At 41.3% G+C, this 108,471-nt stretch overlaps 7 protein-coding genes across 15 annotated transcripts; 3 read left to right on the top strand and 4 right to left on the bottom strand.

The window, feature by feature from the left end:
- Positions 1 to 690: 690 nt before the first annotated feature.
- On the bottom strand, positions 691 to 32,797 carry rorc (RAR-related orphan receptor C). Of its 2 annotated transcripts, none has more exons than XM_061261699.1 (12): positions 32,402 to 32,797; positions 23,674 to 23,703; positions 7,324 to 7,409; positions 6,871 to 7,012; positions 5,978 to 6,310; positions 5,701 to 5,823; positions 5,284 to 5,409; positions 4,453 to 4,581; positions 4,234 to 4,341; positions 3,846 to 3,956; positions 3,439 to 3,548; positions 691 to 2,964 (listed from the first exon to the last, which is right to left on the bottom strand). In XM_061261699.1, exons 1-12 carry the CDS (start codon positions 32,460 to 32,462, stop codon positions 2,800 to 2,802), a joined length of 1,524 nt encoding a protein of 507 aa, XP_061117683.1. In that variant the 5' UTR covers positions 32,463 to 32,797; the 3' UTR covers positions 691 to 2,799. The 2 variants fall into 2 exon arrangements, with proteins under 2 accessions (XP_061117683.1, XP_061117691.1); XM_061261707.1 differs by lacking the exon at positions 32,402 to 32,797 and adding an exon at positions 29,503 to 29,786.
- A 4,757-nt stretch (positions 32,798 to 37,554) lies between these two features.
- On the bottom strand, positions 37,555 to 41,285 carry them4 (thioesterase superfamily member 4). 3 transcript variants are annotated; one of them, XM_061218537.1, is made up of 6 exons: positions 40,820 to 41,279; positions 40,401 to 40,593; positions 40,098 to 40,260; positions 39,283 to 39,393; positions 38,356 to 38,480; positions 37,555 to 38,054 (listed from the first exon to the last, which is right to left on the bottom strand). In XM_061218537.1, exons 1-6 carry the CDS (start codon positions 40,955 to 40,957, stop codon positions 38,011 to 38,013), a joined length of 774 nt encoding a protein of 257 aa, XP_061074521.1. In that variant the 5' UTR covers positions 40,958 to 41,279; the 3' UTR covers positions 37,555 to 38,010. The 3 variants fall into 3 exon arrangements, with proteins under 3 accessions (XP_061074521.1, XP_061074522.1, XP_061074520.1); XM_061218538.1 differs by having other exon boundaries at positions 37,555 to 38,480; positions 41,145 to 41,285; XM_061218536.1 differs by having other exon boundaries at positions 37,555 to 38,480.
- On the top strand, positions 40,597 to 63,023 carry LOC133109197 (cilia- and flagella-associated protein 141-like). 2 transcript variants are annotated; one of them, XM_061218540.1, is made up of 4 exons: positions 40,597 to 40,697; positions 62,087 to 62,127; positions 62,305 to 62,425; positions 62,753 to 63,023. In XM_061218540.1, the coding sequence occupies exons 1-4, from the start codon at positions 40,656 to 40,658 to the stop codon at positions 62,852 to 62,854; spliced, it is 306 nt and encodes a 101-aa protein (XP_061074524.1). In that variant the 5' UTR covers positions 40,597 to 40,655; the 3' UTR covers positions 62,855 to 63,023. The 2 variants fall into 2 exon arrangements, 1 of the variants encoding a protein (XP_061074524.1); XR_009704713.1 differs by lacking the exon at positions 40,597 to 40,697 and adding an exon at positions 61,476 to 61,650.
- Positions 63,024 to 66,168: 3,145 nt separating this feature from the next.
- Positions 66,169 to 69,910, bottom strand: si:dkey-87o1.2 (uncharacterized protein LOC796684 homolog). The gene is made up of 4 exons (XM_061218539.1): positions 69,451 to 69,910; positions 67,524 to 67,578; positions 66,769 to 66,886; positions 66,169 to 66,329 (listed from the first exon to the last, which is right to left on the bottom strand). The coding sequence occupies exons 1-4, from the start codon at positions 69,748 to 69,750 to the stop codon at positions 66,299 to 66,301; spliced, it is 504 nt and encodes a 167-aa protein (XP_061074523.1). The 5' UTR covers positions 69,751 to 69,910; the 3' UTR covers positions 66,169 to 66,298.
- Positions 69,911 to 70,904: 994 nt separating this feature from the next.
- On the top strand, positions 70,905 to 78,948 carry zgc:174935 (uncharacterized protein LOC796019 homolog). The gene is made up of 5 exons (XM_061229836.1): positions 70,905 to 71,524; positions 72,076 to 72,130; positions 72,651 to 72,765; positions 73,429 to 73,769; positions 76,612 to 78,948. Exons 1-4 carry the CDS (start codon positions 71,228 to 71,230, stop codon positions 73,727 to 73,729), a joined length of 768 nt encoding a protein of 255 aa, XP_061085820.1. The 5' UTR covers positions 70,905 to 71,227; the 3' UTR covers positions 73,730 to 73,769; positions 76,612 to 78,948.
- Positions 78,949 to 81,768: 2,820 nt separating this feature from the next.
- pmvk (phosphomevalonate kinase) lies at positions 81,769 to 85,215 on the top strand. Of its 2 annotated transcripts, XM_061233653.1 has the most exons (6): positions 81,769 to 82,404; positions 82,512 to 82,575; positions 82,962 to 83,114; positions 83,285 to 83,414; positions 84,551 to 84,621; positions 84,739 to 85,215. In XM_061233653.1, the coding sequence occupies exons 1-6, from the start codon at positions 82,310 to 82,312 to the stop codon at positions 84,781 to 84,783; spliced, it is 558 nt and encodes a 185-aa protein (XP_061089637.1). In that variant the 5' UTR covers positions 81,769 to 82,309; the 3' UTR covers positions 84,784 to 85,215. The 2 variants fall into 2 exon arrangements, with proteins under 2 accessions (XP_061089637.1, XP_061089628.1); XM_061233644.1 differs by lacking the exon at positions 84,551 to 84,621 and having other exon boundaries at positions 81,855 to 82,404.
- A 100-nt stretch (positions 85,216 to 85,315) lies between these two features.
- On the bottom strand, positions 85,316 to 103,623 carry LOC133123271 (tropomyosin alpha-3 chain). 4 transcript variants are annotated; one of them, XM_061233620.1, is made up of 8 exons: positions 102,827 to 103,621; positions 99,676 to 99,809; positions 98,654 to 98,771; positions 98,433 to 98,503; positions 95,973 to 96,048; positions 92,860 to 92,922; positions 92,560 to 92,629; positions 85,316 to 86,789 (listed from the first exon to the last, which is right to left on the bottom strand). In XM_061233620.1, exons 1-8 carry the CDS (start codon positions 102,956 to 102,958, stop codon positions 86,707 to 86,709), a joined length of 747 nt encoding a protein of 248 aa, XP_061089604.1. In that variant the 5' UTR covers positions 102,959 to 103,621; the 3' UTR covers positions 85,316 to 86,706. The 4 variants fall into 4 exon arrangements, with proteins under 4 accessions (XP_061089604.1, XP_061089612.1, XP_061089598.1 ...); XM_061233628.1 differs by lacking the exon at positions 95,973 to 96,048 and adding an exon at positions 97,272 to 97,347 and having other exon boundaries at positions 85,316 to 86,784; positions 102,827 to 103,617; XM_061233614.1 differs by lacking the exon at positions 95,973 to 96,048 and adding an exon at positions 97,272 to 97,347 and having other exon boundaries at positions 102,827 to 103,616.
- Positions 103,624 to 108,471: the final 4,848 nt, after the last annotated feature.

The following is a 108,471-nucleotide window of genomic DNA, read 5'->3' as shown; positions in this document are numbered from 1 at the left end:
AATAATTGCAAATAAAATACCAGTCTCAGTGTACAAAGACAAAATATTGGCCTTTGCTTATAAACTAGAAAGTAAGAACCTGCTTAACCGGTTTAAATTAGAATGTTTCTGTTAATGTATTTGAATAGTTGCTAAATGAATATTAAGCTTGTAAAATGTTAAAAAACTGAATGTCCTTTGCAGATAACTCATGTTGGTTGGCTCATTCAGGTAAGGCACCATCTACATTACATTACAATTTCTCAGAATAAATCCGGACCATGCTAGTGCTGAGAAGTGCAATGTGGCTGTATGCCATTGGTAATGGCCTCGCCCCGGGTATGAGAAAAGCATAATTAAACGTCATTGCGAAACCGCAGAAGGTGTTGGCAGAAGAATTTAGATATTGCACAACACCAGCTGTGTAGTAAAAAACTAAATCTAATTTAACCATGCCAAGACATCCATATATATCCATATAACTGTATTTTATATAATATAATATAATGTTTCAGAAGTTCAGGTAATCTGGAGTTTTTTCCTGCTACTGTTGCTTTATGTGGGTCAGGCCAGGTATACAGTGAAACAAACAATTACAAAATTCTTTGTAAAATGCACCCTAAAATGAGATTAGATGAACACCTCCATGGTACCTGAACAGCAGTGGGTGTAGGGGACCTAAACGCAATCACCCGAAAGCATAACACACACTGCATTTCATCGGTTTATTACAAGCTTTTCCTTGGCAGAATTATAGATACATAATTAAGTGCTAACAAATAGAGGTAAATTCAGGGGTTAAAACACAAAAGAGAATTTCCAAGAACTGACCCACAAGTAACCTTCATGTTAAAATTGACACATAACAACATGAGCACAAAACTATGCCACACTAAACAATTCACAATATCATGGTGGAACAGTGACAGGACCAGTGTATCTTTTTCATGAGGGATGATTTGGTTGCACAATTTTGTCATTTTGCTGCACTCATTTTATCCAAAACAGCCAATCAGTGTCGACTGACCAATAAGTGACACAAAGAGCTGCTTCAGGCCTGCAACTCCCAGGGGCTGCCTAATAATCTAAAATGTGTGCCTGTATACACTCAGTGAGCATTTTATTAGGTAGACCAAGCTTGTTAATGCAAATATTTAATCAGCAAATCATGTGAGAGCAACTAAATTCATAAAAGCATGCTGACATGGTCAAGACTGGTTCAGCTGTTCTTCAGACCAAATGACAGAATGGGGGAAGAAATGTGATCTCAGTGACTTTGACTGTGGAATGATTGTTGGTGCCAGACAGGGTGGTTGGAGTATCTCAGAAACTGCTGACCTCCTGGGATTTTCACACACAACAGTCTCTAGACATTGCAGAGAATGGTGCGAAAAACAAAAAACATCCAGTGACCAGCAGTTCCATGGGCAAAAAAACACGTTGTTCAGAGGTCAGAGGTGAAGGGCCAGACTGGTCAAAGCTAACAGGAAGGTGACTAATGCACTGAGTTTGCAGTGGTATGCAGAAGAGCATCTCTGAACATTCCCCTCATCCCAATGCGTCAAACCTCTAACTGGATAGGCTACAGCAGCAGAAGACTAATGAATCTAAAAAATAAGTTATAAATACCGAATAAAGTGTTCACTGAGTGCATATATTATTTATAACATTAGTTTGGGGGGCCCCCCAAATCAAATTCTGTTTAGGGCCCCTCAAAGGCTAGGGCAGGTACAGTCTCTGGTGCCGTCTCTGGTGCTGTCTCTGGTAATGTGTCTGGTAATGTGTCTGGTGCCCCTCAGAATCTCCAGGAACAGCGGTGGACACAGTCAGAAATCTCTGGTAATGCAGTCTCGTGACTAATGTGACTGTCACAATGTGCAGATTTTAAGGAGCTTGCCTTCTGCCCTGCACTGCAGTCATAGTTCTGGTATTAACAGAGCCACGAGTCACAAAGTAAACAATAATGTTCTTTTAAAAATGTAAAAATGAATCATCTCCAGACAATGCTCCAAAACCTGTGTGACTCCGGCACTCCGGAGTCCAGAGGTGGATGTTGTAGCTTAATGAATGGCGATACTAAAGGGGTGAAATAACTGACCCTATCTAAAAACATAACAATTGCATGTGCAGATAATGCAATGTGTGATCTGATGTTATTAAATTCCAAGTAAAACATATCCATATTTAACATCATTTCAAAATGAGCCATTTTTCTTCAGTACCTGATTATTTGCTCAAGGCAGTAGCCAAACACTCACATTCACAGAAGCATACCCTCATACACAATATAACACATCTTATCACTATCAAATATAATCTGCAACATTATCATTCCCATAAATGCTTCCAACATTTTCTGCATAAATCCTAAACATTTTTTCTGCAATCAAAGCCTTCAAATACCTGAATAATTACTTCATAAAATATTTCATCCTATAAAATTATTCTTTCAATAAAAATAATTTCAACATCAGTTATCACCCTATGTATTAATTATGCAACTATTTTCATTTTTCTGAATTACAAAAATAAAATTACACAGCAGATAGACAAGTATACACATTGATTTGATCACCTTTTCACCATTTACTGTGCACGTGCTTGCATATGTATGTGTGTGTATATGTGTGTTTGTGTGTTAAATCTTAATTTATATATGGTATGTCAATGTGTAGCAACAGCACATTAGATATCATATATCTTTCCACATAGCAAGTGTGCTGAGAATAACATAAATCAATGTGTCTTCAAGTAATATGTCAAAATCTTGAGTATCGCTGTCAGTAGAAGTGCACGTGACTGAGGGATCCATGATGCAGTTCAGTGTGTGGCCAGAGGGGGCATGTCTGAGTCTGAGCCAAAGAGCTCTTTATACAGCGGAGGGAAGAAGGAGTGCACAGTGAGGGGAAAGAGCTGCCGGAACCATCTGAGTTTCTCAATGTGTAGACTGCACAGCGATTTCAACATCGCCACTTTCTGGTAGAGCTGAGGAAAAAAGGAAAACCATCTTTTAAAGGGGCAATCAGGATGACTATTTCCTTTCATTGCTTAAAGTATTTTCCATTCACTTTTAACAGTTCTGAAAAATTCATGCTCTTAAAGTTATATTCAGGGCACATATTGTTAACAAGTTTTAAAATTACACAGACACAGTATTGAAGAGTACAGCTCTTTTTACAGCTACACAGCCAACTAACCAGCTTCTTACTATTCAGCCTGCCTTCAGTCTGAATTTTTAATGCACCCCCTGATAATTTCTAATTTTGCTGTGCTGTGTCAACCAATCAAAATTACTATTGTTTTGAGTCCCTATTAAGCCCCTACTGAATTGTCTCAACTTACTGCAGCCACTTCATATTGGGCTTGGGACTAAAATGGCTTAAATTTCTCTCTCTCTCTCTCTCTCTCAATCTTTCTTTTCTTTTCTATCTTTTTCTTCCTCCCTCCCAGACATCTGACCTTGTGTAGCAGGCCCTCCTGGTTATCTCTGCGCAGAGTGTGGCTGAGAGCCAGCTCCACCTCTTTCCTCACTCTCTCAATCCTACCCCTCTCCTCCAGGCAGGGGCGATCTGTACACACACACACACACACACACACACACACACAAAATGACACATTAGTTCTGCATGTACAGCTTTCACGTATCACGATAAGCAAATGTACTTCAAAGTCTATGCTTCACACTCACTGCCACTGCATGTGCAGGACATAGGGTGCTCCGTGTGCGAGCATGTGCCGCAGGCTCTCAGGGTTCAGGGTTCACAGTTCTCATTTGTTTTAGTGCCGGTGTGTGGATTGGCGCTATTGAACTGTTATATATTACAGTTCAGTGATGGGGACTCCTGTTGTGTTGGTGTAGTTCCTACCTTCGTTAATGAGCACCAGGGCACTGAAGAGCGCCACCTGCTGTTCAGTCAGTCGCAGATTGCACAGGCTGTGTGCTAGCTCAAACACTGAAGTTATCAGGTCATTGCAGGCTGGGGGAGAGAGAGTTTAGGGGGGTGTCAGTCAATATTCAAAAAGTATTCAACTATCAGATGGTGTGTGTGTGTGTGTTATTTCATCAGTCCACACTCACTGTTGCTCATTTTGTTCTCTTAAATATATGACTATGGCCACCAGCACCTCATACTAAATTACAGTGTGTGTTTATTCCTTTCCTTTTCCTGTGCTTTTGTGTGTCAGTCAGCTGTGCTCGTGTGTGTGGGTGCGGCATCTTCATGTCAGCCAGTTGCCGTGGCTTCCTCTTCTCACCCAGAGACTTGAAAATCTCTTTGCCAGCGAACTTCCCATCAAAGAAAACGGTGCTGTTCTCTGTATTAAACATCCTGCTCATCCTCACCAGAACCACCTCCATTGAACCTGACAGAAATAGAGAGAGAGAGAGAGAGCACATGCAGCACTAAGCCTGGCTTCAGTCATAAAGACACCCCCCACCCACCACCACTCTGGGTGCCCCGTCCCCCGCCTCACCGGACTTGAGCAGGACGATTTGGTCGTTCTGACACAGCTCGCGGAAGCCGGGGATGTGCTTGGCGAACTCCACCACGTACTGCACCGCGTCTGTGAGCTTGAGCGCACAGTGCTGCCACATCACATCCACTGACTGCAGAGAGGGGAGAGGGGAGGAGCGTCTCAACAACATTCACCCCTGCGCCCAATTCTTACCCTATGGGCCTGCAGCGTAGTGGTTAAGGGACATGGCTGGGACCTGCAAGGTCTGTGGTTTGATCCCCAGTGTAGCCACGATAAGATCCAAAGCTGTTTGGCCCTTGAGCGAGGCTCATGACCATAGAGAGCATTGTCCCCTGCTTAGTCTAATCAAAGGTAAATCGTTTTGTATAAAAGTGCCAGCCAAATAACATGTAATGATAGTCTTTGTTCCACATACAACAGCACAGGAATGTTTTACCCATTCCTACTGCTGTTACTGAAAATGACGGCCATAGTCCATAGAAGGAAGTAACTAAAAGTGCCAATAACTCCTGGTGGTGTCTTTCTCATTGGCTTTTGTGCTTAAGCAATGAAACAGGACCGTTCTATCTGGTTCCTCTGCCTTATGACCTCCCTGCTGAAAAAAAAAACAGCTCAGGCTAGGTTTTGAAACAGCTGGTAGCTGGTTCACCAGTTCAGACCAGCTCCATACTTAACATAGTTTGACCAGCTCAAGGTGTGTTTTGAAACAGCTGGTAGCTGGTAATTTCAAGCTGGATTTTACACCAGCGCTATGACCTCAGAGAGCTCTCGCACAGGGGTGGTGGACCTCTACACTGGTCTGACCGCATGTCTGTGGGAGTGGTGTACGTGCCTTGCTCTGGTAGGTGTGGATCTCCTCTCTGCTGAAGACCTTCCACCTCAGTGCCAGGAGGTCCTCCACCCTATACTGGCTGGTCTCCCTGTGAGAGCGCACGATGCTGGCACACACCTCCTCTGCACAGCCGCACAGAACCCACCCACAATCAGCTCAGCAGTACAAACTCAATGCAGTTTTTTTTATGTAATACATACTACCTTAAATGTTGCTGTATCTCACTAATTAGAATTACATATCACAGTGACATGGCCACAATGTTTTCAGTATTCAGGGAACATTAACTTTGACTCAAGATTAAATGCTGATTTTTTTTCCTTCAGCAATCACCAAATACATTTTCCACACTAAATGAAATGTTACTTATTGGCTGACTCCTGGTCACAGTCTCCTCTGGCTCGTGCTCTCACCTATGTGCAGCAATGAGGTGGGATAGGGCCAGAAAATGTCCTCAAAATTCACCCCAATCTCGCCTCTGGACATTCCCTGGTCAGGGTACCTCTGCTGAGAGTCAAACACTTTGTATCTCTGTCCTGTGGACGGGGTGCAGAAGAGATAGATGGTGGACAGGGAGGGAGAGGGACAGAGGAAGAAGGGATGGAGAGAAAAGAGAGGGAGAAGAATGAGAGATTTATACAGGCATTGATAATTTGGGCATAGTGTAGAGAGAAGAACCAGTGCACACACCTCTCCCCTCCCCTTGGCTACCGCAGTCCCCCCGGCTCTGTGAGCTGGACACCGGAGACACGAGGGAGTGCCTGTAGGCCAGAGCCTGGGATTTTCCTTGTGGGCAGTAGACGTGCATATCAGGCGGGCAGGAAGGCAGCTCTGTGTCCGTGTGGAAGGGGTAGGCTGGAGCGGCCGGCGGGTCCAGGTGTGCCGGGCGCTGGCGAGGCTCCTTGCCGTGGTACGGCAGGGTGGGCAGGGCCTCGCCTGGGCTAGCCTGGAGCTGCCTGTGCCGCTCCACCTCGGCGAAGAGAGAGTCCCTCTGCCGCTTCGACATGCGACCGAACTTCACAGCTGCAACACAATTACGCACATCACGGAAAAGAACCGACAGCCATCTCTCTACTGCTCTCACACTCAGGGTACAAAATTCCATATCAATAGAAATAATAACAAAAATGGGCTATTAAATGTGCTATTACTAAACAGCGAAAGTACACCAGCATTACCATAAAAACAACAATATGGTCACTAATAAGGGGGTCATTAGCTTAGGAGGTAATAGCAGTCTTTTGGCAGTTGGAGGGTTGCCGGTTCAACCCCACTCTGGGTGCGTCAAAGTGTCCCTTAGCAACACACCTAACCCTCAATACGAGCTGTTGGTGTGTGGCGTGTACAGCGCTTTGGATAAAGACGCTATATAAAAGCCAACCGTTTACCACCTAATACCTAGAGTAATGTGATGCCATAGTTGCTTGCCAACTCACTCCCCCTTCCCCCTCACGCCATCTCCAGCCCCGTCTCCCCGTGTCCCTCCTGCGCAATGACACAAACTCCGCTTCTCGCTTGCCAGCCCCCTTCCTGTTCCCCCACGAGAGCGCTTCTTCCTGCACGCTGCTGCGCAGGAGCCTCACCGTCTCGACTCATGCCCTGGGCCACACACTTCTGCAGACGGCAGCTCTGGCAGCGGTTGCGGCTGGTGCGGTCGATGGGGCAGTTACTCTGCCGCGAGCAGGAGTAAGACACACTGGACTGCTGACTGCGCCGGAAAAAACCCTGAAAAACAGAAAGCAAGCGGGGGGGGGGGGTGTCAGGGCTGGAGAGGAGTGGTTTACAGAAAACTAGTGGGCAGTGGGAGAAATGATTGCTTTTCTACCAGTATTGCACAGTGGTTATGGTGAGAAGTCAGTCAGTGTCAGTTATACGTTTGAGTCCTGAGTGAGGCACTGTTGTTACACCTCTCAAGCAAGTCTCTTTAAACCCAACATCCAGCTGTGTTAACAAATAATGAGTAAAATGTATGATGCAGTTGTTTGCTAAGATAATAAATGTCATGATGTCATGATTGTAAGGTGTTGTTCGCTCACCTTGCAGCCCTCACAGGTGATGACTCCATAATGTACTCCTGAGGACTTGTCACCACAGATTTTGCAGGGAATTACTTCAATTTGAGCTGCACAGACACACAAACAACATGCACGCAATTACAAAGAAACTCAGACGGAAAGCTAGGCTGCTGTTCAATATGTTGGTCAGCAGGGGGCAGTGATGAGTGTATTTTCTGAAGCAGCAGTCATTTAATTAATCTCTATTGCAAACTAATCTCCCGAATGTTACCTTCTCGCTCCAGTAAATACACATAAACATAAACTGACATCATAACAACAGAAAGGGGAAGCCAGCCTTATATGTGTTATTTCAGGTCATATTTACTGAAATACCCAAACATGCATGTACTAAATATGCACACATGTACACTTAAAGAAATGTTGTGTGATAGAGTGTAGGGATAATCCTTTACAATCCCACTCTAACTGAGAGAGAGAGAGAGGGGGCGAAATAGAGAGAGAGGGAGAGAGAGAGCAGGCTGGGGAGATCAAGCAGAAGGGGCTGAAGTAGGAAAGGGAAGCAGGCTGTAAGGTTGTGGAGGGGTGGAAGGCTGGTGAAAGGTAACTAGTAGAAAAGGTGAAGAACGTTAGTGACATAGATATGCAGAGCACAAATACCTTAAAACATAAATGATTCAGGGCTGGGGGAAGGGGGGTTGTATGTGTGTGTGGTGTGTGTTTTATCCTGTATATTTCCGTAACTATAACCTGTTGACTTCGCGGAAGCCTTGTCTGTGAATGTGATCATGTGGTCAAATGCATGTGTCCTATCACCCCCCCCCACACACACACACACACACACATATGCATTAACCACTTTTTCAGCAGAATTTATTTTGTTTTTTGGTGAGGAAATCCACTTTTACCCTAGTAATAACCACTGTTCTGATGTTGAAAAGTGATGTCTACATCAATGGCACTCCTGCACATAAACCAGTATTTGAACAAAAATCACTAAGATCGAGCCAGCATGAATATGTAATGCTTTCAAGTGACTCAAATCCATGTTACGTCATTTGATCTCATCAGAAAGTTAATCATTTTATTCCAATATCTAAAATCAGTCAATCTATTCATCCATCCATTAAATTTAATTTGATATTTCCAAATCCATATAACAGTGCAAACCAGGCAACATTATGCCAAATATGATAAGAGCAAAGGACATAAAAAGTGATTAGATTTTGTTTCAAACTAGAGAAAACGAAGGTGAATTATATCTTGATGACTGAATACTGCATAGATTTCTGTAATCACCATACCTGCTAAGTATTCTGTACTTTAACTGGCAGTTTTATTTCATTTTTTAGGAATGTCCTATTCTAATGTCTATTTACATAAAGGCCCAGAAAGACACAGGGAGAAAGAAAGAGAGACAGAGAGAGAGAGAGAAAGGGAGAGGGAGAATGTTTTTAAAGAACAGAATGGTGTACCGGACTGTTGCCAAAATGACATTGAAAAAACCAAAAGATATCAGAGAAAGGAGAGGGGGGAATATTTAAGACTGGAGAGAGGCGGGGGATTGAAGGTGTCAACCTCAAGGTCTTTTCAAGTGGTTTACTGTCTACTCTTTCGTTCTGACTATCCCTCTTTCAAGCTCTCTCTCTCTCAATCTTTCCCACTCTTTTTCTCACTCACAAAAGGCAGGGCTGCCAGTAATACCACCTTTCATCTTTTCTTCAGTTGCCAGGAATCGCCATCCCTCTATCCCCCCCCCCCTCAGTTAATTAAACTATTCTATTGTTCTCTCTCTTACTCTTCCTGTGTCTAATCTTTAAATTGTTACAAAAAAGTTACAGAAACACATCAAACACAATGCAAAACAAAATCATACTATATTATACCCCAGTCAGTGGTTAAAATGACATAATATATAATTATACCAGATATGTACAGTATGACATAATTAATCTAAAGCAGGCTTATTATGTCTGACACACCTGTTTTAGCTGCTATGAGCCCTGTAGGCCAATCACTTATTTGCTGTTAAGGCAGAACTAGTAATTCTTCATGGGAGGACCGCTACACAGGGCATCCAGGCATTCCCAGAACAAATCCATAAAAGGTGTTCACTGATCCGTGATCATGTAATGTGCTTACTCGGTATGTAGTATATCTAGATTTTGCATGTCGGCATCTTTGAGGGATATACAGAATCTATGGCAGGAAATTAGAATGAGTAATCGGCAAGAGGGAAGTGGAAACCACACAGTGAACCAAATGTAACAGTATCACTTCGCAAGTCCAGCAGTTTCGTACACCAAGACATTGTGTAATCACAAAAAATATGTACTGCAGAATGGGTCCACTAACAGCCTTGAACCTGTACTGCATTAACTCACATATGTAGTGTACACAGAAAAATATATTTGATGTTGACATACTTAATATTCTTGTTTTATTTTCCCATTGAAGAAATGATAATGGCATGGCTGTGAAAAACGTACCATATTTCACAAATCCAAATTGACCATGATGACTGAATAAAATAAATTCTCTGTTATAAGGAAAAGCTAAGGTATTGCCAAGTAGCAGCTTTGCCACACAACAAGAAGGTCCTGGGTTCGAGCCCTGCCCAGGCCTTTCTGTATGGAGTTTGCACGTTCTCCCCTTGTCTGTGTGGCTTTTCCTCCCAAAGACATGCAGGTTAGGTTAATTGGAGAGTCTAAATTGCCCCTTGGTGTGCTCCTGCCAATGCCCCTGACCAAGGCACTGACCTCAGAACTGGAGTTGGTCCCCGGGCGCCGTACTGGGCAATGACAATGAAGTTGAATCTAATGTAATCTGATTGAACTCTAGCTCTGTTAAGACAGATAGTGAAGAACATTCGTTAAAAATATAGCCACACAGAAGCAACACACGGGTGCAAGCACACAGTACAATGCTGGAATAAAGCAAGTGAAGGCCAAACCAATTATGGACCTCCAGCACCCCCTAGTGCCCCTTTGGCGTAGCAATTACTTGCATTTCATGCTAATTTTCAGACGAAAATGAATTGCCTACATTTCACCATCTTTCAACTTAGGAACCTTAGCTTCGCAATTTAGATAGCCAATTGGACAAAGAGAGCCAAATTATGTCTTGATTTGAAGTATTATTCTTTTCCAGGCTAACAATGTTAAAACACCAATTATTTCAAGCAATTCAAGTTTTTCAAGCTATTCATTGCATTCAGGTTTTGTCTTTTTCAGAACGTTGTTGTCTTCCATTTAGAACACGATTCAAGGTTGAATGCGATATCTGGAATTAATTGCAGCTGTTTAAATGGAGACGCCCAGATGGGTCAATTTAATTGGCTCCCCATTCAGCGATTATCAGATAGATCAACTATTACTTCCAAATTTAGTTAGGGACGAGACCATAGATGATAGCCACCAAATCTGCATTTTATCATCCCAATAATAATATATTTATTTTTGTCGTGAACAGGGGAATGTAACAGTCTTAGTCCCATGTCTCCAGGACGAATGGTTCAAAAGTTATGACTTTTCTAAATATTCAAACATGCCAATACTAGGATACTAGGCCAATTGGTGTCTAATAGATCGCAATTTCACACATCCCTAACATTCGTAACAAGTTTAAAGAGTTTTCACTAGAATGTCTGGGAGATATAAACATTCAAAGTGAAGAATGAAAAAAGTGCAGAAGTAAAAATTAACATAAGATAGCTTCAGTAATCACTACTGATCCTGCATTGTATGCTACAGAACACACCAATGAAAAAACCCCCACTGATCCATAAATATGTTTACAAACAAATTCTGATTTGATAAAAAAAAAAAAAAAGAATCGGAAATGTGCCACTGTTTTGAGTCTTGTGTCTGTGCTGTTTTAGTGTGTCAGTGTGCCAAATCATATGTGTCACTGTGTCGATTTATATGCCCCAATTATATTCACTAGAAGGAACTCAGAGAAAGCACTTGCAAAAATAGGCCTGTAAGAAAATACGCACAAAGAACACCTAAGGTGACATGGGCACCATGTTTGGCACAATACAGAACTACTGTGAATATGTGATACAACCATTGAACAAGGTTTTGCTTTTACCGGTGAGTGTTTGGGTGTGATCGCCTCAGCCTGTGGGAACAGTGAAAACCTATGGTGACATTTTAGTCATATATGAACAAGAAAGAAGACATTTCTGTTTGAACAGTGAAACATTTTCCTTCTGTGCATTCAGAAATGTAGGGATCTGGGATGCATGTGTCTCTGTACGAACAAACACAGGTGTGAGTGAATGAGAGAGTGAATCTGTGAGTGCCTGACAGTGACTTTGAGTGCACAACGAAAGGTTGTGGGTCAGGATGGTTTCCTGTTGTTTGCGGGTGAGAAGTGAAATACCTGAGAGCCGAGACCACTGAATGTCTCTCTTTCCAGTCCTTGTCTCTCAGATACACAAAAACACACACACACACACACACACCTGCACAAAACAAACACACACACACGCGCGCGCGCGCGCTCACACATGCACACACACATTCACAAGCACAATATATATCACAAGTCAAACAGACAAAAAAATACACCCACAGTCCCATCCAAATATCAAAGCACTTTGACCTTCATTAATTTGTTTCGATCTGCAATTTCTAAGGGCTGGAAATACCTCACCCAGAGCATGAAATAAAACAGAGTGGGCTACAGAGTAGAAGAAGTATTCATATCCCTCCCTCCCTTTGTCTACGCTTTAAGAGTTGCAATGAATTAAACTAAATCCATCTGATTTGTAGTTCATTTAAGGTGAGGTGATATTTACTGCAAAAACCTGACAAATGAACAAGCCTATCGACAACTGTGTTGCATAAGACAAACTTGATTTCAGTTCATGTTGACTGGCAGGATTGTTTGAAGATACTGACTCAATGTGGAGGAAAAGTTATCGCTAGCTCATGTACCCAGGGGTGGGGGCAGGGAAAGCAAAGACTCACAGAGAAAGCTTTTCCCCTCATATTCAGATGATACACAGCAGTCAGCCCTATATGATCAGCATCTACAGTATGCTATTACAGTGACATATTCCCTGTAGTGAGAAGACAAGGCTGGTAGAGGCCAGTAGATGCTTGCTGAATGGAAATAAAACAGAATCAGTGAAGCTAAAGTCGAATCCAAAATCTGCTGATTTGGCTCTGCAACAGAAATACTGAGTTTGTGACACACAAGCGTTTTCAAGGTTAACACCTGAGGCCCACAGTCACCACAAACCCCACACAAAGCCAGAGAGAAAGACACTATTGCTACACATTGAGTGACGCTGGATCCATATTAATGTGCAAACAGTATATTTCAGAAACACACAGATACGCACAGACACACACACACACAACCGTACACACAGATACAGACATACATGAACAGACAGACAAAAAGACACATATTCTATCTGTTTTAATGAAATTTGAAGAAGCTGAAGCTGAAGACGTGTGCTCAAAGGACTCAGATCTGCTACTTGTGCAGATCTTAGACTGTAGAAAAAATATGGACCAAGTGTCTGTGATGTAACTCACTGATTTTCCGTAGACTTCCGTAGACTTCCGTAGCATTTTGACACTGCAGATTTCAAGCGCCGCCATATTGTACAAATTGAAGCCAGAGACTGAGCAGTAGGGAAAAAGGAAGCCCTTATTCACCTTGCATTTTTACTGTATTGTTGCCATCGACTTACAGGAAATTACCCTCAAAAACAAAGCCAGGTTTTGGCTGCTTGGTGCAAACACACAACAACCAGCAAGAGCTACAGGCAAGAGCTCCGCAAACCACTGCTTCAGTACATGAAACCAGCCCAGATATCCAAGCAGCCTCTGCCATTTCACGCCCAGGCCTCCCCTCACATCCTCTCGCTGATAACCTTTGGTGCCTTCAAAAAGAGTCACTGAGGAAGAGAAAGACCACAAGCAGAAAAAAAGACAGGAGGAACTGGATGATGACTGCTCAGAAAAATAAAATGCACATGAAGAGGAAGACGAAGGCAATTCAGCAGCCTTCCGAATGAAACTCAGCATTGATCGGAACGTTCCCGACAACTACCCGACAACTACCCGACAACGTTCCCGACAACTGCTCTGTCTCTCTCCCCCCTCTTTCTAACCCAAACCACAAACTGATAGAGGACAAGTATCTCTTAATTTTCCTCTGCCTTGCTCTCTGTCTCTCCGTCCACTCAAACCACATGCTGATACAGGCACAAATGAAGCTGCCTGATTATCTCTCCAGCTCTCTTTCCTTATCGCTTCACCTCACTCTAGCTTTTTTCAACCTAGACCGCACAATGATAGAGAACAGAAGCAGATATCTCAAGTTCTGACAAAAAAAAGTTAGCAGTGGAAAGCTGGTTAGTTCAGTATCTGATATGAGATGAGGCTGATAGGGTGTACCTCTCTACTCTCTTCATTTAGCTTTGCTTGACAAAACTGATTCAAATACAAGCAAACCATTCCTGAAGAAATCCATCAAAGATGGACACACTCGGTGACCATTTATTTGACTAGGCATTTAGACATGATGGTCTTCTGCTGCTGCAGCCCATCCAGCAAGATTTGATGTATTTGTGAAGATGCTCTTAGCATACCACTCTTGTAACGCATGGTAATTGAGCTACAGTCACCTTCCTGTCAGCTTGAATCAGTCTGGACATCAGCAGTTTCTGAGATACTCAAAACACCTCGTTTAGCACCAACCATGGTCAAAGTCACTTAGATCACATTTCTTCCCCCATTCAAATGTTTGGTCTGAACAACAACTGAACCTCTTGACCATGTCTGCATGCTTTTATGTTGCCACATGATTAGATGATTATATATTTGCATTCAGTATATATGTGTAGATGTGTGCACTGGGGACATGTACATTGTATAGTATGTGTTGTGCTCATACAAGGAGCAAGGCTTGGTTATCAGCAGTTTCAGTTGCAAATATTTACAGTTCGGACTGAAAATTTGAATAAGCAGGAACATATGCCATATGCCTATCTACAAACATCAACACCATGACTGAACACCATTTCTTTCATGTCCCCAACTTGCTTCTCTTACATTCAATAAAAAGTCTTCTTCGTCACTTCTCTATCAAAAATTAAACAGCAAAAATATTAGACTCACGTATGTAATTAATAAGAAAATCATTATATGATGCTCTTGCAGATTAAGGACTGTGCCGAAATATTTACCTACTGTAAGAAACCTGCCCTTGCATTATCTTCACTCAATTACAAAGCCTGCAATTCAATCGAGCTTCATGTCAATATGGGCTGGAACTCCAGAGACATGCCAAGCCTGGTAAAGCAGAGCGCGAGCATGCATGTGCAAGAGAGATGCAATATGATTCAGAGACAGCAATAAATGCTACCATTATGCAACCCTGATTCACAGACTGATAATCTCTCACTCCCCCCCCCCCCCCCCCTCTATCTCTCTTTCTATATATACCTGGCTAACAAGAGGAGGGCACAGATATTGGCTCAGAACTCAAAACAATCGAAGAACAATTACTAGATATTGTAGATCCTGGCAAAGTAAATGACAAGCTGCAATGCATTTATGGAGTGAATTTCCACTGAAAATCTGATTACACATGAACAAGAGAGCAGTGCGTATAGCTGAACGACATAACACACTAAACAGCGCGCAATTAATCTTCCCATTGCTTTGTGATATTTGTAGGGTGTATTTTTGTTAGTCCAGCGACAGAGAAAGACAGAAGATGGCAATATATGAAATGTATGGACAGTTGTATGTAAAAAAAAAAAAAAGAGAAGTTTCTGGAAATAATTGTTTGGGGGGTTTACTAAACAAACAAGCTTGTGAGACAAGCACAGAGAAAAAAGCGGAAAAGTCACAGGGGTTAAAAAAATGAATTCAGCAGTTTTTGTGTTCTAAATTCCCCCATCAGCACTTTGCACAGTAAACTGCAGAAAAACCTCAATCTTCCACAGACGGAAACCCTCCGTAACTACAAAACAGAACCCAGACAACAGAATAAAGAAACACAAGTTTATAATCTATCATGAAAGAAGTCCAAATAGCAACACCTAATGTCTGGTGTTTTATTTCATGCTTATGCTTGCAAAGTGTGAAACACACAGTCACACACACATGCATCATACAAGGACCACTTTCATTGGAACATACTATGCCTCTACAAATTTCAAATTTCTATGTTGCTAATATTGCTCCTAGATAGACACAATCTGAACTTTTAAATTCATGTAAACACACAGCGAGGAACATCTATATAGAAACAGCAAAGACAAGCTCTGTAATCACAAACAAACATAAACACATAATTCCGATTATAATTTGAACCGCAGATGGCTCTGACAGTCACTGACATCAGAACATTCTTTTAAAATGTTATTGATTATATCCTTTGAGATGTTTTTTCATGACAGAATGATAACCATCATGTGTATATCAGAAGATATAAGAAGTATGCAACATCCCTAGAATATACTTTCTTTGACATTTTAGGGAATGTTCTCATCACACTACTTCACAACTAAATGGGAATCGAAGCAGAATGAAATATTTAGGTATTAGGTTAGCAGAACCAAGCAAACACAATCACACCTTATTACACACAGTTACAGTTACATCTAATCGGCACACCTATACACTATATTGCTAATTCGCGTGTGAATTCAACAATTAAAACAAAATATCTAAATAAACAATTAAGTGCTGAAGAGAACAAACAGAAATAATCCAAATGGACAGCCATAATACACCAAAGGTATAACAAAATCAGAAAACAATTCTGATGAAAATAAAATGCATTTAGAAAATACATCTTGCACTTGGATGGTAAATAAAAACTGGAAATAATGTTTGTACTGTATATACAAACAAATATTAGTTACTCAGAAAATGAATATTCTGGATTTGGGAAAATTATTAAACTTGGAACTTGAAAACCTGCACATACATTTGAACTGTTTTTCCAGTGTAAACAGAAAAACCTTAATTTTAAAGCAATACCTGGTTTACCATCAGCAATTAGTTGATCTAATCTTAGATACGGTCCAAGTTTTCACTTAAAGTGATCCAGACCATTCAGCACCAGTATCAAGACAGACAGAAAGAATAAACGGTATAATAAATTAGTTATACTAATCATAATAGAGAAAGTCTCATTCTTGTCTTACCATCAACTTACAGAAAGTGTTTGCTTGAAGTGAACAGGCAGATGAGAAAGTAGAGGCGTTATGAACAACTCAAAAAGGGAGAAATTTGAATGTTCTCTTTGACTTAAATGGGTTTTTTTTTTCAAATGTAAAATATATGATTTCAATATATTCTCTTTGATGTAAAAGACAGCTTAGCTTAAAGGTGGTGATTGCGTGCATGACTACAAGGCACAAAGGACTTTGATGTGAAACACTCAAACTGAAACAAAAATCTCCCCCCAAAATGACAGTTACCTGAGGTCTGTTCGTAAAATCTCCCTGCAAATATACTTTCATGAAAATAGATTTAGATATTGCTACACTATAACACATAAAGAATGATCCACATACATATGCTGAATAAACCAGATTCTTGGCACTGCTCATAAGGAGAAATTCACCTGGTATATTAATGCAGCAATTTGGGAGACATGTTAAGCAGGATTTATTAGGTTATTTTTGCACCTATTTTTGTGAATAAATATATGACATCTAAAAACAATCCATGGACTTTTGTGTACCAAATAGTAAAACACACTCCATAATAACAGTAATCCATAGTGTAATAGAGCCATTCCATGCCAACTCCAGGTTGCACCACAGCACCTGTTGGATTTCGCTCTTTTTCTGTGTGTTAGTACATAACGATGAGATATAAATTTCCTGAGAATTTGAGCTTCATACTCTATTTTATTTTCCCGGTTGAGCCATTTAAAGTTTGGCAGGTGTCATAGTTTGTTGGAAGTGTTGGATAAATAAAACCCACTGAGTATCAAAGCGAATTCATACTAAAATTTCCCTCGGGATGAATAAAGTATCTTTCTATCTATCTATCTCTATCTAATTCTTTCTAGAAAAATTAATTCAGGATGTAACTTCAACATATCCCAAGTTGAGGGTTGGATGAAATTTCTGACATTGGTTTCCGGGCATGTGTCAAATCTAGCCAAATAGAATTTTCCATTATCTCAGCTAATGTTATTAATAACAAGTTTATCTTGACACAATGAAAAAGTGCTCTCAGATGACTAATTTACAAATAAAATGACACCAGAAAATATGTTTACTTTTGGAGAAATGACCCCTCAAAATTAATCCCCAGTTAATAAAAGTGCATTTCTAGGGGGCAAATATGCATTTTTTCTGAGGCCAGATATGAATTATACATAAAAAAATGACCTTGACACAAATTTTCACAGATTTAGGGCTTTTCCTTACAAAATAATATACCTGCAAACGGAATCCGTTCTTCATCATGACCCCCGGCGTAATTCAAATGGCTCTACTGGTAAACCAGGAGTTCTATATCTCATCATTATCTACCAACACTGTGGTGTTGACATGGAATGGCCCAATAGTATGTGAATCATGCCTGTCCATATACTGTCCAGCCGGTATATACAATATATACGACTGTATTATATTATTTCAAAGCAGGATCTACCAATCTCCAGGCAGAATTCTTAATTCTTTAAATTCTTTTGTCACCTTTTCTAAAAACACCAATAATCAATTAAAGATTTTCTTGGTCCATGTCTGTCAGCACAACTGAATCTGGAGACAAACTGCAAAGGGGGAGGTCTGAGTAGGCCTGCTTTGAATCATGGTATTTAACAGATATCATGAAAACAAGACTCAAGAAAAAAAACACGAGCCACACTGTAAAAACAAACTGAGAAAATATCTGCATCAGCTCAATAAGCTCAGAACTAAACTGAGCCCATGGCTGGCCATCCTGATTCATACCTTCTCCATAAATACCCGAGGCACCAAGCAAAACATACTATTCTCCGTCAAATGATCAAATTTGTGTCTGTGTGCTTTTGTGTTGTCGTCTGTGTGCCCTTATACATGCATTTCAGAGCCTGCTCAAAAACTGCAGTATCTATCAGCAGTGTAACAGGGCTGAGCCGCGTTTGCCGTGCTATTGTAACCACAACACAACAGTATGACTTAAACAACAAGCTGCCATGTCTCCAGTGACAAGACCCTTAAAGGCCAACATCAGCGGCAGGATCTTAAATGGCGTCGGCAGTGACATGGCCCGTTAAGAGGGACTGGATGTTGTTAGGATACAGACGTGTCCTGCGTGCATCTTCTGCGCTATGACGACCAGAGCTGCCACCAGCTGCACTGGTAGAGTATGGCCCACGCCGGGAACAGCCGACCACAGTCAAAAGCAGCTGCGCTCCGTTGCCCGAGAGCAGAACAAACTGGTGCAGATTGGAGCTGTGGTTACTCTGCTCATCTCCAGCAAAGTTTTAGACTGCAGTATTTATAAATGTAAAGTTTATAAATACACCTTTAAGCTTTTCCTGTGACGCTCACTCACTCTCTCTGCCTCGCATATTCACAGTGTCTCAATCAATCACTTCCTTTGAGGCACTCAAATGCACATTATCACCTCTCTTGTTACTCTCCACCAAAAAAGGTACTCTTGATATTAAATGCTATGCCATGTTGTACTCACTGACACTCTTTAGACTCAAATCTTAATCATGGCTTGCAGTTTCAACAACAAATGTGGTAACTAAGTTATTAAATTTTTTCAAGTTCTGAACAACGTTCATCAGCATAGCCGAGTTCAATGCAAAACAAAGCAAAGTGACTTGGGCCAAAGAAGGCATAGTGGCAGTGGGCCTAATCAGCAAATCATGTGGCAGCAGTGCAATGCATAAAATCGGGTCAGGAGCTTCGGTTATCACTGATGATGTGAACATTGTGATGTGAAAATGTGATCTCAGTGATTTTGACCATGGCATGATTGTTCGTGCCAGACTGGTTTGAGTATTTCTGTAACTGATGATCTCCTGGGATTTTCAGACACAACAGTCTTGACAAAAATATGTACACGAATATGCCTTAAAAAAACGCTTGACTCCGTGGTTTTTGCAAGCGAGTGATGTGGGGTGACACAGGTGGAATTTTTTTTTTTTTTTTTTGATACAGGTTTTGAAAGTGTTGAAAAAGGAAAAAATGAAAAATATAGAGTCATCTCAAAATAGAGACCTTTACCACAAAGATGAGAGGTGTACATCAGAGCTGAAAAAGTGACTTATCCCAATGAGCTGACGCTAAATACTGAACAACCCAAACCAAAATCAAACATATTTAAATTACATTACTAATTACTGATTTTGACATAATATTTACTCATAGAAAGAGATCACACTATGGTAGCACTTTTCACTATGAATATACAATATCCTATTACTTCAATTAGCTTAAGTTGAATAAAATGAAATATCATTAACTTCCACAAATGTAAAATATTTTAAAAACTAGAATAACTATAATAATAATGACTAGAATAACATCTACTGTAACCTATACTTATACAGCTTTCTTATTACAGAAATTGCAACACAGATTCTGTAATAAGAAAGCTGAGGACACCAAAGTCAAAACGGGAAAATTATAATAGAAAAAAAACTACATCTATACTATATCATAGAAGTGGTTGGACTTCCGGTACCCAATATTCAATGCAAGTGAAAGTACTGTGGACATGCAACAACAATGCAAATAGTTTTATTAGGGAGAAATCTAACTTTGAGTGAGAGTATGAAGCAAACCTGGAAGTTCGGGAGACATTCAGTCCCAGCCAACAAATCTACCAAATATTCTTAAATTTCCTTTTGTATTTCCTGCTGTATTTCCACCTCCTAAGATAACAAACTCAAAAAACAATTATCTCAATTTTAGAATGTATGTACACATTTTATGTGGCTTTTATATCCTGGGGCTATTTTTGTATTTTTCGTGTTTGTTTAGAATTAGTATATCTGGAACTACAGACAAACACAAGCCCTATCAGACAAAGTAGCTTGATTGGATGTAATAGATTCTATTTTTAAAGGTGGAAGGTATTTAGGGTGGGATGGGGACAGATCAATGCCATCATTTTTGAGATTATGAATTACTTTTAGCTTTTATTTGACAGCAAAGTCTGTTATCAGCCCCAGCAACAAAGACTCTGAGGGGGCAGTGCTAAGGATGTTGAACTGATTATGAGATAAATTAAGATCAGATAATTTCATTAACAAGTTGCTTCGGGAGAACTGAAGCCTTGCATTGACATTTTACAGCTGGTTTGCTTCAGCTGTGCAAACGTACTGTGCAGTGAAGTCATAAAGCAAAAGTATAAGTATAATGTTATGAAATAACTGAACAGTATACATTGCAGCAATCCAAAAAGCCTACCTCTCATCTCTTCACTTTAATTTCTTCTGGTCTTCTTGACTTTTCCTTTGTACACTTGATCTCTAGATTCTCTGTATTTTCTTATACTTAACCTTCTGTCTCTTTCACAAAAACAGTGATTGTTCTGACTGAAACCTCTGTCAAGAGGTTCAGGTGCCTGTTTCGCTTGTCTGTGTCTACCTCACTGCTCTGTAGATCTCAACATCAGAGTGAGTGGGCCTGTCCCTAACTGCACGGGTACACATGCGCACACACACACGCGCGCGCGCGTGCACACACACACACACACACACACACACACACACACACACACACATGCACACACACACACACATGCGCACACACACACACACACGCGCGCACACACACACACATGCACACACACACACACACACACACACACACACACACACACACGCACACACACACATGCGCGCACACACACGCACACACACACGCGCGCGTGCACACACACACACACACACACAACTCAGTGGCTTTTTCATCCTAAACTCGCCCCCTTCTCTGCCTCTATTTCCTTTTCCCTTCTGTTTTAGCACCTGAATATGCACGCTTGAGAGAAACCACAGATAACCAATCTAGCACCTGTCTGTCCCCATCTTCCCCACGTTGTGTCTGTTTTCCTTCAGCAGCGCTGCATGGCTCTACTGCAGCGGCCATACATCCTTCTCTCGTATTATTCTCTCCCACAGCTGGGATGCAGGCCACACCCACAGTATCGATTGACGTTATCAATAGCCAATAGCTGGAATGTGAAGGGAAAGCAATGTCATTTCACAGTAAAGTAATAAAGTAAGTAATGAGTACAAAATGTAGTTCCACCATACTGCAATAGTGTGTAATATGAATACATTAAATTACAATAAAGGTACAGCCAGCAACAGTGCTAATCATTATTCTGAAGTATTTTTGCAATCACCTCCAGCACATAAATAATGGAAGTACAATTTGCACAGAAATAATTGTATTTGCCTCCCTCACTGGGCACATACACTTATGTGAGTGAGCTCAGATGGGTTAAGAGTTTATCTACACATTCATCCACAGAGAAAAACTTGAATAGGTAGAAAATAGACACGGAAACAGCTGCAAGAAGATAACTATTTGTTTGATGGCATCGATGAAATTTACACGAAGAAACCTCCAAAACATCACAGGTGCATACGTTAACACATACATGCGTCCTGTTTTAACCACACTCAATGTCAGTATGCAAAAACACATACACATGCACACACACACAGACACACACACATGTGCGTGCGCACACACACACACACACACATGTGCCTGCACACACACACACACACACACACAGACACACACACATGTGCATGCACACACACACACACACGTAAGGGGAGCACAAATGTATTCTATTTTTCTTAAAATATCAAGTTTGTGTTTGGTGGCATTGTACAGTATATCTCTCTCATTTTTGAGAGAAAATGAGAGCAGAGAGGCCACTCAACAGTTTTTGCTTCATTCAGGCAGGGAGTAAGCAGAGGGTAACGGAGAGAGAGGACCTAACAGCTCAGAAGGAGCTATGGCCAACCCCACCCACACTGGGGGCTCACCACTGATTTAAATACCGATACTCACAGCCACGTTTTCTCAGACCTGATACAAAAATACCCTTATCTCCCCCTGTGTATCCTTAAAATGAAGCAATGAATCGCTGACGACAAAGCATATTACAGGAATAAAATTATATATATATATATATATAAGAAAATGCAGCATGAAATGAAATTGTCTCATAACTCATAACAGCATACCTGAAATGCAAAATCACCATAAGGAATGTTATTATAGCTTGTTAATGCAAATATCTAATCAGCCAATCATGTAGCAGCAAGTCGGTGTATAAAAGCATGGACACATGGGCAAGAGGTTTATTTGTTATTCAGATAAAACATCACAATGGGGAAGAAATGTGATCCAAGTGACTTTGACCGTGGAATGATTGTTGGTGCCAGGCACTGTGTTTTGAGTATCTCAGAAACGGTTGATCTCCTGGGATTTTCACACGCAACAGTCTCTAGAGTTTACAAAAATGGTGCAAAAAAACAAAAATATCCAGTGCATGGCAGTTTTGTGGGTGAAGACACCTTGTTAAGGAGAGAGGTCAGAGGAAAATGGACAGACTGGTCAAAGCTGACAGGAAGGTGACAGTAAATCAAATACAACAGCGTTACAACAGTGGTATGCAGGAGAGCATCTGTGAACACTCAACATGTTAAACCTTGAAGTGGATAGGCTACAGTAGCAGAAGACCAATAAGTACATAACATCCATCCATCCATTATCTTAACCCACTTATCCTGATCAGGGTTGCAGGGGGGCTGGAGCCTATCCCAGCATACATTGGGCGAAAGGCAGGAATATACCCTGGACAGGTCGCCAGTCCATCACAGGGCACACACACCATTCACTCACACACTCATACCCACGGGCAATTGAGACTTTCCAATCAGCCTAACCTGCATGTCTTTGGACTGTGGGAGGAAACCGGAGTACCCGGAGGAAACCCACGCAAACACGGGGAGAACATGCAAACTCCACACAGAGAGGCCCCGGGCATCCGGGATTCGAACCCAGGACCTCCTTGCTGTGAGGCGACAGTGCTACCCACTGCACCATCTGTGCCGCCCTAAGTAAAAACAAATAAGTCTAATAAAAGTAATACCATGATTTATTTATTTACCCTGATGAAAGCTTTGCCAAAACAGAGGCGATAAAATGAATAGCGCCATATAGACAGTGAGTGTGCAACTTTTTCCCTTTACTTTTGAGATTTTATTCCACTGTCTACACCTCATTGGGTGTGTGTTCTTTGATATTTATAGCTAAAGCAATGTCTGGAGCAACAAAATCACAATACCGTAATCAGCACAGTGTTCACACCACGATGAAGGCAAGCAGACTATGGCTGTACTTACTCAAGTGGGTCTTCTTAGGCGCTGCATTTCCTGTGAGAGAGAACAGTTCACATGAGAGTCCGTTCACACACTCCCATGCCATACACTGTCACGCCCTGCACAATGCTGACGGGTGTACTGTGGAAACACCATTACCACACAAAAGAAGTAAAAGCGCTTTGAACTCACACTTCAGCAAGTCTGGTAAAGTACTCATGGAGGGACGGGCAAAACACTTGTTTTTTTTCCCCTCTGACTAAAAAGAAATCCAATCAAAGCTCCAGTGCTTTAAGTCGAGGATTCTTACACTCCTCTGCATCTCTAAGCTCTAGTCTCTCCTCTCCCTGGTTACTGTACCACCTGCTGGCCAGTTCACTGTACAAACTGCCTCCATACTGTTTCTGTATGACAGGACTACTGGCTTCATACTGTGTCTGTATAACAGGAGTACTGGCTTCATACTGTGTCTGTATGACAGGAGTACTGGCTTCATACTGTGTCTGTATGACAGGAGTACTGCCTCCATACTGTGTCTGTATGACAGGAGTACTGCCTCCATACTGTGTCTGTGTGACAGGAGTACTGCCTCCATACTGTGTCTGTATGACAGGAGTACTGCCTCGATACTGTGTCTGTGTGACAGGAGTACTGCCTCCATACTGTGTCTGTGTGACAGGAGTACTGGCTTCATACATCTCAGCAGTCCCAGATGAGGAATGTGCAAAATCCATACAGTTTGCGGGCACTAATCTTACCCTAATTCTGTGGATTAGTGGGTATTTAGTGGTTTTGGCAGATCTGGCTGTAGTGCCACTGCAGGCCCCTTCTCCCCTCTGTGAGGTAGTCTGCACAGTGACCCTGCATGTGTGTGCGTTTCTGTGAGTGTATATGTGTGTGTATGTGTGTGTGTGTGTGTGTGTTATAAGTGCAGTGAAGGGGAAGTTGAGGACGGATGCACTGCATGTCCATGTCAGCATGCCAAACCCCTTTCATCCCACTGCGCAGCATTATTACATCACATTTCTTTGTTTCTGCCTGCCAAAGCAAGAGCCGAAGAAAATTCAGCCCTGTGTACATGGGCCCCAGGAATCTTCATCACTGAGCCTGTGTACATGGGCCCCAATAATCTCCTCTCTGAGCCTGTGTACATGGGCCCCAATAATCTCCACTCTGAGCCAGTGTACATGGGCCCCAATAATCTCCACTCTGAGCCAGTGTACATGGGCCCCAATAATCTCCATCTGAGCCAGTGTACATGGGCCCCAATAATCTCCATCTGAGCCAGTGTACAGGGGCCCCAATAATCTCCAGCTTTGAGTCTGTATACAGGGACCCTAAGAATCTTCAGCCCTATTTCATGTGTTCATATACAAATTTGCTATCTATACAGATAAAATATAGTTATGATACTGTGTCTGACACGCATACGCAATCAGATATTCACACATAAAATGGCATCATCCCTATGAAAAAATGATTGATTAAAATGAGCGATTGACCTCCCTAGCTTCCACTATCAACAGAATCTTCAGCAGAACCAATGAATTAAATGTGTTGAGAACATACTGAAGTGAACTATTACTACACCCACACAGGAATGAATGGGCGGGGGTGCTTCTGATGGTGCAATGAGACCCCTGCCTGACCACATGTTTGAGAAAGTTAAAACTGGATCATGATTGGGTGGTGGGGTTGTTTCCGATATTTATTTTTAGTGCAATTTGCGTGTCTAGAAAGAAAAGATCAAAAAGATAAGCATCAGTGGGGTGAAGCAGAAATCTCTCTCCCCTTTGTCTTCACCTTTGAAGACCTGTGTGGGGTTTTTTTTTTTCTTCTCATAAAATACCTTTTTGCTTGTTTGGCGGAACGCACAGGAGAAGCATACGGAAACACACACGCCCAGTGACAGACACCGACACATACAAAGACACACAAGGCACACAAAAAGTCAACTGGCCCCATTAGAGGTTTTTCCCTGTTGATGAGTTTCATTATATCTCATAATTATCCCATCAAATATAACTAATAGTAAGTGAAATATATTTAAGCAAATGTAAAAACTGATATAAAACGCTTGCTTAAATGTAGTGATTTGTGATTAATTGCATGGGGATAGAGCAGCTGTCTTTTTTGACAGTCTCTGCATCTAAGGCTCTCTCTGATCTAGCCTATCACACAGCCACAGAGTGAATTCAGTACTCTCAACCCCCACTATGAAAACATACTGCAATGGCAATCTGCTATTTTATTATTCAAAACATTTGCTAATTAATGAAACTTATGTTAATTAATTGCACACTGCTTCGCCAAATAAGATGAAGCCAAAGAGTATAGAAATGCATGGACTACTACAGGAGCCAATCTCCTGTGATTAGCCTGCTGCCAGTTAAGCTGAGGAGTCCTGGGAAAAATGTAAAGCAAGCATACGTTTTATTTTACTGTACCAACGTGAGTCTACCTGTATGTGACACGGAGCATACAAGACAGGTATCAGAGAAATCCGACAATAAAATAGAATCAAATCGCCCATAACAACCCCACTGTAGGTGCTGTAGCTTGAGTTCTCCACAATCAACCCTGCCCCTCTTTAATGCACAGAAACAGGCCTGTGAACCAGTCCCAGTAGATGTGTCACCGAAACGGGAGATTCATCTGGGCGATGCAGAGTCCGGACAGATGCACACAAACGCAGATACATTAGTAGATTAGTCTCACACCTCGAGTGCACACAGAGGTAAAGACCGGTGGGAGGGATTTTCGGTTTTGCTTCTCACATTAGAGAAGCAGAGTTGAAAACTTCTTGCTGAATTATAAAAAGCCAATACTGTGTTTTGGCCTATAGTAATACATTGTCAAATTAAGTAAAGTGCTTAATAACTGTTTAATTCATTTTTAATGTATACAGCAGTGTTTACCTTACATTGCTGTTTTCTTTACAAAACTACATTTTCTTACTGTAGATTGTATGCTGTTCATGAGCAAATATAAAATAAAACAAATAGATAGCAGGGTGAAATCTACATTTAAATAGGAATATTTGCAAATGTGCATCCCACAGGTGCATGATATTTCAATGAATGTGTCAATCCAGGAGATGGCAATCCACACACTGTGGGGTCTTTATTAATCCAGCACTAGCAAGCTTGAATGGGGTAGTTAAAATTGACACATTTATTTTATCAGCAATGCATATGGACACACACTCGATTTGATGGTCTCACTTCAGGTGTGCTATCTGTCTGTAAGGTGTGCCCCAGGTCTCAGTTCTGGTCCCATCTTATTTACTATTTATATAAATAGTTTGGGTCATAACGTGTCAAATGCTACTCTTCATTTCTATGCTGATGATACTGTTATTTACTGTTGTGCTGCAAATCTTTTCAAAGCCTTTCAGAAAAGCAAAACATATGTTTACCAATTCAAGAAAAAATCCAGTGAACCTACCATTGTTACGATTCAGGGCAAAGAGATTGAGGTTGTTTCCTCATAGTCTCTAGGTATCTTAATTGATGACTGCCTCTCCTTTAAACCACATATTTAGCACCTTGTAAAGAAACTGAAGCTGAAATTGGGTTTTTATTTCAGAAACTGACATAAAGTTTTAGACTTTTGCAACCTTTTTGCCTGTGCTCAATTATGGTGTTTTGTACATGCATCCTCTCAGTGCCTCCATGCGATCAACACTGTTCAATCATTGTGCGTTGAGATTCATTCAAAATTGTATTCACCATTGTACCTTGTATGATCCGGCTGGTTGGCTGGCACTGGCCACCCGTAGACTTATGTATTGGTATATCCTTATTTATGAAGCAATTCTCAGTCTTCTTCCTTTGTACACATTTATACTTGCCGACCACTTCATTTGGAAAACTTTTACTTTATTACACCTACTTATTCATGTGATTAATCAGCCAATTGTGTGGCAGCAGTGCAATGCATACAATCGTGTAGATACAGGTCAGGAGCTTCAGTTAATGTTCACATCAGCCATCAGAATGGAGAAACAATTTGATCTAAGTGACTTTGATCGTGGAATGATTGTTGGTGCCAGAATATCACAGAAACTGTGGATCTCCTGGGTTTTTCACGCAGATTATTCTCCAGAGTTTGCAAAGAATGCCCATACGGAATTTGGAAAAAGGGCATCTAGGTATTCTGCTCCTGTTACAAAAGGACCTAAAACGTAAGGAGCAGGTCTCATTAGATGCCTTCAGATCCCATATGAGGGATTTACAGGCGAACTCAATGGTCTATGTCTATGCCTATTTTTTCCCCCTCGATAGTTATATTCTAAATTGCCTTTACCTAGTTGAACTATTGTATTTATGCTTGTTAGTGAAATTTGTGCTGCTGCCTGTCTTGGCCAAGCCTCTCTTGAAAAATAGATTTTTAATCTCAATAAAATGGTTAAATAAAGTAAAAAAAAAAAACAGCTTCTAGATGACCAAACTGGTGTTACCCGCCCCTCCATCTTTCTCTGTTCTATCACGTCTCCTCTCTCGCTGTGTACCTGTGTGCTGCCAAAGCTGAGTTGGTAAACATGTGTCAAGACCACATAGCAGGTGCTTCTATCTATTTTCCCCTTTCTCATCAGTGGTGTTTTTTTTTTCCTGTATCTATTAGTGCAACAACATAACCACACTGACACACATACTAAAACATACACACACACTCAGGCATAAGACACGGACACAGATGCACAAAGAGATGGAGATTCTCAGTGCACTGACGCAGGCAGAGACGTTATCAACTTCTCCCACATACTCATAGTGACACTTGTGCACTAACTGCCATAGACATGCAGTGCAAATACTGATAGACAAGCACTCAACCAAACACTTGTGTCTGATCACTTGCAAACTAGCTGATAACAAAGTAGTTGCACATGAAAAATGTCAAATGTTCACATTAAAAAAATCATACAAATGCTGACATAAAAGGAATTAGTATGCACTCTGCACACAGTGACATAAAAGCACATTGACATACACACACCCCTGCAATGATGTCACAGTCAGCCAATGAGGTGGCATCTGTCCTCAACTATGCTGAGAGACTGTTACATAACAGCAAGGCTGCAAGGTCCCCTGCAGCAACACAAGCAGCCCAATGAAAATGCCTGTCAGAAATCCTTGCATGGCCTGTACACACCTCTCCTCATTAATGAATAACTGTATTTAGCAATCACTTGCTCTTTCAAAGTGTCGTTTAATACTCCCGTTGAGTGTCTTACAATAGTTCCATTTGTCTATTTACTGACCATTTTTTAACTCCAGTCTCAACTCCAGTATTAGCAAGCTTGAATTGGGTATTGGTGCATACTGTGTGGCAATGCCAGAGAACTGTCATACCATTACAAAAAGAGAGAGAGAGAGAGAGAGTGAGGGTAAGGGACTGTACCTCTGAAGTCTGTAAATACAGAGAAAAGCCATTGAAATTTAAAGTTTTCAGTGAGAGTGAAACTTTATGGGAGCACAATAGCACCTGACAGGTAGAATGACAAGGCAGCCCATACGGCCCTATTACGTTACTACTAAATACACAGGAGGGACGGGCTAAGCGATTGAGACAACAGCGGTAATAATAATATGTTTATTTAACAAGTGTTTTACATACAGTATTCTCAAAATTCCCAAAAGGGCTTTCCACCGCCTGCGGTATTAGCACAGCCGGAGAACAGCGCTATCGAGTGATGGTGTGTGAAGCAGGGTCAGTGTGTGCTGCCAGATCAGTGTGCGTGTGTGATTGGACGGGAGGGCAGTGATGTAAGCAGCCTGCTGAGCACTGCCAGCTCTGCTTGGTGTGTCAGATTAGTCTATCTGGATGCGCTGTGCCAAAACCCTCTCTTACCGCTCTGTGCCAAAACACACTCTCTGTGGACACCGTCCAGTCGATCGGCCTGCGCTGACATCACTCCATTCACACACTCGCCCACTCGTTCACTTTGTTCGGGGATTCCACGTAAAGCACGGGCCGCTGCTCCAATCACGGTTTCAGACGTACAGTCGGCGGTCCGTGTCTCTCAGCCATGGGACACGGCAAAAGCACACCACCACACACTCACACAAATGCTGCTGTTGTCTTGTTTGATCAAAGCAGCATTCAGTACAGGCTGTCCCATACTCAATCCCTCTAATGACGCTCTTTGAAATTAACCCCCCCCCCCCCTTGCTCCCATCCCCTGCTCTTCCCCTTGGTCAGTAGCACACACTTCCACACCTCTTCCCCAAACACTGCACCGGCTCCCAGATGGTCTGGATTGCTGGGCAGCTCCATTAAGGTCCTCTGTGCTGTGTGGGCTCGTGTTTCTGAGGCAGTACAAAGTCAGGGCACCTGGAGTCTGAAATCTGCCCCCTCGAAATAGAGCTGGACCAGAAACAGACACACAAACTGCAAATCCAGAGCTTAGACCAGATTAAGTCTACTCATAACCTACTGCAGTGTGACTGGTGAAAGACACACAGACAGGCAGCAGAGGTGCGTGCCCAGGCACACATACACACAAACAGAAACATGGTCATGTTCTGTATAATGAGAAGTGATTGAGGAGTCTGGGACATTGCGACATAAAGCATTAAAGAAAGTGAAATGAGTCACGGAAAAGGACTAATATTTAGGCGGACGAGGTTGAAAGACTGTGTTAGAAAGATGAAATACAGAACAAGATAAAGAAGAGAAGAATAAACCCGTTTTTATGGACATTTTAAGTGAAAAGCTAAAGGAAAAGAAGAGAGAGGGGAATGGAAATGAGCTTCTGTGAATCTTACAATAACTACTGCACCACTTCCCCATGAGAAAACTCAAAAGCATTGGTTCAGTACAAATGCAGCCATATAACGGAATAATACGTGTAAGAGCACCCACTGAGAAAATCAATTATGTGACGTCACAGTGAAAACTGAATATGAATGTGACAACAGGGAGGTCACAGATACGAGACAGAGACGAATGAACAAAGCTGAACCAAGAAAGACAGTATGAGGGAAATTATAGGGAGAGGAGGGGAGAGGGGTAGATAAGCAGAAAAAGAGTTTCAGATAGAAGGCCGAGGGGACAGATAAGCTTCTGGTTGAGGCACTGTGGGGCACACAAAGGCCTGCGTTACTCCTGCTACAGTTCCTGTATATCTACTGACTGCACATTTAGTCAGTTAACAGCACATTCGAGTGTAAATCAAATTACAGTAAGACATGGGCAACTGTAACAATCTTAATCCAAAATATACAGAACTTTTATATACAGTCACACACTCAGTCACAAGCCCACAAGGCTTTCATGAAAACTAGCCTACAACAGTTTTTTTTTTTTTTTCAACTTCACTCAGGAAATATATACAGTTGATTTGTCAAAAACAGCTAGTTTATAAGTAACCCTTAAAAAAACTGTATTATAACATGAGTACATTCAATGATTCTGAATGACTTTTACCCGTACCACAATACTTTGCATTAAATCATATTATAATGAAAGCCTAAATTTTTTTAACTTTGCACAGCTAACTTTGTAGGTAATGCAAATGTTATGAAAAACAGTAAGGCCTATCTCTTGCAGTAGTAAGACAATTATGAATTAATGAATTCCCTTGCTCAAGTGTGATGGATTTGTGCTTTACCTATGCATATCAGAAAAAAATACTGGATATCCTTAATGCTACGCCAGCACAAGATCACAAATTTATATCCTCAATCTAACTGTATTTGAAATACTATCCAAATAGTCTACTTTCATGACAGGTATATGCAACCAGACAGAAAAAAAACCTGACAGCTAAAAGGATTACTCTTTTAATTCAAATTTGAAATTCAAAGCAGCTATCTGTTTTTGCAATAGCTAGTTCCTGCCTGTTGTTCTGTAGTCATGCAAACACTGTGAGTTGTGAGGTTTTCTGAACTAAATTATATATGTGTACACTAAAATATAAATATATTGATCTGATATCAGTCTGGCATCAATCCAGGGAAGGTAGCCCAGTCGTTATTGATTTCTGAGGCTGGCTATGTTTACTGGTAAATATGGTTGACTAGTGTTGCTGGTGTAGGTGTAGTGGTGGTTTAGCTTGATTGCATAATAATTAGCTGACCTTTAGCAAAAGAAAAGGAGCAGAAATCTCTGCAACATTACTTTTGAAATCAGGCAAATCCCTTCAAGTTTCACACTAACATTTATAATATTCGTATAATTCGTATAATAAGCAGCATTGCATTTAAATCAGCATGATAATGGGTCCCATTAGGAACATTACACACGTAATGCCTACTACAATGTAACTTTAAGTGGAAAACCGAGGAAGGGCATACAAGACGACCCTAATGGTGTTTTGTAAGAGGACAAGTTTTAATATTTTTTATCATAGCCTACTAGTCACCGTTTCTCTCAATTTCTGCCAGTACAGGTCTGAGATGCAGAAAGCGTCAGAAAGACACACACGGGCGCGCGCCCACACACACAGACACACACAGACAGACACACACACACACACACACACATAGTAAGATACATTAGTACAACGGCCCTCTAATTTGCATGAATATTGCATTATTACAGTGTTGTATCCATGAAGAATAACAATACTATTGCTGCTACTATTATTTATAATAACGATTATTATTATTATTATTATTATTATTATTATTATTATTACTACTACTACTACTACTACTACTACTACTACTACTACTACTACTATTGTTGTAATTATTATTATTGTTTATCCAAGTGAAAAGTACAGTAATAGAATAATAATTCTCACCTTTCTTGCATGGTGCGTCGCTGTTCGTTGGGTCCGGTGACTGTGGGTCGTCATTTTCCATTACTTTTCTCTTACCACACTATCCACTCAAGCCTACCTCCCTGAGAATATCTCAATCGCTTTAGATAAATAATATAGGTGTATTTTCTACATTTAAATAGTCATTAACGTGGGCCAGTGTTAACTTCTCAGAAGTATTTGCTTGAAAGCAATACTTATCTTTACAATCCAGAACTAATGTACTAGCGCCCCGGCCGTCGCAAACGTTTTAATAAGGCTACAGCCATTTCAAACTTAATATTAAAAATATTGCTTTTACTTTTTAGTTTTGTTGTTTTATTATTATTTCTGTCACGCTCTTTAGCTCTCCGGCACCCTCTTCGTCTCCCCCTTTCCTTCGGCTAAAGTAAGTTGGACTCCAGGATCAATTCTAAGGGAGGGAGAAGTAGCTGATCGCAGAATAGCTGACGGCAGAGCAATGGACTTTACAAGCGTTTCTGCTCATCCAGAAACTTTCTTAGTCTAAAATTCATGCAATTGTGCAATATCGGTAGTTTCGCGTTTAAAACAGTTTTTAATGAAATAAATTCGAGATTGAGCGTGCATACACGGGACACAATAACTACCAATAATCAGGCTGCTATAATATTGTAAATTTGGCCGAGGATAGTAGAAAGTATGCATATTTCACAGAAACTAATGAAAACGTAGCCTATTACCCAAAAGTTGTTTTACTTTTATTCAATCGGTAGGCTATATTTACACAGAGTACCAGTTCAATAAACCAATACATAGCCTATGATAACAAGAGCTCTAACTACTGGCTAGTGTTGACTGATTGGGTCTACAAAAATGACAGAATTTCTGTTCTTAAGATTTCTGTATGAGCTGATATTTATTAGCAGACAGGGTTCATTCCGAGTTGAAGTGGACAGTCCGGGGTTAATATTCCCGTCGGCTCGAGCTCACTGTTATGTAATCAACAGCAAAACACAAATTTAATTTCGGTGTAAAAGACAGTTTTCTACACCGATTTGCCGCGAGTCAATTTCTCACAAAACATTTGCCGTGTGCTGTTGCGTTTACTTCTAAATTACTTTCTAACCATTTTAGCAGCATTCTGTTAGAAATTTGACGGCTCACTAGTACTTCCTAGACAGATGTAATCCACTGCAGATGCACTCGAGCACGCAGGGGAACGTAGATACTTTTCGTGTGGATTTCTTAGAACCGGGGTGAGATCGTGAGATACAGGGTTGTTAGACTTTGGCTCTTTACGCCACAGCTCGATAAATGGGAACATTTCCCCCTATTGACCAATTGAATGAGAATGTTCTGTTTTTTCTTTAGAGGTGACTTACAGTGGCCTCATCATTTGTTAGTCAGTTTAAATGAATCAGTACATTAATCAAACAACTACGAAGTGAGAAGATGTCAACAGAGACAGAACTCAAATAATGAATTAATAAATGACTCAAAAAAAACCCCATCCTTAAGAGTTATGTTTTGTGTTATGTGTTCACTTTAAATATAGTTTAAATGTACCTTAATGACATACTTTTTCTTGTGTTTTCAAACAGTCCAAGTACCTCCAAACCTGGGCCTGGCTCTCCACAGGAAATGTTACACTTAAAGAAAAAAACAGCTCCTTGGTGTCAGCATTGGATATACAGTGTTATATGAACTGTTCTACTGCAGTTATTGCTAATAAATTCGTGCAACCAGTTTCTAAGATCAATTACATTTTAACAGGGGTGATTTTTTAATTAAATAAATTAAGTTTATTTAAAAAAAAAAAAAAAAAAATTAAAAAACAGTAGTGTTATAAAAATGTGATTTGTGTTTAACAGATTCCCTTTTTCTAATATTACATTTTGTCTAAAGATCTGAAACCGTCCTGTGTGACTGTCTAGAGTTTCTTTTTTGTTGTCTGTTAATCGGGGATACATGCTTACCTTGTGGTTTCCTCTGAACTTGAAAGAGTAACTGATTTTGACATCTTTCCTAAAGTGCAACAACAACAGAAGGTAATTAGCATGGGTTTTCCATTGAAAAAGTATCCATAGGAATTGTTGCCTATCTCAGTATCGATATCTATGTTCCTTTATGTTTGTGCCAGAAATGCTGAGCTATTAAAATGTCTGTGCTTACTACTCAATAAACAGCTTTAGGTAGAAATGTACATTTTTTCTAATGCACATTTTAGGTGAGAAGTCTCCCATACGTACCATACACCATTCGATTTTAACATATGGGAAGGCATGTGCCAGAATACTGTGATGTTATACACAACAAAAACACAATGGAAGATAATTCTAGTGTCCAACAATGATATTCATCTATCTCCAGAAATTAAATTGAAACTGGGCAGTATAGCCATTTGCTGAGATTCCACCAAAATGTAGTCTGTTGACTAATAAATGTACGTCAGATTTCTTTTCAAAATTATTTTCCCCTGATTATTTAAATCCTGTTATGGAACTTAGCCTTGTCTGGTGTATTATTTGCAAAGCAGTGATATTGGAAAGTTACTTTTTTCCCATTCAAATGTCTGAGATACATTTATCTAGCTAATTTCACAAGTCAAATTAAAGTATTGTTAATTTAAAATGTTTTAATGGCATTTAAACATTGGAACATATTCTTCCGTATAAAAAAGCATTAGGCCTAATATTATTGCTCAATACCATGCTTTTATCATGCCATCATATTTATTTGGCAGACAAATGTAGCGCACCCCTGCCAAATTAAAGAAGCATGCCACCTCAAAGAAAAAAGGTAATAAGCAGGGTTCTTATTAGATCTTTCAGGGTCTCCCAATGCAAGCATTCCCCCTTTTTTGAGCCTCTGTCAATAAGTATATAGCATGCGCTCCATAATTATTTGCAGCCTTGATAAAGATGAGCAAAAAAATAATCTATCTTTTTAAAGTTTTTTTTAAACAAGTACAATTTTATAGCCAAAAAACCCCTGTTCCAACCCAATGTGGGTTACTACCACAGGTGTAGCATTGGACCTCCAATTGGAACTGGGTGCTATAGATTCCTGGCCACATATACCATCATTGGTTTTGGTGGTAGAAGCAGGATTCTTACATTGAAAAGGACATCATAAACCTACAATGAAATGATGAGCTTGTTGCATGTATGTGTCCTTAACAAGACCCAAAGGCTAACGCCAATGGAATGAAAGGAAGATGAGATTTCCCCCCCCCCCCCCCCATTCCCCAGATGCTCAAACTTGGCCATAAGTGGATCTGAATTTGAGGGATGATCCCAAGCGTTTGCTAATCTCCACATGCAGCTTTAATATAAAAAGCATGGCGTGAAATTGGCACACCCCCTTCTCTTCTCCAAACCGCTATCACCAAAGCCTATCTTGAGCTGTTCCTCTGCATCAGCCATCTGTAGGCCTCTACGGGTGTCCTAAATACCCTCACCTCACAACTAGATATGAGGGGCCTCCATGAGTATGGATATTCACAGCAGGTTACCACAGAGGCGCAGACAGCATGAGACACTAAAAACCACACCAGCCGGCCCAGACTCAAAGCACGATCAAGAGTGCACATCTGTCAATTCACACCTGTGGGTTTGCAGTTTCAAAATAACTGCAATTTGATCTCTTTACCTTCATATTAAATAAGTACCAGTGTTGCATGGGAATGTAGCCATCATCCATTATTAATGTTCATTGCATTACAATAATATAAAATTGAGACGCTAGTTTGTGCCAGCACAATTTACAGTTCTGATTACACGTGCAGGGTTCATTTCAATCAAGGAAACAATTTTACATACAAGTCAGGGGAAACCAACTATGAGAATGTACATACGTGTACAATTCTTTGTTGTAGACAGACAGCCTCACTGGGAACAAAACAGTGAATCATACTTTTACTCATTCATACCAACTTTATTATTGGTTTTGAATACCATGTGGTAGTCTTGAGTGAGTAACGAAGTGTTTGATCTGGTAGCGCTTCTGTTCAAAAGCCTTCTTGAATGAGCTGTGAGCCATCAGATGTGGACAATGTCTCAATTGTTACAGTAACATTCTGTCAGTTGTCACTGAAGAATTACTGGAACATCTCATTCATAAACTTAGAAGAAAAGAGCGAAGCGTGAGACAGGGGTGGAGATGAGATTCTTCTATCATCCCATCACAATTTGTTGATCACCTCTTCACTTCTCGGTGTGTATCTGACTTAATTCCATAGGTTTTTGAAACTGTTTAGGTTTGTCAGACAGTCTCAGGTCCTGGAAGGCCCCATACCAGAACATGTTATTCACCTGCAAGCTGAAACTTTCTTTATGTATGTGCACGTGACTTCTCACATGCACCCACACAAACTAACTTGATACAATGATGAAGACCTTCAACGGCGTGCAGAAACAACCATTGTATTGTGCAGAAATTAACTTCTCATGAGTCGTCATTTTATTTAAGTTTAATGCAGGCAGTACCTATGTAGTATGTATGTTTCATGCATGCACTAAACCAATAGGCCATATATAAGAGAGTGGACTTTTTCCTTTTCCACACCACACATCCCTTTGACTCTGGCATAATCTCCTGCAGAAGTTACAGCCCTATCTCCAGCACTGGCTTCTATCAAACTTAGCAGGTACGTGAAAGTTATTTGATAGCACCATCTCTTTAAATGTCTGTCTTGAGGTCCAAGTGCATCTGGAAGTTATTTGAAAGACACTGAGTTTACACTAGCAAAGAAAAAATACACAAGTGCGTTCTCGTGTTCTTTGCTAGTGTGAATTCAGTGTCCATCAGACCTGTACATAAATTAAAAATGCATTTTTGACCTCATGACTGAAATGCATAATCTCTTTTCCATGTACATTTGGGGTGGCATAATATGGAATTCACAAGTAAACCGTTGAGGTGGCGCTCAGATCACCTTGCCCTGCCCAGGCATAGTTCACCATCTTTTGGGCCTATCGCTCACGCTCCACCTCCCCGCTGGTGTGCCCCGCTCTGCCACTCACAAGTACCAGTCAATGATTATGAAGCGTTTTGCAAAACTTGCAACTGGGCAATAAACTAGTGTACATCTCTATTAGCTTAGAAATGCACTATGACTGGTCACACAGTAGTGTTTCCTTCACCATACAATCATAAGAAAACTAAGAAAAAAATGTATTTAATATTCTTTATTGACATTTATCATCATTTTGTTAGTCATTAAAAAAATCTCAATCAAAAGTAATCACTAAACCAATAATATTAACTCAACTTTATAGTTAATTACAACTCAAATAAAAAATACTTATAAATACATTTGGCAGTAATACAGTATATGCACCAGAAGAAAACACCCTTCATGTCTAGTAAATGTGCAAAAAGCATCAAGTAAAAACAGGAGTAATTAGCAATGTCTCTGCAGGAGTAACTGCAGAGACATTGGAGTCAACCGAAGAGGCATCAGGGATTACTGAGACACCAGGTGGATTTAATTCAACTGGTAGAGGTAAAGGTTGATTGATTGCAGTTAATGTGTATTAAAATTGACACTGGTTTTCGATTAGCACAAACACAGCACAAACACTGACTACGGCCATTGCTGTCCACAAATCGGGATTTTTTTTTTTGTCTCAGGCTCTTAGCAATTTGCCCACATTAAAAGAAATGAACAAGCCTGAAAATGAAGGAGAAGAAAAAAAAAACAAGAGACAGTCAGAGAGTGGAACAGATCAGCACACCCCAACCCTGTAGTAACGTGAAACAAGCCAGTCAAATAACTGTGAGATAAATAATGAGCAATTAGCACATACACACTTCTATTGGAGCCCCAAGCTGCATGCTTTATAGTACAGTGTGAAAGAAGCAGAGTGAGGGCTGTTTACAAAGAATGCAGACTATGAAGAGCACATAGTTCCTGAAAATCTATGTAATCCCAGCTATACAGCATGTGGGAGCCACATGTTGCTTTGCTGTACCTGTGGCCTCTGTGTGCAGCTTGGAGCCATCTGAGCTGGTCACCTGACAGGAGAGCAATATCTTCCGCCCCTCTGTTTCAACCAGGGAAGAGTGAACCAGAACTACACTTCCCAAAGCGATAGGGCTGAAGGGAAACAGGGAAATGGTTAGCTCCGACGACTTTCAAATTGCCAGTACAGTATGCAGAACTTAAATGACAATGACAATTTCCTAGGGAGTTCCTGTCTCATGAAAAAACCTCCGTTTACAATGATTATTTGCTCCAGTATATTGCCCATATTCCCCATTCTTCCCAATATTGTTTCAGTTTTAGTATATGTCTTTATTGATCAATTGATGGTTTTTGTATGGACTAATGGACAGACATGATATTTAGAGGGGTTTGGATGACCTCTGGCCTTTTACCTCTGGTAAAACAAGAGAATACTCTTTGTTTACAAGCAAAGTCACCTCCTCCACTCCCAACCCCGACCACAGCTGAGTGAGGCGATCAGCAACATGCATTGTTGAATATGGATGGTAACCATAATTAGGTAGTGTTATAACACTATTTACACTATAAGCACCTCTTAGCATGTGGGAACATGTTTTTGTATTTGTTATTGTAATGGTAGCTACTATTTTCAGACATTTCAGTATTTAACTATTCTGAGACAGCTTTGGAGTTGCTGTAAGGTGTATTTCTTCACTTTGAACGAGGTAGGCTATGGACTCCTATAGACTTTAAATCTGTATGCTAAGCTATAACTAGGTAAGTTATAAAGGTATATTTCCCAAAATGTTGGTGTATTCCTTTAAACTTATCCTTGGGCATCTGCAATAACTATACAACATGTATTGTTTGTTGGTTGATTGATAGAGAAGTTAACCAGTGGATCCCATTTACTTTACTGTTTGATAATTAACTGAATTACATTCACAGGTACCTGCGGTAATTGACGGTGAGGTTGGCAGTCATGGCAGGTCCAGAATGGTACACAGCATGCGTACCCGTCACAGAGTCTATTATGGTGGCTATTGCCCCTCCGTGGACGTACCTATGAATAAATGCACAGTTTATTGTGTGCTTCTAGGGAGCATTTCAGAATCAGAAACCAAGTTCACTTCTGGGGAGAAAAAATTTTGATAAATCTGTTATGATGAATATATCTCCTTTCAAGATTCATAATTTACACATGAGGTGCCGATATAGCCGCTAAGCTACAGTAAGGCTTACAGTGGCCCACAGCTCTGCAGGGTGATGCATGACGGCAGTGTCACCGTGGGAGGGAGTAGTCAGGATGGGAGAAGTCACTCAATGCACACCAGCAACTGCTCTGGCTGATCAGCATACTGCCATTGATGCATGAAGCGCAATGACTGAAGCTCAGCTGGTGGACAGCAGAGTGAGATTTTCAACACAGTGTTGCACTATGGACAGCAGGTAGCCTAGTGGCTAAGGTGCATGACTGGGGCTCAGAAGGTTGGTGGTTGTAGCCGCAATAAGATCCGTACAGCTGTTGGGCCCTTAACCCCCATTACTCCACTGGGATTATCCCCTGTGAACTGCAAGTCTCTTTGGATAAAAGTGACAAGCTAAATAAATTCTAATTTATAACTGGGCATTTCAAAAAGAAAAGAAATACACCAATAAATGTACCATTAGTAATTCTTGAGTTGGAAACATACTGTTGAGACAAATGTGACTGATCAGAACAGAGTTCAGAAATACTGTAAAATGAGGTCTTAAAATGGCTCTCACCCCGGGGGACCCTCCAGCAGATGCCCAGCCTGAAATACACAGACGCAGGTCTTCTCCTGCTTGTTGACAAAGACAACATACTCAAACCCTGCTCCCTGCTCCTCTATATTCCGGGTGAAGAGGCGGGCTTTGGCCTGCATGAACTTGCCGAGACACTGCCCCTCTGTTGATACAGAAGGACACAAACAAAAATGGCACACACGCACTCTCCCCCACAGTTTCATGTATAGACTGAAAAATGTAATCAACTGAGCAACTAATACAAAATGTTACAAAAGTGGGAACATTGATATTGTTTCATACCTGCAGCAAACTTCAGACTACGGTTATAACTGGCCAATCTCTTCCAGGGTCCCTTGATCTTCTCACCTTCCCCTGTTTCCACTTCACACATGCTGTTGTAATGCTCATACAATCTCTGCATCTCTGCGCTCCAAGAAGGGTTTGGTAAACTGTAGTCACGCGGCTGTGGGGATGAGAAAGGCCTTGGCGCCATCTGCTGGACATAAACGGTAGTTAGCTAGTGCCAGGTACACTGTACACTTGAGATTTCATAAAATGACGCTAAAACAGACGGACATGCCTAAATCATTTACAGAGGTACGCGTATGCAGACATACATTTTACACATACACTCAGCCGTTTCGTTACAATTGCGGTTTTAGTAGGCTACAGAAGGAACACTGCAACATGTCAGCATTATTGCACAATAATTCCCTTACCGTAACTGCACGAATACTCTGGATGGATGGCCGAGCGTAACATATGTTGGTCGGATGCTTACGCTTCAATATGTTTATGTGGAGCCCAGTCGATAATTTATGGCTCATTATTAACCGACGCAATGCCACGGTCAGCATGACTAATTAAAGTGCAGTTGTAAACCCGTGGTTTTTCGATTAGCTTGCTGATATTAGCTTCCCATGCACTTCACAGGTTAGCTATCTCACATTAGCTTTTGACCTACTCAGTTACCAAACCAACTTAGTTGAAATTATTCTCGGTTGCTATGGTAAAATGTGCGGGAATAAGTTACCACTTAATTACCACTTAATAACCACTTCAAGGCGAGCGCTCCCTCAAAACAATAGGTAGCATCACCGGTTGGGAAAGCAGATGACTTTCCATGAGGGACAGTGTCATTTATTCTGGGAGGTTCCATTTCGTGGGGGAGCGGCGAAAACGCGTAACTTTAGGTTATGTGATTCCGGTCCTGTATGCTCACTGGAGCTCCGTGAAGTTGGCAACAATTAGACTTCCTGTACAGAAGTTCCGGTTTCAACTTCCTGTGATTTTCCGTCAAAATAAGAGCTGCTGAGTAACGTTAAATAATGAGAACATAGTTACCGCGTTTGCTGCGCTTCCTCACATAATTACCATTGTTTAAATTCATTGCTGATAGAACTTACAAAAGTCAGCAAGCAACTAGCTTGCTATTTGACTAGTGACTATATTGTAGGCCAAGCATAAATTGCTTGACCCTGTCGGTTCAATAACTCCTCATTTGCATACCTGCTTACTGTTTGAAAAAAAAGTTGCCAAATATGAAGGGGCATACATTAAATCTATGTATAATATATATAAAATTATACATTTATTATCTAAAATCATGTTCCGAGCAATTGTTGCTGTATTTAGTGTGGTAAGGGCATGCAATGCCATTGACTGTCAATTCACAAGCAGCTCATTTGCATAGCTCATAACTCAAAAACTAGAAATTGTTTCAAAATGAAAAGGGGTATACATTTGTTAGATGGACCCATATCTTTAATATTCTACAGTCCTTTCTGCAAAATCCTGTTCTGAGCAATTGTTGCTGTGTTTCTAGTGTGGGGAGGCCATACATTGCCATAGACTGTCAATTGCCACCCAACTCATTTGCATAGCTGATAACTCAAAAACTATGAATTGTTTCAAAATGAAAGGGGGTATACATTTGTTAGCTGGACCCATATCTTTAATATGAAACAGTCCTTTCTGCAAAATCCTGTTCCGAGCAATTGTTGCTGTGTTTCTAGTGTGGGGAGGCCATACGTTGCCATAGACTGTCAGTTGCCACCCAGCTCATTTGCATAGCTCCTAACTCAAAAACTAGAAATTGTTTCAAAATGAAAGGGGGTATACATTTGTTAGCTGGACCCTTATCTTTAATATTAAACAGTCCTTTCTGCAAAATCCTGTTCCGAGCAATTGTTGCTGTGTTTCTAGTGTGGGGAGGCCATACGTTGCCATAGACTGTCAATTGCCACCCAGCTCATTTGCATAGCTGATAACTCAAAAACTATGAATTGTTTCAAAATTAAAGGGGGTATACATTTGTTAGATGGACGCATATCTTTAATATTCTACAGTCCTTTCTGCAAAATCCTGTTCCGAGCAATTGTTGCTGTGTTTCTAGTGTGGGGAGGCCATACATTGCCATAGACTGTCAATTGCCACCCAACTCATTTGCATAGCTGATAACTCAAAAACTATGAATTGTTTCAAAATGAAAGGGGGTATACATTTGTTAGCTGGACCCATATCTTTAATATGAAACAGTCCTTTCTGCAAAATCCTGTTCCGAGCAATTGTTGCTGTGTTTCTAGTGTGGGGAGGCCATACGTTGCCATAGACTGTCAGTTGCCACCCAGCTCATTTGCATAGCTCCTAACTCAAAAACTAGAAATTGTTTCAAAATGAAAGGGGGTATACATTTGTTAGCTGGACCCTTATCTTTAATATTAAACAGTCCTTTCTGCAAAATCCTGTTCCGAGCAATTGTTGCTGTGTTTCTAGTGTGGGGAGGCCATACGTTGCCATAGACTGTCAATTGCCACCCAGCTCATTTGCATAGCTGATAACTCAAAAACTATGAATTGTTTCAAAATGAAAGGGGGTATACATTTGTTAGTTGGACCCATATCTTTAATATTCTACAGTCCTTTCTGCAAAATCCTGTTCCGAGCAATTGTTGCTGTGTTTCTAGTGTGGGGAGGCCATACATTGCCATAGACTGTCAATTGCCACCCAACTCATTTGCATAGCTGATAACTCAAAAACTATGAATTGTTTCAAAATGAAAGGGGGTATACATTTGTTAGCTGGACCCATATCTTTAATATGAAACAGTCCTTTCTGCAAAATCCTGTTCCGAGCAATTGTTGCTGTGTTTCTAGTGTGGGGAGGCCATACGTTGCCATAGACTGTCAGTTGCCACCCAGCTCATTTGCATAGCTCCTAACTCAAAAACTAGAAATTGTTTCAAAATGAAAGGGGGTATACATTTGTTAGCTGGACCCTTATCTTTAATATTAAACAGTCCTTTCTGCAAAATCCTGTTCCGAGCAATTGTTGCTGTGTTTCTAGTGTGGGGAGGCCATACGTTGCCATAGACTGTCAATTGCCACCCAGCTCATTTGCATAGCTGATAACTCAAAAACTATGAATTGTTTCAAAATGAAAGGGGGTATACATTTGTTAGTTGGACCCATATCTTTAATATTCTACAGTCCTTTCTGCAAAATCCTGTTCAGAGCAATTGTTGCTGTGTTTCTAGTGTGGGGAGGCCATACATTGCCATAGACTGTCAATTGCCACCCAACTCATTTGCATAGCTGATAACTCAAAAACTATGAATTGTTTCAAAATGAAAGGGGGTATACATTTGTTAGCTGGACCCATATCTTTAATAAGAAACAGTCCTTTCTGCAAAATCCTGTTACGAGCAATTGTTGCTGTGTTTCTAGTGTGGGGAGGCCATACGTTGCCATAGACTGTCAGTTGCCACCCAGCTCATTTGCATAGCTCATAACTCAAAAACTAGAAATTGTTTCAAAATGAAAGGGGGTATAAATTTGTTAGATGGACCCTTATCTTTAATATTAAACAGTCCTTTCTGCAAAATCCTGTTCCGAGCAATTGTTGCTGTGTTTCTAGTGTGGGGAGGCCATACATTGCCATAGACTGTCAGTTGCCACCCAGCTCATTTGCATAGCTCATAACTCAAAAACTAGAAATTGTTTCAAAATGAAAGGGGGTATACATTTGTTAGATGGACCCTTATCTTTAATATTAAACAGTCCTTTCTGCAAAATCCTGTTCCGAGCAATTGTTGCTGTGTTTCTAGTGTGGGGAGGCCATACATTGCCATAGACTGTCAATTGCCACCCAACTCATTTGCATAGCTGATAACTCAAAAACTATGAATTGTTTCAAAATGAAAGGGGGTATACATTTGTTAGCTGGACCCATATCTTTAATATGAAACAGTCCTTTCTGCAAAATCCTGTTCCGAGCAATTGTTGCTGTGTTTCTAGTGTGGGGAGGCCATACGTTGCCATAGACTGTCAGTTGCCACCCAGCTCATTTGCATAGCTCCTAACTCAAAAACTAGAAATTGTTTCAAAATGAAAGGGGGTATACATTTGTTAGCTGGACCCTTATCTTTAATATTAAACAGTCCTTTCTGCAAAATCCTGTTCCGAGCAATTGTTGCTGTGTTTCTAGTGTGGGGAGGCCATACGTTGCCATAGACTGTCAATTGCCACCCAGCTCATTTGCATAGCTGATAACTCAAAAACTATGAATTGTTTCAAAATGAAAGGGGGTATACATTTGTTAGTTGGACCCATATCTTTAATATTCTACAGTCCTTTCTGCAAAATCCTGTTCCGAGCAATTGTTGCTGTGTTTCTAGTGTGGGGAGGCCATACATTGCCATAGACTGTCAATTGCCACCCAACTCATTTGCATAGCTGATAACTCAAAAACTATGAATTGTTTCAAAATGAAAGGGGGTATACATTTGTTAGCTGGACCCATATCTTTAATATGAAACAGTCCTTTCTGCAAAATCCTGTTCCGAGCAATTGTTGCTGTGTTTCTAGTGTGGGGAGGCCATACGTTGCCATAGACTGTCAGTTGCCACCCAGCTCATTTGCATAGCTCCTAACTCAAAAACTAGAAATTGTTTCAAAATGAAAGGGGGTATACATTTGTTAGCTGGACCCTTATCTTTAATATTAAACAGTCCTTTCTGCAAAATCCTGTTCCGAGCAATTGTTGCTGTGTTTCTAGTGTGGGGAGGCCATACGTTGCCATAGACTGTCAATTGCCACCCAGCTCATTTGCATAGCTGATAACTCAAAAACTATGAATTGTTTCAAAATGAAAGGGGGTATACATTTGTTAGTTGGACCCATATCTTTAATATTCTACAGTCCTTTCTGCAAAATCCTGTTCAGAGCAATTGTTGCTGTGTTTCTAGTGTGGGGAGGCCATACATTGCCATAGACTGTCAATTGCCACCCAACTCATTTGCATAGCTGATAACTCAAAAACTATGAATTGTTTCAAAATGAAAGGGGGTATACATTTGTTAGCTGGACCCATATCTTTAATAAGAAACAGTCCTTTCTGCAAAATCCTGTTACGAGCAATTGTTGCTGTGTTTCTAGTGTGGGGAGGCCATACGTTGCCATAGACTGTCAGTTGCCACCCAGCTCATTTGCATAGCTCATAACTCAAAAACTAGAAATTGTTTCAAAATGAAAGGGGGTATAAATTTGTTAGATGGACCCTTATCTTTAATATTAAACAGTCCTTTCTGCAAAATCCTGTTCCGAGCAATTGTTGCTGTGTTTCTAGTGTGGGGAGGCCATACATTGCCATAGACTGTCAGTTGCCACCCAGCTCATTTGCATAGCTCATAACTCAAAAACTAGAAATTGTTTCAAAATGAAAGGGGGTATACATTTGTTAGCTGGACCCTTATCTTTAATATTAAACAGTCCTTTCTGCAAAATCCTGTTCCGAGCAATTGTTGCTGTGTTTCTAGTGTGGGGAGGCCATACGTTGCCATAGACTGTCAATTGCCACCCAGCTCATTTGCATAGCTGATAACTCAAAAACTATGAATTGTTTCAAAATGAAAGGGGGTATACATTTGTTAGTTGGACCCATATCTTTAATATTCTACAGTCCTTTCTGCAAAATCCTGTTCCGAGCAATTGTTGCTGTGTTTCTAGTGTGGGGAGGCCATACATTGCCATAGACTGTCAATTGCCACCCAACTCATTTGCATAGCTGATAACTCAAAAACTATGAATTGTTTCAAAATGAAAGGGGGTATACATTTGTTAGCTGGACCCATATCTTTAATATGAAACAGTCCTTTCTGCAAAATCCTGTTCCGAGCAATTGTTGCTGTGTTTCTAGTGTGGGGAGGCCATACGTTGCCATAGACTGTCAGTTGCCACCCAGCTCATTTGCATAGCTCCTAACTCAAAAACTAGAAATTGTTTCAAAATGAAAGGGGGTATACATTTGTTAGCTGGACCCTTATCTTTAATATTAAACAGTCCTTTCTGCAAAATCCTGTTCCGAGCAATTGTTGCTGTGTTTCTAGTGTGGGGAGGCCATACGTTGCCATAGACTGTCAATTGCCACCCAGCTCATTTGCATAGCTGATAACTCAAAAACTATGAATTGTTTCAAAATGAAAGGGGGTATACATTTGTTAGTTGGACCCATATCTTTAATATTCTACAGTCCTTTCTGCAAAATCCTGTTCAGAGCAATTGTTGCTGTGTTTCTAGTGTGGGGAGGCCATACATTGCCATAGACTGTCAATTGCCACCCAACTCATTTGCATAGCTGATAACTCAAAAACTATGAATTGTTTCAAAATGAAAGGGGGTATACATTTGTTAGCTGGACCCATATCTTTAATAAGAAACAGTCCTTTCTGCAAAATCCTGTTACGAGCAATTGTTGCTGTGTTTCTAGTGTGGGGAGGCCATACGTTGCCATAGACTGTCAGTTGCCACCCAGCTCATTTGCATAGCTCATAACTCAAAAACTAGAAATTGTTTCAAAATGAAAGGGGGTATAAATTTGTTAGATGGACCCTTATCTTTAATATTAAACAGTCCTTTCTGCAAAATCCTGTTCCGAGCAATTGTTGCTGTGTTTCTAGTGTGGGGAGGCCATACATTGCCATAGACTGTCAGTTGCCACCCAGCTCATTTGCATAGCTCATAACTCAAAAACTAGAAATTGTTTCAAAATGAAAGGGGGTATACATTTGTTAGATGGACCCTTATCTTTAATATTAAACAGTCCTTTCTGCAAAATCCTGTTCCGAGCAATTGTTGCTGTGTTTCTAGTGTGGGGAGGCCATACATTGCCATAGACTGTCAATTGCCACCCAACTCATTTGCATAGCTGATAACTCAAAAACTATGAATTGTTTCAAAATGAAAGGGGGTATACATTTGTTAGCTGGACCCATATCTTTAATAAGAAACAGTCCTTTCTGCAAAATCCTGTTACGAGCAATTGTTGCTGTGTTTCTAGTGTGGGGAGGCCATACGTTGCCATAGACTGTCAGTTGCCACCCAGCTCATTTGCATAGCTCATAACTCAAAAACTAGAAATTGTTTCAAAATGAAAGGGGGTATAAATTTGTTAGATGGACCCTTATCTTTAATATTAAACAGTCCTTTCTGCAAAATCCTGTTCCGAGCAATTGTTGCTGTGTTTCTAGTGTGGGGAGGCCATACATTGCCATAGACTGTCAGTTGCCACCCAGCTCATTTGCATAGCTCATAACTCAAAAACTAGAAATTGTTTCAAAATGAAAGGGGGTATACATTTGTTAGATGGACCCTTATCTTTAATATTAAACAGTCCTTTCTGCAAAATCCTGTTCCGAGCAATTGTTGCTGTGTTTCTAGTGTGGGGAGGCCATACATTGCCATAGACTGTCAATTGCCACCCAACTCATTTGCATAGCTGATAACTCAAAAACTATGAATTGTTTCAAAATGAAAGGGGGTATACATTTGTTAGCTGGACCCATATCTTTAATATGAAACAGTCCTTTCTGCAAAATCCTGTTCCGAGCAATTGTTGCTGTGTTTCTAGTGTGGGGAGGCCATACGTTGCCATAGACTGTCAGTTGCCACCCAGCTCATTTGCATAGCTCCTAACTCAAAAACTAGAAATTGTTTCAAAATGAAAGGGGGTATACATTTGTTAGCTGGACCCTTATCTTTAATATTAAACAGTCCTTTCTGCAAAATCCTGTTCCGAGCAATTGTTGCTGTGTTTCTAGTGTGGGGAGGCCATACGTTGCCATAGACTGTCAATTGCCACCCAGCTCATTTGCATAGCTGATAACTCAAAAACTATGAATTGTTTCAAAATGAAAGGGGGTATACATTTGTTAGTTGGACCCATATCTTTAATATTCTACAGTCCTTTCTGCAAAATCCTGTTCCGAGCAATTGTTGCTGTGTTTCTAGTGTGGGGAGGCCATACATTGCCATAGACTGTCAATTGCCACCCAACTCATTTGCATAGCTGATAACTCAAAAACTATGAATTGTTTCAAAATGAAAGGGGGTATACATTTGTTAGCTGGACCCATATCTTTAATATGAAACAGTCCTTTCTGCAAAATCCTGTTCCGAGCAATTGTTGCTGTGTTTCTAGTGTGGGGAGGCCATACGTTGCCATAGACTGTCAGTTGCCACCCAGCTCATTTGCATAGCTCCTAACTCAAAAACTAGAAATTGTTTCAAAATGAAAGGGGGTATACATTTGTTAGCTGGACCCTTATCTTTAATATTAAACAGTCCTTTCTGCAAAATCCTGTTCCGAGCAATTGTTGCTGTGTTTCTAGTGTGGGGAGGCCATACGTTGCCATAGACTGTCAATTGCCACCCAGCTCATTTGCATAGCTGATAACTCAAAAACTATGAATTGTTTCAAAATGAAAGGGGGTATACATTTGTTAGTTGGACCCATATCTTTAATATTCTACAGTCCTTTCTGCAAAATCCTGTTCAGAGCAATTGTTGCTGTGTTTCTAGTGTGGGGAGGCCATACATTGCCATAGACTGTCAATTGCCACCCAACTCATTTGCATAGCTGATAACTCAAAAACTATGAATTGTTTCAAAATGAAAGGGGGTATACATTTGTTAGCTGGACCCATATCTTTAATAAGAAACAGTCCTTTCTGCAAAATCCTGTTACGAGCAATTGTTGCTGTGTTTCTAGTGTGGGGAGGCCATACGTTGCCATAGACTGTCAGTTGCCACCCAGCTCATTTGCATAGCTCATAACTCAAAAACTAGAAATTGTTTCAAAATGAAAGGGGGTATAAATTTGTTAGATGGACCCTTATCTTTAATATTAAACAGTCCTTTCTGCAAAATCCTGTTCCGAGCAATTGTTGCTGTGTTTCTAGTGTGGGGAGGCCATACATTGCCATAGACTGTCAGTTGCCACCCAGCTCATTTGCATAGCTCATAACTCAAAAACTATGAATTGTTTCAAAATGAAAGGGGGTATACATTTGTTAGTTGGACCCATATCTTTAATATTCTACAGTCCTTTCTGCAAAATCCTGTTCCGAGCAATTGTTGCTGTGTTTCTAGTGTGGGGAGGCCATACATTGCCATAGACTGTCAATTGCCACCCAACTCATTTGCATAGCTGATAACTCAAAAACTATGAATTGTTTCAAAATGAAAGGGGGTATACATTTGTTAGCTGGACCCATATCTTTAATATGAAACAGTCCTTTCTGCAAAATCCTGTTCCGAGCAATTGTTGCTGTGTTTCTAGTGTGGGGAGGCCATACGTTGCCATAGACTGTCAGTTGCCACCCAGCTCATTTGCATAGCTCCTAACTCAAAAACTAGAAATTGTTTCAAAATGAAAGGGGGTATACATTTGTTAGCTGGACCCTTATCTTTAATATTAAACAGTCCTTTCTGCAAAATCCTGTTCCGAGCAATTGTTGCTGTGTTTCTAGTGTGGGGAGGCCATACGTTGCCATAGACTGTCAATTGCCACCCAGCTCATTTGCATAGCTGATAACTCAAAAACTATGAATTGTTTCAAAATGAAAGGGGGTATACATTTGTTAGTTGGACCCATATCTTTAATATTCTACAGTCCTTTCTGCAAAATCCTGTTCAGAGCAATTGTTGCTGTGTTTCTAGTGTGGGGAGGCCATACATTGCCATAGACTGTCAATTGCCACCCAACTCATTTGCATAGCTGATAACTCAAAAACTATGAATTGTTTCAAAATGAAAGGGGGTATACATTTGTTAGCTGGACCCATATCTTTAATAAGAAACAGTCCTTTCTGCAAAATCCTGTTACGAGCAATTGTTGCTGTGTTTCTAGTGTGGGGAGGCCATACGTTGCCATAGACTGTCAGTTGCCACCCAGCTCATTTGCATAGCTCATAACTCAAAAACTAGAAATTGTTTCAAAATGAAAGGGGGTATAAATTTGTTAGATGGACCCTTATCTTTAATATTAAACAGTCCTTTCTGCAAAATCCTGTTCCGAGCAATTGTTGCTGTGTTTCTAGTGTGGGGAGGCCATACATTGCCATAGACTGTCAGTTGCCACCCAGCTCATTTGCATAGCTCATAACTCAAAAACTATGAATTGTTTCAAAATGAAAGGGGGTATACATTTGTTAGTTGGACCCATATCTTTAATATTCTACAGTCCTTTCTGCAAAATCCTGTTCCGAGCAATTGTTGCTGTGTTTCTAGTGTGGGGAGGCCATACATTGCCATAGACTGTCAATTGCCACCCAACTCATTTGCATAGCTGATAACTCAAAAACTATGAATTGTTTCAAAATGAAAGGGGGTATACATTTGTTAGCTGGACCCATATCTTTAATATGAAACAGTCCTTTCTGCAAAATCCTGTTCCGAGCAATTGTTGCTGTGTTTCTAGTGTGGGGAGGCCATACGTTGCCATAGACTGTCAGTTGCCACCCAGCTCATTTGCATAGCTCCTAACTCAAAAACTAGAAATTGTTTCAAAATGAAAGGGGGTATACATTTGTTAGCTGGACCCTTATCTTTAATATTAAACAGTCCTTTCTGCAAAATCCTGTTCCGAGCAATTGTTGCTGTGTTTCTAGTGTGGGGAGGCCATACGTTGCCATAGACTGTCAATTGCCACCCAGCTCATTTGCATAGCTGATAACTCAAAAACTATGAATTGTTTCAAAATGAAAGGGGGTATACATTTGTTAGTTGGACCCATATCTTTAATATTCTACAGTCCTTTCTGCAAAATCCTGTTCCGAGCAATTGTTGCTGTGTTTCTAGTGTGGGGAGGCCATACGTTGCCATAGACTGTCAGTTGCCACCCAGCTCATTTGCATAGCTCCTAACTCAAAAACTAGAAATTGTTTCAAAATGAAAGGGGGTATACATTTGTTAGCTGGACCCTTATCTTTAATATTAAACAGTCCTTTCTGCAAAATCCTGTTCCGAGCAATTGTTGCTGTGTTTCTAGTGTGGGGAGGCCATACGTTGCCATAGACTGTCAATTGCCACCCAGCTCATTTGCATAGCTGATAACTCAAAAACTATGAATTGTTTCAAAATGAAAGGGGGTATACATTTGTTAGTTGGACCCATATCTTTAATATTCTACAGTCCTTTCTGCAAAATCCTGTTCAGAGCAATTGTTGCTGTGTTTCTAGTGTGGGGAGGCCATACATTGCCATAGACTGTCAATTGCCACCCAACTCATTTGCATAGCTGATAACTCAAAAACTATGAATTGTTTCAAAATGAAAGGGGGTATACATTTGTTAGCTGGACCCATATCTTTAATAAGAAACAGTCCTTTCTGCAAAATCCTGTTACGAGCAATTGTTGCTGTGTTTCTAGTGTGGGGAGGCCATACGTTGCCATAGACTGTCAGTTGCCACCCAGCTCATTTGCATAGCTCATAACTCAAAAACTAGAAATTGTTTCAAAATGAAAGGGGGTATAAATTTGTTAGATGGACCCTTATCTTTAATATTAAACAGTCCTTTCTGCAAAATCCTGTTCCGAGCAATTGTTGCTGTGTTTCTAGTGTGGGGAGGCCATACATTGCCATAGACTGTCAGTTGCCACCCAGCTCATTTGCATAGCTCATAACTCAAAAACTATGAATTGTTTCAAAATGAAAGGGGGTATACATTTGTTAGTTGGACCCATATCTTTAATATTCTACAGTCCTTTCTGCAAAATCCTGTTCCGAGCAATTGTTGCTGTGTTTCTAGTGTGGGGAGGCCATACATTGCCATAGACTGTCAATTGCCACCCAACTCATTTGCATAGCTGATAACTCAAAAACTATGAATTGTTTCAAAATGAAAGGGGGTATACATTTGTTAGCTGGACCCATATCTTTAATATGAAACAGTCCTTTCTGCAAAATCCTGTTCCGAGCAATTGTTGCTGTGTTTCTAGTGTGGGGAGGCCATACGTTGCCATAGACTGTCAGTTGCCACCCAGCTCATTTGCATAGCTCCTAACTCAAAAACTAGAAATTGTTTCAAAATGAAAGGGGGTATACATTTGTTAGCTGGACCCTTATCTTTAATATTAAACAGTCCTTTCTGCAAAATCCTGTTCCGAGCAATTGTTGCTGTGTTTCTAGTGTGGGGAGGCCATACGTTGCCATAGACTGTCAATTGCCACCCAGCTCATTTGCATAGCTGATAACTCAAAAACTATGAATTGTTTCAAAATGAAAGGGGGTATACATTTGTTAGTTGGACCCATATCTTTAATATTCTACAGTCCTTTCTGCAAAATCCTGTTCAGAGCAATTGTTGCTGTGTTTCTAGTGTGGGGAGGCCATACATTGCCATAGACTGTCAATTGCCACCCAACTCATTTGCATAGCTGATAACTCAAAAACTATGAATTGTTTCAAAATGAAAGGGGGTATACATTTGTTAGCTGGACCCATATCTTTAATAAGAAACAGTCCTTTCTGCAAAATCCTGTTACGAGCAATTGTTGCTGTGTTTCTAGTGTGGGGAGGCCATACGTTGCCATAGACTGTCAGTTGCCACCCAGCTCATTTGCATAGCTCATAACTCAAAAACTAGAAATTGTTTCAAAATGAAAGGGGGTATAAATTTGTTAGATGGACCCTTATCTTTAATATTAAACAGTCCTTTCTGCAAAATCCTGTTCCGAGCAATTGTTGCTGTGTTTCTAGTGTGGGGAGGCCATACATTGCCATAGACTGTCAGTTGCCACCCAGCTCATTTGCATAGCTCATAACTCAAAAACTATGAATTGTTTCAAAATGAAAGGGGGTATACATTTGTTAGTTGGACCCATATCTTTAATATTCTACAGTCCTTTCTGCAAAATCCTGTTCCGAGCAATTGTTGCTGTGTTTCTAGTGTGGGGAGGCCATACATTGCCATAGACTGTCAATTGCCACCCAACTCATTTGCATAGCTGATAACTCAAAAACTATGAATTGTTTCAAAATGAAAGGGGGTATACATTTGTTAGCTGGACCCATATCTTTAATATGAAACAGTCCTTTCTGCAAAATCCTGTTCCGAGCAATTGTTGCTGTGTTTCTAGTGTGGGGAGGCCATACGTTGCCATAGACTGTCAGTTGCCACCCAGCTCATTTGCATAGCTCCTAACTCAAAAACTAGAAATTGTTTCAAAATGAAAGGGGGTATACATTTGTTAGCTGGACCCTTATCTTTAATATTAAACAGTCCTTTCTGCAAAATCCTGTTCCGAGCAATTGTTGCTGTGTTTCTAGTGTGGGGAGGCCATACGTTGCCATAGACTGTCAATTGCCACCCAGCTCATTTGCATAGCTGATAACTCAAAAACTATGAATTGTTTCAAAATGAAAGGGGGTATACATTTGTTAGTTGGACCCATATCTTTAATATTCTACAGTCCTTTCTGCAAAATCCTGTTCCGAGCAATTGTTGCTGTGTTTCTAGTGTGGGGAGGCCATACATTGCCATAGACTGTCAATTGCCACCCAACTCATTTGCATAGCTGATAACTCAAAAACTATGAATTGTTTCAAAATGAAAGGGGGTATACATTTGTTAGCTGGACCCATATCTTTAATATGAAACAGTCCTTTCTGCAAAATCCTGTTCCGAGCAATTGTTGCTGTGTTTCTAGTGTGGGGAGGCCATACGTTGCCATAGACTGTCAGTTGCCACCCAGCTCATTTGCATAGCTCCTAACTCAAAAACTAGAAATTGTTTCAAAATGAAAGGGGGTATACATTTGTTAGCTGGACCCTTATCTTTAATATTAAACAGTCCTTTCTGCAAAATCCTGTTCCGAGCAATTGTTGCTGTGTTTCTAGTGTGGGGAGGCCATACGTTGCCATAGACTGTCAATTGCCACCCAGCTCATTTGCATAGCTGATAACTCAAAAACTATGAATTGTTTCAAAATGAAAGGGGGTATACATTTGTTAGTTGGACCCATATCTTTAATATTCTACAGTCCTTTCTGCAAAATCCTGTTCAGAGCAATTGTTGCTGTGTTTCTAGTGTGGGGAGGCCATACATTGCCATAGACTGTCAATTGCCACCCAACTCATTTGCATAGCTGATAACTCAAAAACTATGAATTGTTTCAAAATGAAAGGGGGTATACATTTGTTAGCTGGACCCATATCTTTAATAAGAAACAGTCCTTTCTGCAAAATCCTGTTACGAGCAATTGTTGCTGTGTTTCTAGTGTGGGGAGGCCATACGTTGCCATAGACTGTCAGTTGCCACCCAGCTCATTTGCATAGCTCATAACTCAAAAACTAGAAATTGTTTCAAAATGAAAGGGGGTATAAATTTGTTAGATGGACCCTTATCTTTAATATTAAACAGTCCTTTCTGCAAAATCCTGTTCCGAGCAATTGTTGCTGTGTTTCTAGTGTGGGGAGGCCATACATTGCCATAGACTGTCAGTTGCCACCCAGCTCATTTGCATAGCTCATAACTCAAAAACTATGAATTGTTTCAAAATGAAAGGGGGTATACATTTGTTAGTTGGACCCATATCTTTAATATTCTACAGTCCTTTCTGCAAAATCCTGTTCCGAGCAATTGTTGCTGTGTTTCTAGTGTGGGGAGGCCATACATTGCCATAGACTGTCAATTGCCACCCAACTCATTTGCATAGCTGATAACTCAAAAACTATGAATTGTTTCAAAATGAAAGGGGGTATACATTTGTTAGCTGGACCCATATCTTTAATATGAAACAGTCCTTTCTGCAAAATCCTGTTCCGAGCAATTGTTGCTGTGTTTCTAGTGTGGGGAGGCCATACGTTGCCATAGACTGTCAGTTGCCACCCAGCTCATTTGCATAGCTCCTAACTCAAAAACTAGAAATTGTTTCAAAATGAAAGGGGGTATACATTTGTTAGCTGGACCCTTATCTTTAATATTAAACAGTCCTTTCTGCAAAATCCTGTTCCGAGCAATTGTTGCTGTGTTTCTAGTGTGGGGAGGCCATACGTTGCCATAGACTGTCAATTGCCACCCAGCTCATTTGCATAGCTGATAACTCAAAAACTATGAATTGTTTCAAAATGAAAGGGGGTATACATTTGTTAGTTGGACCCATATCTTTAATATTCTACAGTCCTTTCTGCAAAATCCTGTTCAGAGCAATTGTTGCTGTGTTTCTAGTGTGGGGAGGCCATACATTGCCATAGACTGTCAATTGCCACCCAACTCATTTGCATAGCTGATAACTCAAAAACTATGAATTGTTTCAAAATGAAAGGGGGTATACATTTGTTAGCTGGACCCATATCTTTAATAAGAAACAGTCCTTTCTGCAAAATCCTGTTACGAGCAATTGTTGCTGTGTTTCTAGTGTGGGGAGGCCATACGTTGCCATAGACTGTCAGTTGCCACCCAGCTCATTTGCATAGCTCATAACTCAAAAACTAGAAATTGTTTCAAAATGAAAGGGGGTATAAATTTGTTAGATGGACCCTTATCTTTAATATTAAACAGTCCTTTCTGCAAAATCCTGTTCCGAGCAATTGTTGCTGTGTTTCTAGTGTGGGGAGGCCATACATTGCCATAGACTGTCAGTTGCCACCCAGCTCATTTGCATAGCTCATAACTCAAAAACTATGAATTGTTTCAAAATGAAAGGGGGTATACATTTGTTAGTTGGACCCATATCTTTAATATTCTACAGTCCTTTCTGCAAAATCCTGTTCCGAGCAATTGTTGCTGTGTTTCTAGTGTGGGGAGGCCATACATTGCCATAGACTGTCAATTGCCACCCAACTCATTTGCATAGCTGATAACTCAAAAACTATGAATTGTTTCAAAATGAAAGGGGGTATACATTTGTTAGCTGGACCCATATCTTTAATATGAAACAGTCCTTTCTGCAAAATCCTGTTCCGAGCAATTGTTGCTGTGTTTCTAGTGTGGGGAGGCCATACGTTGCCATAGACTGTCAGTTGCCACCCAGCTCATTTGCATAGCTCCTAACTCAAAAACTAGAAATTGTTTCAAAATGAAAGGGGGTATACATTTGTTAGCTGGACCCTTATCTTTAATATTAAACAGTCCTTTCTGCAAAATCCTGTTCCGAGCAATTGTTGCTGTGTTTCTAGTGTGGGGAGGCCATACGTTGCCATAGACTGTCAATTGCCACCCAGCTCATTTGCATAGCTGATAACTCAAAAACTATGAATTGTTTCAAAATGAAAGGGGGTATACATTTGTTAGTTGGACCCATATCTTTAATATTCTACAGTCCTTTCTGCAAAATCCTGTTCAGAGCAATTGTTGCTGTGTTTCTAGTGTGGGGAGGCCATACATTGCCATAGACTGTCAATTGCCACCCAACTCATTTGCATAGCTGATAACTCAAAAACTATGAATTGTTTCAAAATGAAAGGGGGTATACATTTGTTAGCTGGACCCATATCTTTAATAAGAAACAGTCCTTTCTGCAAAATCCTGTTACGAGCAATTGTTGCTGTGTTTCTAGTGTGGGGAGGCCATACGTTGCCATAGACTGTCAGTTGCCACCCAGCTCATTTGCATAGCTCATAACTCAAAAACTAGAAATTGTTTCAAAATGAAAGGGGGTATAAATTTGTTAGATGGACCCTTATCTTTAATATTAAACAGTCCTTTCTGCAAAATCCTGTTCCGAGCAATTGTTGCTGTGTTTCTAGTGTGGGGAGGCCATACATTGCCATAGACTGTCAGTTGCCACCCAGCTCATTTGCATAGCTCATAACTCAAAAACTAGAAATTGTTTCAAAATGAAAGGGGGTATACATTTGTTAGATGGACCCTTATCTTTAATATTAAACAGTCCTTTCTGCAAAATCCTGTTCCGAGCAATTGTTGCTGTGTTTCTAGTGTGGGGAGGCCATACGTTGCCATAGACTGTCAATTGCCACCCAGCTCATTTGCATAGCTGATAACTCAAAAACTATGAATTGTTTCAAAATGAAAGGGGGTATACATTTGTTAGTTGGACCCATATCTTTAATATTCTACAGTCCTTTCTGCAAAATCCTGTTCCGAGCAATTGTTGCTGTGTTTCTAGTGTGGGGTGGCCATACGTTGCTATTGACTGTCAGTTGCCACCCAGCTCATTTGCATAGCTGATAACTCAAAAACTATGAATTGTTTCAAAATGAAAGGGGCTATACATTTACTCTATATACCCATATCTTTAATATTCTACAGTCCTTTCTGTGAAATCCTGGAAACAATTGGCTAAATGATTCCATTATAAACACATACCTGTCATTTTTAATCAGAACAGTACCCAAAAAAATAATTCTTGCAGTCCCCTCTACTGCAACTATTTGTTAGCCAGGAACTGTATAGTTTGTACTGCAAGACAATTGAGGTCTTGCCAAATTTACCAAATTTAAAAAGAAATTGGTGGAGATTTAAATTTGTCCTTCTTCCAGTGAATTTAGATTTGTTACATTGGACCATGATTCATATTACAATGGAACATTGCAGGATATTAGAGGGAAAAATATTTAAAAGCAATATTAATGGATTCACTGAAGCACCACAACTCATCTTTATTAGCAGTTCTTGACCGTCTCTCACTCTATTTATCTTTACAGTATTTTGGCATTACAGGAAAACTACATCCAGTGAATTTGGTTTTTGAATATGCTCACCAATGTCCTTCCTTTCCAGGTCAGTTAGATGGGAGCAGCTTTGGACTTTACGTTTGTGTTTTCAAAAAGTATAATACTTGATAGTAATCAGTTAAATTGCAGTCCAAGTAAAATGCGAAAGGTTGTCCTGGATGACTTAACTTAAAATTAAATACTCATTAGAATTAGAACCAACAGTAAATCCTCCTTACAATTAAGGCCTCGGTTTGTTTCCAAGTCCCATTTGTGTCCCTACTTACTTCCCACTGCCATATTGTCATTTTTTTCCCCCTTGTCTTCATCACAATCATACTGCAGCGCTGAGACACCCCCCACATACTGCCCCAGGACCACCACCTCCTTCATCTGCACCCTGCCAATCTCACACACATTCAAAACCCATCACATGAACAAATTGTTCATAATTAATTGTTAATTGTTTTATCTGACCATCATTGTCACCCGTAAGCCAGCCAGAGGAGAATGGGCCCCCCACTTAAGTCTGGTTCCTCCCAAGGTTTCTTCCTTCTCCACCTTGGAAGTTTTTCCTTGCCACTGTTGCCCTAGGCTTGCTTTTGTGGGGGGAAAGGCTGGGGCTTGCGCTAAAACTGTGTTTCTCAACTCTAGTCTTGCCGGAAGGTTTTTGTTGTAACCAGAAACTGAAACAACTAATTTAATAACTGAACCAATCATACCACCAAAAATGCCCTAAATTAAATAAATCAATTAATAAATTCCTGGTTGAGAAGCACTGCTCTAAAGCATGTACTGACAAATATAGCGTGAAATGTGCAACACAAATAAAGTTGATTTGACTTTAATTTCATTGTAAAGTTGCATGGTTTGGGTTTATCCCTGGGTATATAGGTCTATAATGAGCAGCATGTGAATTGACAGTCTATAGCAATGAATGCCCACCCTGCACCTGACACACAGCAACAATTGCTGTGAACAGGATTTTGCAGAAAGGACTGTTTCATATTAAAGATATGGGTCCAACTAACAAATGTATACCCCCTTTCATTTTGAAACAATTTCTAGTTTTTGAGTTATGAGCTATGCAAATGAGCTGGGTGGCAATTGACAGTCAATAGCAACGTATGGCCACCGCACACTAGAAACACAGCAACAATAGCTTGGAACAGGATTTTGCAGAAAGGACTGTAGAATATTAAAGATATGGGTCCAAGTAACAAATGTATACCCCCTTTCATTTTGAAACAATTCATAGTTTTTGAGTTATCAGCTATGCAAATGAGTTGGGTGGCAATTGACAGTCTATGGCAACGTATGGCCTCCCCACACTAGAAACACAGCAACAATTGCTCGGAACAGGATATTGCAGAAAGGACTGTTTCATATTAAAGATATGGGTCCAGCTAACAAATGTATACCCCCTTTCATTTTGAAACAATTTCTAGTTTTTGAGTTATCAGCTATGCAATTGAGCTGGGTGGCAATTGACAGTCAATAGCAACGTATGGCCTCCCCACACTAGAAACACAGCAACAATTGCTCGGAACAGGATTTTGCAGAAAGGACTGTTTCATATTAAAGATATGGGTCCAGCTAACAAATGTATACCCCCTTTCATTTTGAAACAATTCATAGTTTTTGAGTTATCAGCTATGCAAATGAGCTGGGTGGCAACTGACAGTCAATAGCAATGTATGGCCACCCCACACTAGAAACACAGCAACAATTGCTCGGAACAGGATTTTGCAGAAAGGACTGTTTCATATTAAAGATATGGGTCCAACTAACAAATGTATACCCCCTTTCATTTTGAAACAATTTCTAGTTTTTGAGTTATGAGCTATGCAAATGAGCTGGGTGGCAATTGACAGTCAATAGCAACGTATGGCCACCCCACACTAGAAACACAGCAACAATTGCTCGGAACAGGATTTTGCAGAAAGGACTGTAGAATATTAAAGATATGGGTCCAACTAACAAATGTATACCCCCTTTCATTTTGAAACAATTTCTAGTTTTTGAGTTATGAGCTATGCAAATGAGCTGGGTGGCAATTGACAGTCAATAGCAACGTATGGCCACCCCACACTAGAAACACAGCAACAATTGCTCGGAACAGGATTTTGCAGAAAGGACTGTAGAATATTAAAGATATGGGACCAACTAACAAATGTATACCCCCTTTCATTTTGAAACAATTTCTAGTTTTTGAGTTATGAGCTATGCAAATGAGTTGGGTGGCAACTGACAGTCTATGGCAATGCATGCCCATACCACACCTGACAGACAGGTGGCAAACAGTTTTTATTGAAATTTGTGCACAATTGTATATTCTCTGCAAATACATCACAATCATATCCAACTGTATTAATTTAACAATTAAAATTGACAAAATTACAGTTCAAAAATAATTTTATTCACCGAACTTTTATTTTGATAAATACGAACCGGAAGTCTCCAATTGTGGCCAGCAACATTTGCCAACTTCACGCAACATTTGCCAACTTCACGCAGCTGATCACAGCGACAGTGTGCATGCAGTTTTTACCCAGTGCATATTAGCTAATTAGCTGTAAACACCAACACTGACTCATAGATTGTATCACAGTACGGTTTACATAGGGACACGTTTCTCAAGAAATGTAGCCAAAATTTCACCAGGGGAAATTCAGTATTTAAGGCCAGAAGTTGTTATGAAATCCAGAAATAGATACGGCCCTCGTTGCCCACCTCTGCACGTGTCCGTCGGGTTGACGGTGAAGGTGACTAGGATAGGAGCTTGACTCCAAGTAGCCTACCTTTCGCTGCGGCCTGGAGCATGGGGCGATAGAGGTAGACCTAGGTCTACGAGACATTTTGGTCGTAGTCCGCTAGGTGCTGTCAGTCAGTTAGGCTAATTTACATCAGATGAAGATCAGTGAATAATACGCGCACATCCCATCTCACGTTATCTAGCTAAGCCAAGGATGCACAACTCCGGTTCTGGAGGGTCGGTCTGCATGCAGGTTTTCATTCCAACCAATTACCCTTAGTTTGTTTTCTGACAAGTCTATACACTTTGCTGGTTCACTCCTTTACTAGAGCACAGTAACATATATAGGATACATTTGCAGTCTGTGTCTGTAGCAGATGCTCATACAGATATCAGATCAAGATATGATTGAGTAATTAAGAGCAGAAGTTGGCACAAAATCCTGAAATGGATCGGCCCTTCTTGTGCTCCCCTGAGCTAAGCTTGATCTTTCCCCGATGCTGCGGCACTCGCTCCATTGGAAAACAATAGGATATCTTAATCTATTTACTGCACATGTTAATACATATAGCTACACGTGACCAGGAAAACACCTACTCTGAAAACAGTGCAAAAACAATACTTTGTTACATGCTATTGCACTATTGTAACTCTGTTGCCATGTCAACGGAGGAGCATGACGGCTACTCTGTCACATTAGCTGACTAATGCTGGCTAACGTTAAACATTTTTTTAGATTATTGATAGAGAGGTAGCTAGTAATCAAAAGTTAAATATCGCTTGTTGTAAACGTTAGCTAGCATAACGTTACATGTCCAAAGAAGAGAGAAGACCCAGACGAAGGTAATATCGATTACCTACCCACATAAGACATCGTTAACGTTAGCCTAGCTAACTTTAGATAGATACCCTGCTGTAAAATCCAGCTGTGCCAGCTTTTAAATTGAGGTGTTTAAGCTGGGTATGAACTGGTGCTTGTCTGTTTCAAAACGTAGCTGGAGCTGGTCCATGTTAAGCTGGTCTGAACTGGTCAACCAGCTAAACCATTTCGAGCTGGGAGCTGGTGTGAACTGGTCAACCAGCTACCAGCTGTTTCAAAACCTTTTTCAAAAACTTTCAACAAGATAGCTAACTTAGATAGAAAATAATGCTAAGACGTTCGCATTCGTTAGCTAACGTTACTGTGGTAAAGTTGATGATAGAGCTACCTAGTGTAATTATTTTATTTAATATCAATCGTTCTTTCTAGTAACGTTTTTCTTGTTTCTTTATTTTGCAGAAGAACGCAGCGATGACAGAGTCCGTAACAGAACTGAACAGGTCTGTAACTGTAAATAAACTTGAAATATAGTGTTGTGAGAGCCCAGGCTAAGTGGTAGTTGTATGAATAATTTACTCTTGAAAGAGCCACCGCTGCCCTTATCTCGGCATTCCTTTGATTGTGTGGGGACTTTTAAACTAATAACAAACCACTAATTTCATCCTGTTTTGTCTAAGGGAAGTAGTTCAGAAGATGAAAACAGTGAGCTGGGTCCAGGCAGAATCAGCTCAGTCCCAAAGAGGGATGCAGCCAACATTGGAGAGAGAGACTACTCTGGGGAACAAAGCGCTGACCATGGTGGGCGAACATGTGAAGTGATTATGCGAGTGTTGGAAAGTGGAAACTGGGAGAAAGACCATGAAAAATACAAGCAGAGTTGGATGTTGTGGTGTTCACCAACGCCCACATGAAAAATGCTTAATGTTGACCCTATTGAACTGGTTATAAGCGAGGTAAATTTGCAACTTCAGATTCAGTTTGCATCAGGTTGGATTGGGATTTATGAGATTATGAATTAGTCTATGGATCACTAAGTAGTAGTAGTATTATAAACCACACAACAGTACAATATGCACTTTCTCGTACTGAAATGAATGAACAAATGAATAATGTCGCCCCCTGTAGGTGCGCAGAGCGGCGCTGCAGGATCTTCTGAAGCAGGAGCAACAGCAATATGCCATGGAGCTGGCCCTGATTGGAAAAGCCTTTTACAAACAAAGAATATAAACCCAGGAACCCCACACTCACACACTTCTCATAAAATTCTCTCTTTCACTTATCCCTTGCATCAAACCAGTAACTGTCCAACCTGTATAGAATGTCAGATTTTTATTGAATTCTATTATATTTATTATTTATTTAATAACAGTGTGAGAAAATAAAATTTATCCAAGATGTTTTCCAGTCTTTTGTTTAATTAAAATGACAAGACTCGAACCTAGAGGCAGTTTTTGTTAACTGTATTGATGCGGTTAGTGAATACAAACCAGATACACATAACACATGCTCATCTTAGCATCAGTCCTGTGAAAAGATGCATCACTGTATTCCATCATTATTGTTTTCTAAACCAAGTCTGAAATAATCAATGCCTTACTGGAAGGTGTTGAGTTGAAAACAGCTCACTTGTTAATCAGTTTAATTCATGAAAACAGGTTAAGACCAGATATTAGTTGGTTTTTCACCCCTTCAATGTTTAGCTGAACTGCCACTGGCCATAGTACTCTAAGACGTTTCAACAAGTTATAAGCTGCCATAACCTTTTTAACTGGTCTGTTCTAGAGTTAAAAAATAATAAAGGCACAGACTTTATTATTAATTTCAATTCATATCCACCTTTCCCGGCTGAGAAGACCTTTGCCCCTTACGAGACAACAAGGAACCAATAAATAACGTATTGCTTCAGTGTTTATGTCAGTCACTACATTCTACAACTCACTATAGTATGTGGTCTCACTACAAACTGTGTCCACAAACTGTTAACCAGTGTCATGGAGTGCCAGGGATGTTTCTGTTTTTTTTGGTTCCATCTGAACTTGATGTGTGACGGATGTTTAACAGTTTGAGCCTGAACATTCTGAAGGGAGAAACACTGAGCGCCTCCAGCACATGGTCACCGACATTCATTATCCCTGATTAATTAAAATGGCCTCATGTAGTTATAGGTTAGGATGGAACAAAACTCCAGGATCAGGGTTGCCTAACTGATCTAGATGCTCCCCTTCTATTGCCAGAAGACCAAACCCCTCCCTCTACACAAATGGGACAAAGCGAAAGTATACACAAAACTGTTTAGTCAGAGAAACAGGTTCAGAGAAATCAGGCAGCCATGCAAATGCAGGTAAATAATTCCTGTTTGTAAGCACTGACCGGTTAGACACAAGAGCAGGAAATATCCAGTCTACTTGAATTTTCACCTTTATCTAGCTTGTCTGTATCACATTACATTACATTACATTAATGGAATTCGGCAGATGCTCTCTTCAGAGTGACATATAAAAAGAGCAAAGTGCATACCCATAACCAGGGATAAGTGCGCTGAAAGACCCTAGAGGGAAGTACAATTTCAACGAGGACTATGGCCTATTTGATCATCAGTTTTTGTGGTTTTTTCATAGTAATACTGCAACACGCAAATGTATGAATAAACTGCTTACATAGCCAAACAAAATTAGCAAAGGTATCATCCTAATGGCACAAGTAAATAACACAGGTAAAGACAACAGTTAAGGTTTACAGGGAGGTAGGGAGGGATGGGGAGAAGTGCAGCTTGAAGAGGTGCGTCTTCAGTCTGCGCTTAAAGGTTGCAAGAGATTCTGTTGTTCTGACCACCACAGGGAGTTTGTTCCATCACCGCGGAGCCAGAACAGACAGTAGTCGTGAGCGGGAGGCGCCAGGCATCCTGTGGTGGCCGAACGAAGAGGTCTGGCAGGCGTGTAGGGTCTGATGATCTTTTGGAGGTAAGATGGGGCTGACCCCTTAACTGCTTGGAAGGCTATGTTTTGAATTTGATGCGAGCCATGACAGGCAGCCAGTGGAGGGGGGGGGGGGGGGGGAGTGTTTGGGAAGAATGAACTGCTGCATTCTGGATAAATTGGAGGGGTCTGATGGCAATTGCTGGGAGGCCAGCCAGGAGACAGTTGCAGTTGTCCAGGCGGGACAAAACCATCGCACTCTCACCCCCTCACAAACTACCTTTGACACCAGGCTGACCTTCTTTGGTCCCGAGTGACTAATAACAGGCTCCACTAATAGTTCCCCAGAATAACAATGACACCTACAAGTTTTAAAAACCCGTCCTTCCTGATTGTGCACCATCTCAATGACTTATTGTTAACATCTGGCAGACACAGGTGAGCCACAGTGCTTACATAGCTGAGAGTGACACTTGCATTCACCCCAATACAACATAAATTCTGTTAGTCTGCATAAATGTCAAACCAGGGTACACTGTGACAAAAGAATAAGATGTTTTCTTTAGCTTAAAAAAGGAAGCCAGTAAGTCTGGGTATAAACGCAACAATGATAAGACAAATCCATAACATTTGGATATTATCAGTGCTAAATGGATAACACCAAACAAGTGAACCTTGAGGCAGTAGTCACAAGATTACATATAGAAGACCACATCCCTTCAGCATAGTTTTAACTCCAACATTCTTACAGTATATCCAAGTAACTAATAGTGAGGAGTGAGTCAGGAAAAAAACTTATGGCTATGAAAAAACCATTGTAAAAAGTTTTTTTTTACAATGGCCTTGTAAAAATTAATTCATAATAAAAACCTGGTGTTTTGAATGCACTATTACTCCAGAGCCATGACACATTGACAGTACAGTACATAACTGACTATACAAGGTTTCTATTCAGGCATTAGTCTAACAAATGGAGATACCTTTCTTGATGCAGATAAGAGGTAATTAAGCAACTAACTATATAATACAATAATGTATCTGAATTCAAAAGCCAAGGAAACAATAGCAGAGACTTGGGTAGAGCTTTGAATGTGCATCACAGACTGAAATGAGAATGTGGCCATGTACAGAATGCTGACAGGCAGGTTTGCCTGTGACACGGCTTTGCTCCTCGATTGTGTGGGCCAACTGGTTCAACTGTAAGAATGCATGCAGTTCATTTTATCTTACCAAGCCAAAGCCTGACAACAGAGCCCCAACAACACATGGGTACACACTGTGTCACAATGGTATGCAGCTGAACAGTATACACTGTATACAAGTTTAAATCTGCTGTTCCAACACCTGTTCAGGACTCGACTACCACCTGAGCATGCATACATCAGAAATGTGAAGCACTTACCACAAAAAAAGGATTGTATATCACAATACCATTTCCTAGGGCTGAGCTAGGTAGTCCTGTTGAGTGACATCTACCACTCCCTTTTGCTATCATTCAGTACTTTCTCCCCTGCATCATTTCTGTTACAATATTGTGTCTACTTGTTCCTCCCCCAGGCCATATATAAGTGCAAAAACTGAAATATCAAATTGCTTGATTGAGAAGGAAAAACATAGATTCAATAGTTTGTGTCAATTAAAAATGCTTTATTTCAATGTATATAAGTAGTATACCGTAGGTGTGCATGTATGTGTGTGTATGTTTTTTTGGTTTGGTGGGGGAGGGGAGGGGGTATCAGACGTAATTTCATAACTTCTATTTCGGGGCCGCAGCAGCACACAGCTTCCTGAAAGGCAAAGACAGCACATCGTTATACGCAAGGCTTTATACGGTTTGGTGGCCGATTATACTTGTACACTATTCCCTATCAGAAGTATCTCAGTTCTGCCAGCCTTGGACTTTTGGCTGTTCCGGAGTCTAGATTTTGCTATAATGACCCCTAGGCTCTACAATATTGCTGACAGTTTTTAAAACTAGCCTAAAAACAGATTTTTTTTTTACAGTGTCTTACTTTTACTGTGCTTATTTTTTCTTCTTGTTTTATTATTGCTGTTTTGTATATCACTGTTTTATTTGCTGTTTGTTCTTTTTTTTGTAACTTAATTGTATGCCTTGTATTGTACTTAGTGCTGTACTTGAAAGGTGCAATATAAATAAAATGTTTTATTATACTCTCTGACACATTGAAACATGGTCACTCTCAACAGGATGCTCAATATCCTTACCTTCCCTCTTCCTGTTTCATGTCCACAAATTCACACAACTGGCTGTCCCTGTCCAGAATCCTCTTTTTTAATTCTTGTATTTTCTCCTCTGCTTCTGCTTTCTCCTCTGCTCGTTTAGCTGCAGAGAGGGGAAGCGCAACAGAGGGATAAAAATAACTACAAACATTTTTGGCTGGTCCTACTCATCTGTGGTCTTGAATATCATATGCCCCAGGCCCTTCTACATTTCCCTGAAAATGCAGATGCTTTTTTGATCAGTCTTGGTTTGGTGATGGAAAGGTAAATGTGCAAAACAAATTTTACATTTGGAATGTGAAATGTCAATTGTAGTCCACTGATTTGGAAGGAGACACATGCTGAGGTCCCACAGTTAATGTGACAGTTACTGAACTGAATTTGCTCACATAGGCAGCTCCAATTATTCTGTTCCTCACTGACCATGTGCTGACAGAGGCTATTGAGCAATGAGGTGTGGATTACCCTGCTGAAAACCCCCACTCAGGTTTTATTGACAGTTATCTGTTACCATTTGAGTCTCCTGGCTCTTTTGAGGGGTTAGTATAGTATGTATCTCAACTGGATATACCGCTCCGGTTGGAACATCCTGAGGATGTTTTATGAATGAAAGTGGAATTAAGTTACAGGTGTATCCATGTGGCTGGATTGGACTTGAGGGACAATATAAAGAATATGGCATATGCTTAATTACTTAGCTTGGGTAATTTAAGCCCCAGGACATGTTTAAAAGACCTTACCTTTAAATTTCTCGAGATTTTCATGAGCAGTATGCATGTTCACCTCAACTTCTGGCTTCAGGGGTGAATTGAAAAATAATTGAGGACAGACAGAAAGAGTGGTGGGATGAACAAGAGATAGGCAGAATTAAGTCCATGTGAAAGGTGAAACTGTTAAATAAGGCGAAGTTGCAAAGAGTTGTTTCAAGCCTCCGGGAACTTCTATTTGCTCCGGAAGTGTTATTTTATGACAGTGTTCACAGAATGCAAAACATTATCAATCTAGAAAACTGGATGTCATATACAGTTCTATACATTTGGGGTTGAGATAAAAAGATGAATGAGACATTCAGATGAGAATTTCATCTTTTATTTCCTGTTATTTACACCTAGATGTGTTAAACTACTTAGAACATAGCACCTTTGGTATGAGAACATCACATTTTTAGGTGAGCAAAAGTATTGGAACATAGAGTATTTAATTAAATGAAAGTAAATAACATTTAATATTTGGAAGCATATCCCTTGCTTGCAATAACTGCATCAAGACTGCGCCCCATCACCAAACTGTTGCATTCTTCTTTTGTGATGCTTTTCCAGGCTTTTACTGCAGCCTCTTTCAGTTGTTGTTTGTATCGGGGGGTTTTCCCTTCAATCTCCTCTTCATGAAATGCATGCTCAATTGGATTAAGGTCTGGTGATTGGCTTAGGCAGTCTAAAACCTTGCACATCATCAATAAAGATTAGTAAACCCACTCCAGAAGCAGCCATGCAAGCCCAAGCCATGACACTTCCTACACAGATGAGCTTGTATATTTTGGATCATGAGACTTCTCTGTACTTCCTTGCAAATTGTAATCTCGCTTTCCGATTCTTACTACTGATGAGTGGTTTGCACCTTGTGGTATAGCCTCTATATTGTCTTCTTCGAAAGGTTGATTGAGATACCTCAGCCCCGCACTGTGGAGATTGTTTGTGATGTCAGTGGCTGATGTCTTCGGAGTTTTCTTCACAGCTGTCACAATGTTTCTGTCATCAACTGCTGTTGTTTTCCTTCCTTGTTGACCTGTTCGATGTCTGTTGCTCAGTACACCAGTGGTTTCTTTCTTTTCCAGGACATTCCAAGTTGTTGTACTAGCAATGCTTCTGCAATAGCTCTGATTGATTTCCCCTCTTTTCTAAGCTTCAAAATGGCTTGCTTTTCTCCCAAAGACAGAGCTTTGGTCTTCATGTTGATTTAACCCAAATGCGGTCTTCACAGGCAAAATCCAAGAGTAGACATTCAGAATCATTTATTGTTTAACCAATCAATCTAATATGACAGCTCTGGGCAACAAGAAACACCTGTCAGTAACATGTTCCAATACTTTTGCTCACCTAAGAATTGGGTAGTCTGATACAAAAGGCGATATGTTCTAAGTTCTTTAGCAAATCTAGATAAAAATACCTGGAAATAAAAGCTAAAATTCAGATCTGCGACCTTATGTACTTATTTAATTATGTAATTTGACCTCAAACTCAATTGCCTTCAGTGTATAACAAAAACAAAGGAATTGACCAAGCTAGTCCAATACTTTTGGAGGGGTATTGTACTGTATTTGGCAGCAGTTTCCGCTGATGTTTTATGAAAAAGAAAACATAATTGAAGCAAAAGTCACAATAAGCTCTGTAAAGCAGTTCAATATTATTGCGATGCTACCTAATCTGTTACCATTATTGCATTGCATTATTGATTTCTTCTGTCATCCAGCATGTACTAAACATCAACAAATGGTGTTGACAGGTAGATCAAGATGCCATAAAGCAGATCTTACTCCAGTATGACTCTCAGACACACATTGACTTTTGATTGAACATACCTCAATACATACTGTGAAGTACTACACACTGTATACAGAAATTATTTTATGCTGAATGAGGATAATTATTATGTGGAAAAGTGTTGTACCTTCACAGCCACACATTCTTCAATTTTTGTCAGGACCAGTGCTGCACCAGTGATCATTTCCTTTTTCTTCTTTGCCAGCTCAACTTTCTTGGCGTTGACAGGCCCGAGGACGCTGTTGATTTCCTGGATCTTGAGCTTCGCCTGCACGATCGCATCCTCTAATCTACGCACCTGGTTGGCCGCGTACAGCATGTGTTCCCGCCGCGTCTGGATAGACAGCTCCTGTCGAATGGACTGGAAGGCCAATGTCACCAAGGCCGCGACACAGAGGAGCACCAGCAGAGAGAGAGTCCGCATCATCGCACAGGGACTGGGCTGACAAATGAGCTGTGAAATAGATGGGTTTTCTCTTTCTCTCTCAACACACGACCATGTCACCCTTTCTCTTCCCTGCGCTCAGGCTATCTGTTGCTCTTTCAATAACCTGCCACAGGTCTAGCAACTTTTCCTGTTTTACAGGCTGATAGGGTGTGTGCGAGAGAGAGAGAGAGAGAGAGAGAGAGAGAGAGCGACAGAGCGTGCGAGAGAGAGAAAAAAAAGAGAGAGAGTGTGTGCAAGGACAGATACCTTCTCTTCCTGATTCCCCTCATAACCACACAAATAAAACTTCACAGATTTAACTATTTGTCATCATTATATAAAAAAAACAACTCTTCTTCATATTCAGTCTGAAGTGCATACAGTACTGCAAATGGTGACTTAATGTAGAGTCCAAGGTGAACTGACACTACAGCCAACAGCTTAATTATTTGCAGAGTGTATAGTGACCTCATGCAGAAGCAGTTTGGCAGGATGAACCAGAATATAATGACATGTGAAAAACGCAGACAATTCTCACTATCTGAATTTTCTCTGTAACCCCCACCACAAAAAGAACCAGACAACAACGAAACAATCAGGAATGCCCCATATCAATGTCCATTGTCGATTAAGGTAGAGTATGGAGCGTGGGGGTGGCGCGGATACACCTACACGCAAAATACGGCTATTTTTGAAAAATTGACAAAAATGTACCAGAACATACTTTTAAAAATGTATTCATTATCTTTGAACGCAGTATTCCACTGCCATTAATCCGCAGTTTATGCCTTTGAAAAAATGCATTGTGTAGTCACAGCGTCCTGCTTTTCATATAATGTAAATATCGGCCATTCACCTCGCCTAATTTCCTGAAAAGAAATACAGGAATAGAAAAGTATAAAGTAGTCTGCTTCAAAGCTACTAAATAATTGTGGTAAAAATAAATCAACTTGAAAAAGTTAACAGCATTGGCAGGGAAATCTATTAACATGTTTGATCAAAATTAAAACTGCTTCCAGTTTTAGTCAACAGTGTAACATCTTATTCTGCTAACTTGTTTGACTAAATATGTTAAAGTAGCCTATGAAGTAGCCTACTTGATAATCCACTCCTTACAAACGCTCTGGTATTACTGTACTCTGTCGCTTAATAGGCTGAAAGGGCGGAGGCGGCAACAGGTTGGTCGAGAAAGAACTTTGGTGGAAGGCTACCAATCATTCTTCGGCAGATCAGGAGAAAGAACGAATAATTTATCTACATCTGAGAGAAAACGTCTGAGAGGAAAATCGCTGGATTTAAAAAGCAGAATCCGTTTAACGGAATGAGAACGCGACAGAACGAAAGAGGGGAAATTTGAAATTTAGACGATCCTTGTCGTCCAAGTAGAGGAAAGTGGAAGGAAAGGTAGACGAGAGGAAGACAGAGAGGGCGCACTTGCGAACGCTTCGGGAGACAATTGAGACTTAATCAGATCACCATGAAGGTGTCTGCTGTTATAATAGTAATTTCGGCGATTATCAGCATGGCTTTGAGTGTGTTGATGTACTTGAAGAGGAATGACGAGGCGATTATGGTTAAGAAATCCTCCTTCATGGACATAAAGGTCCGAGTGACTCGTGACGTTCTCGGAGAGTACCAAACTGAGGCGGAAAAGATGCAGACGGACCTTGATGAAGGCACCAAGGAGGTGCAGGCACAGAACTTAATTTTACAGAATGGAAAAGCTGAAAACAAGCCGAAAAGTGATGAACTGGCAGCTTGCCACGAAGAATTGGTGAGAAAGGGGCACAGATATGAGGGCCGGAGAGGGATTGAAGGGGCAGGGAAATACCTCGTAGCCAGGTGTAAGGATGCAGTTAAATATGAATTGTATGGGGTCTATTGACACCCACTACTTGCATGACAGTCAGATTAGGAATCAAGACTGATAATTCTGCTCCCAGAAATCAGGAAGATGTGACATATACAACAGGCTTCAGAAAGTGATAGATTTATGCCATATATGTATTTTATGGACATAACAAGACGTTTGTGCTTCTTGTCTATCACATGAAATGTGGTGGTGGTGTGTGTAGCATACAATTATACATATACATATACAATGATTTTTAAAAAGTTTTTATTTTATTACATTATCATGCCAACCTGTTTCTGCCTGCAGCAGGTCACTATACAATAATTAAGCTGATGGCTGTAGAGTCAGATAACCTTGGTCTCTACATGAAATCTCCTTTGCAATACTGTATGCACTTCAAAATGAATATACAGACAATTTGTCCTAAAATAATAAGATAAGAAATCTCTCTCTCACACACACGTTTATAGAAGAAAATGAGAGAAGAAACTACTGCTGAACGGACGGAACTGAAAGCTGCCACAGGTAAGACACATTTTTTTATCTCTCTTTTACAGTATAGATATGCAGTATATACGGTACGCGCACATTATGGAAACACGGCACTTAAAGAAGAGGATGGGTACTTTTAAAGTGAAAACTTTTATCTGTGCCCTCCAATTATCTTCTTTGAACATTATGTGACCATCATATATATGCATTTTATGTAGAAAAGGACTGGACAAAGGAGTACATGTTTAAGCTGCTGTCCAAATTTTCAATAGTAAAATACATGAACTGCTCAATTATTTCAGCATGAACTAATACAGATAGAAAGGTGTCATGATTATTCCTTCACACAAGTGCTGATTATTTCTTCATTTTTGTTTTATGTTGGTGTTGCATTTATTACACCAGAAATATCACTGCATGCCATTATCTGATGATTAGTAATCAGGGAACAGGCCCACTGTGGCTTCAGCAAGTGGCCCTGAACACTGGCATCTGCCAAACAAAGCAAATAGTCTGATATGTCTGATTGAAAAATTGCGTAATGCCCATCTAGAGGAAGATGGAAAGGAAAGAGCTGGCTGGGAGAAGGAGATTGCTGACCTCAAACAGCAGCTGGAGCAGAAGAGCAAAGTGTGTGACTTTGTGAAGAAGGATTCAGCAGAGGGCATGTAAGTAGCATGCATGCCCATGCACACCCAGAATTATCGCTATGACTATCGGCATGTGTGCATGCACACTGATGAAGCAGAACGTTCCGGAAATAGTCTCTCAGCTATGTCAACTGCCATTTTGCACGTGACGCCCTGTGAATCCGGTTGGATTTTGATTGGCTGTCAGTATTTTACAGTGTTTTACAGCTGGAAGAAATTGCTCTGAAAGTGATCCCAATGATATTGCTCATCCCTGCCATTGTTGTTATAGTTGTGGGGTGCGACTCCATCATCCACTTGAGAATTATTTTTAAAATAATAATAGTTATCATTCTTGGTGTGGATGGGCCTTTAGTCTGGGGCACTGTTCACATTGATGAGGGTCCACTCCCTTGGCCCATCAGCTTTGAGTTGTTTCTAGCTTTGAATGTTCGTAATGATACTCAACATTCAGATCAAGAAATAAAGAAATGTTCATTTGAGTGAGACAATGAAGAGTAAAGAAGAAAAGCCGGCATTAACAGTAGATTAAAAGTAGTTTGTCTTGCTGGCCCTCTTTAAAGACTGATTCATAATGTTATCACATAAGGTTCCTCGCAGTCTATATACGTATGTGCAGTATGCAGTACTGTCTGCTTGAAAAAAGAGTTGGTGATGGAAATTAATTGCCATTTATTTCAGGAAACTGTGTGGGACCCCACTTCCAGAGCCCCCCAAACAAGAAGCCCCAAAAGTAGAAGCCCCAAAAGCAGAGGCCCCAAAGGCAGAGCCCCCAAAAGCAGAGGCCCCAAAGGCAGAGCCCCCAAAAGCAGAGGCCCCAAAAGCAGAGGCCCCCAAAGCAGAGGCCCCAAAAGCAGAGGCCCCAAAAGCAGAGGCCCCCAAAGCAGAGGAACCCAAAGCAGAGGCCCCAAAAGCAGAGGAACCCAAAGCAGAGGCCCCAAAAGCAGAGGAACCCAAAGCAGAGGCCCCAAAGCCAAAATAGAAATAACCACCCAAAAAGCTCTTCACAACAAACAGCCCAGGTAGGTAAACTTTCATGTATGCTTTTGTGAAACAGTGTATGCTTTATCCATGTGCATGTCAGCCTATCACATATCAGAGAGGTGTGCACTATGGTCATTATGTACTCCATGCCAAAAAGAAACCAAAAAGAAAGGGAAAAAGTAGTGACAAAACACTAGGGGACTCACAAGAGTCCCCATCCAAACAATTTTTATACAAATCAAGACATAAGAAAACAAGCAAACAGACAAAAGTCTTTTTTGTGTGATATAACAAGTAATAAAATAACAAAGATGCACAGTTCTCAGCTAGTTACCTTACATTGTTCTGAGAAAAACCATGAGATCCCACCTTTCTAATGAAATGGTCTGAGAAAGAGAGTTTGTTCAACTGGTCCAACTGGTTCAACACCTGATTAGTAGACTGGCCCGTCAGCATTCAAACCCTAGTATTGTACCAGCATGAACCTTTATCCTCCTCTGTTTTAACCTCTGTCTTTATATTTTCCTCTGTGGCTACAGTTCTGTCACTCCAATCAGACTAACCTTTCTAGCATGAAAGGGGCATCGACTATCAGCAAAGCATTTTAGAAAAAAAGAAAAATATGGTAATTCTTCTCTCCTAACACCAACAAAAATAAGTAAAGAGTTAAAGACGTAAAATATATTAATTTATTAGTTATTAATAAGTTATTAATAAGTCATAAGTAATATGTTTATTAATGAGTAGCTACATGAAAAGATGTATGGGCAAACTGCTGTCCTGAATGAGCAGGTGTGTGTGGGATGACCAGGCAGAAAGGTATTTTCGAAACAGGCTTTGCCACTCACAGGAGTGTTGATGTTTAAGAACAGGTTCTTTCTAGCAGGCTCTTCTAAATCGGACTGAACTAGACAGAGCCCAGGGAAAAGGCAAAGATGAGCAAAAAGCTCTTCTCCAGCACGTACAGCATTTATAGATAAATCATATACATTTAATTTAAATACATTTGTTTATCTAGTATTATGTACTTCATTACATAATTCATTTTTGCTATTAGCAAAATATAACCATTTCTGCCACCAATTATTTATTTCGCAAAACATAAACAACAAAGGACAAGCATATAAAAGTCCTGTAACAGATGTACAGCTGGATAAGGCGATTAATGTTCAGTGCGGAGCTATGCACTAGAGCTGTGTTCCCTCTCAGACTGGGGCCTACAAAAGGCCTTGTTCAATCATCAACTACTGAACGCTGTCACTGTCAACCTGTAGGCCATAGAGAGTTTTACCAGGGAGGAGGTTACTAGTAGGCTAGAAGGCATACTCAATACTAACAATGTCTTAGCCAATATTGAGAGAGGGGATAAAAAAATATTGGATAAATTACATAAACTAAAGACAAATAAGGCAGCAGGCCCAGATGGCATATTTTCAAGGGTACTCAAAGAGTTAAGCTAAGTGGAGGCAGAAACACTGGGGGTTTTCAAGACCAGGCTTGATACGGTGTTAGATTCTATTGAGCTTTTAGGCAATTTAGGCAGTTGGTACACTTAGGGGTGGGAAAAGGCAAGCATTGCTGGGCTGAATGGCGTGTTCGCCATTACCTTATGTTATGTTATGTTATAGGACCTCCACTGCAGTTAAACAGAAATATTCTGAAATAGAGTGGCTTCAGAAAGTATTCAGACCCCTTCCCTTTTTGCACACTTTATTGTGTTGCAGATTTAATTTCAAAATTGATAAAATTGCAATCAATCTACAATGAATGACCAACCCATATTGACAAACATTTTTGCAAATATATTAAAAATCAAAAACTGAAAGCCCTGGACAGTTGCATCTCATACACATACACGCCACCCCACCCCCAACCCATACACATATGCAAAACCAAGGGTTTATTAGCTAGTGCAAGAGCTTCAAAAGTTTTAGTGACACTAACAAAAGGATGGGCCAGGCCTGGAGGTGAAAAGGGTTAAATACACCAGAGGAATAAGAGGCCTGCGTGTAGTCACCACTAATATGCTCACCAGTGCCCCCTGCAGCCCATTTTATTTATAGTAGACAAACCAGCACCCCTGCAACCTTCAGGTATGAATCATTTTGAGAATGACACATTCAGTCATTTAGGAAATGTTAGGTGAGTGAAAGATCAGCCAAGTGATATCCAGACTTCTTTTTTTTCCTTCCAAGGAAATCCTCTATTTACTTCCTTCCCATCACTTCTGCATGCTCTTCTCATTCGCCCCTGGGTGAATGTCTCAAGCACACATGATACAAGTAATAATGTGCCTCTGGGTGTGTCGAAGTGTCCCTGAGCAAGTCAGCTAACCCCCTAAATGGTCCTGACGAGCTGGTCGGTGCCTTGCATGGCAGCCAATCGCTGTTGGTGTGTGAGTGTGTGTATGAATTGGTGAATGAGAAGCATCAATTGTACAGTGCTTTGGACAAAGGTGCTACATAAATTCCAACCATTTATCATTTACCTCTTCCTCTAGTGTTCATGTGTGCAGTGTGTGAACTTGAACTAATGTGGCGTGTGCATGCTAAGAGGGCACAATGAAACTGTATTTTGTTTGCATTAATTTACATGGTATATTTTACCCCGTATAGGATGTATTGTATCGTTTACTTTGATTGTTTGATTTAATTGTTATGCTTTATAATGGCCAGTGATGATGAAACTCTCTTTCAAAGGGACAGTCAGCACACAGTCATGTCCTTTCTTTCCACATTACCCATTAGTGTATACACATGGAGGGACCAATGAAATTATGACTGAAGTAGGACCTGTATGTTTCATGATGATGGCAGTCTTTCAAGTTCCTGTTTGCTATCCATGCTGAACTGATACTGTTGCATTTCTCTTCCCTTCAAGGCAAACAGGGACGGACACAGTCTGGGGGAAAAAACAAAGAGAAGCATACACGTGGATGAGAACCTGTAGTGGGATTTTTGTTTCCTTTCTTCCCTCTGTACTCCTTATCTGTGTCTCCCACTCTGTACTGAAATTTTTATGAATAATGAAATTACCTGAAAGAAATGTCAGACACATAAAACATATAACAAATAAAAGTTATCTCTGCATAACTGATAATACAGAATACATATATTTAGTCAACCTAATGCTGTAAGCTTTAACCATAAAAATTTCCCCCGCAAAATGATCACATTTGTTGCGCTCCAAGGTTTAAGCTCAATCTACGTAGTGTACATATAAATAATAGACCTAAGGCTGAGAAAAATAAGGCATGTCATTTCCTTGTACAGTATGGTTTGTTATATTTGAATGGGGGAAAGAGGGAGGCAGTTGTTAATGGTGTAACCATTCTTACTTGTGGATTGAATGAATTTAATGCAATTGAATGCTGTTGCCTCATACCCCATGCCCTGTCGTTAACCTTGCCTGAGACTGTGTGTGTCTCCCTCAGGGGATGCCTGTAGTACATTTATATGTTTCTCTGTTTACTTGCATTGACATTTGGGAGTGCTGTATCCTCTCCCTGTCAATTCCCATTGATGGGGTCACCTCACAATGACTGTCCTATTGCATTGGCAACAATCCCAGTAGTCTAATAATATGGTTTGCAAAGCCAATATTGGTGGTCGGTCAGCATTTATAAAGGATACAAAAAGGTCAATATATTTGGGTGTGAATTCACCAAGAATTAGGAAAACAAGGCAACTCCAAACCAACAGTTAATTCTGGGAAGCAGGGCTTTCCTTCTTCAGACAGACTTTTTTGGGTACCAGAACACAATCTAATAATGCTATGTTTCAGTACTTTTTGTGCTGTAACCCTGAGAGAATGTGAATGATCGGACATTGACTGTGTCTGTACTGCTGAGCTCTCTTCTCTAAGCAATGGTACCCCCGGGCTTACAATTAGAGAGGGAAATAGGCCACTGCCAATCCAGCCCAACTGATCCTATAAGGACATTGTTTCTATTTGGGGTGATGGGGGTGGGGGTGTAAAAAGGGAAGTGGAGGTGGCAAGAAGAAAGTTGGAGCAGCAGAAAAATCTTATATCAAAACCAAATAAATAGATGAGTGCAGGTGGGTCCTGTATGCAGATTGTTAGGTCCAGAGATAAAAAGCATAAGAACTATGTGAAGCAAGTTAGATGTAGGAACTACTCCACCATTCTGGAGAGTCCTAGAATCCCAGCAGACCAAAAATCAGACACCAACCTTTTATATCAAATGTGACTTCTCATGTATTTTCATGCCATTTCATTTTGAGTAAAAGACTGTTTGTATGTTGGACAATTTTGTGAACAATTCGGAAACTAAAAATGAACATAAAATATCTCTAATATTCTTATATTCTCTTCTCACTTGAAAATAATTCTGAGATAGCTACTAGAAATACATTTAAATATGGGTTGCCAAAGTGCAAGATGTGCCAGTACAGTAAAAGGAAAACAAACAATGTGATGCTTGTTTTTTGCAAGTCGGTTATGCAAATTGCCACAAGCACACACTCAGTTGAGCACTATGTAGACTATTTGTACGATCAAGCATCACACGGCATGATTTCTTTTTATGTTTCACACACTTTTGCCAAAGATTGAAGCGAAATCTTCGATTCACTCAGACATGGGGACAAATTGAAAGGATATACTAATTCCTTCTTTAAAATGGTATGGGGTGCTCCTATTTCAAGCTCTGACAGTGAATTACAGTGACATTACTTTACTTTAGATTACTTTTGTCATTGTTATTAGCACAGGTGATTAGACTGTACTTAATGATGTAAAATAGTGTATTTTATCATATCAAATATGGAGTGAGATTTTTAGGACAACATTGTACTTCGGCAAGACTCAGCAGGCAGCTAAAACCTGGTGTACATGAAACTGTTTTTTATTTAAGATAGCATGTTACATGTCACATAATGGCAAGTAATAACATCAAGTAACTTATTTAAACTGCTATGGGGCTTGCGTGCTATATTCTAGAGGAATAACATATCATTTTATGATTGATGTGAAACCCTGACCTTTGATGTGAAACGCATGTGAAAGACGGACTGTTACTCACTGAAATATTGGGGAACAGAGCATAAGGTGTCATTAATCCATGATGTGGAGTGAGAGCAAATAGAGTGTTGCAGGATAGGGTGCTCTGAATACAGCCTTTTTGATGATTTTATGCACCATGGAACACAGTGAAACACTGCAATAAACAGCAACGAAATACTGTAACAAGCAAAACTATGTGTTTCCATTTGGAGTACTGCCTTTCTTTCTTAAACTGACTTTCTTGTGGCCTGACTTCAGAACTTAAAGCAAAAGACCAGTAAAACTTTTCCTGATAGGGAAGTGCACCTAATGCTTTCTCTGAAACAACCCTGATACAGTCTGTGTTTTAAATCAAAACTATACTTGGCACATTCTGTATTGTTCCAAACATGAACATAGTCTTCTTTTTCCTGCTGAATCAACTTTTAAGCAAAACATCTTTATCATACGGCTGAGCAAACAACTTTATCTAACTGCTGACGAACACACAGACACAAGAACACATGATTACTTAAAAGTTATCCCTTCATTATACACAGTCTTCCACTATGGAAGCACATGAAAGAACATCATCAAGTTGGACATGGGTATGTATCTTAATGTATTTTAACACAAATCTTCCAAACTGATAAAATGTGAAATAACCATATCATATTCACAAACCTGAAGAATATGTATATATATATATATATATATATATATATATATATATATATATATATATATATATATATATATATGCAGTTACATATGTAGTGTTCATATCTGCATAGTTTCAGGTTCTGATTCTGTGATTAGGAGTTCATGGCCGAATGAAAATCAGCCCTATTGATCCCATAATGTAGGCCTCACTGATCAATACATCATTAAATAAACAACAACCCCATCTGCTGAGGGATGTCCCGATACCGGCTTGGGTATAAAAGCACTGACACTCAAATTGCTACACTAATACCCTCACTGCGACATTGATACAATTTACAACTAATTACACCAGAGACCTACACATCAGAGCAGACGGTACATGCTCAGTACATTTTCTACACATATTAATTCACATTCCACTATAGGAGGCATATTACGCATATTGTATACTAACACAAAAAGTGACTTGAACTATGCATGATCACCATCATGCATTGCATTTACATGCTAAATGATTATCCCAACCTATGCTTTATTGCTGAGGACGCACTGGCCAGCAATGGACATCATGAGTGTGAGTACAGGTGCCTGTATTTGTTTGTGTCTGTGTGAACCTTCCAAACTGTCTGAAGTTGAATGCAGTGGCTTCGCCTGCACCAGCATCACAGTGACATGATGTGCATACCTGTGTCTTTCAGTTGCGGCAGTCCCAGTATAAATGTATAAAAGTGAACCGGTATAGGCGTGGTGTCTTGTCAGACTCGTCTTCCTTGTGTGTGACAAGTGTGTTTATCTACCAGAATATTTCCGTGTCACGCCTTAGTTCAAATGTCCAATTGGTTGCTGCTTCATATAATATCCCTTGTTCATTTTCTTCTCTGTACCTCCTCTCCACCCGCCCCACACCTTCCTCTTCCGCTCTCCCACCTGTATTATTACAGACCCCCCTGCCAAAAACATTCAGGTACACGGGCAGAAGGCCAGGCTCCATCCTGACCAGGAGCTGTGTGATATGTTTGATATTCGGTTGTTCTACAGTGTAACATGTCAACTAAATATCAGACATATTCCTGCAGAGCCTGGACACATTCAGCTAAGATAGCACGGCATGCAGAATATCTGAACAATGTATGACATGAGATAAACAGTCATAATTATAATGATTCACGGCTGATATAATAGTAACACTTATCTGTGATTATCATTGTCTTTGCTAGTCTCAGATTACACTTAATTTACTTAATATGTGCAGATCATACTTAATTTATTTGCCTCATTATACTTAATATGTTTTACTTTGCTGCATCATATCTGGTGTACTGTAAAGACTTTCATCACCAGTTATAAAACACACAGTGATTTTATGTGATCAATTATACTGTCCTTTTTGCTGAATTAAAATGTTATGTTTCGAGAGGATATGTGCAATTGTAATCAGAATTCATACATTCATACAACTCTAGTGTGGGAAGTTTTTTGGAAAAAATTAATTTACAAACCACCTGAGAATTTACCAGGTGAAAAGAGGTCTGTCATATTATTTTCCATATACTGATGCATAGAATCATAAATATGTCTGCCCTGGAGTTTTATTATGCATTAAATAAAAGTAAAATTATTTTATTACTAACAGGTTTATTATGCTGCATAGGATTTCCCCCAGACTGATTATTCGAATAATTAATTATTAAATGTTTGCCACGTTTAAAATAAATCTACATTTCTTCAAGAACGGCATGTGTGTATTGTGTGTCCAGTCCAAATAGAATTTCTCTACATTTTTGCAGTTCTGAAAATCCACCTAGCTGGCGCTCTTGCACCAGCGAGCGCATCTACAAACCATAGATATGCTCTATGGCTAGATGCATAATGATTCAACTGGAGACAACTTCCGCTTTACCGGTTCCACGGATTCCTACGGGAGCTGCTCAATGGCGCATTAAGTCAGTTTATGGAGGCTGCCATGTTTGAGTTTCATGCGTTCGTAGCACAAGAGCATGCGCTCTAAGGGGGAATACTAGGCACCAGAGCAGACGCAGACGCACTGGGTAGCTAAACGTGAAGGGATGAATAGGAATAGAAAAAATCATATATATATATATATGTTCTTCTGTGCGGCACAGAAAAAGTTCGGTCCCTGGAGTAAATAGTCATAATGTAAAAGTAAGCTATTGTCCATATAAACTATAATTTCGCCAGGGTAGTTTTGAATGGGGAAACTAGGAAATGTGCTTTTTGGCACCGGGGTCTTAATAAACTGCAATGCCTCCGCTGACCACTGGAGAGTGCAAGCTTCTGAGGGAATGTTAATATCTGATTCGTTTATTCCGTAAAGTCTATGGTTTGTTCACAGTGGACGGGATCATTATGATGTCGGGGGACTTTACTAGTTGATCGTTGTCAATATGTAAATTCATGAATAATTAAAACATATGGAATCTTAACTTTAAATGTTAAGGGTTAATATTTTAGGCGTGTTTCAATTATTGATGTCCATCGTACATATTCGCTGTATGCTTTTCTATCTTTGAAAAGTTTAGCTACCCCGATTTTTGCATTCGACTACGATAACCTATGGCAGACGCCGAGAAAGTCTTCCGATGTTACCGTATGAGCTTGTGGACTGGAGTACATATGACGTCCTATCGCTGTCATTTAAATCACGTAGTTCCATATTACAATGCATTGGATGTACATAATGATTAATGTCAAAGTAAATAATGTTAATAATTATCCACTGTTACACCTGTAACCTAATTCATTGCAAACGCTTAAGAAAACACCAACGATCTACGTTCTCTATATTTTACGGTAATTACAGTGTCTGAGCATGGTGTGATTCACTGTGACATCGCGGCAATATGCCGAATTGTATATCAAGTTAGTGTTAACAAGTTAGAATTCCGTTATGGCAACGATGATGGCTAAACCGAAGCTCATACTTCTTTTCAGCGGTAAACGTAAATCCGGGAAAGATTACGTTACAAACCTGATTCACCAGAGGTAAGAGATCTGGATTTTAGTAGGCTAGTTACTGTTACCGGACTAGCTTAATAGCATTACATTTTCACCCATATTAAAGTTTCCATGTTCTTTGCATCTATCGCTAGACTTGGCAATGAAATATGTTGTATCCTGCGACTGTCTGGTCCGCTCAAAGAACAGTATGCTCGGGTGAGTTGGCACGCAGCTAGCGCATTTAATTTAATTTTGGTCTTCGGGTGTGATTTAGAAGTGTATTTCAAGTCATTCATTAACAGCAGCGAAGATGGGAAGCTACCGTTGCACGTTATTTATCAGAACTGAGGAAACTTGTCTTCGTATATAATTAAAAATACTAAATATTGGAAACAAAGTAAACATGTGCTTCCTCCCCGTCCTCGTCTAGTAGCCTAGCTAGGCATCCCTCATCATTATTCCCCAAAGCGAAGTTTCGTAATTTAACGAAATTACCATTATGCCAGGTCTTGACCCTTTACTAACGTCATTGCACTTTTATCACGCTATGAATGAATTGCTCATTCTCTAGTGTCAGACAACCTTTATCCCGTTCGACATAGGAACGGGGACTAGACTTCGAAGAACTACTGGGATCAGGGCAGTACAAGGAGCAATACCGTGCTGACATGATCGCATGGGGCGAGAGGCGGAGAGAACAGGACCCTGGGTTTTTCTGTCGCCTTGCCCAGATGGGCGCCACGCAACCTATATGGGTGAGTGAACCTAAGGATATTCCCACTTTTAAATTAGATGGATTGGCCAAATAGCACAATTTTTCAGCCAGAAGGTAGAAAAGTGAAATCAGCTGGCTTGAGTTCATGGATGGAAGAAACCCGTAACAAACCACTATATTCACTAATTTCCGTAATACATGTTGGTCCAGATTGTGAGTGATGCCAGGCGCCTGTCAGATCTCCAATGGTTCTCAGCGGAGTATCCAGGCAAGACCCGCTGTATTCGGGTTGAAGCTGCAGAACACACCAGGCGTCAGAGAGGCTGGGAATTCATGCCTGGTATGTGGGCTACAATGTATACAGCCACAAAAGTTTTTTAATGTGCCTTCCTTCTCTTACACCTCAAACTCCATCCCTGGAGGGCCGCAGTCCATGCTGGATTTTGTGACGTTCTTTCAATCAGCAGTCAAGTTGGGCCTTAGACACAAAGTATGCAGAGTATTTAGCCAATCAATTACTTTTAAATTAAGCACTACAAGTACAAAAATCTATCAAAAACCAGCACACGGCAGGATTTCTGCTTGAGTATTGAGTACGCTAGTCCATAAGATACTCAAATCTGAAAGTAGTACTGCTGATTTTCTTCTACTTCATAATTGTAAATTAATGCCACTAATTGGCGATAAAACTCATGTGGCATCACAAGCTTAAATCAGTTCTGCTTAGAACAGGGTCGCAGTGTCTGTAGGTTTTTGGGGTTCCTTCCAATAAGCTGTCAGTGAAGGCCTTGAGAACAAGGTGTGTGGATTCTTTAGCCAGTCAATGAACCACAGGTTGCGAGAACATAACAAAAACCAGCAGACACTGCGGCCCTCCAGGACTGGAGTTTGACATCTGTGGCTTAGAATGAATGAAAACAGGCAGTACTGCAGTCCTCCAGGGCCAGATTTGAGTATCCTTGATTATGGCCGTGCTTATATGCATGGGAAAATCAGGAACACCGCCTACAGCAGGGGTGCACAACTCCAGTCCTGGGGGTTTTCTTACGACCAATTTTCTGGCAGCTTCATAAACTATGCTGGTTCAATCCTGTACGTTAGGACACACAAGCTGTGGCTGTAGCAGATGCTTATTAAAATGTCAGATGAAGATATGATTGACCCAATTCAATAATTAATAACAGAAGTTGGCACAAAATCCTTAAATGAATTGACCCTTGTTGTGCACTCCTTGCCTGCGCACTTCCAGATATCCTGCTCAAAATTCTGACCCTGAATTTTAGGCCTTATTTTCGATATACAATTTTTAAGGTTTTGATTAGGCTAGGGACATTTGATTCTAAATCAAATGTCTGCTAATCATGGTCAAACAAGCAGGACTTAAATGATGGTGCCAGCACTCTAATTCTAATTCTCATTTTCCATTGAAAGTTGCGACCCTCAGCCACTAATTGATGCAGGCTGTGTCTAATGCAGGGGTGGGCAATTCCAGTCCTGGAGGGTCAGCATATGCAGGTTTTGGCTGCCATTCATGCACTTCAAGAAAGGTAGCTAAAATGTCAGATGTTGTAAATGTTAGGGCTAATTAAGTAATTAAGGCTGGGAGTTGGTCATCTGTTTTACATGTCCCTTAAAGATTTCACTTGCCTACCTTTTTTCTGCAGGAATTGATGATGCAGAGTCAGAGTGTGGGCTGGACCGTGGGATAAATTATGATTGGATTATCCATAACGAAGAAGATTTAGTGCCATTGGAGGAGCAATTGCAAGCGCTCCTCTCATTGGCACAGGAAAAAGCAGGAATGGAAGTCAGAGGAGAACAGCCAACTTTTATCAGGAACTGAAACGCATGCTAACCTCGGAAACTACATAAATTATTGAGCATATTTTTATGCACAGTATACTAGAAGTTCAGATAATTACCAGAGTGTGGTACTGACCTTGCACAGAGCACAAGGTATACAATTATGCCAAAGGCTTCTGTTGTATGGGGCAAAATATTGCGGTTAAATCAAGGTCCATAGGGGGACAATACAGAGATGTGTTTCTGATACACCCGAGCTTCAGGGTCCAAAGTGTGTGGTCGTCTTGCAATAATGCATTTCCAACTTCACCTTTAATGTAATTAAAGCATTGAATGTCCTAATGTGTACTGCAGTTTCAAATGCATGAAAATGCAGCAAATGAAAGTGATGGTGGTTGCAAACAAAAAAAACAAACAAAAAAAACAAGAGGAGCTCAGTTTGGAAGTCAATAAGAATCTTGGTCCTTTATTTAAAAATCATCTGTCCATTTTTTTTATTTTTTTTTCAATTATCATGATTACTACAATGAAACATTGACCGTAACAAAATGTTTACATCTTTAGCTCTGGTGAGATTCCAGTTTAAAAATGTGTCAACTTTAAGGTTTAATTTGTTCTCCGAACAGTTACACTGACAGGTATACACAATACCCCTTCACTCTGCTCACTTTTCAGTTGGCCCCCCCTTTTTGGCAGTGGTTTTATCTTAGACTTATTTAACTTGCCATGCTCCCTCCTTTTCCCTGCTCTCATCCAAAAATATCAGCTGGTGGAAGGACAAAGGCTAAGAAAGGCAAAAATGTCCCTACTTAATCCATAAAAATGTTTACATGAATGAATCACTGGCCTATGCTTCAACACCCCCCTCCCTCCATTTTCCCTCATGAAATTTGTAGGCGGGAGAGGGAGAGCGAATATAAAACCGTTCTGTTAGTACAGTATTTTCAGATAATGGCCCTTTTTGGAACATGGTTCAAAATAAAGAAAACAACTTCATGCAAGTAAACTTTAGATATATCTCCCTTATAAGAACAAAGTGGTCCCCCCTGTATCTCTATAATGCAAACATACACAACTAAGGTATCATGGTTATGGTCCCAAACTGTTGGCACAGTAATGCATGTACACATCTGCAATGGAAATGGTACTTTAAAAAAAGGAGGTCAAGGGTATAATGGCTCATAGAAGTGTAGGGACAGGAATGAGTCACATTTGGGGTGCAGGGGTAGTGTAGGTCAGGAATGGCAATGGGTTAAATATCATGATCCAGTATGTTCCCAATCCCATATTTTGGTGGCAACGTCCAGAACATTTGGCTAGAACAGCGTTTCCCCATAAAAATTCCCTACCCATGCAATTCCCATCCTCCCGTTCACAAGACTATAGGTGGACTTGGTGGACTCAAAGAGCCTCAATCCTTAACATACTCATGAGCCAGAGAAGTCAACATGGATAAATTATTCAAAAATGGACAATCAAAGGTCCTGCGGTGATTTTAGTGCACAGCTGGGTCCATCAACAGCCTTCAAATGTGGGGTGTCTGCTGACCAACCTGGTGGGATGAATATACCCAAAAAGCTGGAAGGACCAGGGGGTGCGGATGACTGTAATCGGTTTGTGAGGACACGGGCACAGAATGCCGGTCAAGGTTCCAAGACTGGATTCAACGCTCCCTTCACCAAACAAATGCTATCCCCTGCCCCTTCCTACCCAAATACACTCACCCAACAGAGACAGGAGGACACAGGAGGGGGGTATGGGGTGTGAATGGGTAGTGAACAGAGGAGGGAGGGAGGGAGGGGAAGGACAGTCCCCGGCTCGAGGGGGGTTCAGAAGCAGTTGAGTTCCTGCAGGGTCTGTTCCAGGGTGGCATGGATCTTGACGCTGTCTTCCTTGGCGTTAGCCAGCTTCACTGGAAAAGAGACAGACGCTGAGGTGAGACATGGAGGTGTCACCGGGCAGGGTCCAGTACATGTGAAACCGTTCATCTGATCTAAAGGTGGAGCATCTCCGGATTGAAACCGCTTCCGAGTAATGTCAAATCATGGCGCTACCCAAAATATGCAGTATCAGAAGTACGTATTATGCAGTGGTTGCTTGGAAAAAACAGCAAAATCACATGCATACCATTATACAAAAAGGTCTGCTATCCCAATGCTGCAGCAAATCTCAAAGCACATGGGGAATGGGCTGAGAACTGACTGCTTGTCCCGTGTCTCAGTGTGGTCTGAGACTTTAAAAAGGGCTCCTACAGGTATAAAATACATCATGGGCATTTGGTTTATTCAGGTTCACTTATTTTGGAGCAATCCCAGCTCTCTAGATTTAAATAAAACTTTGAGGAAGGCCAACATCAATGAAATTACATGTGTACAACTTTTCCTCCAACCAACATTTGAGCGTAGTCCCTGATGAGACTAGCTTTGTCATGGATTATGCTAGAATGGTGCAACTTGCCTCCAGAAAGTATGGATCAATTCATACAATAATTTAAACATCACTGCCTTACATTAGCTAGCACCCTTTGTTCAACAATTACATGGTACCTCTAAAGCAGCAAGTGAATGATGCAATTTAAAAACGTAGAAATTTGTGACATTTGTGTAGCTTGCAGCACAGTGGTTGGTTGTGCATTTTCCCCCCACCATTTTATGACGAGGACAATTTTAGTTTTTCCTCCCAATTTGGAATGCAGTGACTAGGCTTGTCAAGTGGACTGCCAGCTACTGCTCCTCACCCAAATAAGTGCAGCTGACTAACTGGTGTGTGCAGAAGGTGCTTCAGAGAGGAGTACTTCATGCAAAGCCAACACGGACAGACAATGGTGCCTGATCAATGGTGTGTGATGCTAGGACTGCACTACTGACTAACCTCAAACCTAGGATACCAGAACCAATTATGTGGTGCCCTCCTGGGCAACCAGCTACAGTCCCAAATGCCCAAGATCATCATTCAGTAATGACCGTGGGCATCCACACACTTATGCCCAGCGTCTACTAGACAATCCACACCGCAACATATTAATACATTTCTCAGCATTTCGAAACGCCTAATTATTTATAATGGGTGTTTTGATCATTATGGTAACCGCTTCAACAATAGTCCACAGGTGAAATTGTATAAGTCAGGCAAGGACAGTTATACAGTGAGCATAATTCATTGGACAGTGAGCTCAAAAGGATGCAATGAGAATGAGGTTTAAGCGCAGAGTCAGCTTTATTTTGAGGCCATGTCATCCATATCAGATGAACCATTAAGAAATGACAGCACCTTTTACCCCATTTTAAGGTACTACAAGTATTTGTTGAATTGGCTTCACAGATGTGTTAAGTTAGGCAGGTGTATTTATGTATCGTTAGTGAATGCAGAAGAGAGTGGTTGGTGTTTAGTCTCGATTCTAGACTTTGAAACTGCCTTCGGAGATCGTTGTTGACAACATGAGGACCGCAGTGTCAATGCAAAATTAAGCTGGTCATCCTAAGGCACAGAAATGAAAATAAATCACATCAGGGACATTGCAAAAACCCTGGGCGTGCCCAAGTCAGTTTGGTTCATTATTAACGTCAATTTCGTCAAAAGACCCGGTAGGCCGAGGAAGACCACTGTAGTGGATGATTGGAGAATACTCTATAATGAAAAAAAAAACCCTGACAAGCAGATCAAAAACACTCTCCTGGATGCAGGTGTAGATGTGTCAAAGTCTACCATATGTAGAAGACTACACAAGCAGGACTGATAAGCCTGAAGAACAGAAAGGGGAGGGGGTCTTATGGCTAGGGCCTGTATGGCTGCCAGTGGAATGGGCACTTGTTTTCATCGATGAAGTGACTGCACATGTAGAACAATGAATTCTGAAGTCTGCAGAAATATTGTATCTGCTCAGATAAAAGCAAATGCCTCCAAACTTACTGGACGGCACTTCATCATGCAACAAGGCAATGACCCGTAACATACAGCAAGAGCAACAAAGGGGTTTTTGACAGGCAAAAAGTGGAAAATCCTCGACTGGCCGAGTGAATCACCAGATACAAATCCAACTGAACATGCATTTTACATGCTGAGGAGGCAAAAAGTCCCCGAAACAAACAGGAACTGAAGATAAATTTAAATGTAAATAATTTTATATAATTTAGCCAACGCTTTTATCCAAAGCCACTTTGTTGATTAGGCTAGGCAGGGGTCAATCCCCCCCACTAGAGCAATGCAGGGTTAAGAGCCTTGCTCAAGGGCCTAACAGCTGTGTGGATCTTATGACTAGCCTGGGGCTTGAACCACCAACCTTCTGGGTCCCAGTCATGTACCTTAGCCACTAGGATAAAGGCTGCCCCAATCACAGCCAAGGCAGAGCATCACTAGGGAAGACACCCTGTGTCTGGTAATGTCTATACATTGCAGGCTTAAAGCAGAAACATTGCATGCAAAGAATATGCAACCAAATATTCAAAATGATTCCTTTATTCTACATTGTTAAACTGGCAAAAAGTTGATGCCCAAAAGGTACTAGGATGGATGAAAATACCCCCAAATTAAAGCTGACAAGTGTGAAATTCAACCTCACTGAATACTTTCAAACTCAGCGCTAGAGTACAGAGGACAGCAGCCTGTCATGGCAGCCAATCGCCGTTGGGGTACGAGTGCGTGTATGAATGGGTGAATGAGCAACATCTATTGTACAGCGCTTTGGATAAAGGCGCTATATGAATTCCAACCATTTACGATTTTACAGCACCAAAATAACATGCGTCACAGTCGTATGAATTACGGCGCTCACAGTATGTTATGGACTGTGCAGTCAGATTTAAGGGTTTAAAGGAAAGCCATTGTTACATCGAACAGACTTCATGACTAACAGACCGTGTAATGCTATAATTTTTTGAATAGCACATTAAATAACTTGTTGCATTTTGTCAAAACGGAGGCCTTCTGTTAATTATTCAATAGTCTAGATTTGCTCCAATTTCTGCAATCATTTTTATTGAACCCAATAGATCAGTAATGCCAGAATTAACAGCCCATGCCACGAATGAGGCAAATGAATACGGCCAATTTAAAATCATCCCTTCGGTCTCGCTGTAACACAGAATGTTCAGCGTCAGTCTTCAGAGCAGCCAGCCCACAGAAAACATTTGAACACCACATCTTAAAATTCTATCCTGAACAAATATATAACTGTTATATAATTATTATATTTATACAGCATTGTTCCATTTGAATAAGCTTAGGGGCGCATGTCAGTGCTAGTGACAGCTCTACCACTGAAAACCCTGCTCTTCCATGGAGTGTTTCACAGCAAATGGCAACAAATATGCTCTAGAAGCAAGACCAATAACAATCCTGAATTTTATGAGAAATACAGCTGGCAGTTGTTCACTATATCTCGCTTAGGACTGAAGGTCAGGGGGAAACTCAATCTGCTATACGGTGTTGTATTGGGGGGCCAAAACCAGATGGGACATGAAATTGTCCCTCATGGCAAAGTACACTTGTGGATTTGTTTCTGTGCACGGGGGATGTCTTCATGTTTGGAATCAGGGCAGTGCATGTGTGGTTCGGACCAACATACGTGAAACCATTCACTCATGTCAATCTAGACAGCATCATTCATCACAACTGTTGGAATGAGTTTTGGGACACGGATTATGGAAATGTGAATGCATGGCTCCTCTTGGGTGTTGAGTGGGAGAATGACTGCATTTTACACAGGCACACATTTCAGCTCATCTGTATGCATGTGGAAATTGTACATGCACGATATTTCTACAGTGGCAGCTTTGTGCAGACTACCTGCTTTGGTATTTTGTAGCCACAGTGTCAATGCTCTGGACATGGTGTGGTTTGCTTCTAAGAGCAAAAACAAAAGTGATGCAGTGAAAGGATGTCATGACCCACGCTCAAGTGCAAAGTAGCAACCAGACAGTGAACACAGTGAAAGTCTTTCTTGTTTTTTTTTGTTTTTTTGTTTTGTTCCTTCATTGGACTGTACAGTACAGTGTCACAGGCACAGAGAGAATTGAGAGCAGTGCAACAGAACAGCGCAGACATGTGGAACAGGGACAATGCAGTAACCCAGAAACACAGCCAGCCAGCTGCTGGTGAGTCGCAGAGAGGGAGAGAGGGTGAAAAAGGAGCACGAACAACAGAGGACAGAAAAAAAAAAATCCAAGTGACAAGGAATGAACGGCAGACAGCACAGGAAGAGAGGCAGGCAGAAAACAACCAAGTTGGAAGTTCATGTGGACCCGAATTTGCAAGCCCACAACCAGTCAGAGCGCATAAGCAGGCTTCACGATAGACAAGAGTCCCACTGTTATCTGAAATAGAGAAGGTGGAGCAATAGGCTTTTAACATAGTCGCTCAGCTCATCAAATAATAATAACAGAGGTTGTTATTATTAGGGATTGAAGGGACTAAACCCACAGCAGATCTCAGAAAAGCAGTCCATGCAATAATGCCTCCACAGCAGATCTAAGTCCATGCACAAATGTCTCCACAGCAAAACACAAGTCCTCTGTCATGCAGGATTTTGTGTAAGTGCATTATATTTATGAAGTGGTTCATCAAAGATTTCTGATGGATGCAAAAATGTTGCGCTAAGCCATTAAATGTTAACTGGGACAAATAAACAAAAAACCTGGTGCCTGGCTAAAGTGCGTGGGCGATATCTGCACTTCCAATTCACATCCCACCTAAAAATAACCGTATCCACGTGCTCTTGCACCAAAGCCTAAAGCTGGGAGGTGGACACGCACTCCTGTCGGCATCCACACACTGTTTCTCAGTTCCTCAGCCAGCCAACTGCTACTCCGTCTATAAACGCGGACCTGCGTTTATCCATGTTGTGCCGTTACCCTGGTTACAGCTAGTGGCAGTTACTTTGGAGAAGTGAGTGCAGAGATAGAGGAAGCTCAAGGTCTCCAGGAGCGCAGTCTTGCGTTGTAATTTGCTCATCGGTATCCTGGGTGTGTCTGTGTGCGTGTGTACCATGAAATTAGTGTGTGTTATAGACTACAATACAATCCATTGGCAGACAAGTACATGGTGACGAGGGCTTTGTCATGAGAATAATTCCTACCCTCGACTAGGCAATTAATTGTTCATGGACAAGGGGTAAGTGCAGGCATACACATATTGTGTAACCCAAAACATTTACTCTGCATATCTATACAGACTTAAATATCTGAGTGGATAGCAACAAAATCAAGACTGGTCTTGAGGTTAGTGCAATCACGTCACAAAAGACCACTCCTCTCCAACACACGTCAAACGCAGGCAACATATCTAATCGAGAATCTATTTACATGGAGGTCATGTCATTGAGGGCATGGTCCAGTTCTTCACTAATGGCCTTGTACTTCAGTTTCTGTGCGTACAGCTCATCTGTGGGCGAGCAGGAGGGAGAGAGACAGGTGAGGGAGACTGAACGAGAGACAGGTGAGAGAGACTGAACAGAGGGGAGAGAGAGACTGAACAGGAGAGAGAGAGAGAGAGAGAGAGAGAGAGAGAGAGAGAGAGAGAGAGAGAGAGAGAGAGAGAGAGAGAGAGAGAGAGAGAGACTGAACAGGAGAGAGACAGGTGAGAGACTGCGAGAGACAGGAGAGAGAGACTGAACAGAAGGGGGAGAGAGCAAGAGACAGGAAGCAGAACAGAAAGTAGGGAGACCGGGCAGGGGAAAACAGGCCTACCTTCCAGGTCGTCGATGGTCTTCTCCAGCTTTGCCACTGACCTCTCAGCAAACTCAGCACGGGTCTCCGCCTAGAGAAATAGCAGCCACACATTAGCACCGACTCATGGAGCAGACCGCATGTGCACAGCGCTGTCAAAGCCATACAGGACAGCCGTAAGAAAATAAAGTGCTGCCAGAAAGCGATGCAGATTTATTTGCCTACTCAAAACTTTGAGTGGATAAGCAGATTTTCAGTAGTGTAAATGAGCAATTGAAAGCTTGTGTGATCAGGCTGAAATGAGGCAGAATGGGGGCCCACCTCTTTGAGCTTGTCGGTCAGGATTTTAATCTCCTCTTCATACTTGTCTTCCTTCTGAGAGTACTGCAGAGAGAGAGAGAGAGGGCAGCAATCAGAGAACCCCGCGTTCCGCACCAGTCAGGTCAGACCCTGGGGTGAGGTCTGAATCCTGCTGCAGACCAGTGTTAGAGAGAATTTCAATCTTTAAAAGGTCAATGTGGTGATAAAAATATATTGACAAAACAGAAACCGAAAACAAACACCTTACACGGCTCATCAGATGGATGAGCAGAGCACCCAGGGTAGAGAGAACAGCAGCTGCACTCCAGCCTGGTGCATGGCCTGTCCCTGACTAATGAAGACTACTCTCCAGTCATTACCGTGGCCAGTGCTCAGATCCAACATTTGAATATTCATGTGCTCATAGCTCAGACGTACTGGATAGGAAAACGGGAGCAAAACCCGACCGCTGAGGGGGGACGTAAAAGCAGCCCTTTGAGGGACGCCCTAGTTCCTCTCAGCTCCATCTTGTCTTATTTGAATAAAATGAAAAGGAGAAGCAAAGAGCAGCTGAAAGGCAGTATTTTTGGTCTGAACATTTACATTCAACTCATGAACAGCATTCTCAATTCTCCTTCACCAACCGGCACCTGTAGTTTAATGTATCCGTATCTCCGCAGCATTAATGGCCATTTCTCCTCACAGTTCTGTCCAATAGAGCAGCAGTGAAGGACCAACCTGCCACAGAACACTAAACGCTCAAGAATGAGATCGCCGAATGCCTACGTCTCAGGAATAGGCCAAGAAGCAGCCCATGCTGTGTGAACGCACATTAAATGGGCAACTAAAATGGCCAATTCCGGACATTAACCTTCACACCAGTCGGCAAGTCGACAGACACAATTAAAGATGCGCGGTTCAGGAACATTTGCTCTCGGGAGTACACATTCCACCACTCCTGAGGAAAAGCTCCAGAACGGCGTGCCTGTCTCTCTCTCACGAGAGAGAGAACTGGAGAGGCAGCTGCCCGGGCGTTCTCTCGGCAGATGAGTGCCGCGGTTGTTGAGAGCGTGGGGCCAACATTCCTGCAGCGGCTCAGCGAGGGCGTGGTCACGCGAGGCAGCTGGGGCAGTCGGCCCCTGCAGGACACTGGGGCAGCCCCGGGTCCCGTCACCACACGGTCCCGACACGAGCAGCCCAAGTACGCACGGGCGGAGCGACCGGTCGAACCGCTGCTCCCCTTGCCAACTTGGCGCTGAACTCAATTCCAATTACATCAGCGGCGATGAATGATAACAGCGCTGTATTTTGGAAAGTTTCAGCCCCCCGAGCGATGTGTGACGCTGACCTACATATTTCTTCTGGCAGAATCTTCTGGATTTACCAGTTTTTCCTCTTTTCTTAAAGTGGACAGAACTAGACCAGAGATGTTTCAAGTCAATTACCACCATGTGCCTTTTTTTTTTTTTTTTGGCATGAATATGGCACAGGTTGTTTTTGTCACTGTTACCTCTGCAGGATGAACAGCACATCCACTCCACACAGAGAAGTTCAGCAAACCGTCTAAGGCACAGCTACCAATATTTAAGCCAAGTTTAATTTTACAACAGAAGGCACGGACAGCTTGGAAGCCCTTTTTCTAGTCCAAGGCAGCATAGGCCCAATCTGTAGTATTAATATTTGATTGGCGCATTATTGATTGCGCTCAATAACGATGCGACCACCAAAGCTTCGTCAGCAATGTCCAGCAAGGCCTCAACAGAAGGCTCTGGTCAGAATGGCTGTGTCAGCGGTTTGGCCTGAAAACTGCGTTTGATAGGGAATACAATAACATCCCAATTCATGGGTCACAATACGATAGTATTGCAATTCTTTTTTTGTGATAGTCTATTAGGTTTGGATACAGCAATATATTTTTGCTTCCAGGGTATTTTTAGGCCTGTTGATAATGCTATATTATACTATACATTAAACAGCATCCATATACCAGGGTATTTTATTTTATTTATTTATTTCCAATTGCAGGCCTGTCAGTATTTGATGCATTCTGGCCTACAGCCAATCAAGAGTCTATATGGGCTGATCTGCCTAATCTCTCCTACATTCATTATGAATGGGGCGCAGGTCAATACTGACTTTACTGAGCCCGTCTTACTGAGAGATGCGTCTGCATTTTGCAGTCTCAACTCAAAATGAAGGATTCATTCTGTTATGCGCACAACAGAATACCTAAGGATACATAATCTACCCACATCATCTAGTCCAGTAGACATAAAAACATCTTGCAGTATGGCTTTAACAATGACCATTGCTTTGTGGGGAAAATAAATAAATTAAATAAATTTTTAAAAAACCTGCAACGAATGACTTTCAAAATGGATTCAACAAATTCAACAATTTGACACATTTAACAGCTGTGAAAGATGGATTTTCCCAAAATGTTTTTACATGAACAGTATATATTTCACAATGTACCATCGCGGGAAAACATAGAATAAATATTTTTTTAAATGCATGCACTGAAAATGTGGTGCTCTGATGAGTTCAAGATGGTGAGAACAGGTTACAGCCATATCTGGACTGCTATACTGGAGAGAGACAAACCCTTCACTTTGTACTGAAAAGAAAATGGCTGATCACCTGTCACTCTGATGTGACAATGCATTCATTTAAAGGTTTTCAAATCAAGCAAGCCAAGTTACGACTTTTGCTTTAGACATATAAGCCATCCAACAGCTTGCCACCAAAATCTTTAACATTAGGTGCAACAGCACACGGTGTGGCATTCAATGACTTTTGAGGACGCCCGCAGTACTAAGTGTGTACAGCCGGTAGGCTTGGCAGAGTGCTCAGTGGCGCGGACAAGGACAGGACACACCCTGCTAATCTGACGGGCTATTAATGTACACAGTACTGCAGGCCTGGTGATGGTAAACAGAGCTACAGTTCAGCCACTTTACCAACACCTGCAGTACTCTGTTTGCAATAGGACAGGTTTGCAAAATCTATCAAGGCAAAGGGTGTAGCTCTCCAGGACTGGGATTGATTGTGTGTCAGACGTAGCACCCGACCGCACATGCACGCACACGCACACACACATGCACACGCGCACACGCACTCTCTCTCCTTCCTACCTTTTCAGCTTGGGCCTCCAGGGATTTTAAGTTATTGGTGACATTTTTCAGCTCCTCCTCCAATTCGGCACATTTGCTGCAGTTTACATTTTAGTTTGGTTTTGGGTTTTTCCGTGGAAAGGAGGGGTGGGGGTGGGAGGGAAGGTGAAGGAAGGAGTGATGGCAGAGGGGGAGAGGAGTGTAAGAGTAGGAGAAAGGGTGAATGCAGAGAAGAAATGATAGATGGGCAAAGATAAGACAAGGGGAGAGCAGAATTTAATGGCCACCAAGAAGGGGGGGGGGGGGGTCAGAGACAAAAGAGACGGGAGAGATTTACAACGAGAAAAAACAGGAAAGAAAGGCAAGAACTTAACCTCTCTTAATCACCGAAGAAAAAAGAAAATATATGGAACTCCAAGACTCAGCTACTGCTGTCAGTCTCCTCAAAAGAAAGTAAATGCAACATTAATGGAATCTGCATTGCATTTAATTCAACATAATTTGTATTTTGGTAGGAGAGATGAGTAGGATCCAAAGCAAGCGCTGATCGGGGTGGGCTATGGTTACAGCAGGGCCGGGAACTCTGTGTCAATATGGAAGCACACGGGGAGCAGGCGATCACGAGTTCACATGAAAATTATGGATGAAAATGAGGAGGGGATGCTGGGAAGAACAGAAGCCTGTGGGCAAGAACGCAGCCGCAGACCTGCTTTCGCACATGGGCTACGTGGTAAACGGTAAAATGTGCATTTCTGAAAGGACACAGAAATGCAGGTTAACTCATGCAGGAGGTATGACGTTCCAAAGTAGCAGATGGGAACAGGAGAGGGAGAACGAGGGAGGGGAAACCGCGATTACCGTGAACGCGAAGTGGCAAAGTCTACGGAGGGGCTTCCACTTTGACTAAACATCTGTAAATCCTCTACAGGGGGGATAGCGAAGGGCAGGATTAAAATCCCACTGGATTTTCGGTATCCTCGTCTATGCAGCCACCAGCACAGGTCTGAGCTCGCTCACACACACACACACACACACAAACACTCTCTCTCTCTCACACACACACAGTCAAAATAGAGGAAGTGGTCTGTAATGAAATATCCCTGGGCGTTGCCTCCTAACTGCACATGGTGCTGTCCCTGTCAGATGTTAGAGGAGTAAATGCCTAAACTGGGCTGCTGTCAAGTGTGACTCTCGCTTTACATTACACCCTACACCTGCACCCACAGGGCCCTCAGTGCTGCCCCTCTCCCCCTGCAGGTGCTGGAGCAGTGGGGACAGGGCAGTGGAGAAGCCCATGAGAAACCAGCTCGGACCGGGTACCTTGTCCTCCGAGGCCTGCAGGCTCTTCACGGATTGGTCGAAACCCCTCAGCTGATCGTCCAGCCCCCGGACTTTGCTGTTAGTTTGGGGGGGGGGGGGGGCACAGAAGCGCATGCAGAGGAATGGGGAGAGGGGCATGTATGAGGTTTAGGTGCATCCAGGAGCATTTTTTACTTAAATTAAATTAAACATGCAAGACATGGAAGAGATGGAAGGGGAGGACAGTTTCATGTTATGTTATGGCATGGCATTACGACATTCCCACTTTAATGCAATCTTCCCTTCGATGGAAACGATTCAGTTCCCAACACAATTTTTGTCGGAGAGCCTCACATTTGTTTCCTCTTAAACAGGCTGATTCAAACACATTGCTTTCTTCTGTGTGGCAGGTAGACCGAAGTCTAAGTGCTGGCCCTGAACGCAACGAAAAGCAACTAATATTAAGGGGCCTAAATCAAACCAATGAAGCAATTTCAATGACGACTAAACCCATCTTATAATTAGCCGATGGTCATTAAAGCTAAAGGACACACTACCACAGAAGTGGGCTTGCACAAGTTTCCACATGTCAGGAATGCAAGGGATGCATGCAAACTGGCCAAGCAGCCCAACACCTGCTCCCCCCCAAGCCTGACCACAATGCACCCTGTGGACAGGTCTCAACACTGGAGCACACACTCTAGGCTTGGATACATGCTCTATGGTACCTGAGGTGGGTAAACTATCCTTCATGGTGTGCAGCCATGGGCTCTGAAGAGCCTTGCTAATAATGAGGATGGATGAGCACGTCTACGCATCGCTGCATCGGACCGAGGAAACGACTGTGTGTCTGTAGCGGTTAGCGGTGGGCCTGTGGAATACGACTATGCTCGCATGCGCCAGTGAGGGTGCATCTACGCCGAAGGCTCTGTTCCAAGACTTCCCACTCCACGGCAAGCGCGCGAGTGTTCAAGCCTGCGTGAGCCCACCTCCCGTGTGCTCAGGTCCCCTCTGGCAGTAGCTCGGCGCACGTAGCGGGCTCTGAGCACGGCTACGCGCGGTGTGGGCGTATGAGCGAGCGCTTCAGCGGCCGGGGGGGGGGGGACAGTGAGCGCGCGCGGTTAGCGGTGAGCGCGGTAGGTGCGCGCGGTGTGTGTGGGCGGTGAACAGAATGCGACTCACGCCTCCGCCAGCTCCGCTCTCTCCTCCGTGCGCTCCAGGTCTCCCTCGATGATCACCAGCTTACGGGCCACCTGCGCACGCACCACAGCAACACGGCAGCGTTAGGGCTGTACATGTGCACTTTGATGAAAACGTTGGTGGAGCCCTGAGCGTCATTAGCTGGAGTACAGGGCAGGGGGCTGGGGGGGGAAGAGGGCATGCCGGATCGGCAGAGAGCTCACCTCCTCGTACTTGCGGTCGGCCTCCTCAGCGATGTGCTTGGCCTCTTTAAGCTGGATCTCCTGCATCTCCATCTTCTCCTCGTCCTTTAGGGCCCTGTTCTCGATCACCTTCATGCCTCTGCGTAAGGAGGGAAACTGGGTCAAACAGGAGCCCCGTGACCTCACAGACGTAACGTCTACCACTACCACCCACTAACAATATCATCAGTCACTACTGGGTCTGACTGTGATTATGGGCTGAACATCGGGCCCAGTAGAAGTCCTGGACCAACGGAATGAATACACTTTTAACAGCGGGATTACACTGGTTCACTGGACAACACAATTATTGTATTTTGAAACGAGAGCAGAGAGTCTGCCCCATTTTATTTATTTTTTTCAGACAGGGGAGCGCAAAGGTAAGAGTTGGGCTCCCAGTGTAGTGCTGTGATGGAGGACAGAATCCCCCAGGCAATGCAGGACTGAGCTGCACGCCCACCCAGTACAACACAATTCCACCTCGCAATTCTAATGTAATCATGCAACGTTTCCAGAACACCACTGGGGTTCGGGGAGAACCTCGCAGATTTCCTCCCCTAACAGTGCACAGTAGTTTAGCTTAAAGACTTGCAGAACCAAATCCAGATGTTGCCCACACCACCGCCAAATGAAATCCTGCTCCGACCCAGGAATACAGTCCGATTCCTGATTTGAGCAGCTCTGGGACAACCCAGTTAACAGCTCATTATAACAAGCATTTCCTTCCCTCTTTACATCCCCTTATATCTCCTGTGAACACCTTGCAAAAAATCCTATTTTGTAGTTTGTTTTTCATTCCTGGCTTATTCCATCAAAATGTTTAATAACATTTCACATTTCAGCATTTAAACACTGGCCCTGAGCGGAGAGGATTCTTTAATAGATACTGTGGAAACCCAAAAGGTCTAGAGGAGCGCAGCAGCTTGTAGAAACGGGGCTGTGCCTGACTGGAGGATGCGGCCCCGGGGCAAGGTGGAGTGGCTCCACACCCTCGCCTGACTGACCTCTCGCTCTCGTCAGCCGCCTTCTCGGCCTCCTCCAGCTTCTGCAGCGCGGTGGCCAGCCGCTCCTGGGCGCGGTCCAGCTCCTCCTCCACCAGCTGGATGCGCCGGTTCAGGGAGGCCACCTCGGCCTCGGCCTACGGGGGAGGCGCAGGGAGAGGAGGGGGGAGGTGAAAACACAGGCGGACAGGGAGCTGGACAAGCACCCCGCTCAACTAGACGGCAGCGCGTGGGAGAGAGAGGGGGTCAGTTCCCGAATATTCTGAGTAGCAGTCCAGGTGAGAAAAGTAACCAGCTTGGGGTGTTGGCAGAGGAGAGAAACTCATACCTAATTTATTAAATAACAGTACATGCATGTCAAAAAGAAGCCGGCCATTTAGCTGACAGCCAGCACTTGGGGAACTTCTAGGAGGTGGGGGCCTTCCAACACCAGTCAAAACACATACATGACATTCTGCCCTGCTCGCGTGCTCACACTCCAATAAAGCTCAGGTATGCTGTAGGGCAGGCCCGCCAACTCTCAGACCCACACCAGTACTAATTAGAGCCAACAGTGGCAGTTCCTGAGTCAGTGAGCACTTGGCAGGAGCAGGGAAGTGCAGGGGCTCGTTACACAGCGAGGGACTGCGTGCATGTCTCAGTACGCTGGATGGAGCCGCCTCATCCCATTTCCTCAGCAGGCCATCGGAGGAGAGAATGTGTGTCAGAGGAGGACAGAGAATGCAAACGCTGCCAAGAGGGAGGAAGAAATATCGCAAGGAAAAGGCAGGATATGGCCAATTCTGCATTCTCATAACGGAACAATCATCAGCACCGCACAGAAAAAACTGCCTGAACGCACCAGTGTGCACAGCCAACACATTCTAATGACAACCTTGCAACAAACCGAATTGTGAAGGCAGACTCTTTCAAACGCAGACTCCAGGATGCAGGAATGATCCTGGTTGCCATGGCACTGGTGTGCAAGAGTGCTTGCGTACGCCTGATGGTCGACATGAACGGTCCTCTCGCCAACGCACTTCTACAGCATTCGTTGCAGGCAATCGCCATAGTGATATGCAAATCGGTTCACCCCAGCATCTCATTCTCACTCTCATATATAAAGTACTCATCACATTTTTGAGGGGCACATATGTTTCGCTGCATGTACCTTCTACAGACTGGGCTACAGATTATGGTATTTGGCAAGTAAAGACCAACGGACTAATAAACATGGTTGAAATTACGACAGGAAAAGATTGGTGTACGAGTGCCACACCCATGACCTTCAGTTTCAATAGCCCCCACCCAAAGAAAAGCATTCATTTTATGAATGCTTTCACAAGAGGAGATTCAAAAAAGGCACTCAACCGAAACAGGAAATCCAGACTCAAGACTCATCATTCTTTCTGCCCAAGCAAAACTGCTGGAGGAACAGCAGCAGGGGATTTGAGGAAAAAGTGGTCCGAATTTGAAGCATGATTTTCTCAAGTCGTTCTTAAACGAAAAGACCAAGAATAAAATCTTCAATGTCATTTCCTCACTGGCTTCAGAAAAAAGGCTGAGAATAGCCACCACAATCAGTTGGCAGACATTTCCTGTGTCACCAGAGCATGACTCGGCGGGAGCTGCAGCCCTCAACATTTCTCAACCACCAGGCCCCTTTTTCAAATGACAACCACTGCCAGCAGTTGGCACAAAAAATAAATAAATAAAAATAAAAAAGGCACAATGCAGCTCACATCAATTTCTATTCATTTACATGCCCTCTGTATGGGTCAATGATTTGGTACTACACAAGCAAGTTTTATGCAGTGTTGTTCATTTCCCATACCCTCTGTCAAAAAGTGCACCACCAACTACCACCATAACTTTCTATAGAAAGGGCAACTATGCTTGGCTCAGTAGTTCTGTCCATTTACCTCCAACAACCATTTAATATCCATCCCCTGAGCTATGCTGCACTGCAAGACAATCATGGGCAACCGTTAGCATTACTGTTGCTCAAATGTATGAACGCATTACTGTTGCTCACAACGACCAATTACTAAGAACAATCAATACATCTTACGGGACTATAAAGGACCATATGGATTTTAATTGCTGACCAAAAGCATAATTTACGCATGCACCTGCGCAGAGATAAGGTCTTCAGCGATGCGCTATTTTGTGTGCCTGATTAGCTATTTTTAAATTTTTGAGATAACATAATTAACATTAGCCAATTTAGGCCAGTGAGCTTCACATAGTTGCAATAATGTAGCTCGTCAGTACAGCTAGCCATTTTGTTCCAATTAGTTAGCTAACGTTAGAAGGGATGAGTAACTTACACAGCTATGTAGACAATTTAACTAGCCGCCCATTCATTCACAGTCACAAAAGTAAATCTATAGGGCACAACTACGTTAGCTAGTTAACGTTAAATGCTGCAAAGAAACGTTATCGGTTCAGTAATTGACCACGATTAGCGAAAATACATCTGACTAAACGCGCTCATGCTTTCACATTCACAGCCAATGTATAGCAAGCCAACTAAGTTAGCTAAGAAGGAAAGGCAAGTTAAATAAAGACAATCATTAACCGTGTAAACGTTATTACAGAGCTAAGTCCGCAGCCGCTCGTGGACTGTTCACGTTCGGTAGTATTTGGACACATTCCAAAGCGCAGTAGCTAGAAATACCTAACCAGTAGGTATTTCACGACAATACTTACAGGCTAGCTCCCATTACCCACTGCCAAACGGAACTTTGTCATCAATAACCAGCAAGCCAAAGCAAATAACTATAGTTAGCTAGCTAGCGGTGGTGGTGAATTAAGATAACGTTACCACTCACGAATTGGCCAGCTACCTAGCCAATAAACTCAGAAACACCGAATCCAGCATCCAGTAGCTTGAAAGCTAACGTCACTAACGATAGCTAAATCAAACATTACTCATGCCACGTTAACTTACACGTTACGAACACAAATTCGGCCGATTTACTCAACTTCACGTTCTCGTGTAAAACAACGTTAACATTAGCTAGATGACTGTTAACGTTACCTAGCTTGTCTGCAATCGATAGTATAGCCAGTTAGCTAACCACTAAGTACAAAGTAACGCTGGCCACCTCACCCTTTCAGCAGTTTCTCACGTGTGATGTTGGCAAGATACACTTTTAGTTTTTTATTTTACCTGTTCCCTTGTCCGTTTCTCCTCTTCGACCTGTCTCTGCAAAATCTCGGCTCTCTCCTCAGCTTCATCTGCCTGTTGCTGCAGAACTTTAATCTTTCGCTTCACCGCTTCGACGCTGTTCACTCCGGCCATTTTCTATTATTTGTGGATGTTTTGCTGAAAATTATTATTTGCAATAAAGAAGCAAAAAACGGAATGTGACCGAACTGTGGGAATTTATGATCGATGCTGGAATAACAGAACTGCGGTCCACTTAGTTGACGATCTAGTTCTTATTCAAGATTTACGGACAAGGCAGCAACGCCCCGCCAACGAGTCAAAACTGGAAAATCTGAGCCTCTCACGTCTCTTCAGATCACTTCGGGTAGCTCGGAAACTAACGTTGGCTAACTAGCTTTCGCTGTAACCAGGAATCTATGCGTCGTCTGTTGCTTTCTTGAGGTTAACCTCAAGCCGCCAAATTACGGTGAGGCGTAAACTCTAGTTACTTTTTTGATGGCTAATAACTAAATATCTATGGTATCGCGATATCTATTTAGCTGACTACCTAATCCGTTAGCTACCGAAGTTGAGGCCAACTAAAATATATTTTTATCCACGGAATAAAATTCAATTGGCTATAGAAATATGTATCGACTGATATTTCAGTGTACGTGTTTTCCTGATTTAGCTAGCAATTTGGAAAATATTGGAAGCGGTTTTACAAATAGCAGTCCTCCCGTTAACCGCTCAATCGCCTGTCTCTTGTCTCTCTAAACCCTTCAGCTAACTTCCGGTTTACTCCGCCCAGTTTTGGGCCGGAAGTGACATACTTCCTCCCGCCGTATGTTTACGTCATTGGACAGGTGCAAATGATCATCCATTGAACGAGCATTGATTGAATAAACGGGCTGCTTCCATCATGCAGTTATGAAGAATGCTTCACCTAGAATAATTTAGAATAGATCATAAAATTAAAGTTAATTTCACCTACCCACTCATTTTCTCCACCATAAAATTTGTAAAATGGACTAATAGTTGACTGTACTTTTGTGGCATTGAATAGGTATAGCATGTAATGCCAATGTTTGACCAGTAGATGTCCAGATATCCAAACTATTTGATTGTGCTGTTCCATCGAATTCATTTTCCACTGGATATTTGACAGCAGAGATACAAATAATTTCTAAAATGGGCAAATATTAAAACTGATGCTTGAAACCTTGTTGATTGACACGACACGTGACTTGAGCTTTTGAGGCAACTAGCTCAAAGATTTGGCAAAGGACTAAGTTGTAAATTGTAAAATGGATCTAACTATACCTCATGATGACCACAGCTTTTAATTATTTGAAAATGGAATTACTCTGGAGTATACCACTGCTTGGAGTGGTATCTCTCAGTTAAGAGTAGGGAAGTAAGCCGCAATGAAGATATTTCCATGATCACACCTCTCAGTCACTGCCAATGCGCAGCACCCACAAGCCCTACACATCTTCTGAAGTGGTGAGGCAAAGACTAATTTAGCAGGCTATACAGGGACATAATTACGGGGGGGCGGACTGAAGACTGCCAATTCGACCAGAGCGCCAGGAACACCCTCCTTTGCCATGTGGGAACTTTAATGACCCGTAGTCAGGACCTTGTTAGTTAAGTAGAAGTGCCACTGGGCCAAAATTGGCCCATTGACCTCACTTCAAAGCACAACTTGTTTTTTTTCCCAGGCCATCTCGTGCATTCCTTCCTGTCTTCTTCTCCTATATCATGTAGTTAGGATTCATCTTGGCAGCATATAATGGCCTGACTTCAGACCTGTAGTTATTTGGTTCATTTCCGACAGGGGATGCTGTTGTGCTTTTGAGGATTATAGTTTGCCACAGTGGCTCCAATGAAAATACACTTGAATTATAAATAAGATATGCAAGACACCAGTACTATTTAACCAAAGACATACAGAAAATACAATGGTTGTCGCATATCTACATATATCTACATATATTGTCATAATTTACCCATGTACAGAAAACACAGTAAACTGGGATCAAGAGGCCAATCATGTACAGGAATAATTTAAATATCAGTTATTTAGAAAACACAATTTATACAACCAGCAAAAAACATGTAGTGAATAGGACAATGGAAGAACAGCAGTTTAGGGTTCTGGTGGTTCTATAAATATGAAATATAAATCTATAAAGTCCTTGGTGCAATTTCCTGCCATGGTTTGGGTGCAATCATACCCTTAGAAGGCAAAGTAGCCTAATGGGACTGAGTAGTCATCTTCGCTCCACATTAATGTACTTAATGCATTAATGCATTCCTGCGGAGATGACAACGCTTCTATCCGCAGCGTATGAGTCGGCACTGGTTCCAGGAAAATGACACTGACTTTATTCATATACCATGGCCTTCCAATGGGCAGATCTGAACCTAATATTATGGGATATTTTAGAACAACATCTGAGACTTTTATTACACTTCCATCACCAAGTGTAATTTAATTGGATTTATTTTAAAAGATTCCTATCATTCATATTCCTCTTGCCAAATAGTGATGGCTCAGCACCCTAGCATGTGAATTATTCCATTGTTGTTACCATTTTTTGTTCACTACCTCTAGCTATCTCATTAATTTTTGTTTCTCCATTTTCAAAGGAGCCCTGCTGAGGACTGTTCTATCTGACTGAATAGACAGAATAACTTCAGATTAGCATGTCACAGTGACTTAAGTTGCATTGCTTGAGGTCTAACAATATTGTAATACAGCTGCCACACCATGCCATGTCATAGAACATGTACTGAGAAGCTGCTGTTCATGAGGTTGGGAGTGGTGAGTGCTTAAATTAGAAAACTATTTCAAAACCATTTTGCTGCTGATGGAAATGATTTTGGTTGGCCAGTAGGGGAAAGTCTTCATTCAACTGCAGAGTTGGGGGTATTTTACTATAGAAGATTCAGATTTTAAACATAAAAAATGGCTTAGAAAGTTAGTGGCTGCAGGAAAGGCACTTCACTAGCAGAAGCCCTCCATGACCTCCATTCACAGGATACCTGACATATACACTCAGTGAGCACTTTATTCGGTATTTATTAGATTTATTTTTTATACTTATTGGTCTTCTGCTGCTGTACCCTATCCCTACCTACCCTACCCACTTAGAGGTGTGACCCTTGAGTAATCAGAGATGCTCTTCTGCATACTACTGTTGAATGCATGTTTATTCGCGTTACTGTCACCTTCCTGTCAGCTTTGACCAGTCTGGCCGTTCTCCTCTGACTCCTCTCTTTAACAACACGTTTCTGCCGACAGAACTGTTGTTCAGTGGATGTTGGTTTTTTTTTTGCACCTTGTCTGGCACCAACAATCATTCTATGGTCAAAGTCACTGAGATCACATTTCTTCCCCATTCTGACATTTGTTCTGAAAAACAGTTGAACCTATTGACCATGTCTGTATGTCCTGACAGACTCATTATTCAAAAACATTGTTTTATTTTTCCAGTCTGTGAAAATTGATAGTGTCACTGACAGGATTATATGCATAGTGGAATTCAGTATCATCAAAATTCACTAGGGTTGTTGAAGAAGTGAAGGAATCACCCACAATGATGACAGTGGTAATAATAGCAATATCGTCACCTCGAACAGAACTAATCCCTTACTTGTATAGAGGAGCCAACTGGCCTATTGGAGTGACACACTGTCTAAATCTGTTTGACACTGTTCTTTAAGATAACAAGCAATACTAAGGACTAGAATCCAGTTACACTGGAAGGCTCTTGCGTAAAGCACCATAAATCGATCTATGTATTGGTTAACATTTGAAAGACACAGAGATGAAAGACTTGAGAGTACCTTGCCCTTTCCAAATTATCAGCATATTGGTGTCCTAGGTCTGTGCGCTGTGGTCTTACACAAGATTAGGGAAGATATTAGTATAATTCTGCCGCAGAAAAAAGACAAGGGGGAGGGGGATGTTTGCTTGGCTTTATCTATCTCAAAATTGCGATGCCATTCACATGGTCATTGCCATTCATATAGTCAATTATACAAGAGGTATGTTCATTTGAATTTGTAATTCAAATGAACAAGATGCAAAGACCAGGATGCATTTGCATGTTTTGTATTAGTGACGCTTTGGCGTGCTATATTAATGCAGTCATTTACCGCCCATTTACCATATGTGATAATGGGGCTAATACTTAGTTATGTGGGTGGTTTGAGTATCTCAGAAACTGCTGATCTCCTGGGATTTTTATGTACAACAGTCTCTAGAGTTTGTAGAGAATGGTGTGGAAACATCTTGCGCACAACGGTGGTATGCAGAACAGCCTCTCTGATCACACAACGCATCAAACCTCTAAGTGGATAGGCTACAGCAGCAGAAGACTTAAGTCTAAAAACTAAGTCTAATAAATACCTAATAAAGTGCTCACTGAGTGTATACAACTGTCAGGATACAATATATCTGACATACTCAGCTGCTTGTTCATCATAGATGATGTTCAAGGCTAAATGCTAGATGCTCTGCATGCTAAAGACTGCTTCATCTTACTGACACGGATCAGCACAGCAACATTTGCAGAGCTATCTGCGCATACTGGTTCTCCCCCACACCCCCACCACCTTCCTCGGGTTGTCTGTTTTAAACCCCTCTGGTATTTTGGCATGGCCTGTCCCTGCGTGACTTCACCATAACAAGGCAAACTATTATTGCAACAGGTGTGCTTTCTATATACAGAGTGCACTGTCCAGGCAAGACCATTTAATCACAGCCGTGGAGGATACTGCGAGAGGCAGGGAAGGGGGTAAGACTCAAAATTCAGCAATACGAGAGTAATGTGTTTTTTTTAAATGTATCGGCATCTTTTCTTGCTGACTGTAATGTGTTTGGCTGAGAATTATTTTAAACAGATACTGTGAAGTTAGTTACACAACGGAATATCCATCCATCCATCCATTATCTTAACCCGCTTATCCTGAACAGGATAGACTATCTAGCATAGATTGACTGTAAAGCTGAGGTGGTGGCCTTTAGGTGCTTAGTCCTGACTCCTGTTATTGCATTGTGGTTTGGGATATTAAAACGTTAGTTCCAACAATGGACAGCACAGGGTAACATCCTTGTCAAATGAGAGGGATCAGAGTGCAACAGCTGTGAGGGAGAGAATCAATGGGAAGGAAGGGAACAGGAGACATACAGTACGTGTCTGCCTATATGTGTGTGTGTGTGTGTGTGTGTGTGTATGTTTGTGCCAGTGTGTATGTCTGTCCAAGTCTGTCTGAATATTGCCTGGGTAGTAGTTGAACTCTTTCATAGTTGCATCGTGGTGTGGATATGTCGACCAGTATAACACAGTTAGCAAAAAGTGTTCTTTTTTTGTATACATATGGAATTTACCTAGTTAAGCAGTTCTGTGTTGTGTTTCACCGTGTTGTGTTGCAGTTCTGGGATGTGCTGCACTGTGTTGTGTTGCAGTTTTGGGCTCTGCTGTGTTTCACTGTGTTGTGTTGCAGTTCTGTACTGAACTGTGTTGCGCTGTGTTGTGTTGCAGTTCTGGGCTGTGTTGCGCTGTGTTGTGTTGCAGTTCTGGGCTGGGCTGAACTGTGTTGCGCTGTGTTGTGTTGCAGTTCTGGGCTGGGCTGAACTGTGTTGCGCTGTGTTG

Source organism: Conger conger, chromosome 1 (genome assembly GCF_963514075.1).
Source record: "Conger conger chromosome 1, fConCon1.1, whole genome shotgun sequence".
Classification (NCBI taxonomy): Eukaryota; Metazoa; Chordata; class Actinopteri; order Anguilliformes; family Congridae; genus Conger; species Conger conger.
The sequence above is the reverse complement of the archived record's forward strand: the minus strand, read 5'-3'. Positions and strand labels throughout refer to the sequence as shown.

Bases quoted from the DNA above. Each gene is read 5' to 3' on its own strand.
- LOC133109197 (XM_061218540.1), top strand. From the start codon at position 40,656: ATGACGCTAAAACAGACGGACATGCCTAAATCATTTACAGAG. The intron at 40,698-62,086 runs GTACGCGTATGC...TTTATTTTGCAG, and splicing joins TGCCTAAATCATTTACAGAG to AAGAACGCAGCGATGACAGA. The intron at 62,426-62,752 runs GTGGGCGAACAT...CGCCCCCTGTAG, and splicing joins GGAACAAAGCGCTGACCATG to GTGCGCAGAGCGGCGCTGCA.
- rorc (XM_061261699.1), bottom strand. From the start codon at position 32,462: ATGGAAAATGACGACCCACAGTCACCGGACCCAACGAACAGCGACGCA. The intron at 5,410-5,700 runs GTGAGAGCACGA...GCGGCTGTGCAG, and splicing joins CACCTCATTGCTGCACATAG to AGGAGGTGTGTGCCAGCATC. The intron at 4,342-4,452 runs GTGAGGCGGGGG...TATTTCTGTCAG, and splicing joins AATCGTCCTGCTCAAGTCCG to GTTCAATGGAGGTGGTTCTG.
- them4 (XM_061218536.1), bottom strand. From the start codon at position 40,957: ATGCTGACCGTGGCATTGCGTCGGTTAATAATGAGCCATAAATTATCG. The intron at 40,594-40,819 runs GTAAGGGAATTA...TATGTCCAGCAG, and splicing joins AGAGTATTCGTGCAGTTACG to ATGGCGCCAAGGCCTTTCTC. The intron at 40,261-40,400 runs GTATGAAACAAT...CTGTATCAACAG, and splicing joins TAGTCTGAAGTTTGCTGCAG to AGGGGCAGTGTCTCGGCAAG.
- LOC133123271 (XM_061233634.1), bottom strand. From the start codon at position 102,958: ATGGCCGGAGTGAACAGCGTCGAAGCGGTGAAGCGAAAGATTAAAGTT. The intron at 98,772-99,675 runs GTCAGTCAGGCG...CTCCTTACGCAG, and splicing joins GCGGCTGACGAGAGCGAGAG to AGGCATGAAGGTGATCGAGA. The intron at 98,504-98,653 runs GTGAGCTCTCTG...GTGCGTGCGCAG, and splicing joins CCGACCGCAAGTACGAGGAG to GTGGCCCGTAAGCTGGTGAT.
- pmvk (XM_061233644.1), top strand. From the start codon at position 82,310: ATGGCAACGATGATGGCTAAACCGAAGCTCATACTTCTTTTCAGCGGT. The intron at 82,405-82,511 runs GTAAGAGATCTG...ATCTATCGCTAG, and splicing joins ACAAACCTGATTCACCAGAG to ACTTGGCAATGAAATATGTT. The intron at 83,415-84,738 runs GTATGTGGGCTA...TTTTTTCTGCAG, and splicing joins AGGCTGGGAATTCATGCCTG to GAATTGATGATGCAGAGTCA.
- si:dkey-87o1.2 (XM_061218539.1), bottom strand. From the start codon at position 69,750: ATGATGCGGACTCTCTCTCTGCTGGTGCTCCTCTGTGTCGCGGCCTTG. The intron at 67,579-69,450 runs GTACAACACTTT...TCACCCCTGAAG, and splicing joins AAGAATGTGTGGCTGTGAAG to CCAGAAGTTGAGGTGAACAT. The intron at 66,330-66,768 runs GTAAGGATATTG...TTTGCCTTTCAG, and splicing joins ATGAAACAGGAAGAGGGAAG to GAAGCTGTGTGCTGCTGCGG.
- zgc:174935 (XM_061229836.1), top strand. From the start codon at position 71,228: ATGAAGGTGTCTGCTGTTATAATAGTAATTTCGGCGATTATCAGCATG. The intron at 71,525-72,075 runs GTGAGAAAGGGG...ACACGTTTATAG, and splicing joins CAGCTTGCCACGAAGAATTG to AAGAAAATGAGAGAAGAAAC. The intron at 72,766-73,428 runs GTAAGTAGCATG...CATTTATTTCAG, and splicing joins AAGGATTCAGCAGAGGGCAT to GAAACTGTGTGGGACCCCAC.